Here is a 129,366-nt window from a genome sequence, read left to right as displayed (position 1 = left end):
GGTGTTATTGCCCGTATCGAGTAATCAACAACATAAAATATGAAATGTATGGATGGAATAACAGATCTGAGCAAAGATACAGAATAGAACAACACGAGACCCCGTATGTAAAACATAACAATATTATCAATTACAGAAACAAAATGAAATTGAACATGACATTTGAATGATAAACTTTCTCTTAGAAATAGAATTACAAAATTTACGCGAAGTGCAATTAGCCGTTTTGTTATAATGATAAAATAAATTTCAGATACTCGAGTGACTGGTCAAGCTAAAACAGCCGGCATGTCAGCATAAATTCAATGTTTCCGGTCCTTTCCAAATCACTGTTGGCGACAGGTCAGAGTTGCCGTATCTCTCTCTCTCTCTCTCTCTCTCTAACCACTTCGGGTCATCAACCGTAACTTGGCTGTCGGCTGTCTTTCCCCACAACGCGGTGCAGGTAAAAAGCTATTTCTTTTGTGTCTTTTCCGAGACTCGATCCCTTTTCTATGAAGCAGAATTTCTTTTTCTATGGTTCTGTCTCTCTCAAATTCTTCCAGACCTACGTTCCATGGACGATTTATTTAACGAGTAACGAGAGAAATTACTTACTAATTTCCCCCGAGGCAGAAAACTTGGACTGACTAATTTAGCAAGGGAAAGTACTTAAACCTTGGATTTCGTCTGGCAACACCCCACCCCACCCCCGTTTAGCTCAGTCAGTCAGGATTAACTTTCTCTAAACACCGAAATTGTAACACTCCCATCTAAATCAGAATAACTCTCTCTAGTCCGCCTTAATAACTATGCTGGAAAATATCATTTTATGACACCAGTTTCAAATGGCCCAAGATTTCTCAAACTGTGATAATGGCTTTTCTCAACCCTGTCGTTTCCTACACTTAACCCTACACTGACGTATTTGTGAGACCGATATCCCAGAAGGTCCTAATTAAAAGCCAATCACCCCGAAGCAGAGAATATCCCATCCTTCGCAGACATACATTTCTTGCAAGCTGTACCCATGTCAGTCCTAATGATTACTTGTCACGCTGACCACGACAAAATGTACTGCAAAAATAACTACAAAATACTGCACCATTATAATCTATCAACTTTACTTTTAATTATCGTGATTTTTTTTCTGAATATTCCTAAAAAATTTAAACATCTTATTGCAAACTTGTTTTTAAAAAAGGACATAATTTTAGTGTATTTCGTATCATATGATAGTGACCGGCCTGATGCGCAGTGGAAATTGGAAAACACAATGGAACTGTCTTATCTTATGATCTAGCTCCGAGTATATTATTTTAAAAATACGTCTTTAAATTAAGAACTTCTATTTTGATGTCTTAATTAAAAAATTGTATAAAAAGTAATTTCCACTGCGTATTTTATTTCAGTTGTGTTCCATTTTTCCATTACATAATTTCCATTCCGTTCTTCCTTCACCATTTACACTGACCACAATGTATAGCCTATCATGTGCTGAAAAATGGCATATAAACCATATAATAACAATAACAACAATTTCCATTCCGTTACAGTTTTCCACTGCGCGTTTTAGTCATACTGACATATGAATATTCATCACTCACTAAGGTCCATGACCACATAATTCTATTTCCGGTCTTTGCCGTAATTTTTTTTAAATCTTATTTTTTTTTTTTGCCATTGTTATGTGTTCACAACAGACTGGTGTACAAAATTCGCATCCAGGTCGAAAATTGATTACACACACGGGCAATAGTAAAACAGATATTAGTTTTCTAACAAGCTCGTTGTCTTTTGAGCAATTGGTGTCAAATCAAAACCCATTAGAGGGCGCTCCACATATATTATGAACTTTGAGAGAGTGGTGTGTGTGAGTAAGGTCAGGTTGTTTACATTGGCAACATGTTACTTTTATGTACTGTGGCTGAAATTTCATTGTATATTGTACTTGCGGAGATTGTAAACAAAATAAGCACATATCTAACTAAAACTACTGCTCCCTTATAGGGCCGACAAGAGGGGGAAGGACAACCGGGGGTATAAGGGGGCCCGGGCCGAAACACTTTTTAATTTTATAAAAGAAGAATTTTGTTTGAACATGAACTAGGAGAGGCCCGGGTGCTTCTTACCCCAGGGCCCGTGAGCGCTTTCTACGGCCCTGCTCCCTTTACTCAAAATATCAGCCTCAATTAATGTAAAGTACACTATCTTAAGCAGTTATCAAATTAGGGAAAATTACTTTTGCCAGACTAGAAAATACCAGCTTCTGAAAGTGCAATGAATAAATTACCAAATATATAAAATTTAAAACAAAAGGCCATCGGCTTTTGTTTTTACAAGTTGCCTCTGAAGTCCAGGAAGTAAAACTGACCAAGAGGAGCTAGCAGTTATTTGAGTGGGTCATACTCGAAGTAAGGCCAATCTGTATACTCTATAACCCATATTACACCAATTAATCATACACCAAATTAAAGGGAATGAAAGGTTCTTTAAACACTACCTAATATATACAAGGTCCTTTTAAATAGTCAGTATACCCAGTGAGGAAACCCGGTAAATTCTTTTTCTTTAAAATTCTAACATCACAAAAATCGAAACTGGTGCGCGCCATCTTAATGGGAAGCGTGTCAAAACGTACCCATGTCTAAACGTACTCAGTTTAAAACGTACCCAAATTAAAGCAAGGACATTATGTTGAATTTCGGACATTTGCCCATTTTACTTTTATACGTTGAAAGTTCCGTATAAAAGCGGATACTACTTCCCATTAGGCAGTGAATAGGCATGACTGGTTTTAGAATGCTTTGATTTGATCAATGTAAAAAATATACCTTGAATAATGTTTCAACAGCTTGGCCTTTGAAATTTCCTTTGATATTGAGAGCGCTTTAAATAATTTAATTTGGACTAACTCAACAGAGTACACTATGAGGCAAACGATGAAGAAAAAAAAACCAAAAGTAGATAGATCGATAGATAGATGAGGAAAATTAGATAACTTAGGAAATATTACTTGTGAATTAGATCTGGATTATGAAAAGGGAAATTCAAATAAAAACTTTGTTTGCATCAAACACAAGCGGTGTTTATTCAGAAGTTAAAAAAACCCACAAAATAAAACAAAAACGGTTTATTTGGATTTTCAGGAAAATGGAAGCAATATACTTACTTGTAACACCCAAGGATAAACAATATTGATGGACACATCCCTTTGCGGTGAGCAATATAAAATGAAATATTTTCCAATGATTAAAATCCATAAAAATTAGATACAAAATATTGCGTAATGAATACCATAATAAAACAGATAAACACAGTGCATAGCACATATTGCATTTCTGGATGTGAATGGTGGCATGACAACGTAACAATATTTTAATCAACAGTTTTTTTTTCTTCGTACTAAAACAGAATTTCCAATAACACCCCTACATTTATCAGTGTGTTAGTATGTTGAGCATATAACACGCCCCTACACTGCGCGATTAGTTGAATTTTCAGTACAGAAAATAACAAATAAAAATAAAATGTAGACTTAATGGAGAGTACATATGGTAGTTACATTTTTTAAACACTTTATTGTTAAGTGTACCAATATAGAAAATATCAGTCCATATATAAAAGGCCTGGTACTATTGGAGATTTATTTTTCTCTGGGCAACAGAGAAATTTGCGAGTGCGCTTCATTATGACAAGTAACTTTCACACCATCGTATACAACTAAATTATTAATAAATCCATCAAGGTCGTCTACGGATGGTGCTTCATCAATATCAGTAATAAAATTAGTAATGTCATCTCCATCTTCATTAAAAAAAATTGCGTTTTCATTAAAATCTTTACCGCTCCAGTGGCCTAGTGGTTAGAGCGTCCGCATCGGATGCGGGAGGTCGTGGGTTTGATCACCGGCCAAGTCATACCAAATACTTTTAAAAAATGGTGCTAACAGCTGCCTCAGCATTAAGAGGTTAGTGTTAGGACTGGTCGGTCTGGTGTCAGGATAATATGACTGGGTGGGACATCATGATACATATCCGAGGCATGGTGCCCCAGTGCTAGACATCACTATAAACTGCCACAATGCAGACATCGTAGCGATATGACTGAAAAATTGTTAAAGCTACGTTAAAAATCCAAATCACACACACACACACACACACACACACACACATTAAAATCTTTAAGTACATCGTAGCACCTCTGATCATCTACAGATGGAGCTTCTAAATATAACTTATCCCTCTTGAGCCATCTCATTATCAGATTAAGCAGAACTTGCGTTTTACCAGACCCATATGGACCTGTTATCATCATTATGATAGAATTCGGTAGCGCTGGATGATGTTTGACTGGTTCTTGTTTTCGTGTCGCTGAGAAATCAGTGACATCCATGTTGTACAAATATAATAAATACTATGGGTCTATATTGTGTTCGATGTAGACCATTTTCATCCACGCGTGGACTAGCAACGATAATAACAAAAATTAAAGAGCGCCCAAGTAAAAAAAATGCGGATCTGCGTAATTTTTCGGGGGTATGTCCTCCCAGACATTTAGGCCATCTTCCTTGGAATCGACTTTTAAAGTTGCTGTATTCAGGCAAACGCATAGGGTGAAATCGACAGGAGTTTGCTCAGTTTTGGATGACATCCGTACGGTGGTAGCTACAAGGTGTCACATGAAGGTTGACATCCACAATGAAAACCAGTAGAGAGGCACGATAAGGAGTGTCGTCGCTTTCGTATCAGTCAGGTAGGATACGCAGAGCATCCCTTTCCGTGGCAGGTATGCTAGTAGTACTAGTTATAGCAATGTTCCCATGATGTGGTACTTCATCGCTCTCATCGCAAGGCACAGCATCGCACACCACTTGAGAATCCCCAAACTTGAATGATGTCTGTTTGAAAGGATTCATCTTTCTCGGTTGGTTTTGGTAGTGACAATGAATTATCGGTATTGGACGTTGTCCCTTTTTATATGCTGACCAATATCGACATGACCGTACGGTAAAGTGAAGTGGTTGGGAAGCTGCACTCACTTCTGGTAGATGGTTTGACAGTTTTCCAAGGGTCAACTGACGATTTGGTGTGTGGGTAAACGTACAATCGTGTGCGGTTCGTAGGTGGTCACTTTAAAGTTTCCATCTTCTCCAGAGGGCAAGGCTTCTTTCAATACGCCAAAGTTCACCACTCAACCTGTGCGATAATTGAGAGTCAATCCTTTCACTGTACACTCCGTGTGTACTTCTCCTTGTTTGTCCCGGTATTCGTAACCGTAAATTTTAGGACCACTACTAACAAAACTTAAAATCTTGTCGTCGGGATGTTCGTCTGTCCAGGCTCCTAAATGTTCTCCTTCGATGTCAGGGTGACGTTGAACTGGGCGATCGATGTCAATGCAACTGTCCATGTCAAAGTACAGGACGCGATCTCCTAACAGTTCTAAAGCTTCGTACAATTTTAAGCGAGCATGTGCGGTCACGTAATCCGCAACGATGACAGTTTGAAATTCGTCAGCTTGTACAGTTCTTCTTTGTAATTGACTAAGATCAAATCCTCATGAATGACGTCAATGTGTTTCATGCATTTGGTTTTGTCGTGAATCATTTGGAAGTACCGGGAAGGTTCTGTCAAATACTCTGTCTTGGGTAAACACGGTCGTTGTGCCATTTTATACCACAAGCAATTTAACATCACCTTGGTAAACGATCTCCTGCCTTCGTTTCTCTCCTCGTGGTTTAAAGTGATGCCTTCCTGTTCCCAGTATTTGTCTTTGAATTTATTTTGGTCTTCGGGAGTGTGGCACCAGGAAGGATTGCCGCTGGCTTCTTGTTTCAGTTTCAAAAAAGCATCCACGTAGTCTGCAAAAATGCCTTTCTGTGTCTCGTTGCCCTTATTGTACTGTTTTGTCTTGGGAAAGTGGTAAATTGCGTACACTTCTAACAGTTGGTATCCCAGGTTCAGAGCTTTGAACAATTCCACGCTAACCCACGTTCCCGTTAAGACGCGTTCTTTCTTGGTGTGCTGAAAAGGGCGGTCTTGGTTGCACGCTTCGGTACAAGTACGGCACAAGGGAAACATAAGTTTTCCTTGACAATGGTGAGGTAAAACGAAATGGTACATGTCCATGGGAGGCAAGACTTTGCACTTGATCAGTATTTCGCATTGTCGAACGTTGTCAAGGTCGATGTGTTGCGTCAGCAATTGCGTGTGCCCTGCAGAAAAGAGACAATATTTGCGCATGTAATGGTACAGTGAACACACGTCAAAGTATTTCTATTACTTTCTCCTCGTTTGCTTGGTACAGCAAACAGGTGGCATTGTCCTTCCTCCGTACAAACTGTGCCGCGGATTCAGTGGGTCCACCAACTTGTAACTTTCCACGATGCGTTTAAACTCGGGATCGGTTTTCAAACGGTGATCGTACTCGTGTTCCCACATTTCCTCTACTTGGTATCCTTGCTGTTCTAGCTTCAATCGCCGCTTACAAGTGGTCTTGTACAAATCTTCCATGGTCTAGTGTAAAAAATTGATTGTTAGTGTTACGGTCAGGGTAGCGGAGGAGACATCCGTAAAATAAGCAACCGTTCCACTCGTAAACGTTCCTGGGTTTTCTAAGTCCCAACCATCAACCGAATACGTTCCGATGGTCTTTTCGCATCCACAGGTGAGGGAATATTAGATCCATTTGTCTTCCTTTCGCACAAGTAATGTAGCCAGAATAAGGCTTTGACCGAGTACTGACGTTTGAAAATGTTGATCATTTGAGGGCTGATGACAGCCAGGGTGTTTTCGAGCATGAATCGTTGACGGTACACTAATGAAAACGCTTTGGCTATGGTGCAGTTTTCTTTCAAAGGATAGACCCATCCGTGTTCCATGAACAATTCTCGAAATTTTCCACAGCAACGCCTTAAAATGTCCACGTCGGAACGACAATACTTTAACATTTCTTCCTGAAAGTCAAAGGAGTCCGAGGCGTGAGCCTGGTACCAAGCGTAGAAAGCAACTCGTTGTTCGGTACGCATCTTGTCGGGATCGTAGTCGTGGGCCTCAGGCAAATGGGGTAGAACGGCGTGTTGATTGGCTTCGGTATTGAAAAACTGCGGAAAGTAGCCTTTGGCCATTTCTGTCATTGCAAACACTTTAGGCATTCGACTCAATGGCAAGGCGAAGTAGCTCATCGAATCTTTAAACTGCACTTGTCCCACTTGCATGGAAATTATTTTGGCTTGGTTCAAAATCACTTTAGGACGTTCGGTGCCTTCTTCCTTATAGTATATCAAAAGAAACAGTCCATCGTATCCCGAGAAAGTGTGAGCCATTACCGTGGCATGGCGATGAGAATCTCCGTAACGTTCGATGTCCTCTTGGATCCACGTCTCGTCGATGGGGTTTAAGATCCATTGGGCGAAATCGGTTAGCGTGTTCAGTACCGGAAGTTTTTTTACCTCACGTCCTCCAGGAATGTTGCTGCAGTGAGGGAAATGACTAAAGATAGGCTCTTGGATGCACTTTTCGCACGCTCGATGAGCCACACAGAAATTAGTAATGTGAATGCCGGTCTCCTGCATGCGTTCGAAAAAGAAAAAGATGAAATTACCTTTCTTCTGGTGTTCTTCCCCCTCTTGTTTGGAATGGTATTTTTGAATGTAGCAGTCGTGTTCCAAGTCCACGATTTTGGCGACAAATGTGACATCGTTTCTTTCCTCGGCAAACGTGTAACTTAGCACTATTGGTACGTATGCCTTGTCCACAAATAGGGCACAATCTCAGCAGCTGACAAGCACTTTTCGGCTGTGAACCTTGCGTCTTTTGATGTTGTTGGTAACAGGTCGGACTGACAAAAGTGCGACTGCGCTGACAAGCAGTGCAATGCACTCGTTTTTGTCCTTCGTCCCGACAGGGTTGAGAGGCCAAACATCCTGAGCATTTCGATCCACAATGCTTGTGTTGCTCTCGATTTTTATAGCCATAGTCACATTTCTCACAGTAATAACCATATCCCAAGAATGCAGTAATACTGGTAATGGCATCGAAATGTTCATCGTGATGATAAAGGTGAATGTATTTTCCATCTTTGAAATCTTTGCCTCAAAACAATAGAGGTCCTAGCACTTCTCGAGGGTACACTTTTAATGTGTAGCGTGGAGCTAGGACATCTTGCAATTTGTGCATTTCCGGAATGCCACAAGGTGTGTCTTTGGATAGCTCCGCATGCAGTAACGTGAGTTCTGCTTCTCTTTGTTGTTTGGCTCCGTTCGATTTTCGAATGTTCTTCCAGGCTCTTTTCCATTCTACCGTGTCGTTCTTGTTGGCATAAGTTCGTCCCACCACGATAGCCAAGGCGAAATACATTTTGTCTTGGGGGTTGTTAATTCGTAGGAGAGCCATTTTGGTGCTTCGAAGGTCGTCGACCAATAACACCTTTCTGCGTGCGGTCCCTTGGGGAAGAGACACGTGGGTCATAAACAGTGTCGCTTTTCCATCGGTGATGTGAAACTTGTCGTTTGATTGTTGCACGTGTTGAATCTTGTCGATGGCTTTGGAAGGTGTTAATTCTGCTGGGCTGCTAAACTCGATCCAAACGGTGACTTTAAACTGTCGTGATGAATGGAAAGTCTCAAGCGATCGTCTTCTTTGGCCTGACATTGTCGTTTTAGTGTGGTTAACAAAGAATTGCACACCTCGGTGATGAATCCCTCTGCTTTCTCCAGCGGTATGTCTGATGTGAAATATTTAAACTTCACCATGTACGTGTAAGCCGTCGTTCTAAATTTTCTAGAGGAGTGCTTTTTCCTTCTCTCGAATGTGGTAGTACTTTTCAGGGTTTACTAATGGTGGTAAACTTTGGTTGTGTGTAGACTCTCTGGGTCTGGATTCTGGCTCACTCGTGTCATCTTCAAAATCACTGGCATGACTTTGTGCCAAGACTTCAGTCACTGTACTAGTCGATAACTCACGTTTCTGCCTGTTAAATTTTTTTCTTCTCCTTTCTCCGTGACATGATGCGATCGTTTCATCTTGACTGCAAAAAGTCAAATGACTAGCAGCAGGGAAGATTAACAGACCATTTTTTCCAAGCAAAATAAACGCTCCTACGAGAACTTTCTCCGTAGAAGGTTCTATTTTCACTTTTACGGCTTTCCACGAGGATTAATTTTCGCGCATTCCAGACTCGGTGCATCAGGTGTGTATACCGAATGTGTCATAAAATATAATATCCGAGACAGGAATAAACGAGGCGGGATAATTTTTTTGGTTATTATTTTTTGTTGCCACGTGGGGCTGCTTTGGTCCGATTTACGTCACATTAAAATAACATAATTAAAAATAATATGAGTCGGAAAACTAGTGTGATTGGAGAGCCACATTCTGCCAGGATAGTGCGAGAACAATTAGCTGCAGTAAGGAAACTTATTCCAGTAAAAGAATTATTCAAGAAAAAAGTTCGTGATTACGAAGACGCGGAGCAGGGATTTACCGAATTATCGTCGAAATTGTTAAGGCCAGTTACCGAATCAACCGAGCGAGTCTTTCTTGGTGATGTGAAAGATCCGGATATCAGAAAACGCGGAATTTTCCCCGTGTTGAGAGACATTGAGGAACACACTCGAGTATTACCAGATCTGCTAGCACAAGCACAACAAGAACGGCGGCAAGAACGGCGGCAAGAACAACGGCAGCAAGAACAACCGCAGCAAGCAGAAGGCTTGGAAAAAGAAGAAGAAAAAGAAGAAGAAAAAAAGGAAGAAGAAGAAAAAGAAAAAAAAAGAACCTCACGAGAAATTGGTTGAAAATTTTACCACTGGAGGTTGGGTCGCGATGATGGACGAATTTAAAAAAATTGACAGTATTGAGAAACTTGGAGAATTTGCGGAAGATTCTTTCTCCGATAGAGGAATAAATTATTTAACGAAAGAGGGACTAGATAGAATCGTTTCACGAGAAATTTGGTATAAAATGGTATATCGGGCCAAATTTAGATTACACCAGGCGAGGATGGACGATTCGAATTTTGTTCGATTTTGGGAATTTGCACGTAACAGAAAGGATAAAAAGGAAAAATCTTCAAGGAAACTACAAGAAATTCAATCACATGAAGAAATAACAACATCCGAAGTTGAAAAACCTAAATTTAGAATTCGCAATTATTTTACCGAGGATGCTCTTAAAATACTCGAAGACGAGGGTAAATTAGTCGATATTGCCGCATTAGAGTATGATGAAAGGGACAAATATTTAAAACCAAGACTTCACGGAAAACCTATTGAAAAATCAAAGTGGATCGATTGGATATATTTTGCCAACAAAGATTCCCCATACATGCTTGATTCTAAATATCGTGAATTTGTGGAAAAAGTAAAACAAAGAGAAGAAGAAGAACCAGAAGAGGAAGAGGAAGATATAATATCATCGTTACACGGACAAATATTTCCGGAACCAAAAACAGGAAGCGGATATACTATTTGTCCTGACAGCGTTGTTAACGACGTATCTCGCCTCGAAATACTAATCGGAGGAAAACGAGCTGGAAATAATTCTTCTGAAATAATCAACGAGGCCTCCGATATTTGCCAACGATTATTCCGCGGCGGTGTTATTAATTCTTACATTTACAAAGAGCTCGTTGACGAACTTATCGATTAAAATAATACACTTGAAATAACATGATCGTTCATAAACATCAACGCAGACCTAGACAGGTCCGCGTAGCTAACTCTCGATTGCCCGTATATAAATATATTCACGGCAACGGATTAGGCGACATCGTTAAAAGTTTCGTTACAAGGATAGTCCCTAAAATCGGACCCACAGCTAAGCAAATTGCATCAAAGGCAATAGGAAAGATCGGCGAGACTGTTATTTCTGGCGTTGGTAATTTGGCCAGCAAAGGCTTTGATGTTGTCAAAAGTAAAATATCAAACTTAATGCGTAAAAAAAAGCAACCTGTCAAATTACCTAGCACCAGCGAAATGCCCGCTGATGTCAGTAAAGCTATAAACGACGCAGCAAATAAAAAAATAAATGACCTAGCACAGGAAGTTGCAAACACAAGTTTTGCAAACAAAAAAATAAACGACCTAGTAAAGGAAGTTGCAAACACAAGTTTCATATCGGGTAGCGGTCTTCGTTTTAGATGAAATTCTTAATAATAAATGTTCGCACAAGTGTCAAATGAAGTATTCGACATGGACGAACCTGTAGGTAGAGACACCTCCGTGCGTGATTTCCAGTATTTCTCGTACGACACGGTGACACCAAATGCGACTAATCGCTTGGAAATTCAGGTTCACGATACGACAAGATATTTTCTTCCGTATGAGGCATATATCGAATTTGCTGGTAAAATTGCGAAAAACGATGGTAGCGCCTATGCAGAAGGTTCTAAAGTTGGATTCGTTAATAACGGAATCATGGCTTTATTCAAGAGCGCCACTTACATGATCGATGGAAGAGAAATTGAATCAATCACGGGCAACGTTGATGTAGCAACGACGATAATAGGCCTAGCTAGATACTCGGATGATTTTACCAGGTCAGCCGGTCCTAGTATGATGTTTGCCAAAGATAATTCCGATAAAGCTGATCATGTCCAGTATGACATCGGTGTACCGAAAAAAAATTCCGACGGTACTGCTAACGTCGATACTAAAGATGTGATGATTAAACCCAATAAAGATTACAACCTTGGGTTTGCCACGCGGAAATCCATGTTGACTGACGACAATCTAATATTCTCCTGTGCAATTCCGCTATCTCACATTTTTGGATTTTGCAGGCATTTCAGGAAGGTTATTTACGGAGCGAAACATACAATTTCCTTTGTTCGAGACGACACAGGCAATGACAGAGCTATTTGGCGAACAGGAGGCGATCCGGGTAAGGTGTTTCTAACCAAATTTACTTTGTGGATGCCAGCGATAGTCCCATCAATAATTGAGGAAGAAAAATTATTGTCATTTATGAATCAAGGTGGTAAGTCTGTTATGTCCTGGCTAACAACTACGACCGACTCTATCGACGTTGATATCAACGGAATATTTACCTGGCGAATTGCATCACAACAAGGCGTTTCAGCACCTAGGCACATCTTTGTGGCCCTTCAAAAATCAGATAGATACGATCAAACTCACAGTCACATGATATTCGACAAATTCGAAGCAACAAATGTATCGTTGAGGATAAACGGGCAACAAGAACCATCCGAGGAAATATCGATTGATTTTGCCAACAATTTCACCGCCCGCGCATATCATCGCTTGCTAAGTTTTATGGGTCGTGATCAAAATATCGATACTGGATTACAAATATCGCAGTTGGATTTTAATAATTTTTATCCTATCTACTATTTTTCCCTGGAACATCTTGATTTAGTAAAACAATCTGTCGTTGATATTCATTTCAAGGCCAAAATTAACACAGGTGGACCAGCCAGAGCAATCGCGTTAATTCTCAGCGATAGAACAATGATCCTGGAAGGCATCAGTGGCAGAATGAGAGTCATCGACGCACCTGTCGAGAAAATGTAACAAAATCTAGATTTTCTAAATTTAGATTAAAACGATTATTAATATTTCATACGAACACGTCAGCGTAACTCTGACCCAGGGTCAGATGAAAAAACTTCAGTCAGCTATATCAAAGCGATGCGGTATGAAATTAACCCTGAAAAACGATCAAATTCAGGGCGGGCCTAACAAACTATCGCTAACTAAGAATCAACGTGGACGCTTTACCAAAGCCAAATCAGCAAATTCCGTCGTTCATGTGAATCTTAGTATAGGTGCCATCAGAGACATGGTCAAAACAGGCGGATTTTTTCCTCTGCTAGCCGCTGTTCCCGGATTATTAGCCGCGATTGCTCCGTCGATAGCAACCGGTCTAGCATCAAGCGCGGCTGGATACGTAGGTAAAAAACTACTAGAAAAAGTAGGAGGACGATACGGTAAAAAAAAGGGAAACAACCTTCATCTAAGACGACCTCCTCTGTACGGATCCGGCCTGAGATTGGGACGACCTCCTCTGTACGGATCCGGTCTAAAATTAGCCTACCAGCCTCAAATTTAGATTTATCCAGCGAAGCAAAGAATAAAAAAATAAAAATTTTCAGAGGCGTATTTATGCGGGATCAAATACCAGAAAAGCCAAATTCCACCGAGACGGGAATAATAAATCTCGATTCAAATACTGGCCCTGGCACACACTGGGTCGCCTACGCGATTAATCCTCGCGAAGTTGTTTATTTTGACTCGTACGGACTAGCTCCACCAAACGAATTCATCAATTACGTGTCAAAGTTAAATATTCCAATTTGGTATTCGACACTTCCAACGCAGACGTTAATGGATCCACCGATATGCGGTCCTGAATCAATTAACGTTCTCGACGCAATTTCAAAATCATCCGGTCCTTATCATAGAATCGTATTTGAATATGCCGTAAATAAGTATCATGGTTGATATTTACGGTAGATTCCTCTACAGGAAGAAGGAAGTAGCAGTAGCCGACGTCGATTTATCAAAATTCGCAACCAGGGAGGACATTAATAACCTTCTGTCGCTGTCAGAGATAGATCCTGGCGAAGTTGCTATTTTTCAGAACAAAGAAGGAAGATTACAAACAAGCAACGTAAAAATAACTGATATAATCAGGCGGGACGGATATATAACGATCGTATTGATCAATTTACTCGCTTATCAGAATCGGTATCAAAATCCATCGCTGATATCTCCGATTCTGTAGCGAAGTTACCCTTGAAGGCCGATATCGCGGATGTGGAAAAAAAAGACAACGAATTATCAGCAACGTTGCTTCTGAAGGCCGATAAAACATCACACGACGATCTTCAGGACAGAGTGACAAAAAGACTTAACAGGCTAAATAACGATCTTAAAAAACTCGACGATACCCTAGCTAAATTTAGTAAAAAAATTGAGGAGGATATAAAAACATTCGGCGATAATTCCTCCGCTACACACGACGATCTTAGCGATAAGGTAGGAAAAATCAGCAAGGATATTACTAACATTTTCGCTGATATTACCGAAATAAAAACCGTAATGAGTCAGAAAAGTGATAAAACATCGTACCATTACCTTGACGAGAAAACAAAAAAAATCAACGAGGATATTATCAAAATTAACGAGGAAATTAATGCGATACGTGATTTGGCGCGTCAAAAGGTTGATATGTCGTTGTACGACGGAGAAATTCGAGATTTGAACACGAAACTTCTCGACGCGGCCACAAAAATTAGCGATATTAACACAAAAATATCATCAGCGAATCTTGAAAAATTAGCGCGTATTTCGATACGAGCGAATTTAGAAACAAAAAATATTCCTTGCCATGTACCATTTGTGGTAGAAGCACGAAATAGCACATGGACACCCGAGACAAATGCTACTGGCTTCATCGCGCCAATTACTGGCGTATATCGAGTATATTTTATCTCCAAGATAAAATTCAAGGTAACAACCTTCTATAATGAAATTCATGAATTTTATCCTGGATTTTTTATTATATCGATGAGTGAAAATACCACGGAAACATTTACACTAGAACCACCAGATAGAACCATTACAGGCCCAATTGTATATTATACGATTTTCGAATATTTATCCGGATGGAATCCAATTGGTTAGATAAATTAACTAATAAATGACCGCATCGGACTACCGATACAATCAAGCGCGTTCGTGGCAGGATTCGCTAAAAAAACTCCTCGACGAGTATCAAATAAAAATAAAGAAATACCAGCGCAGATTGGTCACCATCGATGTTGCCGTATACGCGGTAAGCGCAGTAATCGCCGGTGCGGGAATAATCTTATCCGCGGTAACAACAATCGCGCCGGTCGTAGCAACGATAATAATATCATCGACAACGACAATCGCGGGTGTTCTTAATATTATCGCAAAAAAAAATATCCTCATGCACGAATGAAAAATTATTTCTGTGCACGAGCAAACTATCCCAGGTCAACGAAGCGTATTCGAAATTATCATCGTTGCTTTCTGAGAGTCTCAACGACGGAATTATATCCGATCTCGAATTTTCCGCGATGGTAAATATCTATTCTGAGATTGAACGAATGAATATCAATAATGTCGGAACTAGCTCAAATCGTGACAAACACAACACCGCCGATAACAACGCTGATATCGGTAAGCTCAACCAGGCCAGAATTTAGTATCGATTTTCTAACGCCAATTAGCGTCAAGGAAATTGCATTATCGCAGTTACGTGTCTATAACAGCTGGCCCAATATTAGATCGAAATCATTCGGTAGATTATTGTCAAACAATTCGCTTGTTTTTGCTAATAAAAACCGCCCCGATGGAAATCCCGATTGGATCGTCGTTGGTATACCAACAGGCAGCTACGAAATTGAGCAAATCGATAAGGAACTAACCCGCAGAATATCAAACATAACCGGCGATGCTACGCCAGGAATAAAAATATCTGCACACGAACCAACGCTATCATCGATCATCGAAGTAAAATCACCATATATCGTCGATATTTACCAGTCGTCGATTAGGACAGTGCTAGGTTGGCCCGAAATCGCACCTTCGGTAAAACCAAAAAAACCAGATATTTTTATTCCAGGTTGGCACGAGGAAGCTCCTCCAGAGCCACCTGAACCAAAAAAATCTGATTTTACCACCGACGAAGGATATTACGAAACCGCTATCAGACATAAATCTCTGATCGAAGATGCCATTCTCATGAACAAACACAAATCTAACTCGGTATTTTTTGCTTTCACTCTTAAGGATAAAAATTTTTTCTCGTGGTTGCCTCTTCCTGAGGTCCCTCCGGATGCCGAAATCGTCGATGTTTCCAAAATTAGCAGGATAATAAAACCCGTAGACGGTACATTGATAAAAAAAAACAATTGACGATTTTAATCAGGAACATAAATTACAATTAAATTTACTAAAAAAATATTTTCATGAATGTATCTTAGATGAATCAGACTCATGCAGCAAAATTATTATCGAACGTGTGAAGATTTTAAACCAACTCGCGTATGATACTGAATATTATCATGGTATGTTCATTCGGGCGATAATTGATGATATATCAATCGCTGATTATGTTCTTCCCGTCAGCAGTTTCAAATTGATCAGAGAAAAACAAAAATTTATGACATTATTTGGATTAACCGAGGAAACGTTACCAAATTTCAAATTTCCTGATTATAACGTTGATGAAATGAGAAAATCCGTCACTGATATCATCGATGATTTATTTCCGAAATTACATGCCGCGTGGTTAACTAAAAAATTACAATCAAAATCAATTCTCCAACATGATAATGATCCAGCCGGGCAGGGGCGGCATATCTCGCCTGGTATCGTTAATATAACGGAAGTTATCGCGATTAATCTTCACGCGGATGTCGTCGAAGATAGCTACAACGTTGATTCGTCTGTGTCAAAACAAGCACATCAGGGATTCATCTTATATTCCTTTTCACCTAGCGCCTCTCCGGGATATTTGATAATAAAAGAGCCAGTAAATCCGTTTTACCTGCGATGTCACAATCGATTATTGTCGAGGATAAATTTCAAACTGACGGACCAGAATGGAAATTTACTTGACATACGCGAGGAAACACTGAGTATCAACTTGCTGGTGAGATCGTAAAAATCTGTCCGCCAGAAAAAAATGGGCAAAAAAATAAATAAAAACCAGGAAATTTTCAAAAATTAGTAAAATTTTTAATTTTATTTTTTTTTTGCGGCAAGAATGAAAATCAAAGATTTTTAAGATTCTAATTTTTATTTTCATCTACTAGCTTTTTTAGCTGCCTGACGCGTGAGCTAGTAATTTTTCTTGACTCGTACTCGTCTGATAAACTCGACCTTACTTTTTCTACCAGCATCGATAATTTAACAAAATCCTCGATTTGATCATCGCTGACAGACGCAAGCGATTGATACATCGCAATCTGGATTTTCTTTATAAATTTGTATTCGGATGGTAGCGTGTATCTATATTCGAGTTTTCCTTGGACAATCGTCTCAAACTCGGACCGGAGTCCAAATCCGAAGATAAATTTATATTTTTATTTTTCAAATCCTCGATGGCTTCGATGATATTGTTTACGTTTTCCTCGTTCATTATATAAATTTTGTAATATTTAATTAAATTTCTGAGTCTGAAATTATCGGAATATAATAAAACTCAATCCACCCGCCAATTTTGTAAGAAAATGTTGCGCTATATATTTTTTCTGCTGCAAGTCGCACGGAATTTGGATTAATACTAAAATATCTTGCAGCGGCGTTCATCGATGTGAATACAATCTCCTCGTTTGTTTCTCGATTTATCGATTTAACCACCTTGGCTGGTCGGCATACACCGCCGGTATTACCAAATTTAGAATTTTCACTCTGAGTTACCGCGCGGAGATTGGATATCTTGTTGTTGAGTTTATTTCCATCGATATGGTCGATAACAAGGCCGACTTTGATAGGTCCGTGGAAACATTCGAATACAAACCTATGATTCAGATAAGCCACGCATCTTCGTTTTTTGTTTTCGTTGATTGCAAATTTAAGATATCCAAATTTATCAACGTTGCCAACGTGATTCTTCGTTTTGATATGTCTGACAATACCATCGGACGACGCCTCGTATCCGGTGGCCGTTGGGTGGGATTTGAACTCGTGTGTCATTGTTGATTCTGGAATCACTGATTTTTGATTCATATAGAAATATCTATTTGTCTAAATCGTTATTAGCTTGAAATCGATTAATATAATCTTCTTCACATGTTATAACAGACGAAGATCTTTTTTCGTAATATCGCCTCAATTCCCGGTAATTTTTTCCTCCACACGCCAGACACAATCGAGTTTTTCCTCGCGTGCCAACTTGACAAACTAGGCATCGTTGTGGTCCTTTACTACCACGCCGAATCACATGTATGTGAGCGCCGCAATAATCACCTCTGCAGGATTTGTCACAGAAATTTGTTGAACCGATTAATAGCCATTTGCATTGATTCATATTATTTAAACATTTGTCTAAAATATAATCATGGACGCATTTAATCTTGATGAGGCAGAATATATAATTCCTGAGGTTGACCGAGCTAAGAAAGAATTCTTTGACGATGGAGCGGTTCACACTTGGTCGACCTGGAAAACAAATTCCATCGATGCTACGATGAACCTGGAGCGAGCTAAGAAAATAATCGAACATATAAAAACCGAGCATCCCGAAGAGCGATTTATTTTTGGAATAAAATTTATCGCACAAATGCCTGACGATACTTGGATTATTCGCGATAAACGAGACCCGGTGCGTGGCGGTAAGAAAAACGTTATTCTCGATAAAAATTCTAAACCAGGATTGTTATTGGGAATCGATGGCCCTTATTATGCTAGGTCGTATCCATCTAGCGCTGTTGTTTATGGTATTTATCGGCTAAATAACAATCCGGATATAAAAAACCTACCTGCGATGAAAGAATCACCGATGATAAATTGCGTGGCTGAACGTGTTATCGAGCATATGAAAAACGCTCGACGTGGATCTGGTTTGACTCAATTAAGGTTGGATAAAATTAATGCGTGGGCAAGGACCGTTGCTGATGGTGCATCGGTGGACGACGTAGCTGCGTTGAGTAAAAAACTAAAATTTCCGATCACGGTGAAAACATTATCGGGAGAAATATTATACTCGTCGCCGTATAGATCCCGAGGAGCGCCAATCGAAATTATCGACCATAATTCCCACGCGTGGTCGCATTCGGTAATGATATTTCCGCGGGATCGTACAGTTAAATTTTATCCTGTGGAATTTTCCACGGCAGATGCTGCAGAGAATAATAATTCCGATGATATGTTCAGATTTATCAAAGAATTAAACGCATCTGATCCGATATCGATATGGTTATTCTCGAGCGAGGAAAAATACGATCAATTTATTCTGCCATGTGGTGATATTTACAGAAACGAAATATTACATGAATCGATGAGAAAACTCGCGGTGAAATATTCGTCAAATTCCGATCAATTACTGACAAATTGCTTTACAATTTCGTCCGTCGCCGCTCATGCCGCTAGAGAAAAAAACTCATGGAGGCCAACAAGGAACGAATATCTTGCTGATATTCAACGTAGCTGTATCGAATACGGCCATGGCGGACTGTGGAATACCAGGTATGATTTCGAGGATATGATTTCCGTTGACATGAGCGCGTGTTATCCTGGAAGTTTTCTTGGATATGGCGATTGTGCTGAATATTTTGCTAAATTCGGTCATCCTACCAGCGAAATGACAAGGGTAGCAATCAATGGACCGTTGCCTAATTTTGTAATGACCGGATTCGCTTGTGTCACGTCGTTCGAATTTGCTGAAAATTTGCATAAAATTTGCTATATTTGGTTTGGCAGGCATTTCTCTCAGCGTCGTTGGGTTCCTACGGTGTTGTTGAGATATATGCTAGATTCGTCGATGTTAGTGTCGTTGACGGTGAGTGAGGCGATTATATCGTACAGGAAACAGACCGATGTGTGGTTGCCGACTGATTGTGATAACGCGAAAGATATAGGAAGAAAAATAATCGGTAAATTTACTCAGGGTGGATCCGTTGATCATAAGCATCGACACGCTAGATTGTTTATCAATGACGCTGAGATGGATTTTATAATCGCCGATACAGCGTCACAAGGAATATTTTGTAACAGGGAGAATATTATTGTTGATGGAGCAAAGTTAGGTACCGTGATTAGCTACCTTGACGGAGAATCAGCGCAATATACTCATCTACGATCATCGATGCTCGCTTACGTGAGTATAAATTTGCTCTCGATGATAAACAAATTTTCCGATATCGCAGTAAGAGTCGCGACGGATTCGTTCTATATCGATAAAAAATACCAAGATAGGTTGGAAAATTTAATTACCGACGGTAGCTCGTGGGGAACTTGGAGAATAAAAAACGAGGATATTCTAGATTATTGTGAAGACGCCGACGTTGAAGATTGCGATGAATTTCACCGAGGTAGACTTGGAGAATCTTCGATTCTGGAAATATCGACAGCCGCATCTGCGTTTGACCCAATTTCACGCAGTAAATTTGTTTACCTAAATGGACCTGGCGGTAGCGGTAAAACAACGCGAGTAATAAATTTATTTGCTAACTCCGATATGATCGTGTTGACTCCGACACATAGATTAGCACGAGAAATAAAGCAGCGTGGCGTTAATTCTTGCACGTATCATAGCTATTTCAAATACAGCGGTGGATCATGGGACTCGGTGCGTATGGGCGATAAATATATCAACAAAATTATAATATTTGACGAAATTTGCACGGTGAATTTAGATATATTAAAATCGTTTCTATCTTGGCTGGGGGGAAAAATACCGCCGTGATAATGTGCGGCGATCATGGCCAACCTAATCCGATTGATGGTGAATCGCCTCACGAGTGGCTTAGAAACTTCGTTGATTATTACGAGGAAATTGACGCTGATCATAGATCGACAGATATTTTGTTGACCGAATTCAAAAAATTGATTAGATTGCAACCGAATAAGATTCAATGTGACGTCATGAGAAAAATAATCGATGAGACTCCGATGAGCGATTTTCTAAATTTGTGGCGTCCTGATCATTTGATCGTCGCTAGCAGAAAAATTATTCGTGATATTATCCAGGAAATGTTATTCAAGCTGCATTGTGAGAAATTTTCAACGCTGCAGGTACCGTTGTGCTATAGGCCCGCTAATACTCGACGACAAAATATTAATGTTACTTTACCGTGTGGAGAGGAAAAAAACCTAGTCCTGAATGATATTATCTTTGTTGATATTAATCTTGTTAATGACGCGCTAAATGCAGAAAAATCGCCGTGGAAATTAGGCTACGCAACAACGATACATTCGTCGCAAGGATTAACCGTAGATAGTCAAGTTTGGATCGTCGATGATAGAATATCTTGGTCAAATCTAGTGTATTTGGCCGTATCGAGAGTAAGAAAATTATCTCAGCTAGGACGAATTCGAGTAAACTACATTAGTGACGCTGGCGGCAGTTGAGTATCTTCGGGGACTATTTGTAATTCTTCCTTGGTAAATCCGCGTTGTGGTGCTAACGAATCTAGAATATAAATTGCCGGTCTTCCTGATGATCTTGTTACGGCGGATATTTTGTGTGTTGTGACACTCCAAGTTGGGTCGGTTGCTCTTTTTCTTCCTCCCTCGGCCTCGCCTTCTTTATATAAATACCTAACTGTGACGCTACCTAGTACAGGCTGAATTGTGGAATCTCGCTTTAGTGGTATATTCGATTTTGTAATTGCAATTGCAGGCTTCATTGATATTGTTCGAGTTGTCTCGTTATTTAGCGCGCTGATTACGTGAGGCAATCTTGATACCCAATCGTGAGATCGATTATCCTGAATAAATTCACGCGCGTATTGATATCCGAATAATCGTTCTGCGAGCGTTTTGTTGAATCTTTCGACGATAGCTTGATTGCGATGAACACCTACGATACCGCGTCGGATTTTAACGTTTTTTTTTTCATCAATGAAGTAACCGCGCCAAGGAATTCTCGACCTGGATCAACCTGGAGAAGATTCGGCCATGTTAATGGGGATCGTGAATAAATTTCGTTAAATGCCTTAGCAATTTCCGTTGCTGTTTTATTCGATAATTGTTCTGCTTCTTTATACCTGCTGGCGATATCGACAATGGTCAGAACGTATTTATATGTGACGCCGTCGACGGTATCGTGAGGAAGAAACATCAGATCCGCTTGATGGACCTCATTGGGGACGCTGACGGTAAAACTCGCGTATGGTATTTTTTTAGGTGGAGGGAGGTATATTTGCCAAATTGCCTGTTTTGATAGCCACGATTCAGCAATGGATTGTTTTACCGATGCGGCTTTGGCGAGTTTGGCAATTGCTGATTTTCCTCGCCAGAATCCTCGCGGAGAATAATATATATCTTCCATATTATTTACCAGCGCCGAATACTAATTTGCCTTTCATCGCGCCTTTGATCAACCAGGATGCTAATTTCTCTTTGAAATTTTTATTAGGAATCGCGTCAAGTGCATGAATTAGCTTAATATCAGCAAGATGCCTTTGTTGTAAATCTCCGCTGCGATATGCGAGGTCGTGGTCGTAACAAGCTCCATCGATGGCGTTTATTGGATTTTCGCCTTGTTTTGGTTGTTTATTATTATCAAGTCTGATATCGAGTCTCGTTCCAGGTCCGCAATAATTATATCCTGGTAGATGCTTCTCTCCGGGATATTTCGCCCAGGGTAATCCAGGTAGATTTTTTAAGGAGGCTGTGATATCTCCTCCGGTTCTACTTTTTTTTGTGAATCTAAACTTGCGTGTCTTACAAACTTAGCATTCTCCTGCGATCGCATTTCTGTTGTTGCGTGTAACAATTTCGGTTGGATTTATCGTAGCTGTGTGTGTACGACACTTAACACAATATAGATCCATATATTTTATTAACATGAATGTAATTGATTTTTCAGCCACGAAACGACGCGAACAAGTGAAACATCATGCGGCATTACCAAATTCGATTAGAATGATAATCATTGGTCCATCGGGATCGGGTAAAACGCAATTATTGCTGAATTTGATCATGAGATGGCTAAAATGGGATAAGTTATATTTAGTTGCACCATCCGTAGACGATCAGCGTTGTTACCAAGTGCTAAAGGAATTTAGCGACAATACCGATGAGGGCACAATCGAATTCATCACGGATATCAACGAAGCTCCATCCGTAGATAATTTGGACGGTGATACTAATAATCTTGTTGTGTTCGACGATGTCATGCTGGAAAAGCAGACCAACCCGGCTAGAATATTCTCGCGTGGCAGACACAAGAATACCGATGTTATTTACGTGACACAGAGATACACGCAGATTCCAAAGGTGATCAGGGACAATTGCAATATTTTATCCGTGTTTAACGGCGTAGATACACACACGTTGAGAAATATCCATCAGACCTGGTGCAACGGTGACATGGATATGAATAAATTTAAAAATCTATTCAGCCGCGCTCAGTCAACGCCGCATGGTTTCATCACGATAAATCTTCATGATCCACGTAGTCGGTATCGTATCGGTCTTGATCAAATTTATTCATGAGAATGCAGCCCCACGTGGCAACAAAAAATAATAACCAAAAAAATTATCCCGCCTCGTTTATTCCTGTCTCGGATATTATATTTTATGACACATTCGGTATACACACCTGATGCACCGAGTCTGGAATGCGCGAAAATTAATCCTCGTGGAAAGCCGTAAAAGTGAAAATAGAACCTTCTACGGAGAAAGTTCTCGTAGGAGCGTTTATTTTGCTTGGAAAAAATGGTCTGTTAATCTTCCTTGCTGCTAATGACTACATTTTAAACGCCATGGGTCGCCTTATATCCATGTCAAACCAGCGTGTGTATATATATATATATATATATATATATATATATATATATATATATATATATATATATATATATATATATATATAAAAGGTGTATGTCTTTCCTTCCAATATTCATTTCACTCTCAAACCGAGCAGAACAATGGAGGAGCCCACACAGGTCCAACTTCTGATCAGAGCTTTGGGAGGTGTCATAAGAAAATTTTCTTCAGACAAGCGGACGGACTAGTACCCCTCCTTTCGAGATAAAAGTCAAGATATTTGCTATATCTGTAAGAAGAAAGAGCATTGGACTACAGGGTCTCCAGACCATTAAAAAAGCAAGACAGGTGTCAGAAGAGACAAAAGTTAAGATACCTGTTATCATTGTCAAGAGAAAAACATTGGTCTTCAGAATGCCCTAAGAAACAACAGGAGCAAGAGGAAGAGAGGGGTTCCGAACAGGAAGAAGAAGAAGAGGTACCCTCCCCAAAGGAAGAACCCAAAAACGTGCAGAAAGAGAAATAAGAGAAGAAAAGAAGACGGCGAGGAGAAAGTGTGGAAGAAATGGAGGAAAAACCTGTGAAATTGAAGAAATGAAAGAGAAAAACAAACAGAGAGAATGAACAAAGACACAGAAGAAGTCTATGAACTTTTTAAATTGTCGTGTTGTGAATTGAATTGTAAAATTTGTACCAGGCGATACCTGACAGAAAACGTAAGTGTCTCATGGTTTTGATTTTTTGGAATATGGACATACACTCACCCACCCACTCACTCACCCACTCACTCATTTGTTTCAGAATCCTTAACTCTGCTAAAATGTTTAAGAGTACCGTTACCGTTTGGCTTTCAATATTCTCTGTCTCTCCTAGATATTTGTTTCTTCTCTGCTGCTTCTTCCTGTCGTTTCCTTCTTGCCTCGTCTTCTTCTCGCTGTTGCTGTTGAAGGAGAAAAGCTTGTTCTGTATCTTACTGCTGTTGTAAAAATTTATCCATTTCTTCTTTCTGTCTCTGTTTAAAATCGTGTGGTAAAGAAGGAGAAGGTGGCAAAGGTACTGGTACCGGAACAAATTCTTGAGAAGAAGAAAGAAAATCGACTAAATCCCAATGAAAATCGACCTCTTCTGGAAGTAGGTCTGTGTTGACTTTGGTAGACTTTGCTACCATCACTTCTCGTCTCAATGGCCGGTGTACCCCAAATCGTCATCTTCTTATGTTACGTATGTTTGAAATCTGTCGCATGGATTGACTGCGCACAGACGCTAGCGCGCCTATATACCGATTGTGACAGCACAGATCCCTCTCTTCTAATTGAAGGACAGGCTCCGCCCTGTGACTGAATTTTGTAACGCGTATTTGGATTGTTTAAAAAAAATTCAAAAAATATTTTTAAAAAATTCAATCCGTTCCGATCCGTTCTTTCACTATAAATAACCCCGTTCATTTCATTCCCTTCACTTGTTCTCGTCACAAAATGTGAACTAATGTTGAATCGTCTACTCTCGTATCGTCGATGCAGTTCCGTACGGACCTACGTTTGTATGTAAAATCATCATGGACAATTATCCGGATCACGGATACGAGTGTTTGGAAAAGAAAAATTTATGTGGATAGACAAGGCTGTTTGAAAAGAGTCCTTATCTACGGACCAGAAGTCAGAAGAAGTTTGAGGAAGAGAGGAAGACATATGCGTTGCCCACTATGTTAACGGAATGATGTTAACAAAAAACCAAAGGCCCTTTTCATGGGCACTCATATGCCTCGAAAAGATTTGCATTCTTGCCTAATAGTTTTTAGTTAGTTGTATAGTTGTTTGTGTTTGTATGTTGTCTGTGTTATTTATATCTCTGTCCCGCCAGTCCCGTTCCCGCCAAGCGTTCTAGGTAACCCTCCCCCCCCCCCGCTGTTTGGTCCGAGTGAGGTCAGCCCCTTGCTATAGTGTTGCCCATAGTCAGTACCGTTACGTCACCACACATGTTCGATTCCTATTGTCCCTAGAGAATCCCAATATTTTTTTTTCTCTTTATATACCAACCCATGTTAAAATTCCCCATGTTAAATTCCCATTGTCCCCAGGGCACAACCCGCCTAGTTTAACATTAAAGTCCCATTGTCTCTAGGGCATCCCCTATTACTGCTATCTTAGTTATCCTTAGAAAGTCCATCACCCATCACCTTATCAACTCTTTGTTAACATGAGTGTGTGTTGGACCCATTCCCACTCATGAAGGATTCAGGTCGTTAAAGACCTATAGACCTACGACCTGACGGCTAAATTAGCAGTGCTCTTTGAGCACATAAACTCACGGGGGATGTAGCACTAATTCCTTCACCTAGGAACATTTAGCATCCCGCTGTGCGGGAATAAACCCGTCGCACATGCCCTTCTGGGCGCACGCGACGTAAATCCAAGCAATCAATCAATCAAAACCCAAATTACAGTAAAGCATGTGACAATCATCACGTAGTCTAGCTTTAAAAAAATACAATGACCTTGACTCAGTGGTAGATAATGATCCTCATTCACTCCAAAAAAGTTGATTACACAATTGTCACTGATTTTGGACAAGATCGACTACTAGATACAATGTTACGTTACCCACAGCATATAGTGAAATAAAATAATATATAAAAACAACAACAACAAAAAATAGCTATCAAACACTGCGAATTTAACATACATAAGAACTGGGTAACAATTTTGTTATCTTACTGTATACTATTTACCACTGGATAGTCAGTTGTGAGCTGGCTAATTTAAAGTGGAACAAATAGTTTTAAAATCTTTTCAATATCTATGCATGTCGGTGGACCAGATATAAAGCTATATTGCTTTTCAAAATCATGCCGTAAGAATGAAGTTTAATGTGCAGGATACATTTTGTAAACAGTTTGTTCTGACTAAAGCGATAGGATAATATATAATGTACCTTTAAATTGTGACTGACATTTCAAAATCAAAACATCAAGAGAATATTTAAAAAAAAAGGACATTTTATCAACTATAAACTCCCTTGTGTGTTACAAACAACAGCCGGACGACCATCCAAAACGTGTACTTTCATTTCAAGCAAATTTTAATGTTTTCTCTGTTCCTTTAAATGTGTCAAATAAGATTATTTATCACGCGTGTGATTGCTTCTGCTACGGCTGCTTGGTATACAAAACTAATATAGGCTGTTTTTAAATTGCTTTACGTAAACCCAGAGACTATTGGTTGCCCTTGTTAAATTTACGATATCTTCAAGTTGTACTGCAAATTTTGCAGGACACAACTTGTATAATTACACACATCAAAGAGGTAATGTATTCTTTCATAATAGATTTGTTGAAATAATGCTGGGTCTGTGCAGTTTGCTAGGAGTAATCAATAGAACAAACAACGTAGAAGGCGCGTTCTTTCCCTTATTTGAAAACTATTTAATTCAATTCAGTTTATCTTTATTATATGTTTTAATGTTTAAAAATTAAATTCAGATGATTTGTTTTCTTCTTCTGCTCATTGATTGTCTAAACCAGCTGGTCTAGTAATTAATTGATTTTGCTTTTAAATAACCAAGAATTTACTGGTCCAGAAACTGATTAATTGACAGAGCTTTGTGTGCAAGATGTCTGCAGTGTGGCAGTTTATAGTGATGTCTAGCATGGAGGCATCATGCCGCTGACATTATCATTACATCACATTATCCTGACACCACGCAGTCCTCACACTATCCTCTTAATGATGTGCGCCAAGCGAGGCAGCTGTTAGTACCATTTGGGGGGGGGGTAAGTCTTTGGTATGACTCGGCCGGGGATCGAACCCACAACCTCCCGCATCCGAGGCGGACGCTCTAACCACTAGGCCACCATAGCGGTCATATAGAGCTTTAATTTTTAATGTCTGAAAATTTCTCGTTGTATTTATTAATTTTACATAGATGAACCCCACAAGAAGAAAAACCATACTATTTAAATTTCACTTTAATCTACATCTCTGCTAAATGGATCAAATTGTATCATGTAAAAAAAAGGTATATATATATATATATATATATATATATATATATATATATATATATATATATATATATATATATATATATATATATATATATATATCAATCTGATCTGTTATAATCTGATTTACATCGTACAGGATATAAACAGAGACTAGCGGCCATTCACATAAGCAGCAGAGAGGGTGAACAGACCATAGAATTCCGACAAAACAAATAAAACAAACAAATAAATCATCTCGTAGAAAGGTCCAGATTTTACAAATGAACTTTCCTTGAGATGTTTATTTTTGCAATGACCGATTGTACTAATAAAACCTCAGTTTGAAATAGTAGCTGAAAAAATAAAGTACTCTACGTGTTTATTTATTTCTTGTTTATTTTTTTGACGACCAACGTTGGTAGGTACCCTCTCTGCTGCTATTAATTTACCACCATACCAAGTTTGATGAATATTTTTCAACGCGTTCTCGCTGTCGTTTTTCCTCATCTGAATCATCTTCATCTGAATCTTCGGAATTTGTTCTATGTTTCAAGTAATATTCAAGTTCTGATGGTGGTTTTTCTATTTTGGGATTTATGTTTTTTCTGTGTTTATAATATATCATCAAACTTCGATATCGATCTCCACCGCAATTTTTGCAAATCTGATATAATCCTCTAACGCCGTTGTTACATCCAACACAACCTCGTGGACCAGCATGAGGGTTTTTCTTTATAAGATAATTATGTTTCTTGCAATATTCTCCACGGCACCTTTTGTTGCCTTTATCTGTTGTTCCTTGACGCAGCCACGCACAGTTGTTCATTATATTAATGATATCTGTTTAATTAAATTTAATTTTATCATCACCCCTGTTACCCAAATATTTTATCAATACCCACACGATATCTTGTTCTTGGATCATGTAAATTTATTGTTATAAATCCATGCGGGGTAGCTTGCGCTCGTGAGAAGAAATTTTTGAATTTAATTATATCCATGTCACCACCACACCAGGTTTGATGAATATTTCGCAACGTGTGTGTGTCTACGCCATTAAACACAACTAAAATGTTGCAGTTGTCTCTGATCACTTTTGGTATTTGTGTATATCGTTGAGTAACATAGATCACGTCTGTATTTTTGTGTCTCCCTCGGGAAAATATTCTGGCTGGATTTGATTGTTTATCTAGCATCACATCGTCGTATACAACTAAATTATTAATAAATCCGTCTATGGAATCTACGGATGGTGCTTCATCAATATCGGTTATAAACTCTATAACATCATTATCTTCATCCAGTAATCGCGCGTTTTCATTGAAATCTTTAAGTACATCATAACATCGTTGATCATCAACGGATGGTGCTACTAAATACAACTTATCCCATTTCAACCATCTCATTATCAGATTAAGTAATAATTGCGTCTTACCCGATCCAGATGGTCCTATGATAATCATTCTGATGGAGTTCGGTAGCGCAGGATGATGCTTAACTGGCTCTCGCTGCCGAGTTGCTGAGAAATCAATTATATCCATATATGTTATAACATGAATTTATATTGTTTACGCTGTAGGGTTAAAACTCCAACTATTGATTTAGCTACGGTTACAACAAAAAATAAAAAAATAGCGTATGGTGGAAAATGTTCTGTATGCTGTAGAAAGAAATTTTCATTTTTACCTAATAAGCGCGGTGGTGATATTGCTAATTTGATGTCAAAGTTTCCAGGTGCTCCATGGGCTAAATACAGCGGAGAAAAACATCTACCAGGATATAATTATTGCGGTCCTGGTACTCGACTCGATATCAGGCTCGATAATCAAGATCAACCAAAACCAGGCGAGGAACCAATAAATGCTATTGATCGAGCTTGTCATGCTCATGATGTAGCTTATAAAAGTCAAAATCTACAAGATAGGCATATTGCAGATGTAAAATTAATTCATTCATTAAATTCTATAAAAAATAAAAATATTAGAGAATCATTAGCTAATTGGTTAGTAAGATCCTCGATGAAAGGTAAATTAGCGATTGGGGCTGGTAATTAATAATGGAATCAATTTATTATTCGCCGAGAGGATACTGGAGAGGCAAAGCAGCAATTGGTAAACTCGCTGATGCAGCATCGGTTAAACATTCTACTGCTAAAACGTGGTTGTCCAGGCAGGCAATATGGCAAATTTATCTACCACGTCCTAAACAAATTCAGTACGCGTATTTCGATGTCAGTGTTCCTAATGAAGTTCATCAAGCTGATATTCTGTTTTTACCGCATGATACTGTGCGTGGAAAAACGTACAAGTACGCGTTAACCGTAGTTGATGTTGCAAGTAGATATAAAGAAGCAGAGCCGCTATCAGCGAAAACATCATCTGAAGTAGCCGATGCGTTTGAACGAATTTATCAACGAGGACTTGGACCACGAGGTGGTCTACGATGGCCGCAGCTACTACAGGTTGATCCTGGTAAGGAATTTCTTGGTCCAGTATCATCGCTGATGAAACAACATAATACCAAAATACGACGAGGTCATACTGCAATTCACCGTGATCAAGCAATTGTTGAGCGATTTAATCGAACACTTGCTGAACGGTTATTTGGATATCAATACGCGAGGGAATTTATTCAGGATAAAAGATCTCGCGAATGGGTGGCAAGATTACCAATCGTGATAGCTGCATTAAATAATGAGATCACACGAACAACCAACATGAAACCCATTAGCGCGGTCACAAAAAAAAATATACCAACACAACGGAAAGATGCTGGAAAACAAAAAATATTAGGTGATGTCACAGTCAGATATTTATATGAGCCTGGTGAACTTGAAGGTGGTAAAGCGAGAGCAACTGATCCTATTTGGAGTGTTACCACACACAAAATATCTACCGTGACAAGATCCACTGGAAGAAACGCAGGTGTTTCCAGACCTGCAATCTACAGATTAGATTCGGCCGTTCCTCAACGTGGATTTACACGTGAACAACTACAAATAATTTCCGCGGATACACAACTACCGCCGCGATCACTTCGGTGATTTCGATCACTTAACTAGCACTAGTGCCAGCACCCAAGGCGCTGGCGCCTCTACGTCGATTACACTCAAGACAGGTTAACATGGTATTTTCTCGTGTATGACCGCGACTATTATCTTTTCTATCTACGGTAAATTGTCTTGAATCATTACTCGAATACCGCCATAACATTATACAATTACAACATGCGCAATGATTGTTCTGCTGCTGTTTTAACTCAATAATAAATTCAACATCAAGATCAAAGTCACGTTTATTTTTTTTGTCAGATTGTTTGTATCCGATTAATTTTTTTCTTATTATATCATCATCGATGATGTTAAATTTATCAACGATTTCAGGAATTATAATTCTACGTAATTGAGATATATTTCTGACCCTCGATACCGCTAAATAAACTAAATTTGACCACTCGATGCGATCGTCTACAATCCAGACTCGTGTATCAGAAATAGTTAATCCCTGAGACGAGTGGATTGTCATAGCGTATCCCAACACCCATGGAGATTTGTCAGCGCGTAATGCATCTTCGACCACACTGATATCAACGGCGACAATATCATTTAATACGAGATTCTGTTTCCTTGACTCTGTCTGTCCTGGAATATCGACATTAATATTCTGTTTTCGTGTATCTGATGGTCTATAACACAACGGTACGGGTAGTTCTGAATATTGTTCTTTATGTAGTTGAAATAACTGTTGTTGTAAAGCGTCTCTGATTATTCTTCTACTTGCTACGATCAAATCGGTGGGTCTCCATGAGTTCAAAAAATCACTCATTGATGTCTCTGAGATCACTCCACGTATTATTTCACACTGAATTTTGTTTGATTGTAATCTGATTAATTTTTTAAACTCCTTCAAATTTGCATCAAGAGCTCTATGATCATCATCTATTTCTTCGTAATAATCAACGAAATTTTTTAACCAATCATGTGGAGATGGTCCAAAAAAGGGCGGCGGTTGACCATGATCGCCACACATTATTATGGCGGTATTTTTCGTCAACAACCAATCAAGAAACATTTTTAATGTATCCAATGACACCGTGCATATCTCATCCCAAATAATTATTTTAGGTATATATTTTTCTCCCATCCGTTCAGGAGTCCATGTATCCCCGCGCCATCGGAAGAAACTATGATACGTGCACGATTGTACTTGCCGCTGTTTCATCTCACGTGCAAGTCTATGTGTGGGTGTCAGCACGATTATATCTGAATTTCTAAAAACATTAATCGTTCGAGTTGTTTTGCCGCATCCACCAGGTCCATTGAGATATACTGTCTTATATCTAGTTATTGGATCACTCAACGATGGTGCCTTTGACATTTCTGATATTTTATTACCCTCACGATAAACATCTCTCATTGGAACATCTGCTGATTCTGTATAATTGTGTAATAGTTCCTTTTTTATTCTCCACGAACCCCATCGTTCATCATTACTTGTAAATTTCATAACAAGTTCTAAATATTTACTTGAAATATAAAACGAGTCCGTTGCGACTCTGACTGCGGTCTCAGGAAATCTATTAATCATCGATAATAAATTTATAGAAACATAAGCCAACATAAAAGATCTTAGATGAGTATATTGCGGGGATACGTCATTTATGTAACTAACGATCGTACCTAATTTTGTTCCGTCGGATAAATAAACACTCTCTCGATTTACAAATATATTTTTCGCCGTTGTATCAGCGATTATAAAATCGTACTCGGCATCATCTAGAATTAATCGTGCGTGATGTCTTTTATAATCATATGCACCACCTTGAGTAAATTTACCTATAATTTTTCTACCGAGATCTTTTGCGGTTTTGAGTTTATTAGGCATATCATCTTCGGAAATATCAGGATATTTTTCCTTAAACTCGCTAATAACTTCAGAATCTGACATGGGCAACCAAACTTTGGTCTGTGCATGATATGATATAATTGCCTCACTGACCACCAACGATGTCAGTATCATACAATCTAGCATATATCGCAACAAAACTATAGGTGCCCAACGTTTTTCACAAAAATGTCTGCCAAACCAAACATAACAAATCTTGTGAAGATTTTCGTTGAGCTCGAATGATTCAATACAGGCGAATCGAGTCAGATCAAAATCAGGTAATGGTCCATTAATTGCCACTCGCGTCATCTCGTTTGTAGGGTGACCAAATCTTTCAAAGTACGTAGAACAATCTCCGTATCCCAGAAAACTTCCTGGATAACATGCAACCATATCAACCGAAATAACATCATTGTAATTGTATTTGGTATTCCATAATCCGCCATGTCCATATTCGACGCAACTTGCGCGTACGTCCTCGAGTAAATCAAATCGTGTTGGTTTCCATGAATTTCGTTCTCTGGCGAAATGAGCCGCAACAGATGGAACGGTAAAACAATTAGTTAGTAATTTGTCAGTATTTTCCGCGTGCTTGCACTGTAAAAACGTCGCAAGATTTTTCATCTCGTCATGGAGGGATTCTGTGCGATATATTTCACCGTTCGGTTTGACAAACTGATCAAATTCACCCTCCTCATTACTTTTAAATAACCATACCGATACAGGATCGGTTTTACTTATTTCGTTGATAAAATCAAACATATCTGTGGGGTAAAATCTAACAGTTCGATCACGTGGAAATATTGTTACTGCGTTAGTCCATGCGTGCGCGTTATGATCGATAATATTTATTGGAGCTCCTTTCGATTTATATTTCGACTGGTACAGTACTTCTCCTGTTATTGTTGCTACGGTTATTGGAAATTTTAATATTTTTCCTAACTCAGCAACATCTTTTATTGTAGCACCGGTATCCTTAACTGAATCAGCCCACGAGTTTATTTTTTCACGCCTTAAATCAGTTAATCCATTTCCACGCATCGCGTTTGTAAAGTGTTCTATTGCTCGTTCAGCTACACAATTTAACCTTGAAAATTTCATCGGCGCTAGTTTATCAACGTTGGGTTTTTTATTTATCTCATAAATTCCATAAATAACTGCTGTTACAGGATATGCTCGTTCATAATACGGTTTATCAATACCAGTCAATAGACCCGGTCTGGAATTTTTACTTAATATGATAGTTTTATTATTGCCAAGGACAGGATCATATTTGTCACGGATAATCCAACTATCTGTTTCTGTTAATACAATAAATTTTACTCTGAAGAAATATTTTTGATTGCCCTCGTATTCAGCGATGTAGTTAATGATAGTTGCCGCTCGCTTGTCGTTCATTGTGGCGTCCGTGACAGTGTTGCGTATAATCTTGAACGTTGACCATGTATGAGATGCACCATCCGTGTAAAATTCTTTCTTGGCGTCGTGAATTTTCGAGATCAAACTTTTATTTTTCGGATCAACCAGATCTCGTACTGGCAAGTCAGAAGATAATCTGTCAAGGTTGAATTTATACTTAACAGGCCTAGTTTGGGATAATCTCTCAAACTCGTTCATATAATTAAAACAAATATTTAAATAAAGAAAATTATATATATATACAATGTCTCAATGTAGATGGTTGATGATCGGCTCAGTAAATCGATGCAACAAATCCTGTAGAAAGGAATTTTGTTGGATGCACTCACAAAACATACGACGAGGAAGTCTAGGACCAATACCATGTCTACGGTGTGGTATTGGAGTGCGAGGAAAGACAGAATTATGTGGGAAGTGCGGCGGGAAACGGTTCAGAGAGCTTAAAAGATATTATGACAAAAAAAATAATAGCGGTGAAAACGCTATAAAATCCGTGGAGGATTATATATCAAGATTTCAGACAAACAATGATTTAAACATATAATATTATTATAATGGAGCAAAATATATTTGTCCCACATCCTGTCATAACAAACTATGAATCAAATATTAATGGTATCATCAGACACTGCAAGTTGAAGAGACCAGTTGGCGTTGTTTCTAATACTGGCTATCTAAGGTTCACATGCGAGGGGGGGAAGAAACATTATTTGTGTCATAGATTTACGTATGAATGTTTCTTCGGAGTGATCAATGATGGTCTTGTTATTGATCATATTGACGGGGACACTCAAAACAATAATTTATCCAACCTTCGTGTTGTCACATACAGCGAGAATAATACACGTGGAAATACAGGAAGATATAAGACAATCGGAAAGAGGGCGGTAATTTCTACAAACATAGAAACCGGTAAAGAAATTATGTTTCAGTCTATGAACGCGGCTGCGACATATTTTGATATTAACTCGCGTGTGGTAAAATACGTCGCAGATAATATAACCAGATCTACTTTCTCGAAAAAATATAAACAGAAAATTATCTTTAAGTATCAATAACTATCATCACCACATTATTAACTATCATCACCACATTGAATTAATTTTTTAATTTATGTCACAGTAGGTCCTCCATACACTACTGAATTTTTGATTATATAAGGGGAGATTACTTTGTAATATATAGTTTTCTTCGTAGATGGTTGGTTTTTTATGATCGTAATTAGTCAGTTTAACTAATTACATCGTAACTAATTACATCGTAACTAATTACTCGTAGAAGTATTATTTATGGTTTTTAAATATTTCCCCATCATACAACACATGATAATGTTATTGATCCGTAGGAAGCTGTGTGTGAAACAGAAACCGTTGCTCATTGTAATCGACCTGCAGTTGTGTGTTCACTGAACTTACATTCTGGAAAGTTCTTTGACTGGTGCATTAATGCCACTGTTATTATTGATTCTCAGTCTACTTAGGAAAACCGCTACAAATACAGAAACTATTATTATTGATTCTCAGTCTACTTGGGAAACCCGCTACAAATACAGAAACTATTATTCAGAAACTGTTATAAATACAGAAACTGTTATTATTCAGAAACCGCTACAAATACAGAAACTATTATTCAGAAACTGTTATAAATACAGAAACTGTTATTATTCAGAAACCGCTACAAATACAGAAACTGTTATTATTCAGAAACCGCTACAAATACAGAAACTATTATTCAGAAACTGTTATAAATACAGAAACTGTTATTATTCAGAAACTGTTATAAATACAGAAACTGTTATTATTCAGAAACTGTTATAAATACAGAAACTGTTATTATTCAGAAACCGCTACAAATACAGAAACTGTTATTATTCAGAAACTGTTATAAATACAGAAACTGTTATAAATACAGAAACTGTTATGATTCAGAAACCGCTGTTTAGTGTAAATATTGGTTCCTTAGCTATATATTAACTTCCGAAACATATGTTCGTAACAATGTTTGATAGCTCGATCAGTATGGTATTGGACTGTGGCGCTCGCGGTCCAGGATCAAACCCCCATGGCTGACAATTTGTCGGTGGTGCGCATAATTGCGATTTTTATAATAGTGGGGGGAACCGCAAGAACCCCTCCGCTCAGCAAATTCCCAACCACAATATTGACTTGTGGTTGATACCTATTTTTCGTATCACCCACTGGATTAATTATTATGGGTGGGTTTTTGCTGAGCGTACCTTAATTAAGTTATATGTTTGTGCTGTCCCTGAACATCCCGACGAACTCGAAGGGGTTCTGGGATACTTTTTTTTTATTTTAAAGATTTATATATTATATAATGAACCATGAAAATATCAATGATGTAATTGTCGCTATTAAAAAATTAAAAAAAGATGGAATTAATATATCTGATGAACTTAATCCTGAAAAAATAGTTTCTGACTTTGAGATTTTACAAGAACGTAAAACCATGGGGACACACACACTATCATCTGAATACAGGCTTATGAAACGGATTCAATCGGCAATGTTTCAGTCGCTAGCTACCGTAGAAGATGATCATGTGAAGGAGTTCGTTCCTCTTTCTACCGCCGTAGAAAGAATTAAGTCGTTATTATCCCACGAGTATAAGGCAAAGAAAACGATTAGTACTCGCATAAGACTATTAAGAAAAATTATGTCAGAAGGTAACTTCGTTACTGGTGAAACGATCCAAAGTAGTAATTTTGAAGATGACTGAGATCTTTGATCAGAAATATTATTTCTGAATTTGATGGGTTAGTAATTTGTTTTTTTATACTGAAATTTAACAAATTTGTACAAATTTCTTAATTTGACTACCATTTACCCCATCAAAAGCATAAAATTGTACAAATTTCTTAATTTGACTACCATTTACCCCATCAAAAACATAAAATTGTACAAATTTCTTAATTTTGACTACCATTTACCCCATCAAAAACATAAAATTGTACAAATTTCTTAATTTTACAAATTATTTATTTCTGAATTAATTTATTTATTTACTGAATTAATTTATTTTCTTTTACTAAAATCAAGAAAAATGCACAAATTACTTGATTCTGACGGGGTAGTTGGTAGTCAAAATCAAAGAAAAATGCACGAATTACTTGATTTCTGACGGGGTAGTTGGTAGTCAAAATCAGGAAAATTGAGCAATTTCGTTGTATTTTAGTAAAAAAAAATAAAAATCTCAGTAAAAATAATATTATTAATAAATAAAATTAATTTATAATAAATAAAATTTATTAGGAACAATTTGACAAGGTTAGAACTTTCTTGATTTTGACGGGGTAGTTGGTAGTCAAAATCAAGTAGTTCGTGCATTTTTATGTTTCTGAGGGGGTAGTTGGTAGTCAAAATCAAGTAATTTGTACAATTTCAGTAAAAATCAGGAAAATTAATAAATATTATTTTTTTTTGTGATAGAAATTTTAATTTTACTTTCATCGACCAGCTTTTTTAGTTGCCTAGGCCGATTAATTTGTACCAAACACAAATTTGTGCTAGTAATAATAAAATATTTTTTTAAGTTGATCGAATTTGAGTCTGATCTCTGTTACAAATGTTCTTCTAACTGTTAAGAAATCCTCGCGTGTAAAACCCTCCATTACATGAAGATCTACGACAAAAGTCCTTAGACAGAAATCCTTACGACGGAAGTCTTTACGACTTTACATACAGATTTATTACAAGCTCTTCTTCACGTATGTCAATCAAGCGATTAAGGTGGTCTGTGAGTTTAAAATTGATTCGTGTTAACATATTATTGTGACACCGCAGATACACAGGATTAGTTGGTTCTTGCACGATTAAATTTCCAGGGGGAACTTGTGGTGTGAACGTGTACAGGATGTATCCTTGTTGAGCTTGATTTGATCTTCCGAGATCTATTTGATAGCTGCCATCGATTACGTCACAAACCAGATTGACCGCGACCGTCGGTGTTATATTAACGATCCGCGGGGATACGTGTCTTCCGCCGCCATGTGGATCATTATCATATCTGAGAACAACTGCTAATGGTGCTAGTTTTTTCCACGCATCGAGTATTTTAGGGAGGTTTTCGTTGATAATTCTGTCTATTTCATCTTTTTCATATTTTGGTAATATAAATACGATATTAACCCCCCCCTGTATACTCTTTTTCTGATATTGTATAATGATCAAGAAATGGTCTTCTAGGACGGGGAGAGGGAAGAGCATGTTTAGATGCTGCTTCAGAAAAAACATCATTAATATAATTAAGATCTGATCCTACTTGATTTAGATGCTGTATTGACTCAATAATTTGTTGTTTTATATCCTCAGAATAATGTTGCGATAACGATGAAAACAGATTTTGTATTTTGTCGATTGATTGCTGGATCTCAAAATTAATGGGATTAGTATACAGTCTAAAAACATTCGCGTAGATTATATCATCACTGAAATTATAAACCCGATACACATCACCGGCTCTATTCCATGGAAATTTTTCTCTATATTCAGGAACTGTCATAAATTTTCTTTCATCTGTGATAAAATCACCCCTCGTTGGTTCTGGTGGTCCTTCATACACCGGGGGAATTTCAGGCCATCCTAGCACGGATCTGATTGAAGATTGATAAATATCAACGGCATAATCAGGCGAGTTTATTTCAACCGTCGAGGACAACGTCGGCTCATGAACATTAATTGATATTTTTGATTCTTTTCCTGTTATTGATTTTATTCTACGCGCAAATTCCTCACTGATCTCTTCAATCTCGTAACTGCCGGTTGGTATTCCAACAACAACCCAGTCAGGTGTTCCATCGGGTTTGTTCTTGTTAGTAAATACAAGCGAATTATTTGCTGGTGTACCATTAAATGATTTTGATCTGATATTTGGCCAGCTGTAATATACTCGTAATTGTGCTAGTGCTATTTCTTTTACTGGAATTGCAGTAGGAAAATTAACACTAAATTCAGGATTAGTTGAACTTACCGAGATCATCGTTATCTTTGGCGGAGTTGTGTTGGTCACGATCTGCTGGAGTAATTCTGTCATTATTGATACTTGTATCTTTAATACCGATACCTTCGTCGTATATTTTGGTTATCATTGAAAATTCGAAATCAGATATAATTCCATCACTGAGACTCGCTGATAACAACGAGGATAATTTCGAGTATGCTACCGTCGCTGTATGTAATTTTATTGTGTAATCGGATAATTTTTCGTTCGTACAAGTACATATTTTTTTTGTGATGATAACAAGCACACCTGCAATAGTTGTTGCTGCTGAAATACAGATAGTTACAGCTACTGGTGCCATCGTTGTCAACGCTGATAATATTACACCGGTTCCAGCAACAACAGCGGATACTGAATAAACAATCACATCAACGATAACCAATCGTCGTCGATATTTTTTTACTTTTACTGTATATTGATCGACTTGATCTTTTAGCGCCGCCTGCCATTCACGCGCTTGATTGTATCTGTATTGTGCACCGTCCATATATATTTTTATACAGTAACCAATTGATGTGCTTCAGCTACAAATTCCAAACACCACCAGTAAGATGTTGCGGTTAATGTCCTATCAGCTGCTTCCAGAATAAATATTTCCTCGGCTCCGATATTTAATATAACAGATACAACCCCGGAAAACCTGTCGGTGGAATGACGCCATGGAAACGTTGTAAATATTTCAAATTTTGCAGCTCTAAACACAGACAGCCTGTACACGCCAGTGCTTGTTGCGGTATATTTGATGGTATTATTTTGTTTTGACCATGTTGCAAATCCCGATGATACCGTGCATACGATGTTTGTGATATGCCCGGGAGTTATTTCAGCTGAAATTTTAATCAGATTGGTTTTATTGATAATCTCAGGAATTCCCGCTACGATGTCTAGTTGTGTTCGTTTGATCGTGTCTAGGTTACTTTTGATATCAACGAGTTTCATGTCAATGACGGAAGGAGTTCCAAAGAACTTATTTATGGCATCATCGGTTTTCTGAAAATTTCTTCGAAGCCTTGTAAAACCGGTTACGTGAACGTCATACTCGGCCCGCAGCGTGGATAGTTTTCCATCCACGTCGTCGACGTATAGTTTGTTTGCGACGTCGTTGTCAGATTTTGGAGCTGTTACAGCTACTATTTTGTTCCCGTTCATGCTAAATTCACCTGTCATCGTGTCACCGGTGTTTCTCACGCGATTAGCAACACTTTTTGCAATTTCATCTCTGATGGTTTTAAGTGACATACTTGAATCTCTGATTCTACCACCGTCAGTAAACACGGGAATATTATCCGTAACTGCACCAAGTACTCGCCGGACTATATCATTCCATCTGATATTGCTGGTTTTTAGTTTACCATATCGATCTTGAAAAATAACAACTTCATCTGGGTCAACTCCAGCAAGGTTCATGATATCAGCAAGGTCATCTTTAGTCGCATACTTTGACAGATCAACGTCGGATTTTATTTTCTTACTAGTAGAAGATCTTCCGTAAATGTCAACCATTATAATAAGATCCGTTGTTTAAAATGCTTTACGCGCAACAAATCGGTTGCTTGTATAATCGTGCACGACTTTATGTGGCGGCCTGGATGATTTTGATATAGCGTCGAGTACATTAATTACTTCACGGCCGCATATTGGCGGATCTGTCATTGTTTGTGTGGGTAGCGTTGAATACCAAACTTTGTAATCAGAGGTTGTTGCGTGGAGTGGTGCGACATACTTGATAAATTCAACAGGTGGAGCTAACCCGTACGAATCAAAATAAACAATTCCACGCGGATCAATCGCGTATGATACCCAATGAGTACCGGGTCCGGAACGTTTGTCAAGATTAATAATACCTGTTTCTAGTTTGTTTGGTTGTTTCGGTAATTGATCTCGCATAAAAACACCTCTAAAGGCAGATATTTTTAATTTTTTAGCAGCATCAAGTAAATCAAAATTTGATGCTGGAACGTCTAGCGAAATGACCCTGGAAGCCTTAGGCCTCTCCCCCAACGAGATCCCGGTAATCTTAGACCGCGTCCCTTTTTTTTGTATCCTCGCCCTGTTGCTTTCTTTGGTGCCATTCCAGCGGCTGTTCCAACAGCACCTAACGCGGCCGCTTTTGCTACGGCTGGAGCAGCCGCAGCTATTAATGCCGGAATGGCCGCAAGTAGTGGAAATATACCACCCGTTTTAACCATGTCTTTGATGGCGCTCGGGGAGAGATGGAATTGAACTCCAGTTTTTGATTCTAGGGCTTTATTGAAATGTTTAATCTGATTATTTGTCAACGATAATTTGTTTGGACCACCACTAATATGATCTCGTTTTAGTGATATTTTAGTTCCGCATTTGTTGGCGGTTTTTGATTGAAGCTTTTTTACCTGACCCGGGGTCAGAGTAACATTAACATGACTATACGACATTTTTATATAAATAATATTTTTCTAAATAACACGATTAAATATTTTCCACCGGTGCATCAACGATCCTCATTCGACCACTGCCACCTTCAAGTAACATGGCCTTGTCGCTAAGTATGACCGCGATCGCTCTGTAAGGACCATGAACAACTGGTGGACCAGCCGCGATTTCTGGCAGGTTAGTAACATGAGCTCGAAAGTGTATATCAACAACAGATTGTTTGGATAAATCAAGATGTTCTAGTGAAAAATAATAAATCGGATATAGACCTGTAAAATCTAGTTGTGATATTTGCAACCCGGTATCTATATTTTGATCACGTCCCATGAATGACATTAAACGATGATATGCGCGCGCTACATGATTTTGAACAAAATTTAGTTGTATATCCTCGGCTGGTTCTTGATGTCCATTTATCCGTAAGGAAACTTCATTAACTCCAAGGTTGTCAAATATCATATGTGAACGTTCTTGATTATTCGTCCGAGCATTATCTTGTAGTGCAATAAAAATATGTCGTGGTGCAGAAACACCCTGTTGTGATGCTATATGCCATGTAAATAAACCATTAATATTGCTTTGAGCAGCATCTGTGGTTACTGTTAACCATGATAGCAATGATTTACCGCCTTGATCCATAAAAGATAGTAATTTTTGTTCCTCAGTAATAGATGGAGTCATTACTGGCATCCACAATGAAAGTTTTGATATATTTACTTTACCCTCGGCAACACCAGCACCTCGCCAGATTGCATCATTATCATCACCTTTTCTTACGAGCACAATTGTGTGTTTAGCTCCAAAGATGACTTTTCTAACATTTCTGCAGAATCCAAAGATGTGTGATAATGGAATTGCACACGAAAAATTTCTATTATCTCCCGACAGCGCTGCTCGGCGTGTTGCAAATCCTAGGTTGTAAGTCGCACTAACACTTTTTATAATATCAAAAGCAGCACCCGGTGCGTCTTCGTGTTCAAAATCAACTGGTTGTGGACCAACTGCAGTATTTTGATCTGCTCGTAACTTAATATACTGAACATGATCAGCGTTGTTGGTAATATCCTTAGCAAACATCATTGTTGGACCAGCTGATCTTGTAAAGTCGTCAGAATATCTCGCCAGACCAATTATTGTTGTAGCAACGTCGACATCATTCTGAACTGATTCAATATTTTTTCCATCAATCATATATGTGGCGCCACTAAATAATGCCATAATCCCGTTGTTGACAAAACCAACACGTAAATTAGCAGCATATGGCGTATTAGCTACAACATTCGTTACAAGTCTACCTTCTACTTCAATAAACGCTTCAGCGGGCAAGAAATATCTACTTGTATCATGAACCTGTAATTCGATTCTCCCTCGCTGATTTGGTAGTCTTGCGTCATAAGAATAAAATTGATAATCACGTACTGACTCGTACTTAAGGACAGGTGCCTCCATATCAAATGCTGGGTCTGATTCGCGCCTGAACATTTTTATTATAGTTACCATTTTTCCAAATGATGATCATCGTCGACGAAGACCGCTTCCTGCTATTAAATTTGCTGTTATATTTTTTTCCGCTTCTTCAGATATCGCCGCTAGTTTTTGATTTGCAGCCTGATTTATTATTTTACTGACATCTGCAGGCATCACCTCAGTACTTGCCAGTTTCACCGGTGGTTGTTGTTTTCGTCGCAATAATCGTGCTAGTCTTTCCTTGATCGCCGAGAACGCCTTACCAGCAACATTGACAATTGCACCAGGAGCTTTATCACGAACAATATCAATAGCCTTCATCGATAATTGTTTTGCAACAGGTGCTACTTTTGGAGCTATCCTCGTGAATAATCCCCGAATGACATCACCAAGTCCATCTCCGTAAATAACACTATAGATTGGTAATCGTGAGTTTACCGCTCTAACCTGTGTGGGTTTACGATGATTATCATGCACAATCATCTTATTTTATTTACCATTTATCTAACAACTAGTCATCAACGAGCTCATCAATAAGTTCTCGGTAAACGCCAATATCCATGATGCCACCTTGAAATAGTCGCCGACAAATATCAGCTGCTTCATTGGTTATTTCTGGTGAATTATTTCCAGCTCGTTTTCCTCCTATGAGAACTTCTAACCGTGACACATCATTGATAATATTATCAGGACATAAACCAGATCCTGTTTTAGGTTCATCTTGAGGTGGTGGTTGCATTACCGGAGTAGGTACTTCAGTGGTGTCCGGGGGTGAACCTTCTCGAAATCCATGTGGTGAACCTGTCGGTGTAAATGTCATTTTCGGTGCAGGAATTTTCTTCGAGGAGGGTGATTTAAGTGACTCTTTAGCCTTTTTAATTTCCGACATCAACCTTTGCTGTGGCGAAGAAGATTGTTGTTGTTCTATTTGTTGCAGAGGTGGAGGAAGCTGATACTGGGAGGACTCTCCTTGTTCTAGTTGTTCCCGTCTCTCTCTATAAAGTCTTTTTACTTCTTCTTTAAGTCTTTCGTATTCTAGACCTCTAGCTTGTTTTTTGTTGTAATATACGCGATATATCCATTTAATGAAATTATCATCATTTGTTTTTTCATAACGGGGTTTTAAAATACTAGATTTATTAGATATACTATTTAATATTGCTTCAGGTAATCTCTCTCTTTCAGTTTTTCTAATTTCCTCAACAACTCCTTCGTTAAATTTTGCAATTAATTCTACGTTTTCTCCTGCTGGTTTGGATTTAGATGCAAGTTTTTTTCTCACATCGGCGACTTCGGTACGAAGTTCTTCAATGCCTTCAAGTATTTCCTCATCAACAGGTGGAGGTTGAGCTGCGGCTATGTCAGTTGGAAGGTCTCGTAAAATCTTCTTTGTCTGTTTAGTTCTTCTTGCTATTTTTTCAGCCTGCACCGCAGTTTGTTTTGATACCGGAAGAAGATCTTCTTTGATGACAGTTGTAACTTGTTCAGTAGCTGCAGTGACGGGTCTAAACAGTTTTTTAGTGTCTTCTTCAAACTCAACTTTTGATTCTTGCTGCGCTTGCAGATTTTTTCTAAATGAGTCTCTGACAGGAAGAAATTTTTTAATTGTTTCTAATCGTTCTCGTGCTGTTCTTGCAGTATGAGATTCTGGATGTACCATTTTATTATAACATAATAATTTAATTAATATCAGCAGAAGAGGAGCAGCAGAGAGGGTACCTACCAACGTTGGTCGTCAAACAAATAAACAAGAAATAAATAAACACGTAGAGTACTTTATTTTTTCAGATACTATTTCGAACTGAGGTTTTATTAGTACAATCGGTCATTGCAAAAATAAACATCTCAAGGAAAGTACATTTGTAAAATCTGGACCTTTCTACGAGATGATTTATTTGTTTGTTTTATTTGTTTTGTCGGAATTCTATGGTCTGTTCACCCTCTCTGCTGCTACATATGTAGCCTGACGCCTTGAAGCTTTTTTGGGGGTGGGGGGAGGGGGAGTGTGTGGTTAAGTTAAGAAACAAAACCTTTTTCATGCACAAAATTACATAAACAATTTATCAATTTTCACGAATTTTGTTTATCTTTTCATGAATTTATCAGCTATGAACAACTGTACAAGTATCCCACATCTGAATCTGGAGAAAAGATAAAGAGAGGAAACGTTTTGTCTTTTTGCATAATTTAATTCCATTAATTTACCTACGAAATATCAATCAGAACGGACCTACATTTTTCTCAACCTACAGAGCATGAATAATTATTTTAAAAAATTATGAATTAGTACAAGGCGGTCACTTTTACCTCAAAAGAAGTATAACTTTGTTGCATGCATAATAAAATATAAATATCATAGAAACAAAGAAATATAAGACAAAGAGCTGGAATAGCGGCCTTAATGTTTGGGATCCGTTTTTTTTTTTTTCTATAGCACGTTTCATGTTTATCGGAGTGTGTATCAAATATTACGTTTTTCTGTAAACATTTCTAATCAGATTTCTGTATTTATTCACTTCACTTTTTTCGCCATCCGATTCTTAAAATCATGTTCCGAAAATAAAATTTCGTTTCGTCAGCAGATTTTCACGGAGCCCTTACTTTCAAATCGAGGTTATGTGTTACGAGCTAAAATGAAGCTAAGTTTGTCAACAAAATAAGTCTATCGTTTGCTCAAAATGCTGTTACAGGAGCCAGTTCAGGTGAAAAAGAGTTGGATTGATTTACCATGTGCTCAGTTTTAGTCTGTTTGAAAGCCTCTTTACTCGGAAGAAGTGTTGAAAGGCTTAAATTTGAGGAATGAATGGCAACTTTCACATGTCGTTTCATGATTTTGCCACCAACAATCTTTGTGTATTCACGGATATATGTTGTATCAAGCATTTTAGCTTGTCCGATGATATAGCAAATAATTGTATTTTTCTTGGTATAAAAAATCTATGTAATTAATTTTGAAACCCCAAGAATACAGCTAGTGCTAGGGACATCATCCCCACCCTCCTCTGGATTCCATTCCGTATGTGTCAAGAGCCACTACGTAATTTAGCACGTTCTGGGAGCTGCTGTTGCGAGATTTTGTAATCGAAGCGATGCAGATGATAATAATTTTAATATGGAAAGTAGGATAGAAGATGTGCAAACGTTTTCTCACCTTTTATAGTTATCATTCCATTCCAGGAAAATGTCAGTGGCCAAGTGGGGGTATTAATTGAAATACACTGATATATTCGGATATAGCCAGATGTGATTAAGCTACACTTAGAGCATGTTTGATATGGTAATATAAAGATACTTTGAACACCAGGGTAGTAAAGTCCTACAATGTAAACATATCACATGTTATTTATGTTTTGGTGCTGTGTATTATTGCCTAAATAATGGCCTTGTGTAACATGTTCCTAAGTTGACTAAAATGAGAATGAATAGCCCATGCACTTGGCAGCCAATGTTGACATTCTTCAACAAATTTAGATCTAATTGGTTATTCTTACTTTGCTGTCTTTATCCTGTTGGAATGAAAATTTGACTGTAGCAAATGAATGCATTTCTATGTTTCATTCAGCTGGTTGGAATGTAATTAAAACTGGAAACGCCTAAACCAGCTTAGGATGAAGATGGTTTTTGTTTTGTTCAAGATATTTATCATCCTTTTGGCCAGTTTTGGCATTCCTAGCTTCCATCGTAATCAAGCCAACTGAAATGTAGGTAAGCAGAATTCGAAGGAAATAAAATCCATTTGCTTGTGCAAGAATTTGAATTTATAAAAAAATATATCAGATCAGAGGTCTCAGAAACACTTAATCACACATATTTGGACATAAATTTGTTATCTGGGATGCTTCAAGTGCCTATTGAGCAGAAAAATGTATTGGTCAATTGATCATTTTAGCTGTGTTGATATTTACAATGACAGAATTTAGTGGCTGAGAGACCATCAGATGTACATGTCATTATAAGAATATATCAAAAGAACATGATTCAATAGCTGCGTGGCAAGTTCAAAGACTCCGACTAGCTGCTGAGTGGTGGGAAAGTGTGCTGATATTTACATTGACTGAATTCAGAGGCAGAAAGACCCAGAGATGTACAGCCTAGTTCAGTTACATATAGACATTAATGCTTTAGTGTGTTGTCTATAAAGAGTTAGATTAGTGTTTAATAAGTATCAATGCAATTAGGATGAAGTTACTTGCGCAGAACTTTATGAAAGTAAAAAAAATGAACTGGTAGTTTATTAGAAATTTTACTGACTTGCAAGACAATTATCTCAGTACTCCTATTAGGTAAATTAATTACAATCTGCATTTTTAAAGTCATATCTCCATCCAAACATGCACTTTCAATTATGAATACAATAGGCATGAATATAATAATTTGCATTCATGTACAAAATGTGCTTATAAAAAACATATAACATAAGACAGATTGTTAAACTTGAACATAAAGTATTGCTTAAAACCAATGTTAAATGGATACTGAGAAGTGGAGGATATAATTCAAATATATATATATATAGTTTTTTGCTTTTCTCCTACTTTTCCATGTTCACCTTCCGTTTTTCCCTATTCTGTCCAAAAGGAGAAGTCATTTCTCCCCAAAATTAAGTCTAGCTTGACCCCTGTAAATATATATTGTTGTTCCAGTGTCAGAATTTTAAGGGACATAGAGTCCCTGTAGCTACTTTTTTATAGGGGACATTGCAAACTTTGGATGGATATTATTAATTTACCGTAATAAAAATAAACAGCGATTTTCAGTTAGCTAAATTGTGTTTGTAATTCATGCCTCCATTGTCCTGAAAAAGCTGCTGAAATTTCAAGGCTCAGTCATTATGAAGATGATTAAAGATTGGCTCCTTTTGTTATATTGCCTCCTTTAGTTAGATTGCCTCTATTTGTTAGGTGCCTTTCTTTAGTTAGATTGCCTTCTTTAGTTACATGGCCTTCTTTGATTAGATTGCCTTCTTTGATTACATTGCCTTCTTTATTTACTTTTTCTGCCCATGTAATTTCCAGCATCAGTCCTTCATCTATGATCAGTTTATTGCTTACCCACAGCAGAAGTAGTAGTAATGTTGCTGTATTGTGCTCTGGGCATGATATTGCAGGAATACTGTAATATTTTGTTAAGTGTTCTCTAATGTCTGTTGCACATAAAGGGAGCACCAATTTTTTTTCTTCAGTTAGATTACCTTTTTTAGTTAGATTTATTTCATTTGTTTCACTGCCTTCTCATATTATATTGTTGCCTTGTGTCAGATTGCTTTCTTTAGTTACATTGCGTTCTTTTGTTAGATTGCTATCTTGAATTAGATTTCTTTCTTTAGTTAGATCATGTATGTAAGTTCCCATCCAAAGATTGACTGATTTATCCACGTAAACCTTTTGTGGTGAAAAAGTGTAGTTATTAATTTCTTTATATAAGCCCAGTATAGTTGAGGAAGAAGGTGATTATCCTGTTTAATCCTTGTTGTCAGCCTTTGTCAAGGATTCTGTTGCATCATTTGTAATTACTACTCCTATATTTCAGGCTGCCATTTGGGATGCCCTAAACCATTATGCTTACCCAGATGCAACTTTTCTGGCCGAGAGGTTGTTTGCTGAAGGTGAGTTAAAATGAACTGTGCTAAATTTTGTCTTACATGTGTTACTTATGGCAAGATATACAGTACGCTTCTCCCTTGATAACTAGCACACAATAGGGTCTAAAAACATAGACTTATATATAAGCAAGGACATGAGTTACCAAGAGACCTCCCCCCAAAAAAGTTGTGCAATCGCTGTTAATGTTTTCTAATGAAATTTTTCGTTATTCTATGTAAATTACTTTTTTTTTTCTCAAGATGTGGAACATCTGAAGGATTGTTAACATTATTCCAGTCGGTTTCAAGAACCTTCATGTTTACATGAAAACATTTTGTTGTTTTTGTTTCCTGTCTATTATTGAAGAGCAGAGTTCAAAGAATGGAGTCAGCAAAGCAGGGAAACAGATTAACAGTTGATACACCACAAAACAAGATTATTTTTTCCAAAAAATCACAACATTTATTTTGTGTAGCAATCATCTGTGTCAGACTAAATCTTTGTTCTTTTAAGTTTGTAAAATATTGATGCCGTGATTTGATTGCAAGTAACAGTGAAACTTCTCATCCTTGAGGATATCTGTTAGTACCGATTCAGGATTTTTCTGAAACTTGCTTCTCCACAATGATAAATATCTTTGAAACACAGCTCTTTTTTTATAGAAAGTATTCATTTTGCTTAGCGGCCTTGTTATATTTGAGCACATTTATGATTGAGTAGCTTAATTTAAAGTAGTCTGATTATATTAAGTACACAATAATATTTATAGCAGTGTTCAATTGATCAGCTGAAATGAGTCCATCCAACATACGACTGGGGCTGCTAGATCTTACGCATGTAGGACTTGCATGCGTTTTAACATTTCTTTTTATTCCACATCCTTTATTTCATACAAAAGAGGCAGTTAATGTGATAATAGAAAGGAGGCCAGCTTTTAATTCAGCACAGCAAAACAACAGATACTTCCACAAGTCAGTATCAAAACACGGTCAGTACTTATTTAGGTTCGTGGAGAAATGCTCACTTACATGTCTTTAAAATGAAACATTTTATGTTTGAATGCAAGAGGGTACATTGCATTTAGGATCATTACTCTTAAACCTAGCTAAATAGTAGAACTAAAATACAAATTTCACTTGATAAGAAAACCCAGCTTAACTGGTTTTTATTTGTTAAAGTACTGCTTCCAGTAGAAGTAAAGGACATTTTCATTGATCGAAATTTCGTTGAGTACCATTATAGTATTATTTACAGTATACTAAAAATGTGATTTGGAAAGAAAATGTATAAAAAAATATGACTTCTTATTATATGTTGACAATTTCATAATATTGATTCAAATTTCCAGCCTCTGTCGTTTTCGACGACAAAATGAACAATATTTAAAAGTTTTAGTTACCAATTGTGATCATAATTTTTCTCAGGTTCAACAGATAGGGGTAATTTTTGTTAAATTTCTAGTTTAACAAAATGGGATCCATGCCTGACCCTGCATTATAATCAGGTTTGCAAGTTATCAGGGTGCGAGTTATCGAGGAATGGTTATGTATCAATTTATCATTTTTATATACACTATGTATCATTGTATCATTTATCCCATCTTTGGCAACATTGGTAAAAGGTTCAGTGTTGTAGACTTTAAAAGTCAGGGACATCTGTCTTTCTTCAAAGTAGTGGATCTGTTGTTACCATATTTACTGTATATCTTGGGACACGATAAAATAATTTTTTTTTCCTGTCACAGAACTTATGATGAAACTTTTTTTCACCTAGGTTGTATGTCACAAGACTTAAAAAACAAAATTGTGTTCGATTTCACCCTCCCGTACACACTGCATATTGCAATAAAATACTGTAGAATCGTCAATTTTCGTGGGGGACCAATTTTCAATTTTCATGGTTTTCATTTGTTGCCCTGAACCACGAATTTAAATCCTCAATGAAAAATGAGCCATGTAGGATGAAGGCCCCCTCCCCCCATTTTCTTACAGTGTTTAATTACTAGAGATTAACAAAGCTACTAGCAGTACTGTAATCTGGTAATTAAATATTTTAGCTTTCACATGTTTTTGTTTTATTTTTTTATTATTACCTTTTGAAACAAGAATTATAAATCATTTTGTTGTTTCAATGCACACGTTCAATAAGGTATCTGATAGCTGTAATTTTACACTCACTGCCTTAAATCGATATGTGAGGTAAGTAAGGATAGAGAGAAAATAGAGAAAAAGCATAAGCATTCAAAAAATAGTAATACTGAAAATTAATGAAAAAATAATACAAAATAACAGTATATGAAAATTAAATTTAATACTTATTCAAATTGATCCTTCATTTGAGTACAACTGTTGTTGAAATATTTAAATCCTTCTGAATGCACATTTCATTTTATCCATGCATTTTTAATCCAAAAGAACAACAATCTTGTAAAATACTATAACTATTTCTTGAAACACTATTATTATTGAAACACTATGTATATGCACTAATTACAGCAGATTATTAAAGCTCACACTTCACAGATTTTTGGACAAAGTCACTGTATCAACATATGTCAATCAAGTCTCATGGTACTCACAGATGCTTCTCAGGTAAATAATCCCCATATTACTGTATTAAACAATATTGCTTGATTAATGAGGTTGCAAGGTTTGCTAATACTGTTCACCGATTGTCACCAGTAACATCTTTATCCGTAATGGTGTCCATGACGTGTTTAACATACCACTCTGTTATAATCTCCTTGCTTTCTTTTCCGGGACAGTGATTGAAGCAGATGTTCTACTGCATCATTAGCTGCCCAGTAAGCAAGTGTCTGCACCATGTTCGCAGCTTCTAACGGGTTAGGAAGTGCAGGAACTGGGGGGGGGTCTAAGTTGAATTTTACCACTGTTAAGCCACTGTGTTAACACCATAATCATCAGAAAGTACTGATGGTGCAACTTGATGGACAGTGGTTTATTAAGAGATCGTTCATATGTACTTCAGTAACTGATTGGCCTAGTGTTTTTGACTGTTGGCTTCCTTTGATGTTGAGCACTCAAACGAAAACATGGCGAAAGTGATTAATCTTGACAGGTGGTTTTTTTGCGCTCATAGAGATGAAAGTATTGTTTTAGTGTTGTTGGCTGTGTCGGCTTCCACTGATGTTTCTTGATTTGGTAGAAAACACAGTGTAAGAATTGAACTTGCCAGGTCTTTGATTTATGCTCATACAGGTGGTAGTATTGGTTCTCAAAGGTTTGAACATTTTATCAGGCTGAAAGTGATCCAGCAAAATCATAAATGAGAGAGCAAGTGGATAGAGAAATATCAGCTGATTGCTTGAAGACATCTGCCATTCATGCATGACATTGTGTAAGGTGCAAAATAACCCAGATTGTACTATATCCAGTTTAACATTATAAGTGTCTCACAAATAAAAATCATTATATGAAAAATAATTTCACTGTGAGTGCAAGTTAAAATCTTTTCACTAGCAAAGGTTGCAAAAAAATATTATTAAAGCAAGTTAATGTTGTGTATACTATTTACCCTGCAGACATCAATGCCTGTTTGTATCAATTATTACAGATGGCAACAAATAGAAGCATGGGTGGTGAACAAGCACAACTGGTAATGAGCAATAAAGTCATTGTTTTGAGCTTACTGGCAGGATATCAGATACAAGGGTTATTTTATTGCAAAGAAAGCTGGATTCTTTTAAGTGTCATGATTGTTTGTTTTTACATGTACAAAGTTGGATGACACAAGGAAGCCAACTTAGGTTCCTATTTACGGTACTCAAGGAATTTTGAAAATAAATGAAAACAGTGGAACAGTTTCTTTAAAGTGACACAATCTAGTGCTTCTTGCACAGACATCAATGACCCAGCACTTCCCAGATGGAGGAAATATAAAATCATTTGATGCATTTATGAAGGCCAGAAGAGAAGATGATTTCGTCTAAAATATAATCCTTACCTGGGATGGAACTCCAGTGTACATGGATATCATTCCTGGATGGAGTGTTAATAAGAAGGTCAAAAGTGTGAGAATTTGTTTGATTTGTACAGATATAAAAAAAATCTAACTTCGGTTCTTAAAGTTTTTGCTGCAGGAGATTTTTCATGGTATGAGGGTGCTAAAAACTATCCACCAAAAGGATGGATCATATGTTGGGTTGATGGGGTGATGCTGAAGTAGGTTCATCTCAAGTACACAGTTTAAATTTTTTCAGAAATAAAATTTAAGTTTGAGTGTATTTTCTGACATGTAATTTTCAATTGATTTAAAAGGTGTCCTACCACTTAACAACAATTTTTTTTAATGTGTCCCCAAATATACAGTTTACAAGCAAATTACTTTAAAAAATAAGTTTTGGTGCCCTAGGAAACTCTTTGCCTCAAAATATGTGATAAATACAGTATCATTAGTGAACAGTTTTGTCATGACACTTCCTCTTTTGTAAAGACATCATGATATTTAAGTTATATTGTTGTTTTCTGTATGCATTGCCTGCCCAAGTCCTAAAGCCAGGCTTACAGCTAGTGAAATTTTTTAGTATTTCTTCCCCACTAATCATTGCCTTCATACTGTTGCTGTTTATATCTGACAAATATATGTTAATTGCAGAACTGAATGAAAAGAAGATTCACACAAGCCCAGGGCTTGTGGCCAATGAAAAATCACAAGCTTTGACGTAAATTCCTGACTGCAATTGCTGTACTTCAAATATGAAAAGATAAAATCAAAACCATGTTAAATTGACTTCTATCTTTTATTCAGATCTCAAAATATTTCATATAGAGTAATGTTATCCTCAAAGTCATGAGGTCAGCCATTGTCTGATTGCGCTATCAGTGTACTCCATACTACAGTAATTGGATAGGCATTTTTTATATTCCTTAATATGAGAAGCATCTGTTGTTTTATACACTTTTGTTTTACACTTTTGATGTTGTTTATAGGTGCCACTTAAAATGTGTAACCAGTGTTGCATTACACTAGTTTAAATGTCATCAAGCAACTGCTTAAATATTGTTCATGAAACTTTAACTTGAAACAAAGAAATAGCAATAAAACTAGACCATAAATTGTTTTTAATTAAATATATTCAAGTGTTTCTGCTGAAACTGTATTTTAGGCTCTCTTTCTTTTTTGTTTCACTTCCATCAATGGATGGCTGATTTTTAATCAAAGACTTAAAAGCCATTCTGGACCCATATTTGATCCTCTAATTATATGACCACACAAAATTCGGCATTTAACCTAAACTCTTCAGATTATGACAGTAATCAGTTAAGAGCTTCTTGTGTATATATGCTGGCCTTAATTCCATTACTTGGCCGCACATCATTGTACCGGTTTCAACGATTGTTGGAACAGTTCTGGTATGCACTGGACTGGTTTGTTCTGGTTTTTGTATAGCACATAAATATCCATAATAGTAATTTGTCCTACCTCCAGTAGAATCACATGTATGTTACTGTCATGTGAGCATTAATTATAGGCAACCCAGGCAATCTGTTTCTCAGTCATAGGTCACATGCTTCTGTTGTACAGTTTTCAGCTATTGCTTAAAGTAAGTACAAGATCTCGTTAGGTATATGGCAATAAATAATGATTTACTAGTCAGGCAACATCTTGAAAATAAATTTGCACATTTTATCACTGCGATTGCTGTTTTATCAGGCAATTGAGATTTGTTTGGACAACTTCACTGCCACTTGCACCTCTGGTATCTTGCTTAGAATACAGGAGATGCCCAATCTGAAATTAGAAGGCATCGAGTTATCAGATTTTTTGAGCACTGATTGATTAATATGTACTACAAATGAATTTCATTGGCTTCTGAATGTGTGGTGGTCTTATTGACAAACATGCTTTTGTTAAAATCAGTTTGTGTGCTAATTTAGAAGCCCTAAAAATATCGACCTAGTTATGATTTTACTGCCAATCATGTAAACTGAAACTCTAGGAAATGAGTAAGCTTTTTCAACCTCTCCCCCAGCAACTGCATACTGAAATACTGAATCATTAAAAAAGCTTTTAGCCTAGGACTTTGAAGACACACACACATTTATATATATATATATATTCAACATATACCTTAATCTGCTGTTGCATAATGTTCCAGTAGATCAGGGTCTGTGCTGATTGTTTTACATTGATTATTCCTAACAAATGTAATGGCAGATCTGGGTCTGTGGTGTTTACAGTTGGATTTGACCAGTGTTTCTCCTGAAAACATAGTGGGATAGGGTGGTATAGGTATCCTAAGTAATTTGTATATTTTGATACAAATTTACGTAGCTTGTAGAGTTTTCATTGATGGTTTTGCAATTTAAAAACATTGTCCTGTAGCTCACTTCTTATTTTTGCATCACTTTTTGTTTACACTGGAGGAAGGAGTTACTTCATGTAGATTTAGTATCACTGCTACACAGGTTCAAAATTTAAGATATATTTGCTGTAATTGTGAAAGTTGAGCAAATTGTACTTAATTAATAACAGTTTTACACATTTTTCTTAGTTTGTATTTTTATCTGCATGCTTTTTGAAAGACTGATTATGCTGTCATGTCTGTTAGTCATTTAGCATAACTCATCTTACATGTTTTGAGTACAGACTTGAAGCTTTGAGGGTGGTACAAAGATGTGTACATTTTTTATATCATCTGTTGTGGTGGAGCTAAGTGGTAAGGGTGGTTTTTAATGCCAAGTCTAATTAAAATACAAGCAATTTAAAAGTATAGTCTAGTTTTCATTTATTTTCCCAAACAGTTTAGCACCGAGGGATCTTGTGCTAAAAAAAACTATAAAGTGTGTTTAAGGTCAAGATAAATTGAATAAAGAAGAATCTAAAAAGAAATAAAAAATTAAGGATACTTGATCAAGCAGACAATGATGGACTTGAAACACCAATACAGCATTATGGAATAGATAAGAAATCTGGCATAAAAACCTGCACAGCACTGATTCAAGGATGTGAAACTTTAGCAGAGTTCATGTTAGTGAATAATCATATTTTGGAGCAGAGATATCCAAGAGACAGTACCTGTGAGCATTGGAAAATTGTACATAACAACTATTAAGTATAAGAAAAAGTTGGCTAAGCTAACGATGCATATGCCACTTCAGACAACAGACTGTAAAAGGGGGGGGGGTCTGGGCATAACAGTATTCATATACAGGTGAAGAAACAGATAAAGTTCAGAAACAATAAAGTTCAGAAACAATCAACAGATTAATGATTATAGAACTAGAGGGGGCATCTTTTGAGGATTGTGATTTCATTAAGGCCTAACATAGTGGATCAGGAAGACAGATAGATTTTAAAGTGCTTGGTAAATATTGAACTATGGTCAGTTCCCCCTCTCCCTTTTGTTTTGTTTACTTTCCCCTTACTTTGGTGATGAGTGGGAGGGGGAGATCCCACATTTAGATAAAATCCTGCAGGATCTCTGTATTCTTGCCCACTTTGGAGACTTGTTGAGATTACACCATTGGGTCTGAAATGCTGTTGAGATTACACTGTTGGGTTTGAAATGTTGTTGAGATTACACCGTTAGGTCTGAAATGTTGCTTCTGTGTTGCTTATTGGATATTGCTGATATGCATATTTTTAGACATGTGTTGGTACTTGCATTGATCAAAGAGTTTGAAATAAATAAAGTTGAAACTAATGACACAGGGAGACAAAATCATAAATGCATTCAGTAAAAACAATGCATACACTGTGTGAACATGAGAAGACCAATGCTTATTTACAGTGTTGCAAGATTGGCTGCTGTGCCTGTAGTGGCATAGCTAGGAAGTGGGGGGATTTCCAGTGTTGCAAGATTGGCTGCTGTGCCTATAGTGGCATAGCTAGGAAGTGGGGGGATTTACAGTATTGCAAGACTGGCTAATGTGCATAGTGGCATAGCTAGGAAGTGGGGGGGATTTGCAGGGTTTCAAGATTGGCTACTGTGCCTATAGTGGCATAGCTTGGAAGTGGGGGGATTTGGAGTGTTGCAAGATTGGCTACTGTGCCCATAGTGGCATAACTAGGAAGTGGGGGAATTTGCAGTGTTGCAAGATTGGCTACTGCGCCCATAGTGGCATAACTTGGACATGGGGGGATTTACATTGTTGCAAGATTGGCTACTGTGCCCATAGTGGCATAGCTAGGAAGTGGGGGGATTTACAGTGTTGCAAGATTGGCTACTGAGTCCGTAGTGGCATAGCTAGGAAGTGGGGGGATTTACAGTGTTGCTCGATTGGCTACTGTGCCCATAGTGGCATAGCTAGGAAGTGGGAGGATTTACAGTATTGCAAGATTGGCTACTGTGCCCATAGTGGCATAGCTAGGAAGTGGGGGGATTAACATTGTTGCAACATTGGCTACTGTGCCCATAGTGGCATAACTAGGAAGTGGGGGGGGGGATTTACATTGTTGCAACATTGGCTACTGTGCCCATAGTGGCATAACTAGGAAGTGGGGGGGATTTACATTGTTGCAAGATTGGCTACTGTGCCCATAGTGGCATAGCTAGGAAGTGGGGGATTTACATTGTTGCAAGATTGGCTACTGTGCCCATAGTGGCATAGCTAGGAGGTGGGGGGATTTACATTGTTGCAAGATTGGCTACTGTGGCCGTAGTGTCATAGCTAGGAAGTGGGGGGATTTACAGTATTGCAAGATTGGCTACTGTGCCCATAGTGGCATAGCTAGGAAGTGGGAGGATTTACATTGTTGCAAGATTGGCTACTGTGCCCATAGTGGCATAACTAGGAAGTGGGGGGATTTACATTGTTGCAAGATTGGCTACTGTGCCCATAGTGGCATAGCTAGGAAGTGGGGGAGATTTACAGTGTTGCAAGATTGACTAATGTGTTAGTCCATGCCTGTAGTGGCATAGCTAGGAAGTGGGAGGATTTACGGTGTTGCAAGATTTGCTACTAGCTAGGAAGTGAGGGATTTACATTGTTGCAAGATTGGCTACTGTGCCCGTAGTGGTATAGCTAGAAAGTGGGAGGATTTACGGTGTTGCAAGATTGGCTACTGTGCCTGTAGTGGCATAGCTAGGAAGTGGGGGGATTTACAGTGTTGCAAGATTGACTACTGTGCCTGTAGTGGCATAGCTAGGAAGTGGGGGGATTTACAGTGTTGCAAGATTGGCTTCTGTGCTTGTAGTGGCATAGCTAGGAAGTGGGAGGATTTACAGTGTTGCAAGATTGGCTACTGTGGCTGTAGTGGCATAGCTAGGAAGTGGGGGGATTTACAGTGTTGCAAGATTGGCTGCTGTGCCCCTAATGGCATAGCTAGGAATTGGGGGGGGGGATCTACATGGCATGCTACTGGCAAATTCTAATCATATGTTGTTTTCTTTCTTTATCACTAAATAATATCTCTGTCTTTTTCCAGTTTCCAGCAATGAAGCACTGTATTTATTAGGCACATGTTACTATCGTTCTGGTAAACCTAAACTGACCTACATGCTGCTACAAAAAAGTGGTTGCCCCACCCCCCAGTGTAAATATCTAATGGCAAAGTGCTGTATGGATGTGTGCAAGTAAGTAAAACATTGTCCAGTATATGACTTCGTCCATTTTAAACTTGATTTTGTGTTTATTTCATATTTTCTTTTAGTTAGATGCATTCTACTCGTCTGTTCAAATTGCATGTGTCCACTGTCTCATCTAAAGTCATAATGGGTAGAATATATTGCAGGCTATTTAAAATACTGTAAAACAGAAGTATTTTTGTCTGATGTGGGTTATTGAGGAATTTGAATTAGTAAATAAATTCCTAGAAGAATATGCAGATAAAAATAATCTGTGCAAAAATTGTTCCAAATAATGTTGTATGTTATTGATACCTTGATATTTGTATAGAGTCTCGATAAATTTGATTAGACTTGATTATCCTTTTACCCTGCTGTTGAGTTAATACGATAATTGTAATCGGAATATTTTGCATCAATTTATTGAGACTAGATTGTATTTACAAATAATCTTTGTTCTTTCACTTCTGCAAGGTTTTGTAAATAATGTATAAGCTTAATCACTGCTCCTTTGGTAATTTGTCTCGGTGTACAAGTATTATTTATAACTGGACCAAAAATTAAGTGTTAAGCCAGTAGTGTCAATTTCTGTGGTCTCTTAATCATTTTGATAATGTTGATTGTGAAGATTAAGGAAATGGAAGAATTATGATCTGGTTGATCATAATTATCCCAACACTTTTTCAGTCTCCAGTTTTCGGAAATAGTGACCTATTTTGAGATACTATCAAATTGAATAAAGTTAGGTGGCAAATTTTTGTACATTACAGGTTTTTTACAAATATTTTCATATTATGTGAGGTGTCATATATTGCTGTTTGACCTGCAGAGCGAATATAGCACCAGCTGTTAATGAACTCATTTTGCCTTCTGATTATTTAAATTCACTTCTCTTGATTTTTCCATTACTTTACCTTATTTATCTGAGTCGATGTCACTTTGCACAAAACTGGGAGTTCAAATATACCCTAGGAGGTGTAGATGTAGATCTTTATTTATGACTTATTAGGGGGGAAGGTTTTAAAAAATATCTCAAACTCGTTTAAGTGTTGTAGGTGAAGATATTACAGTTGATATATGTTATTCTTAAAGGCAGAGAGATGTCAGGTTTTATGATTGCACCATTCTGCATCATTAATTATGTGGATTATATGAAGATCTTACTACTGTGTCATAAATTATACATTGGAGATGCATTGTATTGCCTGTGGACTGGTTTACCACACTATTTTTTTCCTGGTACATGTATTTCATACTATGGTACTTGTCACTGTATCAGTACTTCTGTAGCTTATGTCAGTAAGGAATGTACAGAAAATTCCCTAGTAATCTTTTTAAGAATTTACCAGCATGTTTTTGTTTTTCATGACAACATAATTTAAAAAGTATATTTTTTTTTACAAAGGGATAATATTTGTCTCAAATTAATTTTGAAGATTACAGATATAATTTTAATTTTAATCTTTTAATCACATGAATATGTGTCACATATGCCAACATGGTGGATTATTGGGATGTTGTGAAAAATATTGGGCCAAATCCAACTTTTGGAGAAATTTTGCATTTAAAAAAACAACAAAAAAATGTCAATTATTAGTTATTTACTTGCATATGTGAATGTGTGAAGTACATGAATGCCTTCGTAAGATGGAAAATTGTTGTATTATGTTAAGAAATTTTTTGTGATACCCAGTTCTATTATCCTTATTACATGATGATTATACCATTTTGTCATATATTATACCTATATGATTACACCATTTTTTGTCATGTATTAAGCATATATGATTGGACCATTATGTGTCATAAATTAGACATATCACATGATTACACCATTATGTGTCATAAATTATACTTTTCACATAATTACACCATTATGTGTCACGAATTATACATATCACATGATTATACCATGTGTCATGAATTATACATATCACATGATTGCACCATATATGTCATGAACTATACATATCACATGATTACACCATTATGTGTCATGAATTATACATATCACATAATTACACCATTATGTGTCATGAATTATACATATCACATGATTACACCATTGTGTGTCATGAATGATAACTTTTCACATGATTACACCATTATGTGTCATGAATTATACATACATATTACATGATTACACCATTGTGTGACATGAATTATACATATTACATGATTACACCATTATGTGTCATGAATTATATTACACGATGATTAACACCTCTGTTTACCACACTGATTTTACATTTACAGATATTCTGAGGTGGAGAGTGTTTTGGCTGGAAATATTCTGACAAAGACTAAAAGCTTTGATGAAATAGAATCTGAATATGGTAGTCTTGCTAGTCATGTATTTTCCCTACTTGGTGCTATGTACAGGTAAGAGACATTTCAGATAGAATCTGAATGTGGTAGTCTTACTAGTCATGTATTTCCCTACTTGGTACAACGTGCAGGTAAGTGATGCTTCAGACTGAATCTGAATGTGGTAGGCTTGTTAGTCATGTATTTCCCCTACTTTGTCCTGTGTACAGGGAAGAGATCCAGCATCAGCAAAGGTTGAGACATAAATGTCAGGTTTGGGTGGCAGTGGTGGGATATATGTCAGTGTTAGAAAGCTGAAAAGATATTAATTTAATCATTCAGCTACTATTTTTAGTCCAAGAATAGATAATGGACCAATATTGCAGTCACTTTTTCATCAAAGACGTTTTAATGGTTCAAAATTTTCAAGGAATCTTATGTCAAATTCGGCAAAAGCATAGAACTGATGATGATAACTTCTGCATATTTGATAGTAAATACTTGATGGGAACAGTATTTTAACTTAAAATGCATTATAAATTTTTGAACAAGGGTGATGTGTCAATCATTGGTTTGACAGGCTCTGTATTTGGTCTGTTTCTGTCATTTCCATGACAAAATCTTAGATGTAAGATTATTATCATCTCTGTAATTTCACTCATAAATTTTGAGAACATTCTTAAAAAAGTGACTGCTGTATAAGAGTACATTCCTTATTTGCTATTTATAGCAACTGTATATGACCCATTTCAAGAAAACAGATGGGTTTCTTCAAAAGTGAACTTTGCCTAGAAGACTGATTTTACTGATAAGCTAGTTTGTGAACCAGTCTGTAATTTTAAAGAAAATGGCACCAGACATAAATTGAAATGCCTTATGGTTTGAGTTGTGGATGTTATATGACAGAAAATGTCAGAGCAGATGGATCATTTTAAACTTCCAAAAAATGTCAGATAAGAAAAAAGGACAAATCAACACCATCTTACAAACATTAAAAGAAGAATAATAGAGTAATGTAATACAGCACTCTGAGCACCTGACCATGATCATTGCAAAATTCCATTCGAGACCATTCAGCGAAAGTTACACATGTAGACTACTTGAAGTGAGTGCTGAATATAAATAATTTTCCAGCATATTTTTGCGTGTGTTTGTATTCTGGTTCTAATCCATATGGATTTTGCCCTTTTGACAAGAATTTGACCTGCTGCAATACATGTTAGCATAAAAATAAATGTATCTGTTTCATACGCACTGTAATTCTGGCAAGTAAAAATTTGATAACATTCTTTATGCCCAAATTATGCTTTTTTTGCCATTTATGATAGCAGTAATTATGCTTATACCTCTCTGGGTTGGCATGTAAGCAACAATAATAATAACAATAATAATAATATATGACTAATAGTGTTTGGTGTTTAATAGTGTTCAAAACTAAGTTTGAAAGTGGTACCTACATTCAGATGTCACCAGTGTTAAGAGGTCATTTATAACCTTTTCCTATATGTGACTTTTTAAGACAAGTTTGACCATATTTAAGATTTTCAAAAGTTTATGTTTTTACATTTTCTAAACCAGGGATCTCAAACTCAAATCATCACTAGGGCCAAATTTTGAGAGAATGAGAGACCATCTATCCATAACGAAGTCGGCATTAAAAAGCTGTGTTACATGTGATTAATATACTTTAAGCTCTTAGACTTTATTATCAACAAGAATTTATCCATTTGCTAGAAATTGTACTGTTTGGTATCAGTGTCAAAGAAAAGCAATGACAACTTGTGCTGGTGAGTTAACCAGTGTGCATCATAAAGGGAATTAACTCTAATTATTTTGAGGGAAAACAGTTGAATTATTGTTGCTTTGTAGAAGTAAGAGTATACTCACAGCTTTTAGACCTTTTGTTTTTGTTTATAAGTATTTACCACTTCATAGTAACTGCAAAACTATGGAGTTGTCAAGACATGAAATATTCACAGTAATGATTATCTTATAAAATATTTTTCAGTAAAACAGAACGCCCTCAAAGAGCTGCAGAATGTCACAGGAAATGTTTGAAGCTAAATCCATTGTTATGGACTGCTTATGAGAAGCTCTGTCAGTTAGGTAAGGTTTGAAATTAAAAGTTTTTGAGGAACCTTAGCAAATTTATTGTATTGGACTTGAGCATCCCTACTTAGCAGAAAATTCGGAATAATAATCTGAGTTGTCCAACATCAACAGTTACAAAACTGTGGATTATCTGAAAGAAGAAACACTGGTGTCCAAGCAGGAACTTGATTTTCTGACCATTTACAGGTACCAAACTTTGAATGGCTTGCACTTGAGGTAAGGAAGAACCCCATTGAATGTGGATTAGAAAATAAAAGGTTAAAATCTCTTAGACAGAAAGAAGAAAAGTGTACAAAAACTTTACTACAGTTGTATGTCATGTGGAAATTTATCCATATTGTAATGGAATATTTAAGAAGGGGGTACAGTTCTTGGTGATTGCTTGAATGATAAATACTGTATTGGACCTAGTCAGAAGCCGGCTCTTAACTAATGTCTCCTCATGTGTAGGAGCTGATTATTTATTAAGGCAGGGGTGGGTGTGTTTTTTAAAGCAGAATAAGTTAATTGTAAGTCTCATAATCAAAGAAGAAAATTACGGTAGATATTATCAATACTAATACCTCTTAATTATTTTCATAATAGCTCATACTGAAAATGCACCAGCAGATAATGGCAGCAATGTTTGGTATTTTAGATGCCACTGCTTTCAGATTGCTTGGGGTTTAGGGTTCTTAGTGGGTGGGTGTGTCTGCTGTACATATCTTTATTATCAAAAGAGTTTGAGATGCTGGCCGAGCATGTTTTAACTACATCATGCAAAATCAATGGATACATACATTTCAAGTCGAACTACAAACAATATTGACCCTGATCTGCCAGCTCATAATGTGCCAATGGATCAGGGTCTCTCTGCTGTTTGTTGTACTGATTATTCCTGACAGCTTCACATCTGCTGGCACATTATGCAGTTTGGCTTATCAGGGTCTGAACAGTTTGCAGTTTTAGCTTTTTCTGGAAGTTGTGCTATATTACACTATAAGAACTTAAAAGAAGAGGCTTTTTAACAGAATATTTTTTTAAACAAAATATTTTTTTCACAATTTGCAGTAACACAATACTGATAAGTTTTCTGTATGTACAGTGCCTTAGAGACTTAATTGTCTGCTGTCTGTCTTTGGGAATTTCTGACATCATATACTGGTTAATTCTTATAATTTATTGGACATATAATTAGCCTTAATGAGAGTGATTTTCTTATTTGTGACTGATAATACTGTGAAAGACATGACTGCAGTTAATTGTAGGTTGCTGCCAGATGGTTTTCTGTGACCATCTGGCAAAATTGGATACATTTTGTCTAACACTATAGTGTTATCCACTTTGTTGTGAATGGCATGTTGTCAAATATGATCCAATCATTTGCAAAGAAACAGATTTCTGGCAGTCAGCCTGAAGGGTCAGCGGTTAAGGTCAGGGTACAAGGCTGAAAATAATCTTTGTCTTGAAGCCTGGGATAAGAGTTTAAATTTGTCTGCAGAAGAACAGTATCGCATCCAGTACAAAAATATTTGTATGGGACATGAAGAAAAAATTGATAAGTAGTATTTCAAAAATGGGGTAAGCCTGGTCTAGTTTTGGGGTTAGAGTTTGTGGCTAACCATTGCAAGCAGATGAAACTACACCAGGACTGTGCAAGCCATGCAAGTGATTCCTGATACTTGAGTAATTGGTGTCGTGAGTTACCAAATTTTTACTATATTTCTGCAGTGTTGTCCAAATATTACTTTTAGACATGACTTTTTATTGTTGTTTTTTTTTGGTCATACTTTTATGTTTGTTATTAAAGTTATTCATCATGTCAGCCTTTTTCATGTTCTGAAGGTGAAAAAGTTGATCCTGCCATTGTCTTTCGTGTTCCTAACCAGTCTGCTCAAGTCAGTACAACAATGAATAACAATCCTTTGGTTAAAACTACAAAGATAAACATTCAAGTTCCCCAACCATCTTTTCCCCTCCCTATGATGACAGATGTCCTGACACCTATTGCCGAGGTTCCAGCCACACAGAGTCAAGGAACAGATTCTAAAAATTGGGTTCGTATATTTTTAATGTGCATACATGATTATGTCTTTCGATGTGATAATCTTGCATGGATCACACAGTCCAATGTGATCAGTCTAACTCCTGTCAATGTATTCTATGACTGGAAACAATTTGTTGCAGATCATTCAAGATTATTTTGAGGATAATGAGTTCTTGTAAAATGATATGCATTATAATTCACAGGTGTATGAAATCATGGATCTCCTATGAGCTTGGTTACAGAATTTAGTGAATTATTAATTATACTATATACATTGAAGCAGGTTCTTTTAAGAAATGTCCAATTTTTCATTTCATTTGCATTAATTTTGCTTATGTTCCATTTAGATTAGATTGGAGATTTCCATCTCAGCAGTCATCTCATTCCTTTTTGTTTACAGTCTCAGAAATGCATTTTGATTTTGCATTTCATTTGCATTAATTTTGCTTATGTTCCATTTAGATTAGATTGGAGATTTCCATCTCAGCAGTCATCTCATTCCTTTTTGTTTACAGTCTCAGAAATGCACTTCCATTCATCCTTTCCTTCTGAAATTCAAAATTAAAAATATATGATCACAGCTATAATGTATAAATATGGTTGCAGAGCATTTGTCAGCAAATGTTATTTTTTATTTCAAAAATCTGTGATGCAACTTCTCAAAAATATTACCATACTTTTACTGAACTTTGCAAAATGCATTTTGACATGAAGGGCTTCTAAACTTGTAACAAGGATTCCAATCAGCTGTAAAATATGACTGCTGTTACTGGAAATAGAAAAAAATTATTTCTTAACAAGCACTTATCATAATTTAATCCAATTTGATAAAGTCTCCTTGCTCGAAGGGCTTTCAGACATAACAATGGGCCTTTTCATTGATTATCATGCTGGACTTGCAGACATAACAGTGGACCATTTCATTGATTATGACGCTGGACTTTTAGACATAACATTCGGCTATTTCATTGATTATCATGCTGGACTTGCAGACATAATAGTGGGCCATTTTATTGATTATCATGCTGAACTTGCAGATGTAACAGTGGACCATTTCAGTGATTATCGTATTCAGACTTGCAGACATAACAGTGGGCCATTTTATTGATTATCACATTCAGACTTGTAGACATAACAGTGGGCCATTTCATTGATTACCATGATGGACTTGCAGACATAATAGTGGGCCAATTCATTGATTATCACATTCGGACTTGTAGACATAACAGTGGACCATTTCATTGATTATCATGCTGGACTTGCAGCCATAACAGTGGGCCATTTCAGTGATTATCACATTCAGACTTGTAGACATAAAAGTGGGCCATTTCATTGATTATCACATTCGGACTTGCAGACATAACAGTGGGCCATTTCATTGATATCACTTGCAGACATAACAGTGGGCCATTTCATTGATTATCACATTCAGACTTGAAGACATAACAGTGGGCCATTTCATTGATTATCACATGCAGACTTGCAGACATAACAGTGGGCCATTTCATTGATTATCACATGCAGACTAGCAGACATAACAGTGAACCATTTCATTGATTATCACATGCAGACTAGCAGACATAACAGTGGACCATTTCATTGATTATCACATTCAGACTTGCAGACATAACAGTGGGCCATTTCATTGATTATCACTTGCAGACATAACAGTGGACCATTTCATTGATTATCACATGCAGACTAGCAGACATAACAGTGGGTCATTTTATTGATTATCACATTCAGACTTGTAGACATAACAGTGGGCCATTTCATTGATTATCACATTCAGACTTGTAGACATAAAAGTGGGCCATTTCATTGATTATCACATTCGGACTTGCAGACATAACAGTGGGCCATTTCATTGATTATCACATGCAGACTAGCAGACATAACAGTGAACCATTTCATTGATTATCACATGCAGACTAGCAGACATAACAGTGGACCATTTCATTGATTATCACATTCAGACTTGCAGACATAACAGTGGGCCATTTCATTGATTATCACTTGCAGAGATAACAGTGGACCATTTCATTGATTATCACATGCAGACTAGCAGACATAACAGTGGAGCATTTCATTGATTATCACATTCAGACTTGCAGACATAACTGGGGGCCATTTCATTGATTATCACATGCAGACTTGCAGACATAACAGTGGGCCATTTCACTGATTATCACATGCAGACTAGCAGACATAACAGTGGAGCATTTCATTGATTATCACATTCAGACTTGCAGACATAACTGTGGGCCATTTCATTGATTATCACATTCAGACTTGCAGACATAACAGTGGACCATTTCATTGATTATCACATGCAGACTAGCAGACATAACAGTGGACCATTTCATTGATTATCACATGCAGACTAGCAGACATAACAGTGGACCATTTCATTGATTATCACATTCAGACTTGCAGACATAACAGTGGACCATTTCATTGATTATCATGCTGGACTTTCAGACATAACAGTCGGCCATTTCATTATCACATTCAGAAATGGTGAGGGTTTCAATCCTACCATTGGATCAGTCAGGGTCAGCTACCATGGTGTCCTTTCTTAAGGCATTTACTCTATTTGCCATGGTATTAAGTAACCTTCTTGTGTCGCTCTATTGTAATACACCAGACTAATCCAAAACCAAAATCACTTGCTGATAATCAATCTTAACTGAATTTGTTTTGATAAACAATGCAAAAGAGTCTAATTAATTAAACATCCAAGATTGTTCAGTTTAATGAAAAGGTATCATGTTGCCTGCATAAAGGTATTGTGGCTATGTAATGAAGGTGTTGGATGAAATGAAGTAGTAAGTGAACTTCCAAGATTAAAGCATATCATGAATTAAAAAAAATAAATTATCTTCAAAACTTTATGCTTGATTTTAAACAGTTACACTTAATGAGAATAATACAGTTTTGTTAAGGAATTTGTTTTAGAAGTGGAGGTTCCTTATTGATCATGATGTTAAAAATAGCAATTATAAAGAGAGATTTATGAGCCAAAGATGTGACAACATTCTAAATCATGGCCTTAGGTTTGAATTAGAGTCAATTGATGTCAAATATATCAGGTACCATAGCAAGACAGTTATTCTCAGTTTTTAGCTATTTAATGTCAAATGTGTCTAGCAGCTTTGGGTAATTCAGCAGGACAGTAATTCTCATTTATCAGTCATTTAATGTCAAACATGTGTGTCTAGCAGCTACAGGTAATTTAGCACAACAGTGATTCTCGTTATCAGTCATTTAATGTCAAACACGTGTCTAGCAGCTTCAGGTAATTTAGCACAACACTAATTCTCATTTATCAGTCATTTAATGTCAGATGTGTCTAGCAGCTACAGGTAATTTAGCACAATAGTGATTCTCAGTTATCAGTCATTTAATGTCAAACGTGTCTAGCAGCTTCAGGTAATTTAGCACAACAATAATTTTCAGTTATCAGTTATTTAATGTCAGACATATGTGTCTAGCAGCTTCAGGTAATTTAGCACAACAGTAATTCTCAGCAGTCATTTAATGTCAAACATGTGTCTAGCAGCTTCATGTAATTTAGCACAACAGTAATTCTCAGTTATCAGTCATTTAATGCCAAACATCTGTCTAGCAGCTTCATGTAATTTAGCACAACAGTGATTCTCAGTTATCAGTCATTTTATGTTAAATATCTGACAGCTTCAGGTACCTCAGCAAGACAGTAATTCTCAGTTACCGGTGACACCGGAGAGCTGTCAAGAACACCCAGGATTTAAAGACATCATGCTAGCCCCCAAGTCAGAGCGAAAAGTGCCAGCCCCAAATGTACATGTAGGAAGAGGATTAGCATTGAAACAAGCGTTGTTCCAGAGCCCCTTGTCTCCTAGGTATCGACACATGTAAATAGTTATCCAGTTTAGTTGATGATAATGATGTTGATGGTGGTGGCTTTAGTTATGATGGTAATAGCAGTGATCGTGATGATGTTAACTTTAATAATAATAAGAAGAAGAAGAACTATATAAACAGCATCAATAATGTTAATAATACATAACTGTTCAGCAGACATTTTGTTCAAATTCTCACAATGGTGCTTACCATGTAAGCTAGTAATTTAGAAATATTATAACTAGATTAGATTTATATTAAGTATTTCTTTGTAGTTGAGATAATTGCATGTATCTATTTTAGTTTCGGAATTCTTCCCCTCGAGACCCCTAGTCCTAATGTGGAGACTCAACTCACAGTTCCCTTCATGACCCCTTCTCCAGCTTTCACTGATACGACCACATTAGAGATAAAAGAAATGAAGGCTCCAACTAAAAAGGTAAGAAGTTTCTCTTCCATTGAAATGTTATTGTTAGATTTAAGCCATGAAGAATTTTTTTTTTCAGTTTATGCAATAGAATAGCTATGGTTTGACAAGGATGAGTTGCGGTTCATAAGCAATAAATGTTGCATGGAACCATGGGTAGTTTGTATTGTGTTAAAAGCAATTGCTTTATACATCCAGAGGTAACTGTGTATCTGTTTGTCAGATCTATGTATTACATTACTGGCCCAGACCAACAGAAGGCCTCAGATGCTTCTAACATTTACATGAATTGCTATAGTAGCTTACTGGATAGAGCCCAATTCCAAGTATTTTTGTGGAAATATTTTGGGAGACAGGGAGGATCATATTGTCAGAATCAAAGCAAAGCACCCCACCACCACCACCACCATCAATCTATGAGCAAAATTATCTTGCGACACAATTTAAAAAATTGAAAATTTTTCCATTACCGAAATATTTGAGTATCTCAAATGATAAAGCACGAATAAGGCCAAGCTAAATATGCAGAATTCATTAAATTTGAGATGTTTTATTCCAGCCCGTTACAAGGAGGAGTCATAACCAGAATCAAAATCAGAGTCCACTTCCTAAGCCTTCTGTCTTCAGTCAGTCGGGGAATACCAGGGATATAAATGCACAAATAGGGTAAGTATTTGGGATATAATAATGATGTGTGTAATTGTTTAAGACTTATAAATTGAGTTTAATTAGTGATATTTCATGATAATTGCTTTAAAAAGGATACATGAGAAGGTAGATTCAACTTTAAACATGTTAGAGAATTTTTACCCCCTCCCCATGGTGCAGTAGCAATGTCCACATGTTCATTCACTCATATACATTACTTGTGGGCAGATGCAGAAACCTGATGATATCAGGTCTGTTAGGTTAGATGTCAAGATCACTGGAGTTGAAAATGTGATATTTCTTTTCTGTATGATAAGTCCAGTTTCCTTGATTTTCATTAAACTGAAGGGACTACATAGGTTGAGTGGTTCCCAACTGATTTTAGGGCCAAGAGATAAAAGGTCACGGTCACTGGAGCAGATATTTTAATTTGTTTTGGCTTCTGCTTGATAAGTCAGGTGTCCTAGAGTCAGTTTAGATCAAACTTTATTGGTAGTTGACACTTGGGAAGATGTACATCCCTATTAATTCGTGAACCCAGTGTTTAAAGATTGAGGTCACTGAAGCTAAAATTGTCATTTTATGTTACATGATAACCTTACTTTTGTCAAATAGCCTACGCCCACATTTTTAAATCAGTTTCATAGTCGCATTGCATTCAAGGAAGGGCAGCTTTGTATTGAGTCTGTCATTGATTGACCAAAAGTCAAAATTACTGGACATAAACATTTTCAGAATTGTGAGAAATCTCCCCTTCTTGTCGAGTTCTTTTCATTCCGTATTGAAATGTAAACATACAGATGTTGTTTATTTTTAATGCAAATGGAGACAGCCATAGCTTTTTACTTAATTTGTGTTTTGTAACAAACACTGTTCCTGCATCCAAACTTAGCTAAGAATTTTGTATCCAGTGACCTCATAATCACTAATTTCATCAAAAATGGTTTTAGACCCTCAAACAGGGCACTTTGCTTGTGAAACACGATGGGATAGACAAAATGCAGTATGAAGGCATAATAAATTTAAATGCATTTTAAAGAAAGCAGCATTCCAATGCAGGCTGATGAATGATGAAGGAAAACAGAACAAAAAAGATGCTTTTAATCAGTGGAGTTTGTGATTGATTATATTCAAGCTGCTACTAAATTTTCACTGTTGAAAACCTATTTTGCACATTGGTTCAGGGTCAGATTATTTGCACTGGCAGACATTTTGTTTGAACCAAATGGGAAAAATCTTGAAAGCAGAAAACCCGACCAGAATATGCATTTTTCCATTTGACTACAATGGAAATGCACTCTAGGTTTTCCATATGACTACAATGAAAATGCACACTGTTGCTAGAGAAGAAAATAGGTTTTCCATATGACTACAATCGAAATGCACACTGTTGCTAGAGAAGAAAATAGGTTTTCCATATGACTACAATCGAAATGCACACTGTTGCTAGAGAAGAAAATAGGTTTTCCATATGACTACAATGAAAATGCACACTGTTGCTAGAGTAGAAAATAGGTTTTCCATATGACTACAATGAAAATGCACACTGTTGCTAGAGAAGAAAATAGGTTTTCCATATGACCACAATGAAAATGCACACTGTTGCTAGAGAAGAAAATAGGTTTTCCATATGACTACAATGGAAATGCACACTGTAGCTAGAGAAGAAAATAGGTTTTCCATGTGACTACAATGGAAATGCAAACTGTTGCTAGAGTAGAAAATAGGTTTTCCATATGACTACAATGGAAATGCACACTGTAGCTAGAGAAGAAAATAGGTTTTCCATATGACTACAGTGGAAATGCACACTATTGCTAGAGTAGAAAATAGGTTTTCCATATGACTACAATGCAAATGCACACTGTAGCTAGAGAAGAAAATAGGTTTTCCATATGTCTACAATGAAAATGCACACTGTTGCTAGAGAAGAAAATAGGTTTTCCATGTGACAACAATGAAAATGCACACTGTTACTAGAGTAGAAAATAGGTTTTCCATATGACTACAATCAAAATGCACACTGTTGCAAGAGAAGAAAATGGGTTTTCCATATGACTACAATGAAAATGCACACTGTAGCTAGAGAAGAAAATAGGTTTTCCATATGACTACAATGGAAATCCATACACTTGCTAGAGAAGAAAATAGTTTTCCATATGACTACAATGAAAATGCACACTGTTGCTAGAGAAGAAAATAGGTTTTCCATATGACTACAATGAAAATACACACTGTTGCTAGAGAAGAAAATAGGTTTTCCATATGACTACAATGAAAATGCACACTGTTGCTAGAGAAGAAAATAGGTTTTCCATATGACTACAATCGAAATGCACACTGTTGCTAGAGAAGAAAATAGGTTTTCCATATGACTACAATGAAAATGCACACTGTAGCTAGAGAAGAAAATAGGTTTTCCATATGTCTACAATGAAAATGCACACTGTTGCTAGAGAAGAAAATAGGTTTTCCATATGACTACAATGAAAATGCACACTGTTGCTAGAGAAGAAAATAGGTTTTCCATATGACTACAATGGAAATGCACACTGTTGCTAGAGAAGAAAATAGGTTTTCCATATGACTACAATCAAAATGCACACTGTTGCTAGAGAAGAAAATAGGTTTTCCATATGACTACAATGGAAATGCACACTGTAGCTAGAGAAGAAAATGGGTTTTCCATATGACTACAATGAAAATGCACACTGTTGCTAGAGAAGAAAATAGGTTTTCCATATGACTACAATCGAAATGCACACTGTTGCTAGAGAAGAAAATGTGTTTTCCATATGACTACAATGAAAATGCACACTGTAGCTAGAGAAGAAAATAGGTTTTCCATATGTCTACAATGAAAATGCACACTGTTGCTAGAGAAGAAAATAGGTTTTCCATATGACTACAATGAAAATGCACACTGTAGCTAGAGAAGAAAATAGGTTTTCCATATGACTACAATGGAAATCCATACACTTGCTAGAGAAGAAAATAGGTTTTCCATATGACTACAATGAAAATACACACTGTTGCTAGAGAAGAAAATAGGTTTTCCATATGACTACAATGAAAATGCACACTGTTGCTAGAGAAGAAAATAGGTTTTCCATATGACTACAATGGAAATCCATACACTTGCTAGAGAAGAAAATAAGTTTTCCATATGACTACGTTGGAAATGCACACTAGGTTTTCCATATGATTATGGTGGAAATGCACACTATTTTTAGAGAAGAAAATAGGTTTTCCGTGTGACTACAATGGAAATGCACACTTGCTAGAGCAGCCATCTTGCACAAAAATGTTTATAGAGCATAACCTATGAAATATTTCAAGTTTGATCAAATTTGACTCAGCCATTTTTGAAAGGTTTCAAAGGTTTTTCTTATGGATGCTACAAAAGTCACACCATTGCAAGGGACATAATCCTGGACAAAATTTTGATGTAATTAAGAATATTTCTACAAAGTTTGATAAAATCTGGATCATGTGTTCTGGAGAAGATGGAAATAAGTTCTCTCTGTATGGTTGCCATGGAATCAACTCATTGCTAAGTAAGCCACCCACAACAAAATTCTGGCATAGTATGTACTAAGGAACATTCCTGCAAAGTTTGATCCAAATTGGCTAAACAGTTTTTTAAAGAGTTGAAAAGAGCAAATGTGAATGCTGGGACATGCAAAACATTTGCATGGAAAGATGTTTATTTGTATGCCTGGGAGGGGTTTATTAGGCAGTAGCACAAATCATTTCTTAACATTTCTGTCCTTGTAACAGGATAATGTATGGTATGAAGAACCTATTTTATTGTCTCTAGCTACAGTGTGCATTTCCATTTTAGTCATGGAAAACGTATTTTTCTGTTCAACAGTTTGCATTTCCATTTTAGTCATGGAAAACGTATTTTTCTGTTCAACAGTTTGCATTTCCATTTTAGTCATGGAAAACCTATTTTTCTGTTCAACAGTTTGCATTTCCATTTTAGTCATGGAAAACCTATTTTTCTGTTCAACAGTGTGCATTTCCATTTTAGTCATGGAAAACATATTTTTCTGTTCAACAGTGTGCATTTCCATTTTAGTCATGGAAAACATATTTTTCTGTTCAACAGTGTGCATTTCCATTTTAGTCATGGAAAACATTTTTCTGTTCAACAGTGTGCATTTCCATTTTAGTCATGGAAAACATATTTTTCTGTTCAACAGTGTGCATTTCCATTTTAGTCATGGAAAACATTTTTCTGTTCAACAGTGTGCATTTCCATTTTAGTCATGGAAAACCTATTTTTCTGTTCAACAGTTTGCATTTCCATTTTAGTCATGGAAAACATATTTTTCTGTTCAACAGTGTGCATTTCCATTTTAGTCATGGAAAACATTTTTCTGTTCAACAGTGTGCATTTCCATTTTAGTCATGGAAAACCTATTTTTCTGTTCAACAGTTTGCATTTCCATTTTAGTCATGGAAAACTGATTTTTCTGTTCAACAGTGCATTTCCATTTTAGTCATGGAAAACATATTTTTCTGTTCAACAGTGTGCATTTCCATTTTAGTCATGGAAAACATATTTTTCTGTTCAACAGTGTGCATTTCCATTTTAGTCATGGAAAACATATTTTTCTGTTCAACAGTGTGCATTTCCATTTTAGTCATGGAAAACATATTTTTCTGTTCAACAGTGTGCATTTCCATTTTAGTCATGGAAAACATTTTTCTGTTCAACAGTGTGCATTTCCATTTTAGTCATGGAAAATATTTTTCTGTTCAACAGTGTGCATTTCCATTTTAGTCATGGAAAACCTATTTTTCTGTTCAACAGTGTGCATTTCCATTTTAGTCATGGAAAACCTATTTTTCTGTTCAACAGTGTGCATTTCCATTTTAGCCATGGAAAACCTATATTCTACTTCTCTACAACATGTAAGTTAGTTTGGGTCTGACTTGATTGGAATGTGTTTTAGGACATGTATTATGAAAGCTTTGTCTAGTTTGGGTTCCCCTATCGATGGTGTGACTTCATAGCAGTCATATGGAAAACATTTTCAAATTCTTCTCTGGAACAGCTGATTAAGTTTCAATCAAAGGACAGTAATTACGAATATTTCTTAGGAGACGTTTTATCAGTATCAAAATGGTGTCAAGGGTGGTTCAAAAAATTGGTAGGAATATTTCACGGGACTTGCTGTATTAGAATCTGTCATTTGTGTTAAATGAAAACAGTATCAATTTGGCTTCAGCTGCAATCACTATGGAGGAAGTCTTGAGAATCTGATTTGAAGATCCAACCACCCATCTGATCTTAACTGGATTGGTCAACATTAAACACTTAAAACAGGATTGATTACCCCTACTCCATTTGTTAATTCTGTTTTGCTGAAACAGCCCTATTAGCTTGAAATAAAATTATTTATTTATTTTATAATTTATTTAATCAATGAGCAAATGTAAAAGAAGGGTGGCAAGATCTGCTTCTTAAAAACTCTTATTTTTAATAATGTTTCAGTATTCAAAACAATCCACCAGTCAGGAGAAGTTCGAGGCTTTTTGGTAACTCTAGCTCAGTAAAGGTAAGATTTTATAATGAGATTTCTTATTTTTGTGCAGAAAGTACAATATAATTAGGTGCCACAGTCGGGTATGTCTGTTTGCTATGATATTATCAGCAATTGCAGGCACAGTCGGGTATGTCTGTTTGCTGTGATATTATCAGCAATTGCAGGCACAGTCGGGTATGTCTGTTTGCGATGATATTATCAGCAATTGCAGGCACAGTCGGGTATGTCTGTTTGCGATGATATCAGCAATTGCAGGCACAGTCGGGTATGTCAGTTTGCTGTGATATTATCAGCAATTGCAGGAGGGAGCCAATTAGGTGCCACAGTCGGATATGTCAGTTTGCTGTGATATTGTCAGCAATTGCAGGAGGGAGCCAATTTTGGCTGAAGTTTTGAAATAAAAGTAGGCAATTATTTAGATATGCATCACAGAATTTTTCATTAAAAACACCATAAAGCTGCTTGCAACAAAACAAACCAACAAATAAAAGTAAAGAGTAGAGGAAAGAAACCATGCACTACTGACAATCTGTGTGAGCTTAACAATGAGTTACTCCTGACCCAGTTTTGAAATTTTATTTTATTGTATCAAATTTATTTATGAAAATAAAAAATGTGATGATGTAAATATATCTGAAATATTTATATGATCAAAAGCTGTGAGGGAAAACATTTAAACAAGTTTATCTGTGTACTTGAAAGGAAAGGGGAGGTTTAAACATCCATTTAAGTAAATACATTCTGGATATTGTTGAATGTTTGCATTATCCAAACCGTTCTTTTCTAGTATGTTACCATGGACTGACTTGAAAACCAAAAATAACATGTGCCCTAAATATGTCGGCTGATGGATGGTTGCCATGGAATGACTGAAATAAGATCTTTGGCTATATATAAAAAAAATGATTGGTCCATTTTCTAAATGAAGGGTTCTCATGCGACCAGGAAATTGTGAAAAAGTCAGAAGGAAGAACAGTTTGTTCCTGACCAAAAAAGAGCAGCTTGCAGATATTGAGGGAAAATAGGGAAATTTCAGCCCTGCTAGTTATATTGTCTCTTATACAATTAACAGAGGGACTACCAATGCCATAACCCTTTAATTAATGCATTAATCATTATTGTCACACATGGTCAAATGCTTTAAAAAAATACCACAGAAAACCCCCATTTTCAGTTTTGTCAAGGGAAGTGCATGCAAGTCTTTGAGCTGGAAAACCATTGAGTTTTGGGGGAAGATAGCCTGGTTAACCTATAAAAAAATTAGTTGAAGTGATAGTTCAAATGTTCCAACACAGTTCTTTCAGTCATGTGACCAACACACCTTAATAATAATAATAATAATAATGAGGACTTTGTATAGCGCCTAATATTTAGAAGCTCTAAGCACTTTACAACATTAGACAACACCTGTAACATAAAAAAACATATATAATGATATGATTACAAAAACCAAACACAATGAAATTAGAAAACATAAAATACATGCTAAAATATTTAAGGTAGGAAACATTATTAGGTCTTTAAGTTTGTTCTTGCAGTCGAAAAATAGGTGATTTTAAGAGCACTCTTGAATGGGATCACTGTATCTTTGTGTCTAAGTTCCGTGGGCAATTCATTCCACGTTGCTGGGCCCTGGTATGCAAAAGAACGTGGTCCATATGATTTTGTTTTCAAAGTGGGAAAAATGAGTATATGATTGTCAAAAGAGGAGTGTAATTATCTTGCTGGTATGTACACATGGGTGAGGTTGGATAGGTATGTTGGACTGGAGTCCGTCAGTGAAACATAGCACAGAGAACAAATTTTGTATTTGATTCTGGATCGAATGGATAGGCACTGTAGGGTACAGAGCAGCAGGGAGGTTTGCTCTGATCGTGGTACTCTAAGAATGTTCTGAGCAGCTGTGTTTTGAAGTTTCTGGAGTAGATACTGAGATGAACCAGACAAAATTGAGTTACAGTAGTCTTGAAAGTACTAATGAACACACAAGTGTTTTAGTGGCATCAACTGAAAGATATTTGCGAATGGAGCTGATGCGTCTCAGCTCAAGATATGCAGCCTTGCATATGTTCATGACATGTTGGTGCAATATGAGAGTACTATCCAGAGTAACACCTAGGTTTCGTACTTACTGTGTGAATTTAATGTTGGTGTTGCTGATATTTATTGTTTGTGGTAAAGGATGTGAATGAGAAAGTCCTTGTGTTGTGATCAGAATGGCCTCAGTTTTATCATCATTCATCTGCAGCTTGTTACTTGTCATCCATGATTTCACATCAGAAATCCACCTCTCTACACCTTGGATGGTAGCATCAACTTCAGTTGGGTGGCTAGCTTTGTATATTTGGGTGTCATCAGCGTACAATTGGGGAGACACTGGATGATGATCTATGACACTTGAGAGTGGCTGAGTGTATAGAATGAAGAGAACATGTCCAAGAACAGACTCCTATGGAACAACACAACTTAGATCAGCTGGGCTGGAGTGTATTCCATTTGCAGATACAATTTGTATCCTGTTGACCAAATAGGACTTGAACTACAGTAAGGCTATATCATGAATGCCAAATACATGCTGGAGACGGTGAAGTATTATATCATGGTCTATTGTGTCAAATGCTGCAGACAAATCAAGGAGGGTGAGGACTGTAATCTTTCTGCTATCCAAAGCAGAGAGATTGTCATTAACTACTTTTAGAAGAGTAGTTTCAGTACTGTGGCATGGGCGATATGCAGATTGTACATTGCTAAAAAGACCATTTGAATTCAGATGAGATACAGATTGGGATAGAACAACTTTTTCTACAATTTTTTCTATGAATGGGAGATTAGAAACTGGGCCATAGTTCTTTCAGTCGTTATGGTTGAGTGTTGGTTTCTTCAGCAGAGGATTTACAATGGCAGTTTTGAAAAATGATGGGAATTCCCTGGATGACAGAGAGGTATTAATAACATCGGTTAGTGAAGGCAATACTGGATCTAAGCACTCAAGCAGCAGTGATGTTGGAATTGGATCAAGTTCACATGACTTTGGTGCACTCTTCGTCACGATTGTATGTACTAAATCCATAGAGACAGGTTCAAATGCTGCTAATGGTTGCCACTGAAATTCTGTATCCCAACTGTATGGTGATGATGAGTCAATTGAAATTGTGTTGTCAAGCTTATCTCTAATGGTTTGTACTTTGTCACAGAAGAAATTTGCAAACAGGTCCGAAAGGTCAACTGGAGAGAAGGTAGTTGGAGATGAGATAGGGATGAAATTTGAAAGATCATTTGTGCTACTCTTTTTTGTACAGAGTCATTACTTTGATTGTTTTCCATAATGTCATATATAATTTTGTAAGACATCTTGTGAATGAAATGGTGGCTTGACTATAGACATAGCAGATTCTTTGAGCATCTAGTGGTTTATTTTATCTTGTCCACAAGTATTGTGTCTGGGCCTTGTGCAGTGATTACAAAACTAGCCAATTTTTACATGTGTTCTTGGTTGTATGCCTAGTAAACTTGTATTAGTATCTTGAGCATCTGCTGTTTGTGTAGAAAAGGAATTTAAGCAGTTGAAATTTCTAACAGACTGTGCAGTAAATTATAACCATCAATGTTGGTATATAGAGGATATCGATGTTTTTAAAGTAGATATTTGATAATGTTTCCATTTCAGTCATGAAATATTTCCATATATCTACTTAAAAATATAGATTTTCTTTCATTATAAATTTTTTAAAGGCAAAAGCCATCAGTATGAATTGTTTTTCTCCGTTTTGTGCCAATGTAATTAACAGCTGCATTATCACATTGATAAAATAGATGTTGCTAAATTTTATAATAATTTGAGACATCAGCATGCGACAAATTCAGCTTATTTATAGCATGCTTCAAACTGTGTCATGATAATGACTATGAAAATGAAGACATTTTAATTTTTGTTAAGACATATGCAGATTGATGCAGTTGGGGTGGGTAAAAAAAAGAAACATAAGATTGTTTGTGTTTGACAGACTTCCAAGCATAACATCAATATTCAAAAGATTTTAATCATTTCAGGTTTGCTTGTAAAGATTTTTCTTTCACATTTTTTTTTCTTTCTTCATTTCTGCATTCAGATGTAAAGTTTTGTGTGGCCTTGACAAGTGTATAGTCTTGTTTGGTAGTGGATGCTGTATCAAACTTTTGATTCACACTTAATTTAATTTTCAAATTAACACTAATCAATGCCTGATTTATCCACCATTTTCTAGCATGATCGTTATGTGTTAAAATTTCTACTTAAAAGATTGTATTACTATATTAAATAATGAAGGAAAATCGTGTACCCACTCTCATAGGTTATTACAGGTACACACTGCTGTATGGGTGACACATAGCAAGAGATCATGTTAGGTCAGTCACTGACAGATTCCAAGATTCACGGAGAAAACTGATTATAAAAAAGTTAATACTTGAAGTCTAATTTTTGCTGTTTGGAGTTAAATTTTAGGCATTTCTTGATGGAACCTCATTGATTGCATAAATGTATGATAGAGGGTCTTCATTTGATACATTTTAATATTTTGTAAATCCTGCTGTGGAGAGGAGGAGGAGAAGAAGAAGAACAATGAAAAAGGCCTAAATATGGAAATATGGGTCTGAATAACACACATAAGGGCATGTGTACTTCCTAAGTTGAAAAAGAAAGTAGTTCCAAAAGCGATAGCGCCACTGTGGCAGTAAAAGTGGTATCACCACCTTGGAGATATCATTTTTCTACCATGATATATTTCGGTATTCACACAGAAAAATATAATGAAAGTCATTATGTAGCAGAGGCTAATGGGAGATACTAATATGACAGCTCGTTTGGAAAGCACTTACAGTTATGACTTTAATGCATGTATGGCTGTTTTCTTGCAGATGAACATAGATTAGTTATAACAACTACAAGTGATGTTTGTTTTACATTAGTCACAGCACATGTAAATTGAGAATGAAGTTTTGACTTAATGGATGGCAGATTATTGTGGGTGCTTATTTAAAGATGATATGTTACCAGCATTAGGCTGATGTTGATCCACTGTATTTATTAATTCCATTTCAGGAGAATAATAAAAGCCAAACAGGTAGGAAAGCAAAGACCAAACACAGCAAATCACAACAGGAGTTGAACGAAATTAACAAGGGGGAGATAATCACTGACAGCAAACCTGTTACCAATTCAGAAACAACACAGAATCAGATTGCTCAGCTACAGCAACAATCATTAAGTAAGTCTGAACTTGATAAAGATTCCATTTTAATACAAGATTCTTCTTTTTGTTTATTCTCTCCTTTTTTCTGTTTTCTTCACTGTTACTTTCTCTTACTAAATGCTTGATACTATAATTAACTGTTTATCTTGGTACAGACTTTGGAACTAATTTTTTGTTGTTGAAAAAACAGACTTCTCTGAAAACTTCAAAGAAATTGAAATTTCCTCAACCTGCCTGTTGTACTTCATCTAATATGGAATGAATTCTTCAGTCTTTTATCAAAATGTCCTAAAATACTGTTATACTTTTGTTTGCTTGTTTGCCCTAATTGATTGGCTTGAAGTGGAGGCCATTCTAAGTTTGTGTAAATATCACAGCAACTTGGCTACCATTTTTTAGCTCTCATTTCTCCAGCAGAAACTATCATCACATTAACTGAGTTGCCTCTGTAATGCTTAAAACATCGTTACCATCATCACATTAACTGAGTTGCCTCTGTAATGCTTAAAACATGGTTACCATCATCACATTAACTGAGTAGCCAGTACAATGCTTAAAACATGGTTACCATCATCACATTAACTGAGTTGCCTCTGTAATGCTTAAAACATGGTTAACATCATCACATTAACTGAGTAGCCTGTACAGTGCTTAAAACATGGTTACCATCATCACATTAACTGAGTTGCCTGTACAATGCTTAAAACATGGTTACCATCATCACATTAACTGAGAAGCTTGTACAATGCTTAAAACATGGTTACCATCATCACGTTAACTGAGTTGCCTGTACAATGCTTAAAACATGGTTACCATCATCATGTTAACTGAGTAGCCTGTACAATGCTTAAAACATGGTTACCATCATCACATTAACTAAGTTGCCTGTACAATGCTTAAAACGTAGTTACCATCATCACATTAACTGAGTAGCCTGTACAATGCTCAAAAGATGGTTACCATCATCACATTAACTGAGTTGCCTCTGCCTTGCTTAAAACATGGTTACCATCATCACATTAAGTGAGTTGCCTGTACAATGCTTAAAACGTTACCATTATCACATTAACTGAGTTGCCTCTGTAATGCTTAAAACATGGTTACCATCATCACATTAACTGCTTAGCCTGTACAATGCTTAAAACATGGTTACCATCATCACATTAACTGAGTTGCCTCTGTAATGCTTAAAACATGGTTACCATCATCACATTAACTCATTTGCCTCTGTAATGCTTAAAACATGGTTACCATCATCATGTTAACTGAGCAGCCTGTACAGTGCTTAAAACATGGTTACCATCATCACATTAACTGAGTTGCCTCTGTAATGCTTAAAACATGGTTACCATCATCACGTTAACTGAGTAGCCTGTACAATGCTTAAAACATGGTTACCATCATCACATTAAGTGAGTTGCCTATACAATGCTTAAAACATGGTTACCATCATCACATTAAGTGAGTTGCCTCTGCAATGCTTAAAACATGGTTACCATCATCACATTGAGTTGCCTCTGCAATGCTTAAAACATGGTTACCATCATCACATTAAGTGAGTTGCCTGTACAATGCTTAAAACATGGCTACCATCATCACATTAACTGAGTTGCCTGTACAATGCTTAAAACATGGTTACCATCATCACATTAACTGAGTTGCCTCTGTAATGCTTAAAACATGGTTACCATCATCACATTAAGTGAGTTGCCTCTGTAATGCTTAAAACATGGTTACCATCATCACATTAACTGAGTTGCCTCTGCAATGCTTAAAACATGGTTACCATCATCACATTAAGTGAGTTGCCTATACAATGCTTGAAACATGGTTACCATCATCACATTAAGTGAGTTGCCCATACAATGCTTAAAACATGGTTACCATCATCACATTAACTGACTTACTAGTACAATGCTTAAAACATGGCTACCATCATCACATTAACTGAGTTGCCTCTGCAATGCTTAAAACATGGTTACTATCATCACATTAACTGAGTTGCCTATACAATGCTTAAAACATGGTTACCACCATCACATTAACTGAGTTGCCTCTGCAGTGCTTAAAACATGGTTACCATCATCACATTAACTGAGTTGCCTGTACAATTCTTAAAACATGGTTAACATCATCACATTAAGTGAGTTGCCCATACAATGCTTAAAACATGGTTACCATCATCACATTAAGTGAGTTGCCTATACAATGCTTAAAACATGGTTACCATCATGACATTAAGTGAGTTGCCCATACAGTGCTTAAAACATGGTTACCATCATCACATTAAGTGAGTTGCCTCTGCAATGCTTAAAACATGGCTACCATCATCACATTAACTGAGTTGCCTCTGCAATGCTTAAAACATGGTTATTATCATCACATTAACTGAGTTGCCTATACAATGCTTAAACATGGTTACCATCATCACATTAACTGAGTTGTCTGTACAATGCTTAAAACATGGTTACCACCATCACATTAAGTGAGTTGCCTCTGCAATGCTTAAAACATGGTTACCATTGTCACATTAACTGAGTTGTCTGTACAATACTTAAAACATGGTTACCATCATCACATTAAGTGATTTTCCTCTGCAATGCTTAAAACATGGTTACCGTCATCACATTAAGTGAGTTCCCTGTACAATGCTTAAAACATGGCTACCACAATCACATTAAGTGATTTGCCTCTGCAATGCTTAAAACATGGTTACCATCATCACATTAAGTGAGTTGCCTGTACGATGCTTAAAACATGGTTACCATCATCACATTAAGTGAGTTGCCTGTACAATGCTTAAAACATTGTTACCATCATCACATTAACTGAGTTGCCTGTACAATTCTTGAAACATGGTTAACATCATCACATTAAGTGATATGCCTGTACAATGCTTAAAACATGGTTCCCATCATCACATTAACTGAGTTGCCTGTACAATGCTTAAAACATGGTTACCATCATCACATTAACTGAGTTACTAGTACAATGCTTAAAACATGGCTACCATCATCATATTAACTGAGTTGCCTCTTCCTTGCTTAAAACATGGTTACTATCATCACATTAACTGAGTTGCCTATACAATGCTTAAAACATGGTTACCACCATCACATTAAGTGAGTTGCCTCTGCAGTGCTTAAAACATGGTTACCATCATCACATTGACTGAGTTGCCTGTACAATTCTTAAAGCATGGTTAACATCATCACATTAAGTGATATGCCTGTACAATGCTTAAAACATGGTTACCATTATCACATTAACTGAGTAGCCTGTACAATGCTTAAAACATGGTTACCATCATCACATTAACCGAGTAGCCTCTGTAATGCTTATAAAACATGGTTACCATCATCACATTAAGTGAGTTGCCTATACAATGCTTGAAACATGGTTACCATCATGACATTAAGTGAGTTGCCTGTACAATGCTTAAAACATGGTTACCATCATCACATTAACTGAGTTGCCTGTACAATGCTTAAAACATGGTTACCATCATCACATTAACTGAGTTGCCTGTACAATGCTTAAAACATGGTTACCATCATCACATTAACTGAGTTGCCTGTACAATGCTCAAAACATGGTTACCATCATCACATTAACTGAGTTACTAGTACAATGCTTAAAACATGGTTACCATCATCACATTAACTGAGTTGTCTGTACAGTGCTTTAAACATGGTTACCACCATCAGGTTAAGTGAGTTGCCTCTGCAATGCTTAAAACATGGTTACTATCATCACATTAACTGAGTTGCCTGTACAATGCTTAAAACATGGTTACCATCATCACATTAACTGAGTTGCCTCTGCAGTGCTTTAAACATGGTTACCACCATCAGGTTAAGTGAGTTGCCTCTGCAATGCTTAAAACATGGTTACTATCATCACATTAACTGAGTTGCCTCTGCAGTGCATAAAACATGGTTACCATCATCACATTAAGTGAGTTGCCTATACAATGCTTAAAACATGGTTACCATCATGACATTAAGTGAGTTGCCCATACAATGCTTAAAACATGGTTACCATCATCACATTAAGTGAGTTGCCTCTGCAATGCTTAAAACATGGCTACCATCATCACATTAACTGAGTTGCCTATACAATGCTTAAAACATGGTTACCATCATCACATTGAGTGAGTTGCCTCTGCAATGCTTAAAACATGGCTACCATCATCACATTAACTGAGTTGCCTCTGCAATGCTTAAAACATGGTTACTATCATCACATTAACTGAGTTGCCTATACAATGCTTAAAACATGGTTACCATCATCACATTAACTGAGTTGCCTATACAATGCTTTAAACATGGTTACCATCATCACATTAACTGAGTTGTCTGTACAATGCTTAAAACATGGTTACCACCATCACATTAAGTGAGTTGCCTCTGCAATGCTTAAAACATGGTTACCATCGTCACATTAACTGAGTTGTCTGTACAATACTTAAAACATGGTTACCATCATCACATTAAGTGATTTTCCTCTGCAATGCTTAAAACATGGTTACCGTCATCACATTAAGTGATTGCCTGTATGATGCTTAAAACATGGTTACCATCATCACATTAAGTGAGTTCCCTGTACAATGCTTAAAACATGGCTACCACCATCACATTAAGTGATTTGCCTCTGCAATGCTTAAAACATGGTTACCATCATCACATTAAGTGAGTTGCCTGTACGATGCTTAAAACATGGTTACCATCATCACATTAAGTGAGTTGCCTGTACAATGCTTAAAACATGGTTACCATCATCACATTAACTGAGTTGCCTGTACAATTCTTGAAACATGGTTAACATCATCACATTAAGTGATATGCCTGTACAATGCTTAAAACATGGTTACCATTATCACATTAACTGAGTAGCCTGTACAATGCTTAAAACATGGTTACCATCATCACATTAACCGAGTAGCCTCTGTAATGCTTATAAAACATGGTTACCATCATCACATTAAGTGAGTTGCCTATACAATGCTTGAAACATGGTTACCATCATCACATTAACTGAGTTGCCTGTACAATGCTTAAAACATGGTTACCATCATCACATTAACTGAGTTGCCTGTACAATGCTTAAAACATGGTTACCATCATCACATTAACTGAGTTGCCTGTACAATGCTTAAAACATGGTTACCATCATCACATTAACTGAGTTGCCTGTACAATGCTCAAAACATGGTTACCATCATCACATTAACTGAGTTACTAGTACAATGCTTAAAACATGGTTACCATCATCACATTAACTGAGTTGCCTCTGCAGTGCTTAAAACATGGTTACTATCATCACATTAACTGAGTTGCCTGTACAATGCTTAAAACATGGTTACCATCATCACATTAACTGAGTTGTCTGTACAGTGCTTTAAACATGGTTACCACCATCAGGTTAAGTGAGTTGCCTCTGCAGTGCTTAAAACATGGTTACCATCATCACATTAACTGAGTTGCCTCTGCAGTGCTTAAAACATGGTTACCATCATCACATTAAGTGAGTTGCCTCTGCAGTGCTTAAAACATGGTTACCATCATCACATTAAGTGAGTTGCCTGTACAATTCTTAAAACATGGTTAACATCATCACATTAAGTGATATGCCTGTACAATGCTTAAAACATGGTTACCATCATCACATTAACTGAGTTCCCTGTACAATGCTTCAAACATGGTTACCATCATCATATTAACTGAGTTGCCTGTACAATGCTCAAAACATGGTTACCATCATCACATTAACTGAGTTGCTAGTACAATGCTTAAAACAATGCTACCATCATCACATTAAGTGATTTGCCTCTACAATGCTTAAAACATGGTTACCGTCATCACATTAAGTGAGTGCCTGTATGATGCTTAAAACATGGTTACCATCATCACATTAAGTGAGTTGCCTCTTCAATGCTTAAAACATGGTTACCACCATCACATTAAGTGAGTTGCCTCTGCAATGCTTAAAACATGGTTACCATCATCACATTAACTGAGTTACTAGTACAATGCTTAAAACATGGTTACCATCATCACATTAACTGAGTTGCCTGTACAATGCTTAAAACATGGTTACCATCATCACATTAACTGAGTTGTCTGTACAGTGCTTTAAACATGGTTACCACCATCAGGTTAAGTGAGTTGCCTCTGCAATGCTTAAAACATGGTTACTATCATCACATTAACTGAGTTGCCTGTACAATGCTTAAAACATGGTTACCATCATCACATTAACTCAGTTGCCTCTGCAGTGCTTTAAACATGGTTACCACCATCAGGTTAAGTGAGTTGCCTCTGCAATGCTTAAAACATGGTTACTATCATCACATTAACTGAGTTGCCTCTGCAGTGCATAAAACATGGTTACCATCATCACATTAAGTGAGTTGCCTATACAATGCTTAAAACATGGTTACCATCATGACATTAAGTGAGTTGCCCATACAATGCTTAAAACATGGTTACCATCATCACATTAAGTGAGTTGCCTCTGCAATGCTTAAAACATGGCTACCATCATCACATTAACTGAGTTGCCTATACAATGCTTAAAACATGGTTACCATCATCACATTGAGTGAGTTGCCTCTGCAATGCTTAAAACATGGCTACCATCATCACATTAACTGAGTTGCCTCTGCAATGCTTAAAACATGGTTACTATCATCACATTAACTGAGTTGCCTATACAATGCTTAAAACATGGTTACCATCATCACATTAACTGAGTTGCCTATACAATGCTTTAAACATGGTTACCATCATCACATTAACTGAGTTGTCTGTACAATGCTTAAAACATGGTTACCACCATCACATTAAGTGAGTTGCCTCTGCAATGCTTAAAACATGGTTACCATCGTCACATTAACTGAGTTGTCTGTACAATACTTAAAACATGGTTACCATCATCACATTAAGTGATTTTCCTCTGCAATGCTTAAAACATGGTTACCGTCATCACATTAAGTGATTGCCTGTATGATGCTTAAAACATGGTTACCATCATCACATTAAGTGAGTTCCCTGTACAATGCTTAAAACATGGGTACCACCATCACATTAAGTGATTTGCCTCTGCAATGCTTAAAACATGGTTACCATCATCACATTAAGTGAGTTGCCTGTACGATGCTTAAAACATGGTTACCATCATCACATTAAGTGAGTTGCCTGTACAATGCTTAAAACATGGTTACCATCATCACATTAACTGAGTTGCCTGTACAATTCTTGAAACATGGTTAACATATCACATTAAGTGATATGCCTGTACAATGCTTAAAACATGGTTACCATTATCACATTAACTGAGTAGCCTGTACAATGCTTAAAACATGGTTACCATCATCACATTAACCGAGTAGCCTCTGTAATGCTTATAAAACATGGTTACCATCATCACATTAAGTGAGTTGCCTATACAATGCTTGAAACATGGTTACCATCATGACATTAAGTGAGTTGCCTGTACAATGCTTAAAACATGGTTACCATCATCACATTAACTGAGTTGCCTGTACAATGCTTAAAACATGGTTACCATCATCACATTAACTGAGTTGCCTGTACAATGCTTAAAACATGGTTACCATCATCACATTAACTGAGTTGCCTGTACAATGCTCAAAATATGGTTACCATCATCACATTAACTGAGTTACTAGTACAATGCTTAAAACATGGTTACCATCATCACATTAACTGAGTAGCCTCTGCAGTGCTTAAAACATGGTTACTATCATCACATTAACTGAGTTGCCTGTACAATGCTTAAAACATGGTTACCATCATCACATTAACTGAGTTGTCTGTACAGTGCTTTAAACATGGTTACCACCATCAGGTTAAGTGAGTTGCCTCTGCAGTGCTTAAAACATGGTTACCATCATCACATTAACTGAGTTGCCTCTGCAGTGCTTAAAACATGGTTACCATCATCACATTAAGTGAGTTGCCTCTGCAGTGCTTAAAACATGGTTACCATCATCACATTAAGTGAGTTGCCTGTACAATTCTTAAAACATGGTTAACATCATCACATTAAGTGATATGCCTGTACAATGCTTAAAACATGGTTACCATCATCACATTAACTGAGTTCCCTGTACAATGCTTCAAACATGGTTACCATCATCATATTAACTGAGTTGCCTGTACAATGCTCAAAACATGGTTACCATCATCACATTAAGTGATTTGCCTCTACAATGCTTAAAACATGGTTACCGTCATCACATTAAGTGAGTGCCTGTATGATGCTTAAAACATGGTTACCATCATCACATTAAGTGAGTTGCCTCTTCAATGCTTAAAACATGGTTACCACCATCACATTATGTGAGTTGCCTCTGCAATGCTTAAAACATGGTTACCATCATCACATTAACTGAGTTACTAGTACAATGCTTAAAACATGGCTACCATCATCACATTAAGTGAGTTGCCTCTGCAATGCTTCAAACATGGTTACTATCATCACATTAACTGAGTTGTCTGTACAATGCTTAAAACATGGTTACCACCATCACATTAAGTGAGTTGCCTCTTCAATGCTTAAAACATGGTTACCATCGTCACATTAACTGAGTTGCCTCTGCAGTGCTTAAAACATGGTTACCATCATCACATTGAGTGAGTTGCCTGTACAATTCTTAAAACATGGTTACCATCATCACATTAAGTGATATGCCTGTACAATGCTTAAGGCATGGTTACCATCATCATATTAACTGAGTTGCCTGTACAATGCTTAAAACATGGTTACCATCATCACATTAACCGAGTTGCCTGTACAATGCTTAAAACATGGTTACCATCATCACATTAACTGAGTAGCCTCTGTAATGCTTAAAACATGTTTACCATCATCACATTAAGTGAGTTGCCCATACATGCTTAAAACATGGTTACCATCATCACATTAAGTGAGTTGCCTATACAATGCTTGAAACATGGTTACCATCATCACATTAAGTGAGTTGCCTGTACAATGCTTAAAACATGGTTACCATCATCACATTAAGTGAGTTGCCTGTACAATGCTTAAAACATGGTTACCATCATCACATTAAGTGAGTTGCCTGTACAATGCTTAAAACATGGTTACCATCATCACATTAAGTGAGTTGCCTATACAATGCTTAAAACATGGTTACCATCATCGCATTAAGTGAGTTGCCTATACAATGCTTGAAACATGGTTACCATCATGACATTAAGTGAGTTGCCTGTACAATGCTTAAAACATGGTTACCATCATCACATTGACTGAGTTGCCTGTACAATGCTTAAAACATGGTTACCATCATCACATTAACTGAGTTGTCTGTACAGTGCTTAAAACATGGTTACCACCATCACATTAAGTGAGTTGCCTCTGCAATGCTTAAAACATGGTTACCACCATCACATTAAGTGAGTTGCCTCTGCAATGCTTAAAACATGGTTACCATCATCACATTAACTGAGTTACTAGTACAATGCTTAAAACATGGCTACCATCATCACATTAACTGAGTTGCCTCTGCAATGCTTAAAACATGGTTACTATCATCACATTAACTGAGTTGTCTGTGCAATGCTTAAAACATGGTTACCACCATCACATTAAGTGAGTTGCCTCTTCAATGCTTAAAACATGGTTACCATCGTCACATTAACTGAGTTGCCTTTGCAGTGCTTAAAACATGGTTACCATCATCACATTGAGTGAGTTGCCTGTACAATTCTTAAAACATGGTTACCATCATCACATTAAGTGATATGCCTGTACAATGCTTAAGGCATGGTTACCATCATCACATTAACTGAGTTGCCAGTACAATGCTTAAAACCTGGTTACCATCATCACATTAACCGAGTTGCCTGTACAATGCTTAAAACATGGTTACCATCATCACATTAACTGAGTAGCCTCTGTAATGCTTAAAACATGTTTACCATCATCACATTAAGTGAGTTGCCCATACATGCTTAAAACATGGTTACCATCATCACATTAAGTGAGTTGCCTATACAATGCTTGAAACATGGTTACCATCATCACATTAAGTGAGTTGCCTGTACAATGCTTAAAACATGGTTACCATCATCACATTAAGTGTGTTGCCTGTACAATGCTTAAAACATGGTTACCATCATCACATTAAGTGAGTTGCCTGTACAATGCTTAAAACATGGTTACCATCATCACATTAAGTGAGTTGCCTATACAATGCTTAAAACATGGTTACCATCATCGCATTTAAGTGAGTTGCCTATACAATGCTTGAAACATGGTTACCATCATGACATTAAGTGAGTTGCCTGTACAATGCTTAAAACATGGTTACCATCATCACATTAACTGAGTTGCCTGTACAATGCTTAAAACATGGTTACCATCATCACATTAACTGAGTTGCCTGTACAATGCTTAAAACATGGTTACCATCATCACATTAAGTGAGTTGCTTGTATGATGCTTAAAACATGGTTACCATCATCACATTAACTGAGTTGCCTGTACAATGCTTGAAACATTGTTACCATCATCACATTAACTGAGTTGCCTGTACAATGCTTAAAACATGGTTACCATCATCACATTAACTGAGTTGCCTGTACAATGCTTAAAACATGGTTACCATCATCACATTAAGTGAGTTGCCTGTACAATGCTTAAAACATGGTTACCATCTTCACATTAAGTGAGTTGCCTGTACAATGCTTAAAACATGGTTACCATCATCACATTGAGTGAGTTGCTTGTATGATGCTTAAAACATGGTTACCATCATCACATTAACTGAGTTGCCTGTACAATGCTTGAAACATTGTTACCATCATCACATTAACTGAGTTGCCTCTGCCTTGCTTAAAACATGGTTACCATCATCACATTAAGTGAGTTGCCTGTACAATGCTTAAAACATGGTTACCATCATCACATTGAGTGAGTTGCCTGTACAATGCTTAAAACATGGTTACCATCATCACATTAAGTGAGTTGCCTGTACAATGCTTAAAACATGGTTACCATCATCACATTGAGTGAGTTGCCTGTACAATGCTTAAAACATGGTTACCATCATCACATTAAGTGAGTTGCCTGTGCAATTCTTAAAACATGGTTAACATCATCACATTAAGTGATATGCCTGTACAATGCTTAAAACATGGTTACCATCAACACATTAACTGAGTTACTAGTACAATGCTTAAAACATGGTTACCATCATCACATTAACTGAGTTGCCTGTACAATGCTCAAAACATGGTTACCATCATCACATTAACTGAGTTACTAGTACAATGCTTAAAACATGGCTACCATCATCACATTAACTGAGTTGCCTCTGCAATGCTTAAAACATGGTTACTATCATCAGATTAACTGAGTTGCCTGTACAGTGCTTAAAACATGGTTACCGTCATCACATTAACTGAGTTGTCTGTACAGTGCTTAAAACATGGTTACCACCATCACATTAAGTGAGTTGCCTCTGCAATGCTTAAAACATGGTTACCATCATCACATTAACTGAGTTCCCTGTACAATGCTTGAAACATGGTTACCATCATCACATTAAGTGAGTTGTCTGTACAATGCTCAAAACATGGTTTCCATCATCACATTAACTGAGTTGCTAGTACAATGCTTAAAACATGGCTACCATCATCACATTAACTGAGTTGTCTGTACAATACTTAAAACATGGTTACCATCATCACATTAAGTGATTTACCTCTGCAATGCTTAAAACATGGTTACCATCATCACATTAAGTGAGTTGCCTGTACAATGCTTAAAACATGGTTACCACCATCACATTAAGTGAGTTGCCTCTGCAATGCTTAAACATGGTTACCATCATCACATTAAGTGAGTTGCCTCTGCAATGCTTAAAACATTGTTACCATCATCACATTAACTGAGTTGCTAGTACAATGCTTAAAATATTGTTGCCATCATCACATTAACTGAGTTGCTAGTGCAATGCTTAAAACATTGTTGCCATCATCACATTAAGTGATGTACAATGCTTAAAACATTGTTACCATCATCACATTTACTGAGTTGCCTGTACAATGCTTAAAACATGGTTACCAGCATCAGATTAACTGAGGTGCCTCTGCAATGCTTCAAACATGGTTACCATCATCACATTAAGTGAGATGTCTATACAATGCTTAAAACATGGTTACTCAAAAGTGATGTTTTTCAAGCTGCGGGTCACTTTTGTTATGAAAAAGTTATATATTGCTTGATTTTTTTTTTTTTATGAAAGCAACTATTCCATGTGGTAGTCACTGCTTTTGTAATTGTTTAATGTGTTTCAAATAATACTTCCATCATATTGATAGTTTTATTTGTCTCTATAAAAACATTGTGATTGAAACAGCTTGATACTCCTTCTAGTTGCTGTTTATTATGCATGAGCATTAGGTGTGTATTTGGCTGAATATGAAATTACTCACTTGCTGTATACCATATTGCAGGAAAGTTATAAAAAATACATTACATTATGATTTTGTATTAAATAGGAAAACACCGGAATCCATTGCCTAACTTCAAAATTACAGTGAAGTTCAAATTTGCTTCAGTGTTGAAATTTTTAAAGTCAATATTAGTATTTTCTCAAAACTTTAGCATCCTAATATGTCAAAAACAAAAACATTATTCAGTGAAAAATCCACTTTATGCTTTTTTTTAAATTTAGGTTTTGAAGTCTTAAATAAGACATTAGGGAAGTAATGGTTTGAGATATATAATAATGATTTGAGATTATTATTTTAAAGGTTGATAAAACACAGTTCAAAGATGTTTGTTAGATACATATAATTTTGTCTAGTTTGATGCAGAAATAATAAGATGTAAAATATAAAATAAGTAAAATTAAATAAAAATATATACATGGTTTGACACATACAGCTTTACGTAGGCCATTCTAATATTGAATTCACATGCAGATTGTGACAAGATTTTGTAGAGCCCACCTTAGTGAAGAAGCAAGACAGCAGCAGCATTTTAGCTGATGGTTTTTTTTATCAACAGTTGTTATATTTTTTTCTTCTAGTTTATTTGTTCATAGTTGTTTCATATACTTTCCTTTCAGATGGCATTTTGAGCTTACTGCAGATGCTGGGTAAGGCCTATCAGGCCTTGTCTCAGTACGAGTGTAAAAAGGCTATAGACCTGTTTTCAGAGATACCCCAACACCAGTACAGTACAGCCTGGGTTCTCTGTCAGTTAGGTAGAGCTTACTTTGAGCTTACAGAATACCAAAAGGTGAGAAAAGTTAGCATGCTGAATTTTTTATTTTAATATGTATGTTTTTAGTTAATTGGTGATTTTCATGTTCATGCAGCTCAATAACAGCCGTTTGAGACACTAAATTCACTATTTATTGAGGAGTAGCAAGTTTACTCACCATCAATAACAGCTGTTTGAGACACTGAATTCACTATTTATTGGGGAGTAGCAAGTTTACTCACCATCAATAACAGCTGTTTGAGACACTGAATTCATTATTTATTGGGGAGTAGCAAGTTTACTCACCATCAATAACAGCTGTTTGAGACACTGAATTCACTATTTATTGGGGAGTAGCAAGTTTACTCACCATCAATAACAGCCATTTGAGACACTGAATTCACTATTTATTGGGGAGTAGCAAGTTTACTCACCATCAATAACAGCCATTTGAGACACTGAATTCACTATTTATTGGGGAGTAGCAAGTTTACTCACCATCAATAACAGCCGTTTGAGACACTGAATTCACTATTTATTGGGGAGTAGCAAGTTTACTCACCATCAATAACAGCCGTTTGAGACACTGAATTCACTATATATTGGGAAGTAGCAAGTTTACTCACCATGAATTCAATGACCTAATGAAGAATGATTCATCTTTGGAAACTAAAGACATCTTTCACAATCCAAGAAAATAAGCATGATGAACATGTGATTTTCTAAAAACAAAATTAAATTATAGCACAGAAAATAAATGATTTGACAGTATTTGAGTTTCATTTTGATGGAATACATTATTTGTTAGCAGATAGCAACAAATGCTATCTTGTGGTAGTTTGAGCTTCAACATTGTCATGGTTTTTTAGGTCCATGTTTTTTTAGATATAACATGACAGGTCACATCACACCTTTCATGCATTTGTCCATCTGCCATTGTTTTTCTTGCAGTCTGAACTCCCACTGCACTGATTGAGGGAGAATGATTTTATTTGGTATGGTGCAACCTGAACTCCATCTGCACTGATTGAGGGAGAGTGATTTTATTTGGTATGGTGCAACCTGAACTCAATCAGCACTGATTGAGGGAGAGTGATTTTATTTGGTATGGTGCAACCTGAACTCAATCTGCACTGATTGAGGGAGAATGATTTTATTTGGCATGGTGCAACCTGAACTCCATCTGCACTGATTGAGGGAGAGTGATTTTATTTGGTATGGTGCAACCTGAACTCCATCTGCGCTGATTGAGGGAGAGTGATTTTATTTGGTATGGTGCAGCCTGAGCTCCATCTGTGCTGTTTGAGGGAGAGTGATTTTATTTGGTATGGTTCATGAAAATGAGTAAACAGGAATGATGGTTTTGAATCTAGATGCAGCCATCATGGCAGGAACGGATGGTGTCAAAGGATTCATTTTCAGTTCAGTTTTCACTGTTTTCTAAAAACATTTAAAAAAGTTACGATCAGAGTTTCTTTATTGGAAAATCTTTGCCCTCATCATATTGTCCGCAATACCATGTCATGTTGACACATTTCTTGACATATTATAAGGTAGGAAGGAGTTCATCAAAGATTGTATTGTACCATCACATCTTATTTCTCTTCACATGCAGGCCGAGAAAATATTCAGCGAAGTCAGGTTAACCGAGCCATACCATTTAGAAGGTATGGAATACTACAGTACTGCCCTTTGGCATCTCCAAAAGGAGGTAGAGTTATCCGCTCTTGCTCAGCATTTGACAGAAATTGATAAAAGATCGCCAGAGGTGAGAGCTGATTTTGTCCTTATATCATTTTATTTTGTCTCTTTATTAACAAAATTAACTATATGCATAATACTAAGAATTTAAAATCTCATACAAGGCTATAAACATTTTAAATTTTGCTTGTGTAGATAGGATATCATGTCTCACAAAAGCGGATTAATCCACTTGTTCATATACATCAGGGTTACAATTTTTCATCTGACATGAGGATTGGTTGAGTGTCTGGTACAGATTCTGATCCTGATTGTGCAATTTTCCTATCCGATACCGATGCATATTAAGCGACGATTTTTCTCACATTCCTGGGTGCAGATATTAGATTATAATCAAAATGGCACCCATTTGGAACTGATAAAGCATTAAAGGATAAATGTTCTTAGGGATGTTAAAATGCAGGTAGAGTAGATAGCTACTTAAAACTATGGATAGCAGACATTTGTTGTGTGTTGAATATGATGAAGGCATAGTGACTATGTACCAGTAAAAACTCTAATTTGACATTATGTCATATAAGATAATAGTAACATGATACAGTATGGAGATATTTTCCACCAGTGTTCTACACTACAAAATACAATTAAACATGTACTATTTGCAATCAGGAATGTGGTAAACATTGTTTTTGATACATTCCTAAGTTGACATCAGTTATCAGCAGTGGAGATATTATATGTAGTGTAGGTCTGACCAACATAATAATTGTTGAGAATTTATTTGTTCAGTGACATCATTATTTGCTGATACATGTGTTATGTTTGTAAATATCGTATTTAAATACAAGAAATTATTACATTAGCAGTATTGAAAATGCAATAAATAGATAGGAAAAGTAGAATTGTGGCTAATTTAAATTCTTAATAGACATAATGAACCAATACAATGAACAGAGGACACTTAGTGTTACAATTGTTGATTGTGTAGTTTGTGTAGTATGATGAATTTTATTGGAATGGAAGAAAGGATGAGACATCAGATGCATCGTAATTTTTATTTACTGTATGTACTTGCTTACAGGTCAAGTCAATCAGCAAACTACACAGACTAAGATCTGTCATCACATAATGTGCTGGCAGATCTGGGTCTATGCAGTTTCTTAGAAGTAATCAGGAAAACAACCAAGATAGACCCTGATCTGGTGGTGCAGTATGCATTAGCAAATCGAGATCTATTTTCTTACAGTTGAAATCAACTTATAAGAGAGTATATATGGAATATATCTAATGCAATCAATTGATATATAGCTTCCTTGGTTTTGAGAACTGTGTGGCACACATGTAAGAATGAAGTGTATGGATGTATTGGAGAAATAAAAAGATATGATGTGTATACACGCTTATAAGTTAAGCCCATTGCAAACAACATAGATTCTGATCTGCCATCACATAATGTGCCAACAGATCAAGGTCTGTGTTGTGTTTTCTGCAAATGACTCCCAACAATCTTCATCGATCCAGATATGCATACTGGTGCATTTTGCAATGACAGATCTGGGTCTGAGCAGTTTCTAGTTGGATTGACTCTAGTTGGATTGACTTACAAGAAAGTATATATTGAAATACGGTGTGTGTCAGATGGGATGGGGGCATTTCTTTTAGGTCGGAATAATTTTCGATTTAAAAATTCGTACTTGATTATGGGGAAAAAGGAAAACATGCAAATTTGTTACTAGAAAATTTCTCCTTTGCAGGCTTGGTGTACAACAGGAAATTGTTTTAGTTTACAAAAGGAACATGACATAGCCATCAAATTCTTTCAAAGGGCCATCCAGGTGAGACATACAGATTGTCTGTAAATTGTTTCTTCCTTTATAATAGATGTTATGATCTTTCAAAGAGCCATCCAGATTAGTTATTCAGATAGTATGCAGATTTCTTGTTTTCCTTTATAATGGATGTTATATACATTTTTTTTGTAGTATTTAAATTGCACAGATTTTATGAGCATCAAATTTGAAGGATATTATCCAGGAAAAATTGTGTTTATATTGTTACACGTAAATTTTGTTGTGAACAAAACACATGAAAAAATTTAGCAAAAAGAATTCAAGTGTACAAAGATATAGTACATGGTATCAATAAATGACCCAAATTTTTTTTTACCTTTAAACAGGGTTCCCGCATGGTCTGGAATTCTGGAAAAAGTCTTAAATTTGAAAATTGCTTTTCCAGGCCTTGAAAAAGTCTGGAATTTTTTTAAAATAAATAAGAAGTCTGGAAAAAGTCTTCAGTTTTTGTTGTTCCGGAAATGTGACTGTTCTTTGTGGAGCTCTTTGGATGTTACTTGTACAACACAATATATCAAGGCATGTATAGCTGATAAATTTGTGGGAGAAGGCCATGCCATTTTGATGGTTGTTTGCTGACTTATTGCAGACAATTCAAAATTTTCCATTTCATGGATTATTTCATTAATTTAAGTTTTGTATTGTGCTAGTGAGTATTTATTTTAATATCATTTTTTTATTATTTGATTTGACATACTTGGACGAATCTTTTGTGTGCCTATGTGGACCTGATATTTAAAGAATGCCTGGACATTGTGTTTATAACCCTCTGGGGGAAGAAACTGATGACTTTAAAGTCTGGATAGGGCCTTCCAAACTTAAGACTTTAAAGCCTGGATAGGGCCTTTCAAACTTAAGACTTTAAAGCCTGGATAGGGCCTTTCAAACTTAAGACTTTAAAGCCTGGATAGGGCCTTCCAAACTTAAGACTTTAAAGTCTGGATAGGGCCTTTCAAACTTAAGACTTTAAAGCCTGGATAGGGCCTTCCAAACTTAAGACTAAAACATCATGTGTTACATATATTGGAACTCTAATTTTTTATATATTATTGTGGACTGTAAGTAATAGATTGCAAGATTTTGCTAAGGTAAATAAAATCTTATAGCTTAAATTATATTTTTCATCTCTTCACATTTTACTCGCAGTTTTAAGTATTTTAGCCCCATTAGGTCAATAAACGTGTCACGTTGTTAGGTCTTGAAATTTTTATTTTTAGGTCTGGAAAAGGTCTGAAATCTTTATTTGAATTTATAGCAGGAACCCTGTTTGAATTTTTAATGGAAAATAGATACAACAACAAAGTTAAATATTTGCCTATTTTTTTTTAAATTTGGCATGCAATTTTGCATCACATTTTCTCAGGCAGTCTCAAGCATGATTTCAGATGATCCACTTTGATACATACATACATATATATATATATATGTATATATATATATATATATATATATATATATATATATATATATATATATATATAGTGATGCAGTTAGACTGAGGTCCAATTGTTAAAGTAAATCTGTTTATTAAGCCATTGTGATAAAAAAAATGTCTGTCCCAATGTAATTTTAGTTTGAAGCCCCTTTGTTAAAGTAAATCTTGTTTATTAAACTGGTTCATTCTTAAAACCTTATGGCTTATTGGGTTATATGTACCTGGAGTAGTGAAGACAATATTTTGATCTGTTATTTGATCATTTCTTGACAAAACTGCAGACACTGGGCAGTAATTGCAACACACATCTATTTCTTGATATTTTTTTTACATGGAATATTTACAAATGGATAAATTCCAACCATTTTTCAGTGGTATATTTAAAAAAATGTCTTTTGTTTGAAGAAAGTCAGCTTAATGTGTTTTGTGGTTGAGCTTTGTAAAGGGCAATTTCATTATCAAAGCAACAGGGCATACTGGCAGGGCAGCAGGTACATGATAAGGACAGTAGGGTGCATCTCTGGTATTTTTTACCATGGACATTTCTAATCTTTTAGGTTTATTTCAGTTACATTACCTATCAGTTGTCACTTTTCAGAAGGTGATGTCATTCAAAACATTTCTTCAGAGTGTTACAAAAATCTGAATATTAGGAATAGATAAAATAATTTTAAAATTGTGAATCGGGCATAAAATCCAGTCTGAACAATCATATTAAATAGGGACCCATAGGGTTAAAACTGGTTTGGTTACCTCCCACTTTTTTCACCTGAACTAGCTTTCTTTAGTGCAATCCTAAACTTGGAAATGCAAACCCATTAAGACTTAAAAAAAAAAATTTTTAACAGTGTTACAGATCAGTAGGAGACAATTAAAATAATAGTATTGTTGTGATCAAATCTGGACATTGGCTTTTCCTGGTTTGGTCTGGATCTGGATTTTGGTAATAATCTAGAGTTGATCAGGGAACCAGACTAACTTTACAGGGGATACCTCAGAAGCTTTGATTTACCCAATTTGTTTATGCAAAACACTTGTGTGAACAAGCATATGCTTGTGCATTATAGCATCATCTGTAAATATTGCACAATATACAAAACAGGTTTACAGTAAAGGAGACAATGAGTCTCTTACAAAGTCCAAACAATAGGCACAGAAGTATGACAAGAAATATTCAGATACGTGGCTGTACTTGGAAAAAAAACGAAGAAAACACTGGAAAGGCAACAACTAAATTTATCAGACATGTAGTACTGATTTTAATATTTCTCATGGCAAGAGAGATGATTGCTGCCACTTGAATTTGAAAATAACAAAGTTGACATTGAGCTGAGAGATCTAGCAAGGAACATTTTACTTCCATCAGGTTTGGAAATGCAGTTTCTGATTCTAAAATGGGGACCATGAGAGCTGAGGTTTACTTTTTCAAATGTTTTTGCTCAGCATCATTTTGCCTTTGCTATATAAACTTTCAAGTGCTTGATTATCAGGTTGACAATAGCAGTTCATGTTATTTTGTTACACCTTGATAGAAAATTAGTTCAGTTTACAGAAAAATAACAATAGTCTTTCTGAGGTATTTTCGCTGTTGGCAGGTCTACTAGACCTGTTGCAGTATGAAAGATTTTTTGCATTTTGCAACTTATGTAATTATGATTTCATTGTTCGGTAGGGAGGTACCCATGACATAAAACAGCATGAAAAAGCTAATGAACATCAGCATGCTGCTTCATCATCAACAGCACAGCCTGAACTTAAAATATTTATAAATAGTAGATACAGCATTATTGTAGTTTTATCGAAAGTTTTTCTTTTCATCTAAATTTCTTTTAGAAATGAACCTTCCTCTATCAGTTGCCAGTGTTGCTGGCAATTCATTTTGCACCTTTTTTCCAGACAGCAATATCACAAAGAATTCCTTGTGTGCTAGAACAAAAAAAGTTCAGTAAAGAAAAAACATCACTCAGATACCAGATCATCAGTAAAAGGTGGTACATTGGAATTTATTGAAAAAACAAGGTCTTGAAAAGGCTCCTATAAACAGCCTGTGTCTGAGTGTGTTGCACTCTTGCAACTTCTGAATGGGCACCTGACTGGAACGGGGTGCCCATTCAGAAGGTGCAAGAGTGCAACACATGCATCTTTGACATTAAATTATTAACTTGACTTTATTGCACGGGATGTTTTCTACAAATGTGGATGTATGTCATGACAAGGTTAAATTATACAGTGAATGTGAGAATCCCTCTAATGCCTTAACTTATCAGATCCATCAATGGAGCAATCCAAGTTTAGCTTTTAGGCTGCTGTAGAGGAAGGTTTCAGGGTGCTGCCAGCTCTAGAATGTCCACCACTTCCATCTGTGAGTCAGGCATTTACAGATGCATTTGGTGAAAATAAAGGAAATTTTGATATGTTGAAAGAAAAATAAATCCATGACCTGGGGAATGAAAATGAATTCTTTTCTGAGTAAACTTCTGGCATCCTTTTTGGTATGCTAGTAGAGGACCCATATGGACACTGTTGCCAATTAACTACTAACATTAGTTACAAACATCTGTTATGTATATTTGATTTAATTTAATTGTTTGTTTGTTAGTTTTAAATCATTATTTATTCATTACATGCTATTGTAATGTAATTGTATTTACTGGATTTGAAATTTTCCAGAAATATTTCAATTTGACCTGACTGTTTTTTGTAAACACTAATAATAGAAACTTTATATCTAATGCTGACCTAGTTCCTAACCTTAATTCATAATCAGTAAGAGTTGAAGTAAACAACTTTTTATTATTTTTTTAATTCTTTCTCAGTGTAAGATTCATAAAGTGAAATTAAGACCATACTGGGAGTATGTGATGTTAGGCATGTAAAAAGTTTCTATTTTGTTCTTCAAACATGTTCAGATGACCCACCTCGGGCGTCTGTTTTGTGTCTTACTAAGACTTATTATTGATATATTGAGAAATAATAATTATTCTTGCCATAACACTTGAGAAGTCAAAGTGTTTTATGTTTTGACCAGTTTTGTTTGGGCTAATTTTTTTGTTTTCTTTAAATTATTTGGATTCCAAGAGATTATTTTTCCCTGTAAATGCATGTGCTTTAAATTAATTCTTGGACAAGGACAGTTATCAAAATTTACACTGAATTCAGTGGAATATTATTTTATGTGCTTCAACAAAGAACTGATGGCACATCAGTAAAACTCTGACCACAGCATATTTCATTGCCTTCCATATTCGATTTCATCGGGATTTGACCTCAGTTTCATTAGGGCTTTTTATTACTAGGACTTCACATTTTTTTAATTCTTGGATTATTTTTGGATTTGATTTGTAAAACTAAGTTCTTTTTCTTATTTTTACCTTGTTTTTCTAAGGAAAAATGCATTATTTGTTAAATTTTACAAAGCTTGTTGTCTTTACTCTTTTTTTTTGTTGCATTTTGTAAGAGCCTAAGCGTAACACATCACAGTGGTGATTATGTCTATCCCACTATTCTGCATAGTAGAATAAAATGTTTTCATGTTACCTCAAAGCCCATTCATATCATAGTTGTAACATTGTCCATGTTGGATCTGCATCACTAGTCATTTTCCGATTTGTTGAAAAGGGATCATGCTTGGGACTTCAATGCTTGGGGCTTGGTGGCTAGAATCATGAAGGTTATCTGTGTCATTAATATAAGAGGTAGGCTCATGGCAGGTATCCCTCTGGAAAAGTTCCAACCAGAGATTATGGTTTGTATGGATTCCAATTTGTATGGTTGTAGAACCCATCACTTTCCATTCTTTAATATGGTCAGTAGCAAAGAAATTGCCCCTTCATATCAACCTTCTGGAAATGAAGGCGATAATTAAGACCTTTCAACCTCTCATGTCAGGAAGGACCATCTTTATGGGAAAGTAGTTCTGATCATTCACTGATGGTGGCCTGCCTCCTCAAACGGGAGACCAAATCACCCATTCTGTGCACTCTGGTATGGTAGTTTCTTTGCTGGTTACAAGCTAAATATGAAAAGTGAACACCTTCCAGGCAGGCTCAGTGTTCTGACCAATTCTCTGTCAAGAAAGAGCCAGATCTTTCATATGGATTGGTCCTTTCATCAGTCGATATTCATCAGATTTGCTTGCTTTGTGGGGCTTAAGTGACAGACTTTTTTTGCAGCAAGGTGGAACAAGTTCCCACCTTTATCTTCCAATTCCCAGAGCCTTTGCCTACCCACAGCACCCCACCCCACCCCACCCCTTTGTACTAGTGTTGAAAGAATACTGAAATTGGAGTGCCAGAACTGCAAACTGCTTCTGATAGCACCACTCAGATGGGACAAATCCAGGGTCAGTGATCTAATTCAGTGGTTCCAACCCCTGGGTTGTACCCCAAATTAGGGTTGCAAGGACATTCGGGAGGATTGAGGAGGGTCACCAGGATTAGTTCTTGAGGCTGGCAAAACTTTAAAAAATGTGGAAATGGGGTTGTGAGGCTCAGAAAATATATTTTTTAGGGTTGTAGCCCAATAAGGTTAGGAACAACTGATCTACATGATCTAGAAATGGATGGGCTCAGAAAAAAAAATCGAGCAAAACCAATTTTATTCAAACAGTTGCAATCACAGATATATCATCCCTGTCAGGAGAGCTTGAAGAATTCCAGCCTTCTATTGTGAGAGAATCGCATGAGCTAGTAGGTCTTTCACTTTGAAGGTGTAGGATGAAAAGTGGCATATATTCAGGGACTGGTTAAGTCAACAGAATCATTCCTTATGGTGCTTCAGGTTTCACAGCGGAAGGGATTTCATTCCCAATAATATTTATGAGACCTACTAGCCAATTTTAACTTGAATAGACTAAAACAACGCTGTTTTAAAATGGAATCTCTTGTGGGATTTGGTATATCTCAATTTAACTCAATTAGTGCATTTAGCCAGAACTTCACTAAAGGTCCTATCATCTAAGATGTGCTTTTTATTAACCTTGGCTTTGGCATGCTGGGTGAGCGATTTACAGGGGACCCAGATTATCTCTAGTTGAGAATGGATGGTTCTGTGGTCTTTGACCAGGCTTTGTAGTGTGTGGGCTGTCAGTGGGCATAGAATCATTGTACATTCCCTCTTTTCAGTAGGTAACTTATGGGAAGTGACCATGTTTGACCCAAAATTATATTTTCAGGAAAATCCGAATTTTGCTTATGCATACACTCTCCTGGGACATGAGTATGTTTTCACTGAAGAACTTGACAAAGCCATGGCCTGCTTTAGAAATGCCATTCGTGTTGAGCCAAGACACTATAATGCATGGTAAGTAAGGCTTCTAATGGTAAATACTGCCGATACTCACTTATAAGTCAAGTCCAACTGCCCAGACCCAGGTCTGCCATTGCACACGTGTCTATACAGTTTGTTAGCAGTAATCAGTAGAACAAACAACATGAACCTAGGTCTGCCATTGCACACGTGTCTATACAGTTTGTTAGGAGTAATCAGTAGAACAAACATCATAAACCTAGGTCTGCCATTGCACACGTGTCTATACAGTTTGTTAGGAGTAATCAGTAGAACAAACATCTTAAACCTAGGTTTGCCATTGCACACGTGTCTATACAGTTTGTTAGGAGTAATCAGTAGAACAAACAACATGAACCTAGGTCTGCCATTGCACACGTGTCTATACAGTTTGTTAGGAGTAATCAGTAGAACAAACATCTTAAACCTAGGTTTGCCATTGCACACGTGTCTATACAGTTTGTTAGGAGTAATCAGTAGAACAAACAACATGAACCTAGGTCTGCCATTGCACACGTGTCTATACAGTTTGTTAGGAGTAATCAGTAGAACAAACAACATGAACCTAGGTCTGCCATTGCACACGTGTCTATACAGTTTGTTAGGAGTAATCAGTAGAACAAACATCTTAAACCTAGGTTTGCCATTGCACACGTGTCTATACAGTTTGTTAGGAGTAATCAGTAGAACAAACAACATGAACCTAGGTCTGCCATTGCACACGTGTCTATACAGTTTGTTAGGAGTAATCAGTAGAACAAACATCATAAACCTAGGTCTGCCATTGCACACATGTCTATACAGTTTGTTAGGAGTAATCAGTAGAACAAACAACATGAACCTAGGTCTGCCATTGCACACGTGTCTATACAGTTTGTTAGGAGTAATCAGTAGAACAAACAACATGAACCTAGGTCTGCCATTGCACACGTGTCTATACAGTTTGTTAGGAGTAATCAGTAGAACAAACATCTTAAACCTAGGTTTGCCATTGCACACGTGTCTATACAGTTTGTTAGGAGTAATCAGTAGAACAAACAACATGAACCTAGGTCTGCCATTGCACACGTGTCTATACAGTTTGTTAGGAGTAATCAGTAGAACAAACATCATAAACCTAGGTCTGTCAGTGCATTATACAATGGCAGATAAGGGTCTGTGTTTTGAGTTAGACTCAGTTTATAAGGAGTTTTGAATTTTGAAACATTTATTTAATTGGAAAACATTATTTACTGATATAAATATCAAGAATAAATAAAGATTCTTGGAAGAGTCAGGTACTCAGACATGTTGGTATGTTACTTCACTGTAGGGCTGCTTATGTATTCATTAAAGTTTTCAATTGATTTAGGCATGTGCTTCTCTTCTTCAGTGGCAGAAATTGCATGTGGCTGCTTTCAAAATGGTATGTGCTGGGAAGTGAAGGGGTCTTTATTTTCCATGTACCTTTGTTTTAGAAGGCACATCTGGGATCGAACATCAAGAATTTAGTCTATTCTGTTAGTTTTCAGTTATAATATTTTACATGTAGTGAAACATGACCATATTAGAAAAACATAATATACATGTAAATTGTAAATTGCCTCAATATTTTAGTTTTACTGCCTCAGTATTTTGGTTTTATTACAAGGAGATATATGCAGAGGCAGTGCAGATAATTTTAATTTCTGCATATTGTTGATTTCTCTGAAGTTGTACTGAAATGCATGTCTTAGTAAGTGAAACAACTCTTGTAAGTAAAATTATTGTTTTCAGAAAGGGAAGCAACTTAAGTTAATAATGTAGCGAGAAAAATGTTAAAAACAGTGTGCACTTAAAGATTGCATTGAATTAAAAGAAACTAGATTAAGGTTTTGACTCTCAGAAACTGGCAGAGGCCCTTAAGGGGGGTTAAGAAACCCTGGACCACTAATAAAGAAATCCTACTGAGAGCTCTTTTTTTATGGCAAATCTGCATTGTTTGTACAAAATTTGTAAGGTCTTTATGCCATAACGCTGTGTGTGAAATTTGGTCCGATAAGCATTTTCAGAGAAATGTGCTGTAAGAGTTGTTAAATGTCAACTGAAACAATACTGTATATACTCACTTATAAGTCAACACCCCCATTTTTTATTGCTGCAAAAAAGACAATTTTTTCTTTTACCCTTCTACAATTTGGGGTGAATTTTTTAAGTCGGATCTGTCTGAAAGAATAACTTGTCAGTGAGTCAGAGTTGCACTTGGAGAAAAATAAATAAGCCAAACTGGATAGACAGAAAAAATTAAAGACAATGCCAGTGTAAAATACAATTATATTATTGAGTGGAATATGTCACAAATAAATTGACAACTTTCAGTTTGTTCTAATTAAATCCATTAAAATCGATTATGTTGACATTTTAAATCCATTTTTTATTGCTGCAAAAAAGACAATTTTTTCTTTGACCCTTCTACAATTTGGGGTGAATTTTTTAAGTCGGATCTGTCTGAAAGAATAACTTGTCAGTGAGTCAGAGTTGCACTTGGAGAAAAACAAATAAGCCAAGCTGGATAGACAGAAAAAAATTAAAGACAATGCCAGTGTAAAATACAATTATATTATTGAGTGGAATATGTCACAAATAAATTGACAACTTTCAGTTTGTTCTAATTAAATCCATTAAAATCAATTATGTTGACATTTTAAATCCATTTATATGATAAATCCAAGATTTGTATTGTAAGTCACATACTGGAATAAAAATGGTAACCATGACAATTAAAGTTTAGTCCACATTTTTGTGATTCACAGTATCTTATAAATATTACCATCAGCAAAGCCAAAGAATTCGGTCTCATTGTTTAATAAAGTTCTGAAATCCTCCTTCGTTGTCTAGTCATGGTAAATATGGTCCAACTCCATTCCCTTCTTTTCATTGTGATGTGGGTGGTTATGTAGAGAATGAACTTGGGCTTTGTAAGTGACACTTTGATCTTACAGCCTGTGAAATCTATTAAAGGCAGCAACACATGTCATTTGTACAGCAGGTTCACAGGGAGTTTAAATAGCCACCCACCGGTACTTGTCACAGAGCAAGTAGGTGATGCTAAGAGTTTATGGTCAAACATGCACAGGAAGTAAGCACTTTAAAGTCACAGCTCAATCAGAAGGATGGTCAGCTTGATAGCAATGTGAGTGCTAGTTGTTCTGTCCACGGGCTTAATAAGCCATGTGCACTGGAAGAAAACATGGAAAGTGTCACTTTGAAATTAAATCTAACTTATGGAAAAAGAAAAGACAAATTAAGTAAAATGTTTTATTGCATCAGGTACTATGTTTATACAGTAATGCACAAATATAAATACAAATACAGGTTGTTAGGACTTGTACGAAAATGGAAGCTATATACTTGCTAATAATCCGCCATGGTAAGCAACATTGACAGGTGCTTCATTTTGTGGCAGGTAGTATTTAATATACTGATATCATTTACATGGTATAAATATCTAAATAACTAGAATGAAGTATTGTTTAATGAATATTGTCATACTAGCATGAGAACATAAAAATATTTTAATTAACCCTTTTGATTGGTCATAATTTTTTTGTATGTTACGCTTATAAGATGATCACTATCAGCATGAATTTAATTTTCATAGAGATGCCAACCATAATGCTTCTGGAGTTAACATTACACTTTTATTCATGAAATTATGTTTTAGAATATAAAGTTTTTGTCATTTTTATTGTCATCTCTTTAATTCCTCTCACAAAAATATGAGTATATTCTTAACAAGACAATTGCTAGGTAAGAATTGTATACAAATACTTTCTTTATTTGCTGCTTACAACAACTGTATATGACCCATTTCCATTAAAACAGATGGGTTTCTTCAAATATAAACTACCGAGACCTCGAGTGGTCTTGAGTGCTCACCGTTATAGATCATTATCATCTCACCTCTCACTGTGTGGCTTCAAGTTCCGGGCGTGGCCAGTGTGGGTACATGAGAAAGCTTGCCATTAGCTTTTCATGGGTCGGTGGTTCTTTCCAGGGTATTTCCTGATTCTTCCTCCACCTTTGATCTGGCCGCCATGAATAGCCTATCTTGTGCTCAAAATTGGCAATAAACCCTATAACAACAACAACAACAATAAAATATAAATTTTTCCTCACAGACACATTGTATTGATAAGTTAGCTAGTTAGCAGACCAGTCTATATTTTTTAAAGAAAATGGTGCCAGATGCTTAGCAAAATGCTTTACAGTGAGTTGTGGATGTTGTATGACAGAAATGTTAGAGTAGATGGGGCTTTTCAAACTTTAAAACATGTGAATCAGAAAAATAGACAAACCAACAGCGCTTTACAACTTTAAAAGAACAATATGAGAATAATGTAATACAGCACTCAGAGCACAATCTGACCGTGATCATTGCAGAAATCCAGTTCACGATCATTCAGTGAAAGTCACACGTGTAAACTAGAGTGCTGAATATAAATAAATTTTCAGTATATTTTGTATTCTGGTCCTGGTCCATATTCAATTCGCCCGTTATGACAAAAATTTAACCAGCTGCAGAACCTGGTTAGTAGACAAAATAAATGTATTTTTATTTTATATGTGCTTTATATCTGGCATGCAATATATAGATTACACTTGTTAGTGCCCAAATTAGGCCTTTTTGCTGCTTATAATAGCAATAATTAGGCTTATACCTCAGGGCGGGTGTGTAATTTTCAGTATTTAAAGAAATGCTTACTTATAAGTGAATACATGTGGCAATTAATTTTAGTAACTGTGTCTGTATTTGATTGCAGATTGGCACAATTTATTCAAATTGAAAGTCCCTTACGCAAAGATGCTCTCTGTAAAAATTGGTTTTTAAAAAAAATTAATTTTTTTCTTTCTTTTCAAAACTTTTAAAGATTTGTTTCAGATTTTACTAACTGTAGCCATTTGATTGATTAAGTGGGGTTTTTTTGAGAGTTTGAAAATAGCAATTTTGTAAATAACAGACGATGCATGGTGATGCACATCAATACCATAATTACACTTTGCTTTCCTGCCCTGTGAGGAAAAGATGTCAATTACTGTTGTAAAGCCTATAATGATGAAATCTTGACAAAGTAATCACTTCATTGTCTGTGTGTGTGTTATTCCATCCATCTGTCTGATTGTTTCATATCCTAGGTTAGCTCCCATGTTAACAGTTCTTTACTTAGCTAAATAAAAGGTGGGATTAACACAGAATTTGTCTTGAATAGATATTCCGACAACTGAAGTATTTGTCATACTTATTTGTCATCTGGGTAGAGGTGGTGCAAATCTCATTAAATGATGACATTCATTTAAATATTTTGTTTAGAATGAGCTTATATTATTTGCTTATTGCCAGTAAGTATCAGAGACTTCTGGCTGAAGAAGGAAGGAATTGAAAAGAAATGAAAGAAAAGGGCTTCACATTTATTCACTCTTTTCATCACAGGTATGGGGTAGGAATGATCTACTACAGACAAGAGAAATTCAGTTTAGCAGAAGTCCACTTCAGGAAAGCCTTGCTAATCAATCCACATAGTTCAGCACTTCTGTGCCATATTGGTGTTGTAAGTAATGCAATATCATAAAACATGTATGTGCCATGTTGGTTTTTGTAAGTAATGCAATATCATAAAACATGTATGTGCCATATTGGTGTTGTAAGTAATGCAGTATCATAAAAGTTTATCACATGACCATTAGGTTAAAAAAGTTATATGTTTCTATATTCCATACTGTATATACTTGCATAAATAAGTTGAGTCTGACTGCAAACAACAATGACCCTGATCTGGCATCAAATAATCTGCCAGCAACTCAGGGTGTATGTTCTTTGTTCTACTGATAACTCCTACAGACTGCACAGACCCTTATCTGAAAGTGTTTTCACTTGAACTTTGTAAGAGAGTATATATGGTACAATTTAAAAAAATAATAAAACTTGAGACATCTAAAATGACATTCTTGAATGTGGAAAAATTGTAATGTCAGAGGTTTTCAAATGTACTCGAAACTATTTCGCTGCACAGTTTTTCTGCTTTAGTGAATAAAATGAATTCATTAATTTCTCTATGTACCTTGATCACGTTAATGTTAGGAACATAAGCATCACTACCTCTTGAATCCAGCAAATAAAGAGAGATGAAAAAAAAATTGTATATAGAAAAGGGAAGAAACTCCTACACATTACCTTCTCTTACACTAGCTAGGTGACACCAATAAAAAACTAGTTTAATCTTTTGCTGAGGTACAAGTAGCATTGCCCCATATTACCTTGCCATAATTTGTGGACTTTGTATAATTAAGACCTGGCATATGGCATGCAACAATCATGATTTTTTCCTTACCTGTATGAAATGTACCTCTACACCACCATGTAACATTTGTAGGTTTTGGTTGGACGGGATGTGGTCTTCTGCCCTCACATGGAATATCAAGGCAAAAGGGAGCATGATATGAATTTTCTTTACTGTGTAACAGGTTGAGCCTTCAACTAAAATAATCTTCCATCATCACTGTAGTGAGCAATGCATTGTTTTTACACACAAACACACACACACACAGAGGAAAGGGACATCAGCTAACATTATGTTAAGTCAGCTAGAGACAGATAATGCATAGTTTATGGATGCATCCAAACTGCATCTGGCCAGTATCTTCTTGGAGTTGCAAATGAGGAGAATGAGTGAAACAGTGGTTACTTTCGATAGGGAAATTGTTGACTCCTTTTTCATCACGTCTTCTTGGCTACCTGTGCATGTACCTTCGGCAGGTGGCATTGCTGACACAGTAGCACAAATTTTACAGTTGCCAAGATCAACATATCTTGACCTTGACTGACTTGTTGCAGTTCTTGCATCAGTGGCAAGACAAACAATGGCTCATAACAGAAATCATGCTGGAGAAGCCTGAACCAAAAGTCATAATTTGTACAAATGCCAGTTCAGTGGGGGGTAGTTTATCTGCTTATTTCATGGCAAGTGGTAACTGGAACACGTAGGATGAAGCTCTCCACATAAACCTTTTAGAAATGAAGGTTACAATAAACACTGATTCTTTAAATGTCTGAGTTCTGTATATGTCGGGACCCCGAGTGGCCGAGTGGTCTAAAGCGCTCACCGTTCCGGATCACTGCCATCTCACCTCTGTCTACGCGTGTTCGAGTCCAAGGCTCGGCTAGCGTGGGTACGTGGGAAAGCCTGCCAGTAGCTTCTCGTGGGTCAGTGGTTCTTCCGTGGGTTTTCCAGGGTTCTTCCTCCACCAGTTATACTGGCCGCCATGTATAGCCTATCTTGTGCTGAAAAATGGCATTAAACCCTTCAACTACAACAACAACAACAACAACAACCGTATATGTTGAATTTCTCAAATGGGGGGACCAAATCACCCTACTTCTGCATCCTAGCCTGGGAGTTTCTATTCTGGTGCTCCTGGTCCAGAATAATGGTCCTAATCAGAAACATTTCTGGCAGACTGAATGTGTCGATAGATTCTGTGGCAAGAATGGGTAAAACGCTGTACATACTGAGTGGTCACTTTATCCATCAATCTTGCAGCAAATTTGAACACTTTGGGGGTGTCTGATAGATCTTGTTGTAATGAGGTTGAATCATAAACTTCCCACCTTCATCTTTCCTGTCCCAGCTTGGGCAAATGTAGTTCTGACTGTCAGATGGGATGAGATTTAGGCTTCACCTTCCCTCCAACTGATATGATTCTGAGAGTCATTCAGAACCAGACTTGAAATGTTCTGGTAGAATACTCAGATCGGACAAGTCTGCAAGAAATAGAAATAGATGTTCCCAGGAAATTTATGTAGAAAGGTAATCTGCGCAAGCAACACTAGGTGTTTCATTCCTGCATAGAGAGGCTTCTTCACACCAGGCTTTGCCAAGAAAGAAGTCTCAACCTTCAATCATGGATATAATCTTATAAGAAAGAAGACTCCAGTTGAAAGCCTACAAAGGGATGTGATAACAACATGCTCCTTTGAATGCCTCGATCTCAGGCAAATAACTTTATCTCTCTGCCTTTCTGAGGAGAAAAAGTTAGCTTCAGACACTCTCAGGTGATATTGCTTAATGATTTCAGACACATTCATTCATCATGTTAGAAAGGACATAGGTCATGAGAAGGATCTCTAAGACATGCTGGTCAACTTTGACCTGAACAGGCATAGATCACTCACCTTGTTTCTAAATTGAAATCTTTTATGGGTTTTTATTTGGCTCAACTTGAATAGTTTGAACCCTTATGCTAGCATGCAGGGTGAGTGAATTGCACACCCTTTCTATTTATCTGAACTATCTCCAGCTCAGGTTAGATGATAATGTGATCAGGGAACATTTTCATAGGTTAAAGCAAATTTTAAAAGTAAATTATATTTTGCCGAGAATATTTACACAATTAAATTACTAGAAAACCTTTCCACCACAAAAGCAAACATCTTTGTCGGTGTATCACTTGGCATGTGTAAAGGGAGGTAAGAGGAGGATCCTCCCTTTATTTATATGGTATATAGACAACAGATTCAGAATGATTTTATCTCTTTTTAATCGCTAGATTCAAGAAGCGGTAAAACTTGTACATTAATTTGATCAGATAAGCATTCTTAGAGAAAATTTGATTTTTCTTCATGTAACAAATGAAATCCTGGTGCCCATTTCACATTAAAAAATAAATGAAACGTGGAATTATTGCAATATTTTGCTCACCAAGACATGTAAAGATGGAAGTTATTTGATTTTGTTTCATGAACTTTATTTTAAATGAGCACTCATTTAGAATGTAAAGTGTGGCTGTTACCAGTACAAGGAGTAAAAATATCATTTGATTATTGATTAGTCCGACAACTTGGTTGTAAAGACAGAGTGAAGTGACAACTGTTATTGCACCTGTCTAGTCAGACTAGTGCAACTAGTGACATAGTATCTTTGGGGCAGGGCACTTTACTCCAATTGCCTCGGCAATAGTCTTTAACGTGCTGTTAAACTGCAGTTAGTTGATCAACCAGTGCTTCATTTGTATTCAGTAATTATTGATATTTAATACTGTTTCAGATATTTTATTTTATTTTTAATTAATTTCATAGGTACAACATGCTCAACAGAAGTCTGATCATGCGCTGGTGACACTTAACAAAGCCATAGCTGCAGACCCAAGAAATCCTCTCTGTAAATTTCACAGGGCCTCTATACTGTCAGCCAATGACAGACACAAAGTAAGGTTGTCTTCTCTGCTGGCGATTAATCTGTGTGTGGACAGATACAGCTTCCTATCATTTCCATTTCATCACCTACACATTCTTATCCACACTAGACTTTAATTGATGTTGCCACTCCATCACATTTCGCATAGATGTCGGCATACCAAAATACTTATGTTTATTACTAATATTACCTCTGTTTAAAGATAACTTTATATTGGTATATTTCTCGCACATGTTGAAGATATAAGCAGTAAAACTCGTGAGTCAATCTCTTGACTAATTGTCATTACTCAGCAAGACATGCCGTAACACATTTTAAAGTTGGCCACCTCAGATAAATTGAAATCATCAGAAACTCTAACCAAAATCATTTAGAGTCTCAGTGCTTCAACATTTCCTTCACAAAACTACATGATTTTGAGAAGGTGTAGTGCTATGTCATTGTTGTCAGTCTCTGTATGAGAGGAGTTATTTTTCTCAACATGGAATAAAAGAAGAATGTGGTTTTGTATTTTCTTTTTACATTCCCTCTCTTCTATGCATTTAAAATAATTTTTAGTGCTATGTTGTGAATGAAATTTCAAATGCATTCGTTCTAAAAATATTGCATGGATGTCAGTTAAAATTTTTAAATAGCACCAATCCGGGTGTGTATTACGAAAATGTGGATTGTATCTACTGGCAGCACATAATCAACCATGCAAGATTAAATATAATAAAAGTTGTTTAGAACTTTTATAAATCTTTCCGGTAAAGTGGGCTTGGTGGTGGTTACAAACTAAACAGCTCATACTTCTACAACCATACCATCAAAACATTGTGGCAAGTACTTTGTAAACAATAAACAACAAAAATAACATTATTTCCTGTAACCACACAGCTAAAAATATCTACATTTAAAAAAAACTTAAGTTTTTTATTCTCATGTAAATACTCTATGTTGAATAAAATAGAAGTTGCAAAACTAATGAATTCTTCAAGCAGTGAGTTTTTACAAGCCATTTTGAATATTAATGATGAAGTGAATAATAACCAAAAATATAAACATTGATATAATATTGTATAAAAAAATACATAAACTGTACTGAAATAGACAATGAATACTTCCAAAGTTCTTGCCAACACTTCCTGAGAAAATGAGAATTGTGTTTCTTTTGAGAATCAAAATTGTTTCAATTTAGTGATTTGAAAGAATTTTAATTTAGTGATAATGCAGTTAAAGATACTTGAGGTCCTGTTAAGACATGTTCAGTGTGGAGTAGTAACCCATAGATGCAATATAGAATTTTGTCATTTTCACATGAAAGTTTTTGAGTAATAAGAATAATCAGTTGTTAAGTTTCTATCAATTCCTGATACTTTAAGGATTTATATTTTTAAACAAATTTCTATCAATTTCTGTACTTTCTGAGTTTTTATAAGGGCAAATATTAAAACTGCCAATTTAATTTCATAAATTGTATCATTTTAAAATGAGTATTTTGTCAGCAGATTTCATGAATTCATTATGTCTTGTGCCTGCTCTTACAGCAGTTGTGCTTTTGTGGTATGGTGTTTTTTAAAAAAAATGAATATGTTTTTAATCATTTATTATCAACAGTCACTTGGAGCAAGCATCAAGAATTTATTTTGGGCATATCATCTTTGCATATTTTATTAGAATATTTATAAAATTGCTTGGCAGTGATTTATTAGACTGGTCAAGTTCTGTATACTGTGTGTATATATATATTAGGGCTCGAAATTAGCAGTAGTCCGTTAGCCCGAGGCTAGCAGATCTCCTGTCGGACTAGTAACTTTCATCATGTTAATAGTTTGATGGGCTAGTAAGTTTCGGTTATCAATAGTCAGCGTTTGTTTATGCCATTCCCTAATAAAGACTTGACTTAGCAGATGTTCTGTAGAATCAATGCAGTGGCCATTGTAAATACAGTCATAAAATATTAGCATGAGAAGATGAAGTCAATTTCTGCCTTGGAAAGGTGCGTTTCTATAACAAGAGTCCATCCGATTTTGTGCATTTCACTTAACAGCGCAAATTATGGTCCCGTCATTAACAACAGAAGTTTGGTAATTGATCCTAATTAATCTGATAATGAATTAAATGAAAAATGATGTGGTATCACACTTTATTCCCTCAACCACAGTAACAAACTACAAAGCTGTATACCACACAAAAGAACACGGCAAAAAGTATTCAAAGAAATTAGTTTGCATGTTTTTTTGTTTAAGGTTGTTTTTTTTTGCTCGCTACCCAAACACACTCCAACAGTCACAAACAGGAAACTACATATTTTACATTTCCATCGAAATAATTATAAGAATTAGAGCAATTTATTACGATTACATTATTGACACATCCTTTCCATAAAATTACTTTTTTTATGATGATAAGAACAGTTTTTATATTTTTCCCTTTCAAGAATGAACAAATAATAGAATACACGTGGAGATATCCAAGCAGAACGCCGTACATTTGTTGGGAATTAAAATCTCTGAGCATGGGCATCTAAGATTTGAACATTTTCCGCCTTATTATTAATTTCAACAATACATTGAGGTTCGATTAATTAGGAACAGTTACCAAACTTACGAATTATGATACCGTAATTGGAACTATTAAAAACAATGTGCAGAGTATCAGATGGCTTCGTTTGATGGGAACACCTTTTCCAAGCTGAAACTAACACTATCTTCTGATGCTAATATTTTGTAACAGTGTTTACAATAGCCACTGCTTGGATCATGCAGAACATCTGCCAAAGTTAAGTCTTTGTTAGGGAGAGGCCATTTAATTGTAGGAGGGGGCAAAGACCTGTGCTTTGAAACATATTTCTTGGTTTGACTTTCTTATATAAAGGACAATGTGCCATTCCTTTTCTTGCTTTAAATAATTTGCGTCAGCTTTACTATAACATCTCGTATTTCAAAACAAGGCACAATTCCCTCCTTATAAGATAGGCAAAATGTGGCATTTGATAGACGGTGTTCAGCCACCGGAAAAAACGCAACAGTTGAATGAGAATGATGAGGAATAATTCTTATGATAGGGAAAAGCATAATGGAAAATTTCAGAAGAAATGGACAAAAGACAGGGAATGGCTGAATTATGACGAGGAAAGGAACGTTATGTAGTGTAACTGGTGTACGCAATTCGCAAAAACAAACACACAGAAAACATCCAGTTTTGTTGCGGGTTGTTCGAACTTTAAAATTGAATCGATAAACATACATGAAAGCTGTGTGACATTGTTTTGTGAACAGGACTAGTAAAGATTTAGCAGGACTAGTAAATTTCCCAATATACTAGTCCTTTTGGCTACAAAGAATTTTGTGTTAAATTCTAGCCATATATATATATATATATATATAAACTGACAGCCATCATGATTTTGGCATGTATTTCCAGACTCTAGATAGTGATAATAGATTCGTGCTGCATTTAAAAAAAATCATGAAGCCCCAAACTCTCAGTGGACTTAAATTAGGAAAAAAAGGAGCTTTATCCCATTAAGAACGAGTCACGATATCAGCATTGGTGCCAGTAATAGTTACATAATGCTAGTCAATATATTAATAGGACTATATCTTATTGGTACAAATTGCCCTGTAGCAAACACTATTAAAAACAAATTTAGCATAGAGCAGTTGAGGTAGTTCAAGTCTGCCATAGCATCATATCTTCACAAATAACAAGTTTGTGTACATCTGTAACTAGGATATATTTTTATATGTATATAATGTGTTTTAGCTTTTTGGGGGGATTTTAATATAATACAGGACCGCTCCTGTGGCCAATGTGGTTAGAGTATCTGCCTCAAATTGCGGAGTTCATGGGTTTGAACCCTGGCCAAGTCATGCCAGAGACTTATAAAAAATGGTACTAATAGCTGCCTCACTTGGCGTTCAGCATGAAGAGGTCAGTGTTAGGACTGGTCTGCCTGGTGTCAGGATAATGTGACTGGGTGGGACTTGATGCAACATGTTTGCAGCATGATGCCCCTGTGCTAGATATCACTATAAACTGCCACGCTGCAGACATCGTAGTGGTATGACTGAAAAGTTGTTAAAGCTGTATTATAAATCCAAATCACACACACATTGTACAGAACAGACCATCAAAGTGGATGGAGCTAGTGTCCAGGTATTTTTCACTATTTTTTAAATTCACTAATTTGCATCCCTTTTTTCACTAATTACAAGCCTGGAGGGTTGGCATGTACTTAATAAACAACATTTTTTGTTTAAGAACAAGATAAAACCAAAACAGGAGAATATAATTTTTTTTTTAAATCTGAGATCTCTTTCCCTAATCAGCCTTGCATTCTTCTGATGAAGCTTCATCTTGCAAACAAACTCAAGCATGTTTAGGGTGTCTTAATTCCATATAAATAAACAAATTTCAACGTGTATCTGTGATAGAAATCCATAAAGTGTCTAGACAGCTTGTTATTTGTCTGATTTATAAGGGCCAATTCTGCATTGTTCAAAACAATTTGCTTTAGGTGATGGGTATTTCCTTATTCAAAAATAATTTCTTCCTAGACAGCATGAAATATATATTTTTCACTTTACTTGGGAATACTTGCTGTCAGAATGAGAAAAGTTGATGTCCTTGTGTATCATTAAAAGCTACATGAATGGCATCATATGATAATTTTGTTTATGTTATTATACAAGTATTGTCACCTTTTTGGTTATTTATTGGCATTCAAAGAAAAAATAAAAACAAATGGAGGATATGGGATGGCTGAAACGGGAGGAGGAGGTCATGTATTCTACTAGTATGTGCACAGATTTAATTTTGTTTTTTTAAATTGAATTTCTTTGGCAGTGTAGTTTTTTCAGATGTTTTAGAATGACTGATTTGAATTCAGAACAGTTGTAGTTATTAATGGAGACTTTATATCCTTTAATTTCTAACTTATAATTGCTTTATATATACTTGAGAAAAATTCTATATTTTTCTGTATTACACCACACACACATACACACATCCTGTAATAAAAAAATTCACACACACGATCTGTAATTTTTTATATTTCAGCACACACACAACATCCTGTATTTTTCCTGTATTGTTTTTGCAATTTTTTCCCCAATATTCATTTATTTTTACCTGAATATTGGTTTGACAGCATGAACCTGGCATATATTTTAAAAATAACTATCATACCTGAGTAACAAGTATGCTTAAATGAAACAGCCTTTAGAAAATGTATTGTCTACTTTAGACTCTCTCTTCTTTTCAAATGACTCTCTATTTTTATCCACAGGAGGCATTAGAGGAACTTGAAGAACTAAAGCAAATTATTCCTAAAGAATCTCTTGTTTACTTCCTAATAGGAAAGGTATGATAAAATAATTCATAACTTTAACATACACGATGTCCAACAAATCCTGTACCTATTTCCAATAGTACTGTCTGATGTCATTAATAGTTATGTCATTTTCTCAAAATAGGTCTGCCAGAATAATTATTATTTTATTGGGGATCTTATTTTAAACAAATTCTCATTCAAATGAAATTTATTAAACCAGTCAAATAATGTATATCAGAAATTATTCAGAGAGTTTCATTAATTTCATTTCAAATGAGCTTAAGCAAAAGATCTGATTTATTACATGACAAAAAATATTCATTTTATTTTACATTAATTTCATTTGAAATGAACTTAAATGATTCACATTGCAATGAAGTGATTTTGAAATGCATTCAAATCCCTTGGTCATTATGTCCTTCCTTGGCATGAATTGTGATGTAATGAGATGTTATTATGTGTGTATGTGTTACATATATAACAATAATGATATGGGTATATTGACAAAAATAACATGGGTATAATGAAATAAAGCTAAAAGGTACTCTTGAAGTTTACTGTTTCATATCCAGCTGCCTTCTCTGGTTTGTTAAACTAAAAAATTTAAACAAGGTTCTGACTTCTTTTCCTTGTAGTCCACAATTTTGAAACCTTAATACTCTGTGATAGATAAGGGGCAGTTTGGCAGGTTATGTTTGATAGGTTCACATTGTTACAAATAATTAACTGTTTTCTTGTACAAATATAATTTTTTCTGGTTGATTTTCAAACTTCCAAATGAGGTAAAGCACTTTTTTTGGGAGAGCCATAGTTCATAAATATATTAATAAGCTATTATTGCATAGAGTTTTGTAATCTGTAAATACCCACCATAAGATCATGTTATGGTTTTGTTATGTAAGTACCCACCATAAGATCATGTTATGGTTTTGTTATGTAAATAACCACAATAAGATCTTGTTATGGTTTTGTTACGTAAATAACCACCATAAGATCTTGTTATGGTTTTGTTATGTAATACCCACCATAAGATCTTGTTATGGTTTTGTTATGTAAATATCCTCCATAAGATCATGTTATGGTTTTGTTATGTAAATACCCACCATAAGATCATGTTATGGTTTTGTTATATAAATACCCACCATAAAGATCTTGTTATGGTTTGTTTCGTCCTTCAGCTCCCCATAACAACTAGATTCCTCCACGATCTACCATTACCAAACTTTGTAAGTAGCTTGCAATTTGGAGTAAGGAAGTAACCTTTCAATTTTGGGCCCAAAACGTTAGTAAAGTCATAAGGACTACAAGAAGGAATGCTGTTTCCGCACAATAACTTGTATGCCAATACCTTGACCAAACTTAGTAAATGGCTTGAATTTGAGCTCTATTGACATTCGGGTCAAAAAGGATGTTGGTCAAAATTGCAATGACTCTGAAAACAAAAGTTGAAAAAATCATTTCCACACAATATCTGAAATTCTTTATTGCTGACTTTGACCAGAATTTATTGTAGGTTTGCATCTGAGACAAGGAATATGCCTAAACATTTTGGGTCAAAGGTCAAGATCACATTGAATGAAAGGAGAAAACAATTTTAAGCCAGACTACTTTAGTTCCATACCACATGCTTTGTCAAAATTGGGTCAATGACTTGCATTGGAGAAAAGGAAAGGCATTCATGAATGATTTGCAGATCAGAAGTGCAAAGATCAGGATCAAGAGCATTCCAAGAAGGACTTTTTTTTCCACAAAATAACCTATGCCACAAACCATGACGAAACTTTGTAGATATCTTGCATTTGAGACAAATTGATATTTGTAGTTGTTAGGTTAAAGGTCAGGGTCAACATAACTTGAGTTTTATGTCCTTTTACCTTGACTTAACTTGGGCTTGAATTTCAGACAAAGAAGACATCTATTTTTAAATCAGGGAATATCAGTTAGTATTCCTTGGCACTGTTGCTTAGCAGCATAGTACAGAAGTAAAATGGGCCTTTCAGTACCTGAGTATCCAGGAAATAAAAGAGGATTTTACATAAAATGAGTACTACTTGCCACATGGTTGGTGTTGGTGTACCCTTTACAATACTCTTGTTGAACTGATAGATCAAGAATACAGTTTAATGTTTGTCATCAATTAAAGGACACAGTTGATGGAATTTTTACAAACTTTGTGGAATTTTTTAATTGGCTTTAATGCATCAGTTCATTTAAAGGTCATTCACTTGAGCCCCTTGTATAACATTTGCGAATAAAAATATTAAAAACTTCAAGTATATTAACCATGCAAACTATGAGTTTCATTGAATTTATATGAAGTGAGTTATGTTTCAGATAATATAATATGTTTTGTTCAGTAGAAACCAACCCCCAATAAATACTTTTGTTGTATAGTATTAAAAATGAGAACTTAAATCACAGTTAGGTGTTTGATTCTCACTTACATATATGAACCTGTCAAAAAAAATTATATAAGGCAAATGTTTAAATTTAAGAAATGTCAGATTAAAAAGTTATAAATATTTTAAGTCACATTATAAAATTGTTGATGTAAAATATCACAATTCAGTCATTTTGAGCTTTGCGGACATAGACCAGAAGAGCTTACGGGATGACCTGTTGTACGTCATCCATCCATCCTGTAGCACAAGTTTGTCGTCATTGCTCCTCCTGAACTACTTGGAGGATTCCCATGACATTTTGTAAACACATTAATTCCATGTTTTGTTGGGCATAAATGAAAATGGTGCATCTTGGCTATCCAATATGGTCACCACAGTCACCATCTTGAAAATCTTATTGCTACTCCCGCATGGATGGTCATATCAACATCGGGTTTTCACTAACAGACTTCTTATGGTGTGTAGTTTGTTCTAAATGAAAATGATGCTGATATGACACCAAATATAGTTGTCATTGGCAATCATCTTCAAATTCATATTACTATTCCTCCTAAATGGAAAATCCTATCAATATGGGATATTCACCAGAAGAAGACTTAGGAAGTTCATTTGGTCCACCTTGAAAATGGTGCAGCTCTGATGGTAACCACCTTGAAAGTTTTGTTATTGCTGCTTCTCATGGCTGGTCATATTGACATGGGGTTTTCAGACTTACGATGATGTTTAGTGTGTACTAAACTAAAATTGTGCCAATCTGATATTCTGTATGGCTGCCATCATGATAATCTTGTTATCACTTCTTTTCTTCAATGGAAAGTCAAATCAGCATGGAATTTTCATGTTGGTCCGGAACATATTAGGAGCCATGGTAACTGAGTTGGTTCAGGCTCACACTTGTAATTGAAGGGTTGTAGGTTTGATATCCCACCCCATCAGTCTTGGGAAGGGCACTTAACTAACATTTGCTTGGCACAATTTAGTCATATAAAGTGCTGAACATGCTTGAAAGACCAACCTAGTCTGATAAATCAGATCTCAAATCTGCGTTATTACTGATGGATGATATGTTGGTATGATTGCACCTGTTCATTAAAATTTTGCTGTATGCAGATCTTTCCGGAACACAATGGCATACAGTTTAGTAACTTAACAGTATTTGGTAACAGCTATATCTAGCACAAAATCAAAATGACCACAGGGTTGTTTTATTCCACATGGATTTATTAACTGTCAAACATAGTATTTGACCAGGAAATATTCTGTACATATCACCAAAAGGACCCTTGAACTGATTACAGCTCAAGAGATGCAAGAAATACTGGTCGCTGTCTAAAATGTACTTCGATATGTACACCTGCAGATGTGTCTGCAAATGATTCCATGATTTTATGAGTAGGCACTATCATACCCACAGATGTTTCACTAGTATCAACACAGATTTATTGGACCAAGACCAACTAACCAACCGAACAATCAAATCCTAAATGAAAATATGCTGATCTGATGTCCATAATGGTTACCATGGTGACTACATTGGAAATTTTGTTATCACTACTTCTTCTGAAGGAATGGTTATTTCAACATTGGATTTTCACCAAAAGACTTCTAATGATATCTAGTTCATCCTAAATGAAAATGGTGCTAATCTTACATCTGGATATGGCCTCCATGGTGATCATCTTGAACATTTTTTTGTTTGTTGCTCAGGAATATCACAGATTCTTTTTTACGCTTAGCAGTTAAAAAGGAAAGATTGGTCTTATCTTGGATCCTGGAAATTCTTTCAGCCAGTAGAGCATAAGTCCCTTCAAACGACTCTCTGTATTAAGTTTCGATAACATAGTTGCCTGATTAAATTTCAATAACTGTATGCTAATAAATCATCAAAGTTTACAGTAGCTTATAGAGTTTTATCTCTGCTTACAACAGGTCCACAAAAAGTTGGGTAATACACATTTAGCCTTGATGAACTTTTCTTGGGCGATGGATCTGGATCCAAAGGGTGTTAACAATCAAATTGAAGAGGCCATAGACAAAAGATATGTGGCTGAAGAGGAGGACTCACTGAACCGACTAAGTGGTATGTTTAAATTGTGTGTTTTTGAATGGGTGTAGGTGAATTATATGGCAAAGGTGATTTACTCCATACAGGCAATGCCAAATGCAAACTTAACATCTGGCAGGTGACTGGCATTCCTTTTTACAGCACACAAGCACAGCACACTGTTTGAAAATGTTGCTTACATTCCAACAGATTTAGAGGTATGAAAATAATAGTAATTAAGCCAAATCTGATCCAATCATTCATCATAAAAAGCAGATGGGCCCCATGTGACAGAGTGGCCTAAAGCACACACCTTTACCAATCACTGCCATCTCATGCTGTCTATATTGGTTGAAGTCTTGGGCTCGGTTAATATGGGTATGTAAGAAAGCTTGCCAGTAGCTTCCTTATGGGCAGGGCTGGCGCCAGACCCAGCCAGACTATCTGGCGCCCTAGGCAAGGTTAGAGTCTGGCGCCTCCCCCCTCCCCCAAAAATATCAATTTCAAAATTTATAAACAATAAAAAAATTTACAAAATGCGCCCCCTGAAATCAGCGCCCTAGGCGGCTGCCTAGTTTGCCTGTATGGTAGCACCGGCCGTGCTTATGGGTCAGTGGTTCTTACTGAGATTTTCCCAGGTTCTTCCTCCACCAGTGACTGCTATGAATAGCCTATCATGTGGCGAAAAATGGAGTTAAATCCATAACAACAACAATTAAAAACAGAAAAAAAGAATCTTTGGAAAAACAAGCAGTTGTTTTAAGTATTTGTTTGAAACAGAATTTGGCAGCCCTACACAAAGTAAATGGATCTTAGTCCACAATACTAGGATACTTTGACTGCATAATACTGCTCTCCTTTATTATAATGCAATACTGGCTATAGTACAGTACCACAACAGACCACATAATTAAATTTAAAATTTTGTATTTGAATTGGTTTATCGAATGTTTGACAATCTGGATAGAAAGAAAACTTAAAGCTTAATATTACCTCTTTATTTCATTTTCTAAAATCTAATTATTGGACAGAATTAGACTATACCGCTTTACAGTGGTTCAGTACATATGTGGTTATCATCTCTGTTCAGTACGTAATGTGTTCGTTTGTTATGGACCTAACTACTACATTATAGTGAAGTAGAGTTGTACTTTTTGGCAACAGTCATGGACAATACAAATCCAAACATTTAAAGGACAAAATCACTGGCATTCAGTAAAATGAAGATCAATTTTATGACTCATTAAACAAATCATATCACATACAGACATTAAGGTTACATTTTTTAAAAATTTGGTAATTTAGAAGATATATATGTGGGTTTTTTTACCTGTGGCACATGACAGTTCCAAAAGATGCGAAGCCCTGTATCAAAATTGGATTATTCTATAACTTCAGGACCAACATTGTGGGTTACATTCGACAGACTATGTCAATACAGTTGGTGTGGAAATCATTAGTGCACAAAACAAAATACAATTTTAGCAACATTTCAAGATGCTGACATGAAAATTCAATGATGAACTGACCATCTTGAAAATCATCTCACTCATTGTGAATGAAGCCGGTATCTATAAAAGAAAGCTGGAGAAAACTGTCTTAACCTTGTTTAATAGATGGTTTCCTCATGATGATAACTTAAAAAGGTCCCTCTCCCCAAAAAATAGAAGTGTTGTATCAGCTGGAGTTTAATGTTTATGTGTATTTTTTTAATTTAAATATGCTATATAAGTCAGTCATTTGTTTTCAGATTTTACGCCGTATATCTTTTTTTAAAACAGGTACAGAGGATGCATTAGAAGAAGTAGCCGATGTTGAAGATGTCCAGTTACAAGCCATTGAGAGCGATGAGAGCTTGTGACACAACGCTCTTTTATAGACTGTGTACAGTAGGCACATAGTGATAATATTACTTGTCTCGGTGCATCTAGCAAATTGATGACAAAAACTAAGCAAACTATAATCGTGTTTGAGTGGGTGAGATTTTTACAGATAGTATTTTGGATGTGAAATTTACATTATGGCTGTCCAATAATAATTATCTTTTATATTTATTATGAAACTATATGTACTGATAAAAGAAAATTTGTCGGACAGTATAGTTATAAATTCAACCTCCAATATCGGTCACCTCACATTTACAACCAGCTCATTTATCCAGTCAGTGTCAGGTTTAACTACTATCTTTGATCTTATTTGTTTGACCTCCGTTTACTAGCAGACTCCACTAGTAGCAAAAATGTTTGATCCCATTTATGGCTATTTTAAAGAAAAGGTTGCCTGTTATTCGTTGCCTGTTTGTTTGTTTTTTTAATGTGGAAGAATCACAATTACCATATGTACTTGCTTATAAGTTGAGTCATACAGCAAACAAAGATCCTGATTTGCAATAGCATAATACCTCTACAGATCAGTGTCTGTGTTGTTCACTCTAATAATTACTCCTAACTAGCTGCACAGACCCAGATCAACCACCGCATTATGTAATGGCAGATCAGAGTCTATGCAGCTTGCAGTTGGACTTGACTTAAAGCGAGTATATACAGTAATAAATGTTACATATAAATCTGGGCGCCCCGAGTGGTCTAAAGTGCTCTCCATTACGGATCACTGCCATCTCACCTCTGTCTGCGCCGGTTCGAGTCTCAGATTCAGCCAATGTGGGTATGTGAGAAAGCTTGCCAGTAGCTTCTCGCGGGTCGGTGGTTCTTTCCAGTGTTTTCCCGGGTTCTTCCTCCACCATTATACTGGCTGACATGTATAGCCTATCGTGTGCTGAGAAATGGCGTTAAACCCCACAACAACAACAACATATAAATAATGATGGCTTTTAATTAAGGTAGTATGAAACAGTAGGTATGCTTCCTTCCTTTCATATATGATTGGTTTCAAACATCCCTTAAATTTTTTTTGGAGCATCAAACAATTTTATGTCAAGATAATGAAATTTGTTTGTGCAAAGAACACTAGGAGTGATTTGGTTGTTTTAATAATTTAATAATGACTTTTTCATGCTTTTATGTGAAAAGCAAACTTTATACAGTAAATATTCTTGATGTGCAGAAATGGCATTGTTGCAAAAGTAAATAAATATAGATTGAAAGTTGATAAGTTATGAGAGTGTACAGAATTATTATAAATTATTATTAATTGATTATCCACCATACCTGGCTCCTTGTATTGCTTTTCATAATGAAAGTACAATATATTGGAATATTTTACTCTGTACCATACTTCTCTCCATTACATGCATTATTAAGGGAGCTGCAGTATCGCAGTTGGTAGAAGGAGTGACTTATAATCCAAGGACCACAGTAGACCTGCCACTTATACCAGATTAATTGGGATCATTCCAAATTTTCGTTATAAATTCAGAAAATTTTAATTTTCCAATTTTTTTAAAACCCAAAGTCTCAAGTTTAAAACAATTTATTTTTTGGATTCATGATGGCTGTTCTTCTATCAATGAGAGATGCAAGAAATACACTACTGTTATACCATGAAAATCTCATAATTCCTCCATTTTTATCTTTTATGCTGATATTTAATGTGGTAATTGAATTAACACTAAATATCATCTTTTAAAATGAAAATGGAAAAATGATAGATTTTCATGGTATGAATGTAGCATAATTTTTCCACATAAGTAAATAGCATAGACAATGGAGATGTATTTCTTTTGTAAAGGTTTTGTAAATAGGTGGTTGCAAAACACTGATCTTCTTTTTCTCCAAATCCTGATTCTTTTCCTTTGGCATCCTGATTTTCATTCTGCTCAAGTTGATGGGTCTGGTCACAGGTTTGAAACCCACACCAGGCCAACCCAGTCAGCTGCTTCAGTATATTCTTGGGACAGGCTTCCCTTTTCATCTGCCTAATACAGCCATTATTGTGTTAAGAGTGTCATTAAATACCAACCAACCATCATCCATGCGTTATTTAGGTGGATCATAAGCCATTTTTTTGCTTGTTTGGTGTTTTTAAAAAATTTCTTTCTATGACTTAGCACATTCAGCTTATCAGCATTTTTGAAACTTTTGAACAGCTAAATGTGAAAAATTAATGGGCATCATATTACCTTTTTATACTGAATTCCTGTTTTGAACAGCAGTAATGATAAATAGAGTGAAAAGTGAAGACTGAGATTTTCCTGTGCATTATACAATAGAACAAGGTTCTCAAATTCAAACCACCTAGGGTCACATGAGGGCATTTTCAATGACCCAAGGGCCACACCACCTTTGTTATCTCTCATGACACCTTGTGACATCACTCATTTGTGGGCTTGGTGGCCCATGTGTTTGAGACCCCTGCAATAGAATATCTTGCTCTATGCTGTTTGCATTATGGAGGTGGAGGAGAAGAAAAGAATGGTATTTAGTCAATAGCAGACATATGTCTTTAAGAAGGAGAATAAGCGGGACAGTCAGCTTGACTTTGTTGCCTGTTTGTTCATCATCCTGAACCAAAAGAATGAGTTGGCTATTTTTTATTTTGTCTGTTCCTTCAAACTCGGCTACATGGGGCCCTGAGTGGCCGAGTGGTCTAAAGCACTGTCCGTTAATGGATCACTGCCATCTCACCTCTGTCTGCATTGGTTCGAGTCTCGGATTTGGCTGATGTGGGTATGTGAGAAATCTTGCCAGTAGTTTCTCGTGGGTCGGTGGTTCTTTCTGGGGTTTTCCCATGTTCTTCCTCCACCATTAATACTGGCCGCCATGTATAGCCTATCGTGTGCTGAAAAATGGCGTTAAACTCTACAACAACAATCAAACTCAGCTACAGTACTGCATTTGTGTGATTGAGGAAAATTTTGAACTAGAGGAACAAATTCATCTTTATTATAAAGATACAGTTTTCTTTTAGATGTCAGTTTGTTACTGACAATATAGTATTTAATCTCTGGATGTTTTTGACCATTGTATCATATAAATATAATTCCTTTTATAAAAAGAACCAGATTTGAGTTATATCCTTTATTTGCCTTTATGTATCCCATTATGAGGAGAATAGACCAAGTCAAAGATTTGAGATATATCCTTTATTTGCCTTTGTGTATCCCATTATGAGGAGAATAGACCCAAGTCAAAGATTTGAGATATATCCTGTATTTGCCTTTGTGTATCCCATTATGAGGAGAATAGACCAAGTCAAAGATTTGAGATATATCCTGTATTTGCCTTTGCATATCCCATTATGAGGAGAATAGACCAAGTCAAAGATTTGAGATATATCCTGTATTTGCCTTTGTGTATCCCATTATGAGGAGAATAGACCAAGTCAAAGATTTGAGATATATATCCTTTATTTGCCTTTGTGTATCCCATTATGAGGAGAAGGAGTTATATGTTTATTTGATGATGAATTTGACTTTATATTCACTCCTTTAGTATTTTTTAGCATTATATATACAATCATTAAATTGCACATTTTTTGTTTTCAAGACATGTATCGCTTTATAACATAAAGAAGTCATTCCCCGAATATTATAAGCTTTATTTTATTAAACTTAAATTACTAGGTTGAGTTTTAGTATTGGATTAAGGATAAGATCCAAGTGAACCAAATGATTTTATCTATCTGAAACAGAATTATAAACTGTACGATAAAGTGTTGGGATACTGCTTGCTTAAAATGATAAGTAAAACTTATCATAAAGAGCCTGATCTTCAGATGCGTAACTGACTGCTAAATCGAGATCTGTGATTTACAAAGCTATAGTATTTTATCACTTGTAGGTGTTTGTCATTAGGGATAAGAAGATGTGGGCAGTCAGTTAGCCTTGTCATTGTGCTCATTATTTTGGGAAAAATTGAGTGGTAACTATGTATTTAGAAAAAAAATCGGTAGGTTTGTGCTTGGCAGAAGCACCTGTCTGAGTGAAGCATATATAATTGGTTGAATAACAAGTACCTCTTCCATAATAATTTGTATAGCTTTTGTTTGTTTTATTACATTAGAACTGTCATTTATAAACACTCTATCTTAAGACATGTTTATGAGCATTCTGTGTATTTAAATGTGGATTGTATGTTTTAAACATAATTTCTTTCACGAAACTTTATAAATGGTCGCTGCTGAAAAGAGGTAGAACATGTGGCAAATCTGCTTTAATGAATGAGTGCCCCATTTAGAGTTTGAAGCAGAAGGGTGCCAATGTTGATATATCAAATCATTTTTCATGTGATAGAGTGCTTTGACTTTGTGAAAGAGTTTGGAGAATAATGTGTGGTGTAAATGGTTCTGATACATTAAGATATGTACAAATACAACAGAAATTTATGTACAGAATTATGTACACACAAAAAATAAAAGAATATAAGACAATATATGAAATGTGTTTATTGAATTCCTGTATATAGAGAAGATAATGTGGCCCAAGTTTGTGCTCCAAGATTCATTTTCATTTTCACCTTTTTCTTAACACTACTGTGGGCTGATACAGTGCGGTATGCGATGTTATGGATATCAAGTGCCTTTAAGTATTGGACCTAAATCAGTTGCATCGACCCCGTTATTTTGATCCTTTTACACTGTATTAAATGCTTAAACATTCTACACTATAAATCTACAGATAGTCAAATGACCTTTTCAGTCAGTCCCAGGTCACTTTGATTTTCATCACAGGAGCATTTGTTCAAAATTGTATGAATGAAGTGAGAAGGTTGGTTGCCGTAAAAACATCAAGAGCATTCATCTTTCACTATGTTCATATGCCTGCCAAAAGGTAGAACATTCTATAATGTTATTATGATGCTGACTATTATTATTTTGTTTCTGCACAATAACTCAGGTTCTCCACCATCTACAGCTACTAACCTATGTGGATAGCTTGCACACGGTGTAGCCAAGAACACTGCTGATTTTGAGTCAAAAGGTCGCTGAAAGAATACAAATATTTTCTGCCCAGTAAATTTAGTTCTCAGTGACATACCCCAGCCATAGTTCTACAT

At 36.3% G+C, this 129,366-nt stretch overlaps 1 protein-coding gene across 1 annotated transcript; it reads left to right on the top strand.

Moving 5' to 3' along the window:
• The first annotated feature begins 45,188 nt into the window (after nucleotides 1-45,188).
• LOC149776418 (cell division cycle protein 27 homolog) lies at nucleotides 45,189-128,749 on the top strand. Its single transcript, XM_089940830.1, has 20 exons — nucleotides 45,189-45,300; nucleotides 48,128-48,203; nucleotides 57,571-57,718; nucleotides 59,966-60,091; nucleotides 62,025-62,122; nucleotides 63,953-64,164; nucleotides 67,851-68,038; nucleotides 68,343-68,478; nucleotides 69,026-69,132; nucleotides 74,621-74,684; nucleotides 79,753-79,918; nucleotides 93,030-93,202; nucleotides 94,782-94,934; nucleotides 96,622-96,702; nucleotides 103,326-103,453; nucleotides 108,888-109,005; nucleotides 112,530-112,658; nucleotides 117,923-117,997; nucleotides 122,299-122,449; nucleotides 124,195-128,749. Exons 1-20 carry the CDS (start codon nucleotides 45,277-45,279, stop codon nucleotides 124,272-124,274), a joined length of 2,433 nt encoding a protein of 810 aa, XP_089796956.1. The 5' UTR covers nucleotides 45,189-45,276; the 3' UTR covers nucleotides 124,275-128,749.
• Nucleotides 128,750-129,366: the final 617 nt, after the last annotated feature.

The sequence above is a fragment of the Sinohyriopsis cumingii genome, chromosome 18 (assembly GCF_028554795.1).
Source record: "Sinohyriopsis cumingii isolate HCF-2022 chromosome 18, ASM2855479v2, whole genome shotgun sequence".
In the NCBI taxonomy this organism is placed as follows: Eukaryota; Metazoa; Mollusca; class Bivalvia; order Unionida; family Unionidae; genus Sinohyriopsis; species Sinohyriopsis cumingii.
This window is presented reverse-complemented; position numbering and strand designations above follow the sequence as displayed.

Coding starts and splice junctions, on each gene's coding strand:
- LOC149776418 (XM_089940830.1), top strand. CDS start 45,277: ATGCTGTTACAGGAGCCAGTTCAG. Junction 45,301..48,127: donor TGTTACAGGAGCCAGTTCAG/GTGAAAAAGAGT, acceptor CCTATATTTCAG/GCTGCCATTTGGGATGCCCT. Junction 117,998..122,298: donor TTTACTTCCTAATAGGAAAG/GTATGATAAAAT, acceptor TGCTTACAACAG/GTCCACAAAAAGTTGGGTAA.